Genomic DNA, 128,083 nt, shown 5'->3' with positions numbered 1-128,083 from the left:
CCTCGATTCCATCCAAGTATTCGTCTGTGCACCTGTTAGGGTTCTGTATCCACCTTCTGCTCATAATTCCTGGAACCACAATCACAATACAACAATTATGTTGTATTCTTAGAAAATCACAACGTCACCTTATGCCTCCGGTAAGGGCCCTATCCCATTCGGAAATGCATAGTCATGCCACGTAATTTACAGCTACATGAGATTAGATTTCGACGTGGATGAATTTCGGCAGCATCTCGCTACAGTTCTTGAGGTGTACCGTAGATATCAAATCCCTACGTACCACCCGAAGAACGTACCGAGATGACACCGAAATCTCCACAATCCAAACCTAATCCTGTAGCTGTAAACTACGTGACACGACTATACATTTCCAAACTGTCCAAAATATGGGACAATTCAAGAATTAATTGGACCGTAGTCGTGGTTTACCCACCCATGCGCGGTCCAACTAACCTCGAACGGGAACTAAGCTTTACAATAAAAAATGTATGAAGTTAATTTCAATTAACTTCGTACATTGCCGTGCATAATTTAACAACAGAATACAAATATAATTTCACAAAAACAATATATAAATAAATTAAATTGATATTTTAAATAAATACAAAACAAATAAAATACCTTCTTCAATATGTCCTGAACTGATTTGCACCTGAGAAAATGGAGAGAACGGAGAGAGAGAGGGGCAGAAGCAGAGGCAAAACTGATTTTTCAGTTTGCCTCTGCAATGGCTGAAATGAATCTGTTATAGAAGACGGCTTTGCGTGACGAACGCTTAATTCGTCACGCAAATAAATAAGTCGCGCAAATTCCATTTCAGCGACGCGCAAAGTCCTGCCGACATCACATCTTTGCGCGACGAATATATTATTCGTCGCACAAGCCAAATTCCGGCGCGCAACATCGACATGCTTGGCGCACAAAGACCTGCCGACATCACACCTTTGCGCGACGCCAAAATCGTTTCGTCGCACATGAATTTAGTCGCGCAATAGAGAATTTCCGTCGCGCAAAAGTTCAGTTTTACACGCACGCAGCCACGCTAGCCTCCTTGCGCGACTACTTTATTTTCGTCGCGCAAAGTTGTGGCGCGAAACACCTGGAACACTGTTTGTTTTCCCGCAATTTATTTTGCGCGACGTATGGATTTTTGGGTCACGCAAAACATCATATGGCGACGAATAACTTATCGTCGCGCAAAACTTCCTAGCGCGACTAATACGTCCTCGTCGCGCAATCAGTTGTCGCGCAAACGTGTTGATTTATAACATTTGAATATTTTGTCCCATTTCTAGATCTCTGAATATTTGTTATTTGCGATTTTTGGGGTATACAATCTCACAGTATATACAAACACGTTTAACGGTTGGATCGTTGAAATTAGTTTTCTAGAGTTGAATGAACACTTTTTAGTTTCAAAACATATTTCGCGCTGTTCTCTTTGTAGGGAAATTGATAACCCTGAAATTTATTCGTATGGAGGTTAATAACCATAAAAAAAGATTCTCCTCTACCATTCCCATAATTAAAAGGGTATGAATGATGATCTTCACTAAAATCAATGAAAAATATATGATTTAGATGGCAAAATTAAAATTAAGGCTTAGGATTAATGGTTTTGTATATCGTACTTTGCGCGACGGATAGTGTTTTGTCGTGCAAAGATGTCATTTGCGACAAGTTTAGTCGTCGCGCAAGAATTAGGCGCCAGAATGTTTGTTCGCGGTTTTTTCCCCTTGTTTTACGCGACGGTCGTTTGTTCTGTCGCGCAAAGTTGTTTTGCGCGACGAAATTTATTGGTCGCTCTATTTTTTGCGCTACGCATATGATTGTCCGTCGCGCGATGATCTTTTATACGACGAAATTGCTTCGTCGCGCTTGTTTGCGCTACGCATATGATTGTCCGTCGCGCGATGATCTTTTATGCGACGAAAGTTCTTCGTCGCTCTTCTTTGCGCTACGCAGATGATTATCCGTCGCGCGATGATCTTTTATGCGACGATTTTGTCTTCGTCGCGCAAATAGAAAAATGTAGTAGTGATAATGAATTACTACAATATTTTACACTTTATACATTGCATGGTAAGATACATGAGTGACTTAGTACCACATAGAGTTCCTACGAGGTTCAAATTTTTCACTATCTTCATCATCTCTATGTGTAGAGTAAGTATTGTGAAGAGTAGTCATCAAATGAATAGAGACTTGAAAAGGAATGGTCAAAAGAATTCAAAACAATTTGTTTCTTGCAAAAAAAATTCAAAACAAAACCATGTATATATATAAGTATTTTAGCATATTTTCACAAAAACATAAGTGAAATGGTGGTTAAGGTGTCGAATGAGTAAAATGAAAGGGGTTCGAATCCCCTTGGTGTCTTTTTTAATATAGAAATTTATCCTATATAATAAATATTAGCTTTTTTAAAGACGTTATAAATATTACACGCCGAAAATATAATCACAACCATGTACGCGGCTCAGTAATGTTAAGCATTTTTCAAAGTATTTTTGGGTCAAAATATCGCGAGAATATCGATAATTTCGAGATATTATCACTATTTCAGCTTGGATTTTCACGATAATATCGCTCCCGATATTTCGGCAATATTTTCAACATTATGACGAAATCTAATTGGGTTGTGCTGAAAATATCGCAAGTCAAAAAATCCGATAATATCGACTTTTCAGACCATGGGTACATGTAATTAGTGCGTTTTCTTGACTAAACTGCATGTAGTCTAATTGTAATTCCATTTCGGAGAAAGTGATGATTGTTGGTCCCCAAATGCATGGTTGGCTTCTTACTTTTGCATGAAACATGACATGGCACAATTTCTAGACAGAGCCACAATGAAACATGAAACATGACATGTTACAATAGAAGAATCAATCAGAAATCGTTTTACCACTTTTTTATGGTTGATATCGTATCATGATTATCTTCTTCATTTCTCTTGACAAAGCCACAATGTTTTCGTTAATACATTACTCATGAATCATGCATGGTTGGCTTCTTCATTTCTCCTTGACAGAGCCACAATGTTTTTATTTCATTTTTTAATGGTAAGTGAAACTTTAGTAGAAAAAAAAAAATTCAAATGCCAAATGCCAAATGGTGTTTACATCAAATGTTGTCCCACCTTAATTTTCAAACAACATGAGATAGGGGTTCTCCAGTCTAGTCTCTATATAGGCTTATTATCACAAAAGGTCCCTAAGGTTTACGAAACTATCAGATTTCATCCTTAATGTTTTTTTGTGTCATTAGTGATCCTCAAGGTTAGTATGTATGATCACAAATGGTCCCTGCCGTTAGATTCCGTCAAAAACTCCGTTAGTTTGCTGATGTGGCATATATATATATCACAAAACATCCCTGAGGTTTACACACCTATCACAAATGGTCCCTGCAAATTTTTTAAATTTAAAATTCATAAAATTTTGATTTTATTTTTTAAATTTTATGAATTTTAAATTATTTTAAAATATTTATTGTATTTTAAATACACATGACACTATATTATTTTAGATGTGGGCTCCACATAGATGCCACATCAACAAACTAATGGAGTTTTTAAAAAATAATTTAAAATTCATAAAATTTAAAAATGAAAAAAACCAAGGGTTTAGGGATTATAAATGGTCCTTAAGGTTAAAATCCTTATATAAATGATTTTTTCATTTTTAAATTATTTTAAAAAAACTTCATTAGTTTGTTGGTGTGGCATATATGTGGAGCCCACATCTTCAAAAATATAGTGTCATATGTATTTAAAATACAATATATATTTTTAAATAATATAAAAAAGAAAACCAAAATTTTATGAATTTTAAATTAAAAAATTAAAAAATTTCGCAAGGACCATTTGTGATAGATGTGTAAACCTTAGGGATGTTTTGTGATATGTATATATGCCACGTCAGCAAACTAACGGAGTTTTTGATGGAACCTAACGGCAAGGACCATTTGTGATTATACATACTAACCTTGAGGACCACGAGTGACACAAAAAAACATTAAGGATGCAATCTGATAGTTTCGTAAACCTTAGGGACCTTTTGTGATAATAAGCCCTCTATATATAACGTGACGAGTTTAAGCACATAAAAGCTCCTATGCCCCTCGACCTTGGCCTATATATCAATCAAGAGTCTCACAATTTTTAGTTTTTTTCCCGCATGGCCAAAGCCTACTCTCATCCAGTGGCTCCTTCCCTAAACAACAACTTACATTCACTGGGCTATATACTCTTTTAGATGTGAAAATCTTAAATATCCAAATATAAGTCTTCGGTGACCGGTAGCTTTGAGAATTAATACATATGCAGCGGAGACTTTGAAGGTCTCCATAGCATCCATTAGCGAGCGGATAAGTTATTTGTGGTTTTTTTTTTTTTTTTTTTGTTGAATGGGTTGTTATTCATGGTTTCTAGCTAGCTAGTACCTTATATCTTTAAGGTCAATAGTCTATATATAAGTCTTGGTATGTGTACATGTGTTTAGTCTTGCACCACTCAATATGCTTAACTTCTATACATATGTATCTGATAGAGAGTAACTTTAAGGATGATTAATGTCATACAAAAATACATTAAAGACGAAATGTGATAATTTCGCGAACCTCAGGGACCATTTGCAATAAAAATAGAAGAACCAAAACTTAATTATTATTCTTTACCTGAGAGATTGTTGTATGCAACATCTAAAATGCTTGAGGAAATTTTCCTGATAACTCGATGCTTCTCAGAGAAAGGACTATGAAGTTTTGCAGGTTGCAAATAGAGTAGAATAATACCATTCAAATGATTCTCAGCAATATCCAATTCCAGTACCGTGAACCAATTAACATTGCTGTGTGCAAATACATCTTCGAAGTAAAAGAAGCCCTCGGCAATGGCCGCTGCTGAAACCTTCAGTCTTGCAAACATGAGCACAGTTTTGTTGACGAACGCAAGGGCCTTTGTGATTTGAAGTTTGAACATAGCTGATTAGACAAAATGATCATTAATTTTCTTAAGATACATGTTCAGAGAAGGAATATCAGCAATATGATGAGCTTCAAACGTTGCCATGAGTTCTTGTTTCGTCTTCTTGTTTGGTCTTGAATTTATGGCAGCCTAGTTTGTGGCTTTTTTTTTTTAAATATATAGCTAGGGAAAGTGTTCTTGAACAGGAAAGTGGCCCAATGCAATCCTAGTCCCGTAAGGAGTTCAAAACAGGAAATTGAAATAGGATTTGACTCACTCACTCAAATTGAAATAGGAAGGTGGTACGATCGATATGCAGTATATAAAGAGGCATCAAAGCTTGTGCAAGAACACAAACTTTTTCACACATTACTCAAATTTCTTCATAGGTTTCTTGAGAGATTACAACAGATTTCAGTGAGATTCCAAGTCTTCCTGAGGCTATTCAAATTACGAATTACGTTCCTTGAAGATTTCTCTGCCAAACCTTATTTCCGAATCGAGTCTCGATGATTTCCCGACTGTCGATTATGTCATGCTTTTGGACCGAATTTGTCAGCACTTTGTCCGAATTATATCAAATTGCTTCCTTTTTGTTCCGTAGGGTTTCTTCACATGTTTTTTAGTTGAGGTCCAGCAGCGGGTTTGCTTTCAATTTTCAATGTATTCATGACTAGGACTAGATCATTATAAACTGTAACTCAGAGCTTTTGTGTTCATATTTCATGTAATTCAATTATGGTTTACATTCAGTTTAGAAGTTCATTTCACTAAGTTTTTTTTTTTTTTTAATATAAGCAATAGTCTAATTATTCTAAAATTAATCTAATTTACGGAAAGGTGACTTGAATGACTCATTACCCTTACCAACGGGTCTAAACTACGTATGCTTTTTATTTTATTTTTTATTTTAAATTTATAAAGTTTTTGAGCACATGGAACCTTGGATGATATGATAAAACCACAAAACTAATATGCTGTAGATTCTTTATTTAACTGGAAACATGACAGTGGTCCAATATTAATTGATTAAAGTTGTACTTCAAGCAATCCAGGCCGTCTTAGATTACAAATTACGTCCTACTCTTATTATGGTATTGAATTCCAGTCAACGATTTTTCGAATGTTAATTTTGTTGGTGTATGTGGCTCGATACAAGCTATAATCTGCAAGTCTTACAAGAAATAATACAATAATAATCTTACAGTTTAAATATACTTGATCCACTACTAATTGCATATAGACCTATTGAGAGGTCCATTGAGTCTAACCCCACTCAAGTTATTGGACCTAGATGGTTAAAAGTAGGGACAATATCGATACATGATTTGAACAGAGTAGTGGAGCTCCTAGGAGGTCCGTTGGGCTTAATCCCATTTGAAGTATTAGACCTAAGTGTCGGTTCATGATTTCGACAAAGTAATGAGCTCCTATAGACCGTGACACAACAACTTTCTTCCTTACCTCCCAAAAACTTCACCCACCTAGCAACTATTTCTCACCAAGTCTTTTAGCCCATATGGAAACTTGGATGATACGGTAAAACACTAAAATTATAATCTGCTGCAAAGGAGAGATTCATTATCATTCGTGTTTGTTCACCACGTCACCAGCATATTTATTTTTCACATTTTATAATCTTCGTCACTAATCCCTGGTCTGAAAATATAATTACAAAAAGAAAAAAAAAACCATAATTAGTGTATTGATATTGAGGTTTTATTATTTCGAGAGACCAAAAAGGAAAAAAAATCCATTCGACTAGCATATTTGCAAAATCTAAAGTCAATGGTCAAAAAATTAAGGCTGAAGGAATATTGCACTGAACAAGAGAGAGAGACTTAGGCCATCTCTAACCCAAATAGGGCTAAACTCAAATTTTTTTCCCCTTCAAAATACAACTATTCATGTATTGTCCGGACTCAAAAAAAAATTTCCTCCAACCATGCAGACTCATAATTTGAGTCCGCAATTTTATTAAATTGTTTTTAAAAGGTTAATCCCTAATTTTTTTTTTCTTGTTAATTTTTCTTGAAATTATTATTGTTTCAACTTTCGTGAATTAATTTTCTAAAGATTTTAATCTAAAAAAAATTCAAAATCCAAAACATAATATAATTTTCTGAAGATTGTTTTTTATAGTTGGATTTGCTCATATAACCTTTGAAATTAAATTGGAAAGAAAAAAGAAACAGTAGTTTGAAGGAATGATGGATTCCTACAACCCTTCCTCCCAACACGCCATGTGTCCTGATGACACAAGCCCCTTGTTGCAGGTGCTTCAAATGGGATGCATCATACATTGGCATGGGCTCCACTAAATTATCAGTCCAACTGAAACAAAGACTCCTATTTGGCCCCAAAAACCAGTCTCTGGAAATTTTAGCCTGCTCCTATACAAGGGTTGAAGAGGTTTTTGGGCTAAAAAACCCAAATTTCGGGTTCGCCAGGGTGGGTTGGAGATGGCCTTACTAGAAGCCGGAGTAGATATAGGCAAAGCATGACCCCAAATGACTTTCTTTCCATGCATCCTCTGATAAGTTTCTTTTTCTCTATCAAGTTTTTTTCTATGATGCAATTGGGTTTCAAGGACAATGCTTGGCTCCTGATATATCAGGAGCCATTCCTCCTCCATACAAGATGTGGCCTTCTAAAAATATGACACCTGTCTTTTTTTCTTTTTCTTTTTTTTTTTTTTTAACACTCTCTTTCTCTCTCTCCTCCCGTGTTCTCTCTTCTCTCTTCTCTCCATCTCTTTCTTCCACCATTCCCAAAATTTCCAAAACTCCCAAATAAATAACTCAATAAAATTAAAAAGGAGAGAAATCAATACATAGTGTTTGGGTGATGATGATGGAGGAGCAGCGATGGGAAGAGAAAGGGGCTGAAAATTTCTTCTAAAGAGTTGCAGGGGAAGAGACAGAGATGGGGAGAAGAGAGCAGAGAGAGCTGGGGGAGGAGAGGAGAGTGGGTGAGAAGAGAGAGAGGTAGAATCGGTGAAAAAAAAAAGAACAAAAAAGAAACATGGGAAGAGAAGAGAGAGCTGGGGAGAGTGGGTGAGACAAAAAAAAAAGGAAAAAAAAAGAAACATGGGAAGAGACAGAGATGGGGAGATGAGAGAAGAAGAGAGAGCTTGGGGAGGAAAGGAGAGTGGGTGAGAAGAGAGAGGGAGGGTCAGTGGAAAAAAAAAAAAAAAACACAGGTGTCATTTTTTTTTTTTTTTTGAAATAAACCGATTCATTGCAATGAAGATTAGCTGAGGCAACAGTCTTGGGTGAGGAGTTCCTGAACAAGCTCAGGGGCCTCACCAAACCAAAAACAATCTTGGTGCAAATGAAAAGCAAACAAGGCAAGCCTGTTAGCGACACGGTTACTAAGCCTAGGCACATTGGCCACGGAAGATGACTGGAAGTGAGAGAGGAGCACACAACAGTCATCAATCAAAACCCCCCCACTAGAAGCAACAGAGGTATCTTGCGAGACAGCTATAGCAAGCTTGGCGGAGCCGCACTCGAAACAAACCCGTTGGAGATTCAACTCCACAGCCAACCGGATGCCCGCCAGCAAAGACACAGCGTGAAGATGATCAAGAGACCCAATATTCCTAATTTTTTTAGAACAAGCCGCCAGAACGCTCCCTGACTCGTTGCGGATCACCACCCCAATACCCCCACAACGATCGGCAGCAAGCCACGCCCCACCGACGTTGACTTTGGCAAAACCGTCCCTAGGCGCAATCCATCTGTGAATAGGCTGAAGGGGGACTGAAGGTGATTGACCCAAGAGCAGACTATGAAACTCCTGCAACCACGAAGAGGCCTGAAACACTAAACCCGTGGGACTAGTACCCACACACTCCCAGATACGAGAATTACGGTCTTTCCAAAGAGCCCAAAGAAGCATAAGAGCTAGAGCAAACGACTGCTTAGAGAGAAGGATAGAAGCAGCCTTTAACCAATCTGACATGCTCGACGCACGGAGACGAGACAACTTCGGGCCCAGAGGAGAAGCCGACCAGACAGCGGTAGCAAAAGGGCATTGGACAAAAAGATGCAGGGAAGATTCCACAGAAGAGATACACCTCACACAGTCTGTACCAATATCCACTTTCCGATGATACAACCTTACTCGGGTAGGAATAATGTCCCAAGCAACTTTCCAAGCACAAATTTTAACTTTCGGAGGGATCTTGGCACGCCAGATCGCAGACCAAAACTTCTTATCAGTCTCAACAACAGCAGCAGGAAATTGAGGGAGGGCCACCTCCCCACTTATCAGCCAATCCCGGGCAACACCATAGGCACTGCGAACGGTGAAACAACCATTTGGCTCGTGGTGCCAAATCCGACGATCTTGAGGCTTGCGAAAGCTCAAAGGGATCGAACTAATAGCCTCCACCTCCCCCACCGGGAAAAGATCATGGAGGAGTCGAAAATTCCAGTTTCCGTCAGCCTCAAGGAGGGCATCCACTCTCAGATTTCGGAAAGAGTCATGGGGTGGGGGGGAGAGGACTTGGAAAGAAGGAAGTCTAGGGATCCACTTATCAAACCACACCCTAATGGAAGACCCATTGCCGACTTGCCAACGCATCCCTCTCTCCAGAACCTGTTTGGCAGCAAAGATGCTACGCCAACAAAAGGAAGGGTTATTTCCTTCTGGGGCCAATAAGAAGTCAGAACCAGGGTAGTACTTAGCCCGGAATAAGCGAGCCACCAAAGAGTTTGGCTGTTGACAAAGCCGCCATCCTTGTTTGGCCAAAAGAGCTAAATTGAAAGCACGGAGTTCACGGAAGTTCAGACCACCTTCCAACTTGAAGTTGCACAACTTCTTCCAAGGCAGCCAATGAATCTTACGTTTGTCTTTATCCCCACTCCACCAAAATTTGGCAACAGCACTATTTAATTCATCACAAAAGCCTTTAGGAAGCAAAAAGCAGTTCATGGTGTAAGTTGGCAGAGATTGAGCCACTGCCTTAATCAAAATCTCCCTACCAGCCCCACTCAAAAGCTTACCTTTCCACCCTTTAAGCTTATTCCACAACTTTTCTTTGAGGGAAGCAAAGACCATGCGTTTGGCCCGACCCACAAAAGTAGGCAAACCAAGGTACTTTTCATGGACCGAGACACAGAGCACCCCCAAAATACTAGAAAGCACAGCACGAGTGTGTTCCTTCACATTTTTGCTGAAGACCACGCTGCTTTTTAGGAGATTGACAACCTGACCTGAGGCTAGTTCATAAGACCGCAGAATTTTCATCACTTGAGAACATTCATCCCTAGAAGCTCTAGCAAAAATGAAGCTGTCATCTGCAAAGAGTAAATGATGTATACTTGGGGCGTTCCTGCAAATTTTAACCCCCTGGATTAAACCATCCCGCTCTCTACTAGAAATCAGAGCAGACAACCCTTCCACACACATAAGGAACAAATACGGGGATATGGGATCCCCTTGTCTCAACCCGCGAGAGGGAACCACAAAGCCTGTTGGGACTCCATTAATCAAAAAGGAATAAGAGACAGAAGTAACACATCTCATGATCATATCAACCCACTGGAGATTCAGACCCAGCCGCAACATCATAGCCCTTAAAAAAGACCATTCAACCCGGTCGTAAGCCTTGCTCATATCTAGTTTAATAGCCATGGAACCTGAATTCCCACCACGCTTGCCATGCAAATGGTGCGCAACCTCTGCCGCAACAAGAGAGTTATCAGAAATCAAACGCCCAGGGACAAAGGCACTCTGAAAGGGAGATATAATAGAATCCATCATTGGTTTCAGTCGGTTCGTCAAAACCTTAGCAGCAATCTTATAAAGCACGTTACAGAGACTGATAGGGCGGATTTGCGACATATCCTGAGGAGACTGAGTTTTAGGAATCAGGGCCACATGAGTGAAGCAGATTTGTTTAAGAAAACCATTCCCCAACAAGAAAGAGCGAACTGCACAGACCACATCATCACCGACGATATTCCAGAATTTTTGAAAGAAGACTGGAGCCATACCATCAGGGCCAGGGGCAGTGGAGGGGGCCATGGAAAACAGAGCCAACCTAATCTCTTCGGCTGAAAATTCTACACACAAAGCATCATTCATTGTACTAGTGAATTTGGGCTCAACCACCTCTAACACCTCATGAACAGCGGAAGTATTCTCTCCCTGCGCCAAGAAAATCTTCCTGAAATGATCCAGAACGATGACCTTAATGCCTTTTTCATCGTCGTGCCAAACTCCTTGAGCATCTTTAAGCCCCTTTAAGCAATTCCTACGTTTCCGATTTGAGGCTTGCTGGTGAAAGTACCGAGTATTCCGATCCCCATTCTTAAGCCACAGAGAGCGAGAGCGTTGTCGCCAGTAAATTTCCTCGCGAGAAAGGAGGGAATCGAGCTGCCCCATCAAGGCCTTCTGCTGAGCATGCACCAGACTAGAAGGGGGCAAATTCCAAAGGACCTCAAGAGAGTTCTGGATTCCTTCCAATTCAGCCTTAAAATGACTGAAGGTGTGCCTGTTCCAGTGAAGTAAAGCAAACCTGGTTGCTTTGAGTTTCTCACACACTTGAGCCATAGGCACTCCGGGAGCAGCTGTGCTCCAGCCAGACCGAACTATCTGCTCACATTCCGAATGCTGGAGCCAAAACTCCTCAAAACGGAATCTGCGCCTTGATTGAGAAGCAGTCCGAGAGACTCCAGTTCGCACCTCGATAAGGACGGGCAAGTGATCAGATTTACTAGGAGCCAAATGCACCACACGATGATGGGGGAACTTGTCCCGCCAAGGAAAGTTAGCAACAGCACGATCCAACCTGCAAGAAATCCCACCAGACCTGGAAGAAGACCAAGTGAAAGGACTCCCTACGAAGCCAAGGTCAGAAAGATCACTATCAGCGAGGGCATCTCTGAAGTTATCCATCTGCCATTCAGATCTTAAGAGACCACCGCACTTCTCCTGATTACTTAGGATTTCGTTGAAATCCCCAAAGCACAACCACGGTAAGGAGGACTGCTGACCCAAACGAGATAGGATATTCCAAGAGAAAGAACGATCAGACACTTGGGGGCAGCCGTAGAACCCAGTCAGTCTCCAAACTCCTACCGAGTCACCCGAATCGCACTCAGCATCAATATGATTGAGAGAGGAAGATTTGATGACAATATTCACTTCCTCCCTCCACAGGAGGCAAAGGCCACCAGCACTGCCCCTGCTTGGAACAACGAACAAATTCGAGAACCCCAACCGGAATTTAATTTGCTCCATCTTCGCCATGCTACATCTTGTTTCACTAAGAAAAATCACTTTTGGCCTTTTTTGGTGAATGAGGTTCACCACCGCCTGAACAGTCGGAGGGTTCCCAAGCCCCTGACAATTCCAGCTCAAAAGGTTCATGAAGCTCGACGAGAGGGGGCCTTCCCAAAATAGAGCACAGACCACAGCCAATAGAGGCTAACGAGAAAGAACCAAAAAGGTTCCTCACGAGTTGGACAAGAGTCAGAAAACATGCATCAGCTACTTGACAGAGGAACACTGACAAACACCTGGCGTGCTTCTTCACTAGCCACACTGCACAGACCGACTTAGGAAAAAACCTTGAAGCCCGTCGCAAGCAGATAACCCAATTGCAAAAAGCAAAGGGAAAATAGCATCAAACTAGTAACAATGTAGAAAAATTTACTACACACAGAGCCGACAAAGCGGGAGTGCAGACAGAAAAGGGGGCATCCAAAGAAAAAGAAGAAAAAAAGGGGGGGTATGGGTTAGATGGTGGATATGGCAGAGGAAAAGCAGAAAGGGTGAAAGAGTTGAAAAAGAGGGGAAGGGCCCGCCAGTAAAGGAGGTTAAAAGAGATGGGAGCGAGTCTGGGTTAGGGAGGGGGGAAAAGTGGGATTGAGAAAAGGAAGAGAAGTTGGGTGTGGGGTAGGTCTGGAATAGTGAATAGCAAAACAGGGGGAGGCGTTGGATAGGGGAAGGAGGCCCGCTAGAAAAGAAGGGAAGCTGCCTGAGATGGGGAGGGGGGGGGGGGGGGGAACGCGGCGGGTCTCACATCGTGAGCCAGAGAGAACTCTTGGTTTGGGACTGCTTCTTTAAGAAACGGTCACACTGTGAACTCTAAGTAAAGACAAAAGGTGTCATTTTTTTAGAAGGCCACATCTTGTATGAGGAGGAATGGCTCCTGATATGTCATGAGCCAAGCATTGTCCGGGTTTCAATTGCCAGATAGGCTTTTTATATATAGTAACTGAAAAAGACAAAAAAGAAAAAAGTAGAACCTTATGTTCTTGCACGCAAAGTAAGGCAACGTCTACAGTGCACCTGGTGTATCAATCACTGCTAGAAAATTAGTCACTAGTCAATGATTATTTAGATACAAATTCATAAAAGTGACTTAAATTTTTTTTGAAAACTAATAATCCCACCATATCTATTAAAGGTTTTTGGGATAGACATTAGTGTGTAATACAAATAAAGTAATTTACATTTTTTTACCCTTAATAGTTGGATCTCTTTTATCAATCCCCAACACTCCTAGGAAACTCATTATAAAAAAATCAGTTACAAATTGTATGTTATTTGACACAAACTCAGTCAAACCCATGTTACCAAGAGCAATTTATTTCATTTTTAAACGCGCAAGAACAAATAATTACCCTTCCTGTTTAACATTTGTTTCGAATGCCATTCAAGTTAAGGCTTCTTGGGCAGCTCTAGGAGAAAGCCCCTTCAACGGAGCTGTAAATTATAATGCAGTACAAATAGATGCATTGGCCCAAACAAACTGAGAGCTCATGCAAATTGAATTTCCATTATTTTCACATAGAATTATGTGACGTCTAAATCTCAACGGTGATTAAAAAGATATTTGTATAACTACTCTTCAACCAAACTCATAGCAACAGCAAGCACTAAAAATTGTGGTGACTCTCGGCGACCGAGACTTATGCTGCTGCCACCAATGCCATGTGCTCTATGAGGTCCAAAACTCGGTTGCTGTACCAAAGATGAAAGCACTATTAGTCATACACAACCAAATAGAACCAACAAACTTGGAATTAGTAGTGCATGCCAAATGCTGAACGTGTGAATATGCAAGTGTAAAAGATGGATTCTTTACCTGTATCCCCACTCATTGTCGTACCACGAAACAAGCTTAACAAAGGAAGAACTAAGTGCTAACCCAGCCTTGGCATCAAATATACTGGACCTGGAAATTGAAGGAATGATTTAAAGCTAAGCCCTTCATGCATGAATAAATCAATTCAGAAAAATATCACACATTTTTAATTGTAATTCATAGAATCATTGTTAACTGGTGAAATTGCATGGAAGAAATAATGGTTCGACCCTTACTAAGACAACTTTCCCTTCCAGAACAAAGTCAGCCTAATTTGTGTAATGAGTATAAAAATATCTTAAATTTTTCATATCATATCAGCCAACAATGACGGCACATATGTGCCAGTTGACCAAAAAAATCATATAAGAAAATAACCTCCAAAGATGATAAGATGATTTTTCTTTTAATTACTCAATTTCACCTATAAGATTCATGCTACTATTGGCTTTTATATTTAAAAAAAGCTTGGAGAAAATAAAAACCTACCTTGAGTCACCGACAAAATCATTGGAGACTACATCTTCTTCAGTGTAACCAAGGATGCCTCTAAGCGGCCCATCAGCAGCATACCTTCATATAAGATATCAGAGGTGATTGAGCTATCGAAAGGGGGAAACATAAAGGTATACACTATACACAACACGCAGAATGCATACCTGATGGCTGCTTTGACATCCTCATAAGAAGTCGTCTTCTCAAGTCGACAAGTTAAGTCCACCACAGATACATTAGGAGTTGGGACACGGAAGGCCATACCAGTAAGCTTTCCATTTAGTTCTGGTAGAACTTTTCCAACAGCCTACAATTCCAGGGAACAAATCAAATATGGTACCATTAGACCCATAAAATAAATATGTAAATCAATCATGAGTAAATACCGATTAAATAATAAATAAAATAACTTAGAAAAATTTCCCTAATCTATTTTCAGGGAAGGTACCTTTGCAGCACCAGTTGAACTTGGGATGATATTCTGTCCAGCTCCTCGGCCTCCTCTCCAATCCTTCATCGAAGGGCCATCAACTGTCTTCTGTGTTGCTGATCAAGTAAAACTGTCAATAAGTTTACCCCATAATGTGTGATAAACAATGTGCACATGCACGTGTTCTAGAGAGAGAGAGGGAGAGAGAGAGAGAGGAAACCTGTAGTTGCATGCACAGTTGTCATCAAACCTTCAAGAATACCAAATTCCTCATGAATCACCTGCACAATAAATTTAATGAGGCAAGAGGCAGTGGCTAAAAGTGCTAATGCAGGAAGAAAGCTGAAATAATAGAAATATAAAACAGACTATTTGGTCAGGATGCAATCAAACCTTGGCAAGAGGAGCAAGGCAGTTGGTAGTACAGCTTGCATTAGAAACGATGTCCATATTTGGCTTGTATGTACGCTCATTTACTCCTACCACAAACATGGGTGCATCTGCTGATGGAGCTGATATTACCACTTTCTTTGCACCACCCTGCAAAGCAAAATCAATCAAAGGTCAACTTGGTGTGACAGTAACAAGCAATGTAATGCAAGAAATTGACTCAAAGCAATTAACCTTTTTATGTAATGAAGCCTTCTCAACTGTTGTAAAAATCCCAGAAGATTCGACAACATACTCAACGCCATAATCACCCCAAGGGATCTCCGCAGGATCTCTGGATAAGGTTTAGAAGTTAATCCCACAATACAGATACTGTTTTCAATTAAAAAACCAACTTATGGTGTTCATAATGTTCTCTACAGAACATGCTACAAAACATAAAACAGCCATTCAGATTAGTATTAAAAATCACTAGGACAATACCTTTTGCTCACAACTTTAATCGTCTTCCCATTTATTTCCAAGGTGGAATCATCAACAACACTAATTGATCCGTCGAATACTCCATGTGTGGAGTCATACTTAAACATGTAAGCCTGCAGATAAAAATACAAGAAAATAAGAATACAGGAGAACATACAAGCATTCTTGCCTGCATTAATTAACTTCAATACTGATTAGAGGACAGGAGCAGAATGAATATCCAAGAAACTAATCATCAATTTTTTAAGTTTTTTACACACGTGAATATAATCAAAACAAACAAAGCTATCCACAATTTTAAATATTCAAGTTCAATCATGTAGATACTAACAGTGAGATAAACAGGTGCAATTTAAACCATTCACATATATTCAATGACGCACTCACTTAATTCATGTGCAACACTTCCTACAATACAGCTCTGATCCATTAAGTACCAAAAAAACATATCGAAAATTGAATTAGAAGCAGAATGCATGCTTCTCATATACCCAAACAAAGATGACAATATCTAATCTATACCAGTCTAATCTTGAAACATAAATAACATGTAGTGCAGGTATTGCTCTGGTGGCTATGTAATTATCCCAGGATATTAGCAAATTGTAAATAAACATCATCCTTATTCCTTACCATGTACTTAGCATCAACTAAAGGATCATTGACCGCAACCACTTCTATATCATCTCTAGAGGCTGCTATTCGGAGAACCAACCTTCCAATTCGACCAAAACCTGCACGAATTCAGTACTTATATGTTGTCATCATATACCAACTATAAATTCATTTTCTAAAGCGAACAAGTCATCAGAAAATCATCCTTTCAAAAAGACAAGCTAAGCATTAGTAAAATATAAAAAGTCAGGTATTGCTATATCAAGCAATATACAAAGAGTAAGACCTATACGATTTTCGAGCATCCAAAAAAATGAAAGGGGCTAATGGGAAGAACAGCAGTAATATTGAAATCATAGACAAACAAACTTAAGATTCAAAATAGAGAGTTGGGCATTGATATATCAAACAGTACTAAGAGTAGCAGTTATACAGTTAACGAGCATCCAAAAACAATGAAAGGGGGTCATGGGAAGAATAGCAGTAATACTGACATAATAGACAAACAACTTAACATTTAAGAAAACAAGCTTAAACTAAACAAAGAAAAGCATCATCCATGCCCACTGACAAGCAAGAGAAAGCACAACTTAAATCAACTTACCATTGATTCCAACCTTTGTCTTCCCACCACTCCCTGATCCTAAACAAAACAAAACAATCAAGAGTAAGCTTCAGAGCTATACAAATCAATGTGATGTTGAAAATTTGTTTGGTTCTTACTCTGGATTGTGGGTGGTAGCTCAGTGGCTGTGGCTTTGATAGGTTGGACACTCCTGGCGCTACATATCCTGAAAAACGGACCATATATCACAGTCAATTACAATAACAATGCCTGAAATAGCAAACCCAAAAAATTAACTAAAAACTGAGACTAGGTTCCTCAACTGTAAAGAAGACGAGCCGCTTGGGATAGAAGTCCCAAATATGCTTGATTGCACCTTTGGACAGTTCAGATTGCGACCAAATCCAACGCTTGACACCTGAATAACAGATAAAAGAGAATAAACAAAAAAGCGAAACAAAAGTGTATTTATTATTCATTGTTTTAGTGAGTAGTGGTATTTTCCACTCATAAAAAAAAACTGAAAAGAAAAATCAAACCTTTTTAAAGCTAAGAAAACTCAACTAAATCACTAAATAAAATATCAAAAACTTTTACATAAAAGAAAGAATTCTAGCATAGAGAAAATGAACTACAAGCCGAAATTTAAAGCCTTAAATTTTGCAAAAGAAACTGGTACAAATCAACAGTAATCATAAACAAAAAACCAAAGAAATATAAGCTTAAAAAACCAAAACACAATTTATTCAAGACCTCATTTTTCATTCCTCTGTTTTCAAAACACAACCAAATTCCCAAATGTTTGGAAGACTACAACACCGTTTCGAAAAAGTTGGGTGATCATCCATGGGAGCAGAGGCAAGTAAAAACCAGACCTTGAAAGAAGCGGAGGACGAAGCCGCGAGCTCAGCACGCGAGGCTTCGATCAACGGAGCTGAGGCTGTAGATCTGAGCAGAGAAGAAGCCGCCATTTTTTAGTGATTCAACGGACTCAGAGCTCTCTTTCTCTCTCTTGCTCACTCTCTCTCTCTCTTCGTCCGAAGCAGATGGAATTGAAAACCCTAAAAACGAAAAGCTTTTATGCAGCTTTTGGAGACTACGAACAGCCCACCAGAACCAAATGTGTCTTTTGCTTTCTTTTTTTAATATTAAACTTTTTTAGAAAAAAATCACGAAAATAAATAAAGTAAAAACCCTGCGGAGGTTCTTATGGAGCTTCCCCTGAAAACTCCCTCTCTCTCTCTCTTCATGTTCTTTATGGGGGAGCACTCGTCTGCGACCCGCCAGAAATCTTGGCCATTTTCAACCGTTGATTTTTGAAGGATCCGAAAGATAAACGGTTAAGATGTGAAGGGAGTAAGGGTTGTGATGAGAGTGGAAGGAGAGGATTATGAGCTGTGTAAATCACGTAGGTGAGTTTGTCGTGACGTGGAGAGCGGAGAAAAGGTATCGTAGATCCTCGAAAGCCACGTCGGACCCGTGTGGGCTTTTTTGGGATTTTCCTTTTTTGACATTTTCTAGCCGGTCCACGTTCCCGGTCCATTCTTCCTTTGTCTCCTATGCCCAGGCCCCAGCTGTTGCTTGCATTTCTCTACAATTGCAGAAAGTTAGCTGTTGCTTTTCTACTATTGGAGAAAGTTACATGAATTTTTTCTTTTCTAATATTTTGTTCTAAAGATATCTTAATTTTATATTTACATTCTCAAGATAAAATAAAATAAAAAATTTGTTGATCCTTAGATAAGTGTGTGCTTAATGTAACAATAGTTGTAAGCGTGGTTATGCCGGTTGGTCAGGACAGTAAGTCCATCTCTTGCAACTAAAAACAAAAGGGAAATAAAAGGTCACCAAAAATAAATAAATACTAAAAAAAAAACTATTTATTTTTTCTTGGAGGCATTCACTCAACGCAAAAGGCAGAAAAAATAATTAGAACAACTTTTGCATCTGGCCAAGAATTGGGTAGGGCTCCTAGCCACCAATTAAGAATCAAGTGACAACAATCAAGAAAATAATGGCTTTTTTTTTGTTGGTAAATTAATGGTTTTCAACAAAATAAAACGAAATAGAATTCACATGATTGGATGTAGGAATGCAATATATTTTAACTCGAAATTTAAACTTGTACAAGCACGTTGGAGAGAATAGCACGAAGAGAACTAGAACTCAAAATGTTTTTAAACCTATCAAGTTCTTTTGTTTAATTAATGATTTGAATGAAGTTTTAAGCCTATCTCATGTTTAATTAGTAATTTGATAAATTATGATTATATTTTCTGTTGAATTATTTATTTTATAATAATATTTATATATAAAAAGGGAGCTGATTTTCCCATTACTCTTTTTTCCACTTACACTCCCCTTACTTTTAATCCTTTTTTTTTTTGGTTATTTCTCTTTTCTATTCTACCATTGCCCTACATTAATTTCTTTTTTTTTTACGTCCATAGTTTCGTTTTCTTTTTTTTTTCTTTTTTTTTTTTGAAAAGGAAACAAATTTTAATGCAAAAGACACTAAAATATAGAGAAGGCCAAGGTGGCCCCAAAGAAACAAAAAAACAAAGAAAGAGTTGTTTCAAATTTGATATCAATACACATGGTTCAATTCTTCTTATAGTAACTTTGTTTTAGGAGTTCACTACTCATTTGGTACCGAGTCCCTAAAATCTTAAAGTCTCGCCCTGCATCGATGAGATTTGAACTCGTTCAACTCAATTTTGGTTTTAGGACTTCCTAACTTAACCAACCGTTCAAGTCCGAACCGCACTCAAGTGATTATTTTTTGGAGGGTCAAACTCAAGTGACTAATCTGTTTTTGTTATTTTATGTTGGTCGGGGGGTTCAAGACCGTCCATTATAGAAGTAGGGTAGGGGAAGCATATATTTTATATATATAATTACAAATTACTGACATTGATTATTGAATGTGATATCCGAGCATCGCATTAGGCATAGTACTCTTTTGGCATTTTGGCTTGAGGTGTTTGTGTTGTGGTAGGTAGGCTTGAAAACAACCCAATACAGCTATGCACGTGGTCTTCCCTAGAAGTAGGAAGAAAACTTCTCCAACCTAACTTTTTCCATCACGAAAGAGTGTGACCGGTTAGTCGGCTATACGCTTAGTTGCATCAACAGTTGAGAATCACTCATACTAATTAGTCGTTCATGCACTCGGTTGCATTAGCGGTTGAGAACTGCCTTGTGAGTTAGTCAACATATACATTGATGCATCAATAGTCGAACATCACTTACGCGTGGGCGGTAATATTCCTATAATCTTTCTTTTTGGCATAAAGACGAAAGGTGAAGGCCGGAAGGCATATGTGCCAACTAATGCTTATTTGTTTTGTGAAATGACATGATGTGTCTGATGTCTCAATAAAGGTATCACATGTAACATTTTCTTTGGCACAACCGCACAGGTTTGGACTATTACACAAAACACCTGGGTGATGCTAATGTGTTTCCTATCACATGATGACAATCTCCAACATCATAGAAATTTGTTGATGGTACCTATCAACAACTCTATAAGAAGAAACATGAGAAGAGAGAGACGAGCTACTAGTTTAAATTAATTTGTTTAAGCAAAGTAAGACCATTTTGTCTATAACTTTTTTTTTTGGTTGTCAAATCTGTCCGTGAACTTTGATATGAGGATTTAGGTATAGCATACTTCCATTTGGGATTAGGTCTAGCTGCCTCAACAGCTTTAAAGAATAAGCATCCCAAAAGGCTTAGTAAAGTTGTTGGAAGATGTAACTTCGAGGATAGATTTTAAAAATATCAACTTTGCCGATACCCATGAATTAGTAACATCATGTGACAATGTGACAATCACACCTTGGAGAAGTTGATTATATTTCGACCATAATTATATTAGATGCATGTATATATAAGAAGAAATCAACATTTGGGTTATCTATTAATCAAGAGATTAAAGTTGTTTTTAGAACTAATGATGGTTGGCACTCAACAGACCATGGTCACCTTGAGCTTAAAGAAAGGAAAGGTTAAGTCGATAATCATTAATAAACCAATTGATTGAAGGGTACCCAGAATCATGACACGAAAACTATGAGAGTGGGAAGTGAGATGAAGATTTTGATAAAGAGGTAGGCAAGAATGGAGATAAAATAAATCGTAGCACCAAAGATCATCTGATATTTTTTTTCATTTCATTTTAAATCATTTTGTGTTTTCTACCTCTCTTGTCAACTTTTCTCATCTCTCTTCATTCCCACTCTCTCTGTAAGTATTTAAAAGCCATGGACAGATCCATTCATTCTTCTTAAAAGTAAGTTTGGGCCTGAGTAATGGATCCACCAGCTCTTCTTTCATATTTTTATATGGAACTTCTTCTCCTATTTTATATTCATTTTCACTCATCTCTCAATATTTCATTCAATTTCACACATTTGGGGTAGGCCACATGGCTAAGTCAGTGTATCGGTTCCCTTACACCTGAGTTCCATCCATTTTTCCGTAAATTAGAGTAATTTAAAGTAGTTCTACCTCATTGTTTTTAGTATATATCTCATTTCGGACCAATATGAATAATGAACTATTGTAAGATTGTCCCTCATAGAAAAGATTTCTTAGTAAACTTTTTCCTTTCCATATTTGTAATTTTGTTGGCATGTACTAAATATTTATAATTTTATAATTTAAAAAAATTGAAAAAAAAAAGGGGAAAAATTTCAGCATTGGTTATGCTTGGAACGCCAAGTGTCATTCTCTAACAAGCTCTGCGCAACCAAGAGTGGCATTGCCACAGAACTTCCCGGCAACAATGGTCAATTGTCCATCTTCTTCTGTTTTTCTCCTTCATTTCATATAATACACACAAACATTTCCTCTCTCTCTCTCTCTCTCTCTCTCTCTCTTAGCATCAGCCCTTGGAGGAGGTGAAGGAAACTATTTCTTCCTTCATTTCGCCTCTGCTGCTGGTAATCCAATCCATACTTTTTTCTTTGCCTCCTAGCAAATTCTCTCTTTTCGTTTATGTTGCCAGATTGTGAACCAAAATTTTTGATTACACAAAATCATGTATGAAATCATATACAAATATTTAATTCACAGTCAAATAACATAACATGTCACGTATATGATACAAGATCATTGCTTTACATATGCATACGTAATATGTTTGCATGTGCACATTGTCTTTCTGTGTATTTATGTATATGGGCTGGTATGTGATGGGGGCTTTGGTTTCCTGATTTGATTGTGTTAAACTATATCTTGCTGATTGGGTGGTTAAATTTTTATTTATTTTTTATATTATGTGCGTTGTTTGTTACATGCAATGGCGAAAATGGCTGCTTTTTTTATGAGGTTGGTTCATTTGTTTTGGGCATAGGACGTCATCAGGCTGGAATTTTGTTTGATTTGTGTTTCCAATTCTAGTGTTATGGATGAAATAGTTTGAATAATTGTTTATGGCCATAAGGCTGCAATGAATTGCACAGAATTGGATTTAATTTTCATGCTTACAGGCTTGGAATCTGATGTAATACGTTCTCTTGATTATAGGACTTTCTGTATGGAGTGGATGTTAAATAAATTACAGTGCACAGATTTTTCTTTTGCTTCCATTGTCTTTCAAAAAATTTGTGTAATGGCACTTGATATGATATTGAAACTTCTTGGTTTTTTTATCAGATGCTAGGATAAAGATCCAGAAATATTGCTGGGATGGCTGTCAGCTTTAAATATTGGGAAGATTGTGTTGATTCCCATGACTTGGAAGAAATGTGGAGCAGTCCTTGTGTAACTGCTGAATGGTTAGATGCTGGAGAGAGCAGAGGACAGAAAGTTCATCTCTCGCGCGATCCCGATGGACAGCCTTTTCTGACACAGACTGAGATGAAGGTGAACTGCAGATGTAATTAATTACATTGAAGGAAATCCTAGTTACTAGCTTAGTATAAGTTGCACTTCATAAATCAACATATTTCTCTCACTGGAGATTTTTCAACTGAATTTCGGATAGCTAAGAAGTTTTTACATTCCTTTTTACAACTGTACGTATCATTCTGGTAAACACTTTTTGATAGTCCAAAGAAAAAAAGACTGAAGACAAAAAGTTTTTGGAATATTTTGATTTGACTTAGAGATTCTAAGACGCAGGTCATTTGCTTCTGAATCTGTTGTCTAATTTACCTTGCATCATATGGCTGTTTTTCAGATTGTGGCTGAGATCACCATCCGCAGGCACTTTGCTAACCAAATAGATCCCGTATGTTTTCTATGATGAGAACAGATTCGTCTGCTCCCCTTTTTATTATCCCTTCAGTCTCTGATTTCTCTGATATGTTTTCTGTGGAGTGGGAGGAGCTAGTTTAGAGATTTACATGTTACTATATATGTAGCACTAAATTCGATGCCGAGATGTCTGGGTTGGTCTATGATGATAGCATGGCCACCCAAAGCCCTGAGTAGAAACAATGTTCATGTTACTTGATTTATTGTCACTTTCCTCTTTCTTGAGAATGCAACTGTTGCATTTTGTTAGTAAACACCAACCCCACCAACCTACATTGCACTCGCAAGGTTTTTTCAATTCGGAGACATTGCAGGCAGATCGTTCTTGTGTTAACAGCACGGTGAAGTCAATGCAATCAATGGCATTGAGGGGCAATCCACATTGTTGTCATCTTTAATTTCTGTAACAAAATGATTGTGATCTTACTTTGAATGATATACCTGTTTTCTATCTTCGACTCATGATTGATAGTGCAAAACTTGTTAAGATTTCAGAGGAATGGACCCTTGGCCCACCACTAGCAACATCGATAATGTCCCCAACTTAACCACCTGTTTAGCAGGTGTGGGGTTTTATACAAAAGGCCTCAATTTTATTAGGAGTGAAACCATTTATTGTATGGGACTTTCTATTTTGTTAAGTTTCCGATGTGGGACTCGTGTATTCTTCAACAAAACTAACCTTGAACATGTTTGGCAACATAGAAGTTTATGTTCTGTTCCAGATTGAAAACTTGTTGTTTGCTATGACCATCGACATTTGGGGTTTCTGGTACCTCTCCACTCTAAATGTTTATAAAGGGATAACTCTGTTCTGTATGAAAATAATAAGAGAGTGAAATTCTAAGCTTTGGATTTTCTTATGGAGATTCAAGCTATATCCTTTTTCCTCCTTAACTTTTGCATTCTACTTCTGCTGCAGGATATGATTCGTGCTATTTCTGAACTTGAAAGTGATAGACAGCCCCTTGCTACCCGGTATGATAAAAAAACTAAGTCCACCACTGCAGGGATCATGCAACTTTTACCAGAAACTGCTGACTGGCTGGCTAGGTACCAAAAATATGCACTGATTTCATTTGAAGCACATAACTCTTATACTGAGCAGCAATGTTGTTTATCTACTTTTTATGTTATATTGCTGCAATGAAGTTAAAAGTGCAACTTGCTTGCAGTGATATGGGCTACCAGGCATATGCAGTGCAAGGGAATCCAGATCTTCTCTTCAAGCCTTTTGTAAACGTATATTTTGGTGCTGCTTATCTTAAATGGTTATCAAGCTATGATCAACAGTAAGTTGCAAAATATATAATTTTTTCGTGTCAGGTTGTATGCGGCTAGTACGAATGTGGACTTGGTTGGGTCCATCTTCCAATGGTTTTTGTGATCCTCTACATGTGTCTTACGTGTAAATGTTAAGTAATTAAGATGATTACCATTGTTAGTTCCATGATGAGATATTGATGCTTCAGTCTTTGTTTGCAGAGAAAGAAGTGAAGAATATGTAGTTAGGGCATATAAAGGTGGTACCAAAAAGGCAACTCACAAATCAACTTTGAAATATTGGCAACGGTATCTTTCAGTCAAGGAAAGTCTTCCATCCAGGTTGTTGTCTTCTCTGTATCACTATGATCTGGAACTTTGCTTTAAGCATTTTACAACAGTATTTTTCTGAACAGTATATGAAATATTTTCCACTCAATTGTATAAATATTTGAAATTTTGGTGAAGAAGTATTGAAGCCAATTTAGAAATCGTTGTGCAGTGAAGGATGTTATGTTTTGGTGAACATGTTATGAAGTCTCATTGAAAAGTCGAAACAGAAACAGGCATTAAATCCTTGTCAGATATATATTCCAGAGCTGATTCTGGTGTATTTCTTTTGTGCAGAAAAAGTTTTGAAGGCTGTCCATCTCCAAATGAGGTTTCTACTTCAGCAGCCCCTCATGCTCATGCTCCTCCTCATGCTCATGCTGCACCACCCGCACCACACAACGCAGGTTTCTCCTTTTTCTAGTTACAGAGGGAGCTACTGTTACAAATGATTTTGAGTACTTATTTTTTAATACCTGATGTTTGGTGAAACTTTGCTTCTCCTTTAATCTATTGCAGTTGCAAGCACGTAGAATTCCTCAAGAATTCTGAGAGATCCCATATCATACATTGAGACATTTCTTTACTTTATTTCTATTATATTACTAAGCCAAGAAGCTTTTCATCAGGTCATCATATTTACTGGGACTCCAGAGCTTCTCCAGAAGACATGGCAGAAATGTGGAATCATGAAGACGTCGCTAGAGAGTGGACCAAAACTGGAGAGAAAAGGGGAAAAGTACGATTCTCCCTTGATGACAAGAAAAGACCATACCTTTCTCGTGTAGAACTGAAGGTATGAATTTTTAGAATGAAGACCATGGTTTGAAGTTCAGGAATTCTTTTTTGTTAGTGCTGTCAATGAAATCAAGATTAAATTAAATGCGAAACATGTCACCACAAAACATGTTATTGACTTCTTGCAGGCAGTTGCAGATATCGTACTCACAAAACACTTTAATACAAAGCCAATCAAAGCTGTAAGTGTAACTTCTAACTTGTGAAGTCCGGTTTCTGTAAATGAGATACTTTTGTGTGCCTAAATTTTTTGTTTAGGCACATTTGTCTAAAAGAATGCTCTTGAGGAAAATCCTGGAAGATCATGAAACCATTTGTCATTTTCAGTCTTCTCCCTTTTCAGTTTCCTAAGCGTTGTTACCTTTACCCTCACCTCAGTCATCACTTCTTTGTCTTTCTCTGCAGTGTATTTTACTTTGTTTTTCTTGTTTTCGTGGGACTTATTTTTTGCACAGTCAGTTCTTGGTGCTCTTGCAGAGGTTATTAGTTTGCGTTTCTTGAATGGCGTTGGACCACGTACTGGAATAATGGGAATCGACTATTCTACAGCTTTATGGCTTTACAAGTATGTCAATCTCACAATCAGAACTAAATTTCTTAATTGGAAAAGAGTTTAAAATCCATCTGTATAGAGAGCCTAGCTTGAAAGATAACTATCTTGACTCATCATGGTTGTTTCTGGTGGTAAATCCACCTATTTATAAATGGTCTGTCTTGAGTTGAGCTTGGACAGCGCCTTAAATTGCCTAGAAAATGAATGAGAAAGAACTTCCATGCAAAATGGGGTCAATTCAATTCATATCAGATCAAATAACTCTTTTAAGAACTATCATTTGCTTGACACCAGAAACAAAAGACTTCTGTTATGAATGAATAAATATTATTTGGTGTTCTCTTGCCCTTTGTATAATTGTATTTGCTTTGAACTTTCTCTTTGTGTGCAGGGAGATGGGCTTTAAGGCATACACAATTCATTCCGCTGATGATCTTTCCATGCCATTTGTGTCAATGTACTTTGGTGCAGCCTATTTAGTATGGTTAGTGGAGTATGAAGGAAGGTGAGTCTGTTTAATATCACTGAAATTAATGTCTTTCCTAAGGTTGATAATATCACTGACCAATGTATGCCATAAGCAGGTCAAGAACTCCAGAGTTTGTTGTTCAGGCTTATATCCTGGGACCAAAGAATGTGAATCTTGAAGATTCAGGTCCACAGTGGCTCAAGTTTGAGGAAGCCTTGGGCAAGTACGAAGACACGAAGAAGCTTAAGTACGTCCATTCCACTTGTAAGTTAAAAATTCAGAATCTTCTGTTTGTATGCTGATGAATTAGCCTTATATTTGTAGGGATCAAGGGAGCTGCACTATCATGTAAGCTGACAAAAACCACCTTGCCACCTTTGATGACAAGCGGTTGCATCCTTTGCATCAAGTGAGAGCATTCTTGAAAAACTCAAATGAATTGAGTGAATGCTGTTACTTGGTTCTCATGTAGAATTGCTTTTGTAATATTTTTGAAGAGTTTTACTCTTCTTTCTGTATTTTTTCGCGAAAACTGTGTGAGCTGAAGTACAAAAGATAGCACTTTTAAGCGTCTGCTTTCTCAAAAGGCAGATAGTTCTGCTTCATTTGCCATAGGTTCAGTCACATTTGAGTCCAATGAAAAAATGATGCATCCAATTGAAAAGTAACCCTAATTTGATGATAGGGGTAGTCTTACAATTTAGTCACGAACTTTAAAAATCTTGAATGTATCTACAGGCTGGGCTATAATCTGGGAAGTTGAACAAAAATGTCTGGTTATGAAAAATCAATCATAAGTTTGCATCTTATGAACAAAAGTTACCTCAGAAATTTCCAAATGCAATAACATTTTTCCTCTATAACTAATGAACTCCAAGCAATGACCATCAGCCAACAGAAAGTAGTGGCTTCCAGTAATATCTAAAAATGAAAAAAAAAATCTATAAAATCTTAAATCAGTACATGTAAAAGCTCTGCTGAGGACTTCAACAATCAATGTGTAATTGATATATGATTGTTATATGGGGCAATGACTTGTTCTTTTCTTTAGGAAATAATAACTTATAGAACTATGGCCTATGGAAACCTTTTGTTTCTCCACAACCCATAACAGAAGAAGGCAGCTTTCCCACTTTCTCCACCCCTGCTTCAAAAACCACTCCCATTCCCATATAGAAATGGGATTCTAAATGGCAATGAAAAGCCCAAACACCTGGATTATCAGCTCTAAATCTCAAAGCAGTCCAGCCATAAGGATGTACTGGTACAGTGTTCTTCATGATTGGATTTACAAGATTGTATTTTCCCACATCCTTCTTCATGTCAAACTTGCCTGTTCCATAGCCCAGCACCCAAAAATCATGCCCATGGAGATGCCATGGATGTGTCTCACTGTTGTTCACAGTCATGGTGTTTGCATTCTGCAGTATAATATCCACTGTGGTATTGAACTTCAACCTGTATATGCCATTGCTGGAAGTGGCATTTACATTCTTTGCAACGGCGTATATATCATAATTCTTGAAGTCATAGTTTTCTGGAGGTGGGGTTTGATCAAACACATGGTTTAAGTTTAAGTTTTCCTTTAGAGCTATCAAGTAAGGTGTGTGGGGGAGAGAGAAAGATACATTGTTTAAGGACCATCTATAGTACCCATCTATCTTATTTTGTGTGTTGAGAAGCACAATGACTTTGTCTGAAGTGAGAGGAGGGGAGTGAATGAAACTTTTGTGGGCTTTGACAGCAAGGCTCTGTGTCAATCTTGGTGCAGTGTCATTCCATAGAGGGCCTGTGGTTGGCAGAGTTGGAGGGGATTTCTTGAAGTATTTTGGATAATAATTGAGGATTGCTAAGCCAGTTGGGGTTGTAGGTTTTCTGCTAACTACATTTGTAGTCACCCAGTAGTTTCTTGATGGGTCTTGGCTTGCTTTTACCAGGACAGAATATGTCTCACCAGAGTAAATATACAGGTTTTTAGTCTCAAATGGCTCCACATAATGCCCATCAGCTTCAACAACAGTCATATTGTGACCCTGCATTAAAAAAAAGTTTGTTACTAACAAGGACAAGTTTTATAATATCTACACATTTGAAACTTTCAAAGACTTGGTGAGGTTTAAGTTACCTCAATTTGGAAGCTGAGAGCTGATAGAGAGGTCAAGCTACCAATCCTTAACCGGTACGTTTTACCAGGGATGACTGTCAAAACATAGGGAGAACATTCTGGGTTTGTCGCGTTACAGACTCCGGCTTCTAGGCTAGGAGTTGCTAGTAGAGAGCAGTTGAACCTCCCTCTTCCATTAATCAGAAGTGACTGAAAAGTTAATGGAATATAAATTATCAACAACGCAAAATAGTCCATGTATGTAATTTCAATCAATGGATATAATCATTTACCTGAGGCTCCCCAACCCAAACAAAAGGTATGGAAGACAAGCCAGCAGCTTGCTCATAAGTGCTTTTGTGGAACCAGTCATTAAGGATAATGCCTCTGTCATAATCATAGGCAAAGGGCTCAGATTCTCCATTAGGAACAGAGACAGTAATGGATCCATATAACCCAGCTTCTCTTTGAATTCCATAATGTGCATGGTATAGATATGACCCTGCCTACAATTGTTGTATGATGAATTAAAACATTGTTTATAATCAGAAACATATTCACAGAGCTGGTGCAGATATGTAAACAATGGGCAATGTTTTCTTCTCACATTTGTAGCATGCGATGTTGTCAAACTGTCAATCTAGTGCCGTAAATTGAAACATGATTACACATGATCAACGGTCCAGATTGGCAGTTCGGCAACAAACATGCCAGACTGTTTTACCAGACAAATCCCCTGCAAACAATATAAAAGTATTGCTCATTGGCTCATTGCATTAATTGGTTCAAGTTCCCAAAACTCACCCTATCCACAACAAACTTGTATATGAAGGTATCTCCTGGCAAAATAGGACATTGAGTCACACCTTCTGTTCCATCACTCCAAGGTGTTCCAATCTGCAATTTATATACAGAAAACAAAAACAAACAAAAAATTTCGCATCTAAATATTTTTATATCCAAATGCTGACTTGAAAATGAACAACAGAGTACGAAACTACCTGTCGAATTCCATGCCAGTGGATCGCTACATTCTCAGTTAACAAGCTGTTCTTAAGCTCAACTACAATTGTGTCACCCTGCTGTGCCAATATTTTAGGTCCTGGGGTTCCTCCATTAATGGTTATGACCAACTTCTTAAAGCAGTCAGGAGATTTGTACTCATACTTCACCTCCCATCTGTAATGCCGAATTCTAGCTTCAACTGTCGAGACAGCTACCAAAGAAATAAAATGACATAAAACCAACAGCTTCACCAAACTTCTGTATGCTAAAATCTCAACCATGTTTTGAGGCTTTCAAACCTCAGGAAGCTTGAAGAGGCTTGTACAAACAACATAGCTCTGGCAGTAGTATATATAGACAGAAATATACATCTTACTGAAAAATTATTGGTTTTGCATGAAACTATGTATCCAAATCTCAGTCAATCTGAACGGCTAATAGAATATTCAAAATCTTTTTGAACTTTCCAGCTTACATTTTCCAAAAGGATGTGGAGCACATGCTTTCTTTGTAGATGTGACTGAAAGCAATGCAACTAAGCCCTCTAAAAGTACTTTCCACAGCAGAATATATAGATTTCTCTTGCATAATGCATTAAAGTATTGATCTCTTGGAAACTGAGGACAGATCAAACCACAAAGTTAACAAAGTTTTCTTTTCTTTTTGGGGGAAATTAAACCAAAGACTTCCTGTTCCTCATTCCATTATCATAAACTTTGCTTTGTGAACTGTCAAATTTGATGGTCAATGGCAATGTAGGAAATAGAATATCTGGAGAAAAAAAATCTGTAAAAGATGCACACTGGAGGAGACACAAAAACGCGTTACAAGCTAAGTTAAGATAATAAAAATTGTGAACAGGCTAAATTTCTGTCTAATTATCCACAGATCTTTCCGTAGTTTGTAAAATATGACTAAAATTATGAGACAGAAGAAAAGACAAGGAAAGAGAGGTTCTTCAATCAATGCTTAGTCTCTGGCCTTGGACTTGGCAAACTGTTGACATTGGATATGATTGAGTTCATCATTGATTCAGGGTACTCATGTGGGTTGGTTTAATGATCCCATGCCACCATGCACACTCTGCTCACATATTTGAAGTACTTGAAAGAAAGTACTGAAAAAATAGAAGCAAAGGGTAAGGGCCTTGTAGTTTAAGTGGATTTATCCCTATATTCGAAGTTCTATTTTCTCCCTCTCCTGTTTTGTAAAAGGCTTGTAATTTAAGCAGATTTATCCGTATATCCAAGGTTCTATTTCCTCGAGGTCTAGCTAAGCCCACTAGATTCTCATAAAAAAAAGGCCCAACAGCCAGAAGAGGACAATCAAAGGGCCTCAAAAGCAAATAAAATGTCAAATTTGACAATGGCGGTGGAAGCAAATATTCTACCAAATGTTTCTTGTGAGGTAAGCCTTGACCACAGAAAAGGTTTTATTGACTATCCACCACTCCAACCTTTTTTTTTGGTCGGTTTGTTTCTTTTTGCAAGCCAAGATTGAGTATCAAATATATTCTTTAATATATGTTAAATATAAGAAAAAGGATGAATTAATTAATTAATTTGAATGGTCACTAAATGATTGGCAAGCCGTCTGTTTTTTTATCTTCTAATATTTTTTATGGGAATTTTTTAAAATTATTATTGGGTTTGAATACTTTGAAATTGTTTTAGCTCCAAGAAAAAATGACAAATAATGATGAGAAAGCGATTGGGACCGTCCAAATTCTTCAAATATAATTGCTGAGGAGGACATCTTGACCGTCCATGGCCAATTCCAAGCTTCTCTAGTCATATAAATTTATTGTATAAGAAATTATAAAAACATGTGGAATTCAAAAAAGTTACAAAAGTATGTAATTTTCTAAGGAGACCGACCACATTTTATGAATGATATCTTATGAAGGTCAAATCAAAATTCATATAAATATTATTTTCAATGGACCGCTGATAGAATCCCTATGTTTTCATTAACATCTTGACTATATTTGAAGGCAAAATAAGGAGGTGAATATTAAATTGGCAGAGAGCGTGCGATGTGATCTAAGAGATTGGAAATTTAATGTCACGTGCGGCGTCACGTGATTTACTAATTAAATTGAAGGAGTGAATTAGGGTAGGATGTGCCCAAGCCTATATTGAGCTTGCCGCTTTGAGCCTGTGATCGTAGTCAAATAATAATTCTTCATAAATTGTTTTATATGTATTTTGTTTTTAAATCAAGATTTATGGTTTACATTAGAAATTTAAGTTGTTTTTTTAGTACAAGCGATTGGGGTAGGGGGGTTTACACAAATATATATTCATTGGGTGTTTGGCGTTTCGAACCTCTGCCCACATGAATGAATGTGGAATAGCTTAACCAACTAACTTATACCCTACTAGCTCCGAAAATATTAGAACTTTAAGTTTGAAGGGAGTAATTTTGGACATAAGTAGACTATCAACACAATATGCAAGAGCTCCAAAAAGGATCATGCATTAATTTTGGACATAAGTAGAATGTATTTCATGAATAAAATGAAAATAAAGAAAATATTTCCAAAAATATGAGCAAAGATCCAACAGTTTTTATTTTTGTGAGATAGGTTAAGAGCCTAAAATGTTTGGGAGTTAGTAACACATTACATAAAGATTTTGCAATATAATTACATCTATTTTCAGAAACTTGTTAACGAAGTTCCGTTACTTGAAGGGGCCATGGTCGCCTCAAGTGTATATATGGCTACGCCTCTCTTTCTATATGAATCGTAATATTATATTATAAATTTTGTCACACCTAAAAAAGTTTGAAAAGAATGGTTGATTTTCAGAGTATTTTTCTTCCACCATGTCATCCACAAATGTTTTCTTGGAAGGTAAGCACACAATTTCATATGAGCCAAATATTTTCAAATAAAAAGTGAAATGCGAGCTCACTACGAGATCCATGGGGACTCTCTTCAGGCTAGTCCTCCTCCCTCTTAACCAACTTCGCCTACTACCTAGTCAACTTGTGCATATCTACATGGCAATTTACGTAAAAACGCAACCCAAGAGGGGTAATCCGGGAAAACCAACTCTGTCTTCGCTCATTTGACTTAGCATCAAAGCGAATAAATAAATGAGTTAAGTTAAACATGATTTTGCAGGAATTAAAAGACAAGAAAGCAAAAGCCTTACGAGTTATGAGCAGTTGTTTCATTTCTAGGTAGCCGAAACAATCCAAAAATTTCAATAGAAAGAGCGAGAAAGTGAGGGAAAGTGAGGGAAAATCTTATTCTTTTCTTTCGAAGTTGTGTTCTCTGAGCTGCAGTCACAAAGACTCCTCCTTTTCCGCTGATACAGTAATGGTGGCTGGTTCACTCAAGCCCTCCTGAACCAAAGATATACTGTGAGAGCTTTTCAGCTACAAAAGCATTGTTCTTTCAGGTACTTGAGGCTAAATTTATTTTTATTGTTTTTGATCTAGTTGTAGTATTGGTTTTTGGGTTTGTTTGATTTTGATCTGTGAGTGATTCAAGTTGTTTTTTGGTATTGTTGTATGCGTATATTCATGCATTTCTGTGTGTTTTTGTGCATTGTATTTCATGGCACTGAATACAGGTTGAGGGTAGTTTAATTTGTTTATGATTATTGACTGGTTAAGAAATTTTTTATTATTCCAATAAAATAGAGAGAATAATTAATAAAGTTGTTTTATTGGTAAAATTTTAATTGGTTCCTTCAATGAGTTAATAGTCCTCCACCGGATAGATGTTTCTGCGGCAATAAACTAATCAAGCTTAACATTGAACAATATATCCTTTCATTCTTCTCTTTTTTTTTTCCTTGGATTTTACTATGCAGCTGTAGTTCTTTAGCTTTGGTTTCCCATAGTGAGGGCAACTGACTAACAATAATCATAAAATAGAGAAAATACGCTGCGCGTCGTGATTAGAGTTGGTTAAAGCTGAAGGTGATTACAGCGGGTTTGAAGAAGCTAGTTAACTAAGCTAGGTAGAATTTTAGGTCTAAATGTGTTTATGCATGGCCTTTATGATTTAACAATCCTTTCCAATAAGGTAGGAAGAAGGACTTCTTACAGTATGATCTGTCTTTTCAAACAAAATTAGAAAGAATGTAATACAAGAAACTTAGGCATCTAATTGAAGTTTTAATAAGATCATTCTGACTGTAACGGAGGCTGGAGAACAAGCTTCCTTTTGTGTGTTCAATAAACATTGGTGTTTGTGTGGTCTGTGATTACTGTAGCATAAGTCATGAACATGGTGGAAACTGTGGACACGTCAGTGTTAATTACTTAGATGGTTACATGTAAGCATTAGCACTCCATGGACAGTGACACTGAGTATATTGCAATACGCACATGCTAGAAAAATAGTTTCTATATGACTTGTACATTTTTGGTTTTTTTACAAGGAAATGACAGATGAAACAATAAAAGTTGCCTTTTGTTTTTTCTTCCTTCTAGTTCTTTGATAAATTAAAATGTGGAGGATAACACAGCTTCCTCTTATTTTTCACTTCTGTTACTGAAAGTAAGAAAAAGATCTACTAATATACATATTTTACCTAATGAAGCATTTTCAAGATTGCTGAAGCTTCTGGGTTCTGTCTAAGATAATAGGGACCGGAAACTTATTGAAGCTTGTTTGTCGTTTCAGTTTTCTCTCTTTGGAAAAATCAGCATTTCTGCATGTCATAGGAGTTGTCTGCAAGCAATCGATATATTGAATGAGTTTTTGTTAGTATTTTGGTGTTGAGGTTAATCCCAATTGAGGTGAGGAAGAAATTCAAACAATGGTATGATAATTAATAACGCATAGACAGTTCCAATACAATTCCATGGAACCTGGAAAGGATGAATTCCAACCTGCATCCCAGTCATATATGCAGGACTCTCTGAGCAGCAGCATGCATACTGATATGAGATCTAATGACCTTAATATACCAGAAATTAAACCCGTACATAATTACTCCATACAGACTGGAGAGGAGTTTGCTCTTCAATTTATGCTTGATCGAGTGAACCCCAGGAAGCCTTTGAATCCGAATGCTGTTGGTGATCCAAGTTATGCAACAGATTATATTGAACTAAAAGGAATTTTAGGAATTAGTCATACAGGGTCTGAGAGTGGGTCAGATACTTCAATGCTCCCTTTAGCTGAAAAAGGCCCAAACCAGTTTGAAAGAAACAGGTCATCTTTACATGATGACAGGAATAACTATGCGTCAGTTCAATCAGTACCAAGAGCTTCATCAGCCTATGAAAATAGTCATATTCATCGATATGCCTCTTCTGGAGCCTCTGATAGTTCATCAATGAAAATGAAAGTTCTCTGCAGCTTTGGAGGTAAAATCTTACCCCGACCAAGTGACGGCAAGCTCAGGTATGTTGGAGGTGAAACACGCATTATCCGTGTAAGAAAGGACATTTCCTGGCAGGAGCTTATGCATAAAGCTTTATCAATTTATAATCAAGTGCATGTAATTAAATATCAGCTTCCTGGAGAGGATCTTGATGCCTTAGTTTCTGTATCTTGCGACGAGGATCTGCAGAATATGATGGAAGAATGGAATGAACTAGAAGATAAAGAAGGACCACAAAAGCTTAGGATGTTTTTGTTCTCCATGAGTGATCTGGATGATGCTCAGTTTGGTCTGCACAGTGTGGATGGTGATTCTGAGGTTCAGTATGTAGTTGCTGTCAATGGAATGGACCTGGGGTCGAGAAAAAACTCGACTCTACTTGGTATGACGAGCACTTTAACAAATAATTTGGATGAGTTAAATGGACAGAATATTGAGAAGGAGACAAGTAGGGTTGCAAAAGACTCAATACAGGTAGGCACTTCAAGTTTAACTGGCAATATTGTTTCATCAAGAACCATTCAGTCTTCTGAACCAATCCTACCTAACTTTTCAAATGCCTATGACACGTATCCTCATTTTCAGCATAGCCAGGTGATGCATTATAGACAAAATGTGCAGTACTCGTTGCACAATGGCCATACCCTTCCAAGTCACTCCCCATTTGGAGGAACTACTGTTTCAGTGCCTCATCATGGAATTATGAATCAACAAGGAGGTTCAATTGAAGAGCAGCCATCTAGTCGCCCAAGAGAACAAAATTTTGAGATGCCAGTAAAGCAGGTGAAACGTGATGGTTCACTGCAGCAAGAGAGTGATCCTGAAAAACTTCGCCCCTCGGGGAAAGAGCACTCTGTCCCTTTACAGCTGTGTGATGGTAATTTGATGAACAATCTTCCTGTTGAAGAAGCATCAAAAGATGAAAGAAAGTACCAGGAACCTGAAAAGGTTGCTTCATCAATTGATTCTGGGAACCCAGTGCTGGTTCATAAATCCAGTGAAATTGAACATAATTCCACATCAAGCAATGCATTTGCTCCTGCTTATGCTGACCATTTGTCTAATGGAGTTGATTTCAGTTACCAAGAGCCTGCTATGCTTCCTAAAAGAGTCTACTACTCGGAAAGAATTCCCAGGGAGCAGGCAGAGTTGTTGAATCGTTCATCAAAATCTGATGATTCTCATGGTTCTCCGTTTCTCGTAACTCATTCTCGTTCTGATGTCACCCAGAAGGATCCAATCCCGGAAGGAGTTAACAAATTGCATGAACATGGAAACCTTGCTACCCAGACTGAACAGTCTACCCCAACGGTATATGCGGATGCTCAAACTGTTGATGATGGACTGGCCCAACTTCAGAAGTACAAAGAGTTTGCTGATTCAATTTCTCAGATGAATGCAAAGCTTTTGCAAGATACAGATGGCGAACTAAAGCGGGCATTACCAACCCATGTGGCTAATATAGAGACTGCAAAAAGGGATAGGATTCTTGAGTCTGACCAAGAAACAAACTTCCCTAAAGATAGCCATAAGAATAACATTGTAGAAGCTGGATCACATATAAGTGGGATACCTTCTGTAAAGTACCAGGAGCTTTCTGCATCTAATCATTCTGAGCTTAATCAGGAAGAGGCCACTGGCAAGGATCCAAGTACTGTTGACACTATGGGCCGTGCTCAGCCCATTACTTTGACAGGGAAGTCGTCTAAAGATGTTTCTCAAGAAACAGCTCCAGTTGGTGCTTCTACTCCAGTGGAGGGAGACATCATTATTGATATTGAAGAACGATTTCCTCGTGATTTCCTGTCTGATATATTCTCCAAGGCAGTACTTTCTGAAGACTCCCCTGATTTTGGTTTGCTGCAAAAGGATGGAACTGGTTTGAGCTTAAATATGGAAAATCATGAACCTAGACGCTGGTCATATTTCCAGAAGTTGGCACAAGAAGGGTTTGATAAAAAAGATGTTTCTCTTATTGACCAGGATCTTGGTTTTCCGTCTGTGATTGGAAATGATGTGGAAGGAGATAGTAGATCTTATCATCTCACACCATTAATAGCAGCTGGAGTTTCAATGGTCCATGTGGATTCTCAGCCTAAATTTGCGGAAGACATTCAAAAAGACTTGCCTGGAATGACTCAAGCTGAAACAACAGTTCTGCATTCTAATTATGATCAACTCCAAGTGAAGGACACCGAAAGTATGCAGTTTGAGGGAATGATGGAAAACATAAGAGCGCAAGATTCGGAGTATGAGGTAGTCTTTTGATCAGGTCTCATTTTTCTTAACAAATTGCTCCTTTGCTAACAATGTTCCCATAACTTGGATGTAGGAGGGTAATTTTGCAAGCAGAAAAGCTGGTTTGCCTCCTTTAGATCCTTCTCTGGGAGATTTTGATATCAGTACCTTGCAGGTGTGATGCTTACATGTTAAATAACTTGATATAAGAGTTTTCTCTTTTTAACTAGGTTAAATGAAATATTTGTCTATTAAGTGATTGGCTATAGAAAAAGATTTACAAAAAGTTTACTTCGTTCAAGTGGGTGTAGCTCTTAGTTGAAAGTTTTGCTTTGTTCTGATTTCCCTATCCACCTCCCTTTCCCTAACCCCCCTGATTTAGACAACAAATATAGTGCTTTGCATTGATGAGACCTGGCTATTCCATATTTTAAGAAACAAATTTTTTCAATGTTGTTAGAACTTGGCTTAGGATTTGGATCTGGATAATAATGTCAAATAGCCCTCCTATTTGTATCAGAAAATGAGAATATCACAACATTTTGTGTTCATTCCCATTTCGTCACAATTTCTTCTAATTGAATAAATCTCACATATATGTCAAGAAAACCATTATATGCAAGCATAGTGATGTCATGAAAGGATGAATTGAGGTTGGGAAAAAAAGAAGAAACATTATGTTTAATATTGCCCTCATCCAAAAGAAAAACTACTTGTTCATGCATACTTGGGCACATGGACACACACACACACAGAGAATCATCCCTAATGTTTAATATGAAATGTTTTATCATTCATTAATTATACTGTGGAGATTTTGAGTAATCTCTATGGGCTTCAGGTGTTTCACTGTTGTTAAAGCGTTTGGTCCCCCAGTTAATTGGTTATTCATTTTCTTTTATACATCTACACAAACTTGCTAGTAAATGCACTGGATCTGTTATTTTGGTATTGGTTAACCTACTTTTGCCAACAGTATAGACTTTCCATTTGACATCTCTTTGATTCTTTCTTCTTCGTGCACATGATAGTTGATAAAGAACGATGATCTCGAACAGCTGAAGGAACTAGGTTCTGGTACATTTGGGACTGTGTATCATGGAAAATGGAGGGGCAGTGATGTTGCCATTAAGAGACTAAATAAGAGCTGCTTCACTGGGAGATCATCAGAGCAAGAGAGATTGGTAGCCTTTCTTCCCCACCTCTGAATTGTGCAATGAAATTCACATTTATTGAAAAGCTTGTGGAGGAAATATATTCTAATATTTATGTTGCTTCTGTGACACATTAATATTTTCCTTTTCAAGGCCATAATGGTATTTCTTACTCAATTGTCAGAGTATAGAGTTCTGGCGGGAAGCTGACATTCTTTCAAAGCTTCACCATCCAAATGTTGTGGCGTTTTATGGTGTAGTGCAAGATGGACCAGGGGGAACACTTGCTACCGTAACTGAGTACATGGTTGATGGTTCTCTTAGGCATGTCTTGCTTCGAAAAGATAGGTAATGATCCATTGATACTGTCCTATACGTTTCTGCTTTGTTTCATGTGCTCAGATCATCCTGGCAATACTAGACAATCATGAAAGTACACTAAGCTTTTGATATATTTTTATCTGTATGTTTCAAGTTCACTGTTTCTGAATGGCAGCGGTTATTTCGTTTATTTTCACCTTCTTTCTTTTAATCTTATTATGCAGGTATCTTGATCGTCGCAAGCGACTAATAATTGCTATGGATGCAGCATTTGGAATGGAATATTTGCACTCAAAGAATATTGTGCATTTTGACTTGAAGTGTGACAACTTACTTGTGAACCTAAAAGATCCTGTACGGCCAATTTGCAAGGTAATTATCATGAAGTTATCAACACTAGAAATGTTTAACTTTCTCTGTTAGCAACTTACCATGAGTAACAACAATAATATGTGTTTCTTCCCAGGTCGGTGATTTTGGGCTTTCAAAAATCAAGCGAAATACCCTGGTTTCTGGTGGCGTACGGGGAACGTTACCATGGATGGCACCAGAGTTGCTAAATGGCAGCAGCACGAAGGTATCTGAAAAGGTAAGATTTCTGTTTAAGTTTTATTTTTACAATGGAAATAGAAATAGATAAATAATGAGGGATAGAGTGTGTATTAATTTAGCCCATTTAAATATAGGGCAGTCTGCAGCTAACGTGATTGAAGTCTCTTACTGGATCTCTTTCTAGTTTTAAAAAAAATGTCAAATTGGTGAAGTTGTTCTTATGATTTTTTTTGTTTGTTGTTCTTCATCTCTTGTTCTCTCTTCCTTCTGTTTCTTCTAGTGTAGAAAGAAACTTAGGAACATATATATTTTTTCCCCAGATCTGAATAATTTCGGATTAACCTGGTACATTTGCGTATCTAGGGACTTCATTGCTTCCCTTGTCTGACTCTTGATAAAATGCCGTAGGTTGATGTATTCTCCTTTGGTATTGTCTTATGGGAGATTCTTACTGGCGAGGAGCCATATGCCAACATGCACTATGGAGCAATTATAGGTGATTGTTTTACTCTATTGTTTTGGTTGAGCTTGAGCTTGCATGTCAATATTGTTGCACCATTTAAGACCGATGTTTGCCTCACGGTTAACTTAATTTCAGTTTGTTATTATTATTTACTTTTTATACTCTCTCTCTCTCTCTCTCTCTCTCTCTCTCTCTCTCTCTCTCTCATGTATGTATGTATGTAATTATTAACTCACTGCTACAGATTTAAGTGTTTTGATTTCTTTTAATACATGCAGGAGGTATTGTAAATAACACATTGAGACCCACCATTCCAAGTTATTGTGATCCTGAATGGAGAGTGCTTATGGAGCAGTGTTGGGCTCCTAATCCTGCGGCCAGGCCATCTTTCACAGAGATCGCCAGTTGCTTACGAGTAATGATGACAGCTGCTAGCCAACCCAAAGCACAGGGTCATAAAGCTTCTAAATGATCATTTGAACACAGTTGTGGCGTTTTAGCATGCTTTAGACATGATACATTTATTTATTCAATTGGTACCTCATAAGATAGTGAGTATGATATCGTATTTGGAGCGCAGATCCACGATTTTCCACTTTTTTCCGGAATGGAATAGGCTCCTTTCAAGTAATTTTCTTTTATTTTGCTTTCTTCCCCAGAAACTCACAAAATTGTAGTAGAATGTTTTAGCTTCACAAAGAGAATGCACAGTTGCAAGTTGGTTTCTGCTATTCTTACAAATGCATTTTCTACTAGCTTTCAACATTTCTGATTTACTATAACTTCTTATTTGGTAGGCCAATTTGGCTATAAATGGGGCCTTCAAAGAGCTTTGTTTTAGAACACCTTGACTGGTTTATTTGGTGCAAAGCAAATAGCAATCTTCAAAGCTACAATGCTAATTTTAATAACTGAAGTGTATGGAGCCCAAGTGAGAGCACTAGGAAGATCTTTAGAAACCGAATTTCTATCATCACTGGGATCTTTGATTGGAAGATAACTCATTTTATTACTTTCCAATAATAAAATAAAATGACTGCCAAGGGCTTAACCAAATCAGCTGCAACGTCGACAATTTTAATCATGGACGAGGCTAGGAGGAAGAAGCATTGTGCACTTGCCATGCAGAAGCCAGCATTATGGGCCTGCCTTTCCACCCTAGGAGGAGGCAACCCTTCTCACTAGCCAAAGTGTACCCATCACAGCCATAAACAGATAGCATCATCCTTGCTTGACTTGTACACTTCAACCCCATCACTTGAAACCCAGCGCGGCCTAATTGCCTTCTCCATTGGTCTGCCCTTTCGTGCCTCTCGATCCGATTTAAGCCCTCAAAAGCAACAATGTTTCTAATTTCCTCGGCGAAGTGCTGCCTCTCTATCTTCATCCTCTGAGGGCTATGTCGTGGGAGGCTAGCCTCGAGTGAGTCGAAAATGGCAGAATAAAAGTGAAGAGACTCAAGGAATCTCCCAAGGAAAAATGGCCCATTATGATTTGCATCTTGTTCCACCAATGTAAGAACAGTTGGACCTAATTTCTTCAAGGCTTGGAGGATTGCCTTCAGAGAGCCTCTACTCTCTTTAACATACTTATGCAAGTGCATGATGCTATTGACAAATAATGCTTCTCCTTCTCTCAGGTCCAGGTTCTCTCTAGTTAGAAGTGATGGTTTTACTGGTTCTGATATCATGTTGAATTCTGTTGGTATGCCTAGTGAGCTAGCCTCCTCCACCAGGGCTTTCATGCCTGCTTCAAGTTCAAACACATTGTGATCTTCAACGAGTCCCGTGATTCGGAGCTTCTTAGGCGGGCCCTCCGGCCTTGATGCCAGGGTTCTTATCAAGGATGGCCATTGAAGAGTGTGTTCCATTCCCAAATCAATGATGTGCAGGTTTTCCTTCCCTTGTGCTGCTTGACATATAGCTTCATTTGCAACCATGAAGCCAAAAGCTATGTAAGGAGTTGTTTGGTTAAGGAGTTGAAAAGCTTCCAATTTCTCCTCCCTAGAGGTCAAAGAGACATCCATAGTATCATTGTTGAATGTACCATTTATATTGACATTATGAAGAAGAGAAAGCCTTGACCTCAATCCCATTGCAAAGCAGGATGAGACTCTCTGCAAAGAATCACCCCAAGGACTAACTGAAGCCCAAATTTGGCTGAGCAAAGATTCTGCAAGTTTGGTGTCCCTGCAGCCCACAGCCTCAGCACAAGCCAACAACATGTGCACCAAGTGAAGCCCTTGGTCCACTCCATGGCTCACCTCTTCAACACTAGGCACCATATTAGTTTCTCCAACTCCAAAATCCTCAGCCAAGCCACCCATCTCCATGTCATCTCCTTCCATCATCATCAGAACATCTCCATACATATCATCCACCATTGAAAATGTCTCCATCCCATCTTGATCATAGTAATCAAAACTTTGTTGCTTCTCCAAGGATTGAATATCATCATCCCTACAATGATCCATGTTGATGAAGCTGTCAACAAAGTCATCTACCTCTGAGGCTGGCAAGCAAGGAGGGCTTGTGGTCTCAGAGGGTGAAGAAAACTCAATCTCATTCAGTATTTCCTCCCATTCTCCTCCTTGTTCTTGCTCAACTCTTGCTGGACAAAACCTTCGAATGGCTTGATCGTGGTTGAGACTCTCATGGAAGGGGAAGGAGAGCCAACCATTGAAGTCTTCCATTGCTAGCTTTTGGAGGAGATTGAGGGGAGAGAAGAGCAAGGCAATAAAAGAGATTAGAGGTTAGAGATTTTAGGAACTTGGATGGTTCCCCCACTCACAGTGTGTAAAATGGCTGTTCCTTTATTTACTATGCTGAGCTAGAATATTCCCTTTGTTTTGAGGTGATGGGCAATGATCTCTCCTACAAAATAAACTATTCTATGGAGAGCAATGGTTAGATATATATATATATAAGGTGAAAATAATACATTTTTGTAGATGCGACCCTAAAAAAACACAGCTGATTCTTGCAGATGGGTTTCTGAGCTTTGACATTTTGAGACATTAAAAAATCTCACCATGTCTCTATGCATCATATTTGGCTTCCTCCTCAAAGGGAACATAAGGTGGAAACAGCAAGTTTTTTCTTGTTATTGGATGTAGAAAGGTTTAAGGAATATGAATTTGTGCTGCAAATTTAGTTGCCGGCCTTGAAAGACAAACAGTTTGGGATTTTTGGGTCGGTAACCTCAACCAAGATGTGGGCTCCACAGTTTATGATTTAGTGTCATTTGTTTGTTTGTCTCTAAGTCATTCTCAGCTTGGTCGGCCAACAAGCAATGAGACATAGGAGGTGGCTTCTGGTTGCAACCAATTTGGTTTGCTTCATGTTTATTATCTAGACGACTGGGTTATAGCATGCCAAGCCAACCCCTCAGCAGCTCATAATTATGTATGGTCAGTTGCCAATACAGAAGAAAGTGATGGATAATAAATTTATATCACGCCATTCTAAAAACTGAAAGCAAAAGAAAAAGGGAAAAAGCCCTTTTTCACAATGAAGTTGTTTAGAGAATGTGGAATTTTACCAAGTATTTAGGAACTCGTGTCTTCCTCTGGCAAATCTATGCTTCTTTTCTTTTTCGGTTGCTGGTTTTGCTTTTTGTTGATGTGAAAATTTGGATCAACGGTCAAGATTGAATCAAGCAATCACAAATTCACAATCACACACACAAACACAAATTGTGAAGGATTACAAAGAGGAGAGAGTCCTTGCATAGCGTCATGCCTTGTCCACTTGTGTGCTTTTGGATTTGGGCTCAGCCAGTGATTGGACCAACTAACCACACGAACTCTTTCATTGTTGTAGGTGCCCCACAATCATATTGTTTGTCTGTCTTTTTTTGGGTCAAAACCCCACAATCGTATCGTTATATGCCTCATCTTATAGATAGCCCGCTATCCATTAACCAAACAAAAGGTGTGGGCTGAGCACCTGGAGTTGGGGGAAAGGGAAAAGCAAACCTAGGATCTCGGGAAGGGGAAACTGAACTTAAGACCTCCCACAACTATGTTTTAATAGAATTTTCAAAGACAAGTTTACTCATTTAAAAGATTATTTAAAAACACTTTTTTTTATATACAAGCGATATTGAATGAGAGGGAATCGAACCTAAGACCTCAGATGTAGTGGTAAATATTCTTAACTAATTAAGCTACAATCCCCTTTGCATTTAAAAGCACTCTTAGGCAATGTGCATGTCCCTTGCACATGAATTCGATTCTCCTCCCCGAATATTAAAGTAGTTTAGAATATCACATTTTCAAAAAATAGTGAAATCACTGTATATCTCATCCAATTTCCTCCAAAATGTAACCGAAAAAGGCACAGCTTGAATGCCAGCCAGGACAGCTTGCACAAGTCTGTCACGTGAAGATGACAATGGTCAATAGACTCCCAAGTGAATGGGACCCTTTCAGTCACGTGACCTCATGAGATTGCTCCACGTCCCTCCGCGTGCTTATCTGGACAAAACCATCTTTCCAAAAATACCCTCAGGTAACAAGCTGTCTTTTTCCTCATACGTCACAGTGGTATACGTGAGCATCCTTTTCTACTGCAACTCCAGTGGCTTCCCGCCACGTGGCAGTTCTGAACATAACTCCTCGAATAGTCAGAACTCTCAGTGTTCGTAACGTGTCAACCTAACGATGCTCTCAGAAGAACTCTCTCTGTCTCTGTCTCTCTCCTAAAAGACCCAACATTTCAAACTTTCTTCTGTCCCTCCCTTTTAACCCTCACACACTCTCTCTAAATTTCTCTCTCTTAGGGTTTCTACCAAGGACAAGGTTCAGCTAAGCTTTGATGGGTAAGTCTTAACTTTACTTTCTCTTTGGGGGTTCTTGAGAAATTTCATTGTTAGATCGTTTGTTGGGTTTGTATTTTCTATGTATCCTCTGTTTGGTTGCTGGGAATTTCAGGCAAGAAAAAGGGAAAATCTTCCATTTTTGTGTTTTTATGTTGTTATAGATTATATAATAATTAGTGGCTTCACTTAAGTGGATAATGGAAAGAGAATTATAATTTTAGCTGTATGTGTCATTTTATATAAATTCCTCAGCAACCAAATAGTGCATTAGGGGTTTGGATGTGGTAAGATGAAATTAAGTACTTCCTGTTTCCTCTCGTAATTGTTTGTTTACAAAAGTTGCATCTTTTGGTTAAAAGACTGATATTATTCAAGCTTTACTTGTTAGAAACTTGAAGGCATGCAGTTGGCAACTGCCTGTTTATTTTGCATGATGGCTCATGATAACTTAGTTTTAGGCTGATTTTGAGATTTGATATGATAGGTTGATATTATTTGCATTATCTTCTTCTTCTTCTTCTTCTTCTTCTTTTATTTTTATTTTAAATAAAGGTTCGAGTGTGTATATTGTTTGTGTTGCCAATGGCTTTTGCCTTTTGGTTATGTATATGTGATTCTATGTATGCTACATGCATGTGTCGAAAAGTGTCATAAAACAATTCGGCAAGAATGATGTTAGTGAAGGAATGGTGGTGGTCATTTTGCCTTGATAAGCAGGGAATATTGGCTAGTTTGGATCTGTGTGGGTTTAAATGCTTCAATTGTTTCCATTGATATGTAACAGGGAAAAAAAGATGACTTAGAAAAAGTAAAATTCTGAAATTAGCTAGCCGTGGCCTAGGCATGGGGGGTTAAGCATGTATAGAGTGCATAAATGAATGGAAACAGAACTCGGTTTATTGGAGAGACCTATGACTTTAAATGAAGCTTATTGGATATCTGAGTTTTCCTTCACCAATCCAAAGTTCTCCCCAGCTTGTGGTAATAGTTTCTCCACATTAGTATTCAAAGAACTACAACCCTGACTATCCCTTTGAAACAGGAGTTGGAGATGGTTGAAACAATTTGGTTTTGGTGAAAAAGTGATGATTGAGGTTTACGATTTTTTAATGTATTGCGTATTTATTTGAATATTTAAGAAAAGTGCAGTCATTGACTCAAACTTCGTTTGACCTTAGAATGATTATGCTCTGTCAAAACCATTTATTCTGCATCAAAGAGAGGAAAAATGTGTTTAATTAGGACCTAGAATAGATGCTAAAGTTCATGAGTTGCCGATGTACTGATGTAGAGTAGAATGAGTTTTTTGTTTCCTCCCAACTCAGGAGAATGAAAGAGGAGTTCTTTTAGCATTCTCTTTGTGCTGGTGGTTTTTATTCTTGTCTTGTAGAGGTCCAATATATTTTAATTTGTTTTATTAATTTTTTTAAATTCTTTATCCAGCATTGTGATTAGGTAACATTAAGAACAAGAAAGATACTTTCCTGTAATTAACTATGAATCACTCAGAACAAACACTACAGCAACAGGAGCAACACCATCAGCAGCAGCCTGTGGTGGGTGTTGTGGCAAGTGGAGGTCAAATGACATATGCACCTCCTTCCTATCAAACTGCTCCTATGGTGGCTTCTGGAACTCCTGCTGTGGCCGTCCCTTCCCCAACACAGCCCCCTGCCGCTTTCTCTAATTCCTCGCATCAGATTGCCTACCAGCAAGCCCAGCATTTCCACAACCAACAGCAGCAGCAACAACAGCAGCAGCTTCAAGTGTTCTGGGCCAACCAAATGCAAGATATTGAACAAGCATCTGACTTCAAGAATCACAGCCTTCCACTTGCAAGAATTAAGAAAATAATGAAAGCTGATGAGGATGTTCGAATGATATCTGCTGAGGCTCCAGTGATATTTGCAAAGGCATGTGAAATATTCATCCTGGAGCTGACTTTGCGCTCATGGATTCACACAGAAGAGAACAAAAGGAGGACGTTACAAAAGAATGATATTGCAGCTGCTATTTCGAGGACTGATGTCTTTGATTTTTTGGTTGATATTATCCCAAGAGATGAGTTGAAAGAAGAGGGACTTGGAGTGACTAAGGCTACAATCCCGGTGGTGGGCTCCCCGGCAGATATGCCATACTATTATGTACCACCACAACATCCTGTGGGAGCTCCTGGGATGATCATGGGGAAGCCAGTGGATCAAGCGGCAATCTATGCTGCTCAACAGCCTCGACCACCTATGGCTTTCATGCCGTGGTCTCAGCCTCAACCTCAGCAGCCGCAGCAACAGCAACAGCAACAAGAAGCCCAACATCAGCAGACAGATACTTAATATGTTAATGATTCTGGCCAAGCTGTTCTCAAAGCTATTTCCAGGCATAGCTTCTTAATTGTTAGAGATGAGTTTTAATACCGTTGGATTAGTTGGCGATTGTGATGCAGTGGATTGTGCAGTGTGCTAATGTGGTTGTATTGTGTATGTGCTTGTATTGCATCTGATTCGAAAATTTACCTTAATTGTGTGTTTATTATCTCGGCCCTTTCTTATTTGGCCTAGTTTGTTCTTGAATTAGTTTGCTTCAGCAGAGGATCAAGAGAGCTTTAGAAGCTTGAAAATTGACTGAAAGTATTTTTATAGTGCTTTTGTTTGTTATGATGCTACTGTGGCTGCTGTGAATTTTCTGCCCATTTTTTGCCATCATATCTGAACTCCATCTTGCATCATTGTTCTTTCTAGGTATTCAAAAGGTTGACTTTCATTGGGTGGTTCCATCTTCCATCGTGCTCGGTTGGCCCAATTAGCTATTTGTCTAGTGGTACTTCTCTTCTTAATATTGAAAGAATTTCCGAGTTTGAACTTCCCAAAAAAAAAATTGAAAAGAGAAGTACTACTAGGACTAGTTGGTCCTACTTTAGCCTAATTAACCGAAAAATCAAAAATCTATACCTTGAGTTAATTTCACAGAAGAATAAGAAGAATAAAATCGTAATTATATTTTTTTAATGTGAATTGGATGACTTCAAATCGATGTATTCATCATTTATGGCAGAAAAGTAGGAAAAACAAAGGTGAAACCAAGCAAAGATTCAAAAATCAAAATTCATTGAAGGAAAATATATGGGGAATGTATATAAGTGAGTGATTTCCCCACTCCAATTTTAACCACTTACACTCCATTTTATAACTAAAAAATGAGTGTAAGTAGATAAAATTGGAGTGGGAACAACAACAATATCTCGTCAATAGAATGCCCACCAAATATCACGACACATACGATAAATTCAATCTCAACGAATAACGGTCAGCGTACGTGCACCAGATTTCGCTCCCTCTCTCTCTGTTTCAAAACCGAAGCAAGTAAAAAACCTTCCAAAAATGTCTACTTTGATTTCATTTCGATTTCCAAAAATCTTCCTCATTGAATTAGCTCTATATTTTCCATTTACAAACCTCCAAAAACCCTCTTCTTGATTTTTTTTTTTCATCTTTTGAAATCCCTAGGGTTTAATTCACCATTACTTCAAAGGCTTGGGCTTATCTTGCTCTGTTTTTCCCCTGTTTCTTCCTAAAACCATAAACCACCCCACACCAATCCAAACCCAGTTCACCAAAAATCAAATCCAGAGTTTTCTCAATCTGTTCTTCTGCTGTACATTTCCAATCTGCTGCTCTGTTTTCTATTGGGCTCTCTCTCTCTCTCAAGATTTTGTAAGTGGTTGTATTGCATTTTTCTCGATGATTAATGCTTTTGTGGTTTTTATTTGTGATACTCTTTTAAGGGCTCTGTTTAAGTTTACACGGGCAGTTCATGGTTTGTTAGAACAATCTATAACCGCCTTTTCTATTTGAGTACTAGTAAAGCTTCATTTGCTTGAAAGTGTTGAGATTTATATTGATCATCATTTTCTTTGTTTGAGCTTTGTGGTTGTTCATAGAATGTTCATATTGGTTCTCTCTCTCTCTCTCTCTCTCTCTCTCTCTCTCTCTCTCTCTCTCTCTCGCAATTGAGAAATAAATCCAAAACTCATTTAGGAAGTGGTCTTGTTAAAGCTGAGTATGTGCTTCTAATGGCTTTGTAATTTAGTTTTCTTTGTATGATTTTATTTATGTACTGTTTTTGTTATCCATTTGGTTCTAAGACTTGGACAATTCTTGCAGTCTGAACATATGGCTAACCAGAAACCACCAAAAGAAGATTTTTCCCTCAAGGAAACCTCGCCGAACATCAGTGGTCGGAGGGTCTCCACTGGCCCCATGACCGCCTTTGACCTCGTGGAGCACATGCAGTATCTGTTTGTGAGGGTTGTGAAAGCCAGAGGATTGCCAGCTATCGCTGACCCTTATGTTGAACTGAAGCTTGGGAACTACAGGGCAATCACAAGACACATGGTAAAAAACCCAAACCCGGAATGGAACCAAGTGTTCGCTTTTTCGAAAGACAGAATTCAGGTTGTCAGTGTGGAGATTTTGGTGAAGGACAAGGCTGTTGTTGCAGAAGGTAGTGATCATAGAACCATTGGGAAGTTTGGTTTTGCATTGGCCGAGGCTCCCACTAGAGTTCCCCCGGATAGTCCATTGGCGCCGCAATGGTATATGCTGGAGGATAAAAACAAAGCTAGGATTGGAGGGGAGTTGATGTTGTCATTTTGGATTGGGACACAGGCAGATGAGGCCTTTCCTGAGGCTTGGCATGCTGATGTGGCTGCAGTAAGCGGCGAGGGTGTTTCAAGCACTCGTTCCAAGGTATATCTTTCACCTAGGCTTTGGTACATGAGAGTTAATGTGATTCAAGCTCAGGATCTTGTGCTTAAAGACAAGAACAAAAAAACAGCAGAGTTTTTTGTGAAAGCTCAATTTGGGAATTTGATCTTGAGAAGTGTGGTCTCTCCAAATAAGACCGTGAACCCTACATGGAATGAGGATCTAATGTTTGTTGTAGCAGAGCCGTTTGATGATCCTTTGGTGGTGAGTGTGGAGGAGAAATTGAACAATAACAAGGAAGAATCCGTGGGGAGGATTGTGGTTCCTTTAGGGGATGTCGCGAAGAGGAATGATGCTGCTGCTGCTGCTCCCAAGTGGTATGATATCGGGATGGTTGAAGTGGTTGCGGGTGTACAGAAGGAGGTGAAGTTTGCCAGCAAGGTCCAAATGAGGGTCAGTTTGGATGGAGGGTACCATGTTCTTGATGAGCCTGCTCACAGCACCAGTGATCTTAGACCAACAGCAAAGATACTGTGGAAACCACCAATTGGGGTTTTGGAACTGGGAATCTTGAATGCAACTGGATTCTCGCCGATGAAGCCTAAGAATCAGGTTGACGCGTATTGCGTGGCCAAGTATGGCATGAAGTGGGTTCGAACAAGGACGGTTGTTGATAGTTTGTCTCCAAAGTGGAATGAGCAATATACTTGGGAAGTCTATGATCCATGCACAGTCATTACTATTGGAGTTTTTGACAATGGAAATTTGCAGGATAAGGCTGCTATGGATTTAAGCATTGGGAAGGTAAAGATTCGGCTCTCCACTCTCGAAACTGATAGGATTTACACACATTCTTATCCTCTTGTGGCTTTACAACCTTCCGGGGTGAAGAAGATGGGCGAAATCCAATTGGCTGTGAGGTTTTCTTGTCCAAACATGCTTAACTTATTGCAATTATACTCACAGCCTCTGTTGCCGAAAATGCATTACGTCCTCCCACTATCTATTTACCAGCTTGCTAGTTTAAGACACCAAGCCGCTTTGATTCTCTGGTTGAGGCTGAGCCGTGCTGAGCCACCATTAAGGAAAGAGGTTGTAGATTGTATGTTGGATGCCACTGCACATCTCTGGAGCTTTCGAAGAGGCAAGGCCAATTTCGACAGGATCATCAAACTTTTCGATGGTCTCGTTGCGCTTTTCAAATGGTTTGATCAAATACGCAAATGGACTAATCCGCTTGCCTCGGCAATTGTCTACATTACCTTTGTGTTTGTGCTTTGTCAACCTGGTTTGACAATCGCCGCGGTGTTTTTGTGCCTGTCTTTTCGAGGGGCTTTGGACTACCGGAAGAGGCCTAGACAGATTGCTCACATAGATACAGAACTGTCACATGCCTATGATGTACATCCAGAAGATTTGGATGAAGAGTTTGATTCATTTCCATCAAAAAAGACTGGTGATGTTCTGAAAAGGAGATACGATCGGCTTCGGGGCATTGCAGGGAGGATCCAGGCAGTGCTTGGTGACATAGCAACTCAAGGGGAAAGGGTGCAGTCTTTGCTCAGCTGGAGAGATCCAAGAGCCACAGCTCTGTTTGTGATCTTCTGTTTGATTGTTGGGATAGTGTTTTGTGTTGTCCCTGCTTGGTGGTTAGCTCTTTTTGCAGGAACTTATGTGATGAGGCCCCCATATTGGCGTATTAACATCCCTACATTCCCACAAAACTTCCTCAGGAGGATGCCAGCAAAATCAGATAGCATTTTATGAAGAGCTTTATAATCTGGTGACAGAATCATTTTTATCTTTTTTCTAATTTCTATCATTCGAAATATGTCTACGGAGATTTTTTTTTTCTTGTTTAGTTTCTTCCTTGCTCTCTTTTGTTTCCAAAGCAGAAGTTTGTATTTGTGAATGGTATCTTGCATCTGTATGTTCTTGTGGTTGTGGCAAGGAACATTATTAACCTTGTTGAAGAAGTTACAAATACTCTATACAAAACGCAGTTTATCTAACTTGATTTTTTTCTTTTTTATGGTTCACATATTTCCAAAACAATATTTTGACTCCCTTGCCAAAAGATAGAATTACATGCCAATTTAACGTGGGCTAGGCCCCCAGTTGGCCTGGGTAGTGAGCCGATTCCTTACATTCAAGTTCTGTCACACCTCAAAATTGAGATGTGATGTAATGGAATTAAGAAGTGAATAAATGACAAACAAAAGCAGAAGAGTAGAAGGATTAATGAAAAAAAAATATTTAAAATGTACTATTGGTCCGAAAATGATCATGTAGCATAAAAGTTTGTTTCGAAACATGCTTTTTTTTTTCTTCCCTTGGAACGACCGTACAATTAAACAAAGCGTAGAAAGCATATTTATAATTGTAGAAAACATCATTTAAACAATTCAAATATTTTATTATTCAAAACCCCCTACCTCAATTCAATATGGTGCCACTTCACTTCCCAATTTGTTCACCAACTTGCTCCTAGATACCTCCTTTCTCTGTCCTTCTCTATAAAAAGAAAAATCTTTGTACATGCACTATCTCAAACTACATATACTCTTGCAAAACATCTTCCTAAGCCTTATTTTTATTATTATTTTCTCTTTGGAGCATTTTCTCAAACACTTCCAAGCTAACACAAGAGTACCCAAGAAGAACTCAACTTTTAATTCTCTCAATCATTAAACCAACTCCAAACTTCTAATCCAAAATTTCTTAACCAAGTTCAGCACATCCCAAAACGCATCAACATAAATCAGTCAACAATTTACTTTCTTTGTTGTTGTTGATGCTCTTTTTGGGAGGTCAACTTAAAGAGAAGGGGATTGTCTTCAGCAGGGAAGAAGGCTAGGTCCTTCGGTAATTGAGTGACCTGTAAAAGACAAAGTAGGAGAAGCAGTCGTTAAGCTTCGGACACCGGTGTAGTGCCGGCCGAAGGCTCTCCGATGTTTAAGTCAGCTAAGAGTGGTAATTTTGGCAGAATAACTGTAAAGGTGAGAAATTAGTTACCCCTTTCGTCTTGGGTACTGTTCCCTATTTATAGGGAGGTGAAAATGGAAGGCTTACACAAAGTTTCGATGTGGGACTTTGTGCAAGTTGTTGTGGTGTCGACACGTGTCTCGGAGATTAGGTTCGGTAGTTAGGAGCTTCAGCAGTCGGGAGCTTCAGTAGGTGTTTACCACTTTGGGAGAGTGTCTTCCTTCGGCAGGGAAGAAGGCGTGTCTGCCTTGGTGCTAGTCCTTTTGGTGCTAGATATACTCGGTTGATTATGGTGTAAACAGTTGTTTTTCAATAGTGGTCAAGACATGCATGGAAGAAATTCACATACACCAACAATCTACAAGTGTGCACTTGAAAATTAAATTTCTTTATTTAAAATGGAACCCCAACCAAAAAAAAAAAAAAAAAACTTTAAGCTGTAATTCTTCTTCTATTCATCCATTCACTACCGATCTTTCCCCATTTTTACCTTCACAGAAATTAACCCTACCCCTAATTCCACCATTAAAGGGAAAAACAATAGCAACTTTCTTTTCAATTCATTTCTTTTTTTAAAAATCTGTGTGTGGTCAATTTCAAATAGAATTTACTGTAGAGTAAATTTGCTCAGTCCTCATCAACTCCTTCAAAAGCCCAAGCATACTCCTCGCGGAGCTTCTGCTCTTCTTCAGGCGTGAAATCGTTCTCGACTCCGAACAGCTTCCTCACATACTCAACGCTCTTGTTCTTGATCCGATCCGCCACGCACTGGTTCAGAACTTCGAGCAAATCATCGACGTGCAAGTAATCGGCGGCTAGGATCAGCTCCATGATGTGCTCGGTGGTCTCGTCCTTGACGAAGTCCTTGTAGAACAGCCGGAGCTCCTTCTTCGCATTCTCCTCGTGATCGGCCTTGCGCTTGAGCTCTAGCGTTTTGGTGCAGAAATTGATGATCTTGACGAGCTCGGCGCTGTTGACGTTGAGGATCGGCATCACCATTTCGCGCGAAACGCCTTCATCTTGGAAGAACGCCTTGACGGTGTGAAACTCCATCGCGACGTTCTCCTCGATCTCGAAGACCTCGCCCTCGGAGGTCTTGAGCGAGATCTTCGTCTTCTCCCCGTCCGGCGCGGCGTCGTTCTTCTCCTCCTCGGCCGACATGTCGTTTCAGGTGAGAGATTAAACAAGGGGATTAGTGTTTGATTTGTGGAGATTCTGAGAGGGATTTATAGGAAGGGTGGTTTGGGGGAATTGGAATTTGAAAAGTTAATTTCCAAATTAGGATTTGGTTGCTAAAAACATGACATCTATACAAATTCGACGAAAAATTAGGGAGAGCTGGAAGTGAGTGAGTGTGTTTAATCGTGTTCTCGCAAAAAAAAAAAAAAAAAAAAAATTTGAAAATCACAGGCCCTGCAGCTACCCGGGAAAAGCTGTTTGTGGAGGAAGACCGGGTAAGTGCATGACACGTGGACATGGCTTAAAAGATTTCAACACGCCCTACAAATTAGGAATTTTTTATCTTTAATTTTTTGGAAACCACAAAAATAAAGAATGAAAAAACACATGGAAAAAAAAAGGTGTTCCCTCTTCTAGATTTACCTTCTTAAAAAATTGGAACTCTTAAAGAAACTTAATGAATACATTCTTAGAACTCTTAAGTATATCATTAGAACAACAAACAAGGAATTTTATAATGTATGTGTGTTTGTATAATTTAATCAAAGTGTTAATAGCATTATATGTTCTAGTATTTGTTGTACTATCAAATTTGTAGGTATAGATATATGTGTACATATACACATACGCATATGTATGTATCTTACTATATAGATATCAGAAATAATAGTAGAAGTGTTAGCTTAGTATTAGTGAGTGAATACTATACCTTCTCGTAACTTTTTAGGTATTCCGTATTGCGAAAACCTAATACCATAACAACAACAAAAATGGATCGTAATCGGTTGGTTTGGTTTTTTTACCAACGTAACGTTTTCCCAAGTTTTGCCATATATTTCGATAAAAAGAAGCCGATAATTGGTTGGTCTCAGTATTTACCAAAACCAAACCAATTCTTTTTGGTATTTTACTTTTTCGATTTTTAGATTTTAGATTGTGAAAATCCATTACCATACCCAATAAAAAAAAAAAAAAAAAAATCGGTTGGTAACCGGTTCATTTGGTTTTCACCAAACCCAACATTTTTCTTAAGTTCTTCCATGTATTTTAGTTTGGCATTTTTCAATTTTGGATTTTTTTTTTCAATTTTTGAATTGTAAAAAGCTATTTTCATACCCAAAAAAATCGGTTGGCAATCGAATGGTTTGGTTATTAATAAACCAAATGGCAACCTAACCGGTAAGAGAAATACCACTAAACAAAAAAATAGGATAGTTACAAAAATACTTTTACAACGGGCTATTAACTCACTCACAGCCAAGCTATGCCACCACAAGGGGACGTGGAATTTGAGGGCAGTAGATCTGGACTCGCTAATCACAATTAAGTATCGAACTTAATATAAATATATAGGATTTTTAGTTGTTTACCCCCTGAACTATCACCCTAATCGAACTTACTTCCCGAACTAAAAAATTTGCCAATTTAGCACCCAAATTAAATGAATTCGCTAATTCCACCCCTACTGTTAGATTTCAGATGATTTCATCCAAACTTCCATCAAAATTCACATGTGGCTCTGACTTGGCTTTGATGTGGTTCCCACTCATGTGAGGTCGAAAATGCCCTCTAGTTATATTCTACGTGAGCCTCACGTGTGAGTTTTGATAAAACTTTGAATGAAATCATCTGAAATCTAACGGTATGAGTGAAATTAGAGATTTTGTTTAGTTCAAGTGCTAAATTGACAGAATTTTTAGTTTATGGGTAAGTTCGATTAAGTTGAAAGTTGGGAGGAAACGGCACATTGCTCAAAATATACGGTCCTCTCATGTGTTTGAGTCCAACCTTAAAATACCTGTAATCAAAGCCTTCGACATCTACCACAAGATTAAAGGCCAGTTAGTATTCTTCACTTTTTCTACCGTATACTTTTTCACATTAAAGTAATCTAAAATAAGAATAGTACGTATATTATCAAAGAAAAAATATCAAGACTTAAGACTTGAGACTTCAAATCAAATCCACCACCTTTCTTGGCAATCGTTTATATGGAAGTTTTTCCCCCAATTAAGAAAACAAACCCCAACCCCATTTCCCAAATTTTCATTTTGTCCCCTTCGCAGAGTAAGCACTTCCCTCGCATGAAACCAGTTCTTTTTCTTCTTTGAAACCAAGAACAAGAGGGAAGGCTGAGCACAAATGAGAGAAAAGCGGTAGAGAACGAGTGGCTTGCTTCTTCTTTGAAAATCAGTTTCAGAAAAATAGTGAGGATTTTATTCAAATTGTGCCAGAGAAAATTTCTTTCTTAAATTAAGTCACTTTTCCAGACATACAAAGCTTGACATTTTTTTTTGAGAAGAAGATTTCATTCACAAGCTTGACATGACATTAATAAACAAAAACAAAATAGTAAGTAGAAAAATAGATATTCTATTCCTGTATTAAACGTCTATACTACAAAAAATGATACAATTGGCTTTTGCATGTTGCATAGCCAAAGATCTTGTTGTAGACTTGAACCAGGAAAGCTCTATAATCCATATGCAGAGAGCGCAGAGGGTGAAAGGTGGAGCCACTTATTTAGCAGATTTTTCTCTTCTCCTCTTCCGACTCCTTTTCTTCAATAAACCTTTCTCTGCTAGGGTATTTAGTTTTTGTTTTTTCCGTTCTTTTTCTTTCTCTTCAAACCCATCATCCACCATCTTCATCGCTGCAACACGCCTAGCCTTGTAAATCTGCACATTGGAAGTGAAACACATAAGCTAACATTTCCAAACTAAATATGGACATTGACGAATAATTTTTCCGCAAGCTTTACCAAGCCAATAGCTGGTACATATATTTACTAAGGCAATACCTTGGTAATATCAGCAAGAACCTCATCCTCCTTGCACTCAAATTTCTCCATTTGTTTCCCAACAACATCTTCTATTTTATGAATGAGCTTTACATCATTCTGCAAAACACAATCTCCCTGTTTTAAACAAACATAATACTCTTTTTTTTTTTAAAAACAAATAATCTCTTTATTTTTGTTTCAAACAAAAGAAAATGAACTTAATAAAAAACCATCTTCCTCCCAGTTCTCAATAGTTAGAACTGTGAACTGCAAGTGAACGACCACCAAAAATTTGTTGGGAGCGGTGGAAACTAGGAAAGAGATTACTGAGCTACAAAATGCTAATTTTAACCCAATTCACAATGACCAAGTCTGCTACTTACTTGAGTAACAAGGCTGATAGCTAATCCTCCTCTGCCTGCTCTCGCAGTACGCCCCACGCGGTGAACATAATCCCTTGGATACCTGCAAGTAGATTGGCGATTAAATCCTACTTGAACTACATTTTCTACACAGAGTAGCAATAATTAAAATCCATAGAGGAATAAGACCTCGGAATGTCGTAATTGATTACTAGGTCAACTGTAGGAATGTCCAGACCACGACTGGCAACATCAGTTGCAAGCAACACAGGAACCTGTCCAGATTTGAATCGATGTAATGCAGCAAGTCTTAGAGACTGAGCTTTGAATGAATGCAATGCCGAAACTCTTTGATCAAGCTCCTCCAATAACAAACTCAAAAGGTGACAGCTTCTGCTCACACATCATAAAATCATAGATTAATAATTAATTAATGATCTGTAAGTCAATTGGTTAGACATTCAACAAAAGAGCCACCCATGGCACTATAACATAAGCACTAGAAGTGGAAGAGCCCGAGAAAATCCAGACGAAGATCTTAAAAGAGAGAATACCTGCAGGTTGAGACAAAAATGATGGCAGAGCGAACACCCATATCCTCAAGTTTAGACAAAATGTGTACCAGATACACATCCTTCACATTTTGGGATATGAAAACATATTCCTGCTTAAGAGTGTCAACTGTCTTGAAACCTTCATATGCCTCGTAGAAGTATGCCTTATTTGCAGAAAGTTCAATCAGCGTTTGGAGGTCACTCGTCATTGTTGCAGAAAATAACAGAGTTTGCCGACTCTTTGGCAAGCACTGAAACACCACTCTCAACTCCTCTTCAAAGCCAGCATCCAATACTCTATCTGCTTCATCAAGAACTAGGAACTGAAAGAAAATGAAATAACCTATAACTATAAGTGCTGAGTTCGGAACTTCAGAGTGAGTATGACAAATAAAAACACCTTATGCTCCTCGTCCTGGATAACTAGTAAACAAGCAAAATCCATTGCAAATTTTTTATCTTCAAACCACCTTTTCATTAAAAATCCTAATCTTCCCATTAGATATCCATTTTCAAGTACCATCTACAAATTACCATTTCTTTAAATATAAAAAATCCTTAGCTTCTCATACATGATCCCACTTTCATAAAGAAGCCGAAATTTCAGATAAATAATTACAATTCCTAAATTTTAAAACACCCACATTAACACAAACAATCCACACAGCAAGAACAATTGAATTTCCAAATACTCAATGCATTTCGCTATCACCACATTGCAAGCTAAAATAAGACCAATTACCTTGGTGTTGGAGAACACAAGAGGTATATCCGGATTCTGCTGAAGCAACACCTTAACCCTTCCCGGCGTGGCAATCACCACATGCGGTCTAGCCATCAAGCTCTGAGCTTGGGTCAACATATCCATGCCTCCCACAATCACAGAGCACCGCAAGTGCAGAGACGACCCCAGACCCCTAAACTGCTCGGCCAGCTGGTACGCTAGCTCCCGAGTCGGAGTGATCACCAGCGCGAAAACCCCGAAAGGGTCCTCGGCGAGCCGCTGCAGTATCGGCAGCGCAAACGCCGCCGTTTTGCCACTGCCGGTCTGGGCAAGGCCCAGGACGTCCCGTCCCGCCAGGATTTTGGGGATACAGTGGGTCTGGACCGCCGTGGGCTTCCGCATACCGAGCTCGGTACATGTTGCCAGGACCCAGTCGGCGAGCCCGAGGTCGGAGAATGTGGCGGCGGAGTCAGTGTTAGGGTTTGTGGATTTTTCGATTTCGGTCTCAGTGCTGGAGGGGTCCGGCGTAGGAGAAGGGTTAGGGTTAGGGGTTTGGGAGGGTTTTGGGGTCTTGGGTCTGAATGGTTTGAAGAGAGGGAAGTCTATGTCGACTGTGTTTTCTTCTTCGTCCATGGTGTTTGGCTTCACTGAAAGTTGCGCGCTTGGGACGAAAGTTTTAACCTTTAACATAGGGTGTGGCAGAAACGACACCGTCTGGCTGCTCCATAGTTAGCGCCAAAATTAAAATAATTTAATAATAAATAGGAAAATTTGTATAAATATCACCTTAATTTTTAGACATGTAATTCTCTTATACGGACATCCGGACGTTATTATCGTGCGAACGCCGTATATTTTGTACTATCCCTCTCTGTTTTCTTGCCTGTTTACAATAGGATCCGCACGATAATAACGTGCAGACATCCGGATAAGAGAATAACTGTGTACATCATTACCACATAAATTTTTAATTTTTAATTTTAAACACATGTACTTTGTAAAATATTACAATCCACCATCTACATCTAACTCAAATTTCCGTTTTATCTAAGTGTATTTCCGTCAATTAATTATAATTTTAAATAATTTTAAAAAAAAGGAGGGAAAAAAAAAGTTACCTGAGGATGGGCTGCCTTGTTTGGTCTGATGTATTCATACTGTTGGTTTTGTGGTTTTCATCTTGATCAATTTGTTTATTTTTCGTTGTTTAGTTTTGTCTCATGTGTTAGCCTTCTTTGCATTGACATGTTTGTTTTATAAATTACTGGATGTATTCTCTTTGTTGGAGTTTTCTAGTAATGAAATTTATGATTTGAGGAATACTTCTGGAAAGGAGGTTTCGAAGCGATATGTTGCTGTTCTTGGTCCTCTGTGTTCTGAAATACAATCATCGATGTTTTTCTTCTTCTTCTTCTATTTTTTTTTTGGATTTACTGAGAAGGAATTGGGCCATATCTGGGGATTTTCTATGCAATTCTCAACATGGGTACTTTGTGTTTTGGTCCCATGATTATGTGAGAGACTTTTATGTAATGGGAATAGCACTTTCGACGAATAGGGCAATGAAACGCAGGATAATTTTTCTATGTATTCTTGCATTATTGATTGGAGATAGCAAAACAGTGATATGCTCGTTACAAATTTTTCTATGTGATTACATAAGTGAGGCTTAGATTGGATAATTGGGAAGAAAATAGTTGGGTTGGGTTTTTCAAAGAGGTACCGTATGAGGATTGGATGAGACAGATGGGGTTGGTGTTTGTGGTGGCAAAGAGTCCAGCCGCCCTAGATGTATTTGGGTCACCTTCCAATATGCCAATACAACTTTTCGACATAGCAATATGAGAAAGACTTATTGTATCGTCACAATGGCATCCCGTTACATGTAATGTAAGTTCTTCTCCAAGTTGAGACTTGAAAGAAAGAGAGATAGAGAGGATGGTGGGATTGGCCTGGAGAGTACTATTTAATTCATTTGGCGTCATATCATTGGATACGTTAAGTCCACATGTGTGTCATAGTTTAACAGACTTTTAGACGGAAATACAGTTTCGCAAACTTCAATGATGTTTTGTCATAAAAAAAAGCCTTTATTTTGGACCACAAACTGTATTTTTTTATGAAACAAAACAAGAGTGCAAAACAGAGAAAACCAGATTGAGAGAGATGGAGTCACCGTTCAAGGCCGATGTGGTGAAAGGGAAGGTGGCTCTGATAACAGGAGGAGGGTCGGGGATTGGGTTCGAAATATCAACCCAATTTGGCAAGCATGGAGCCTCCATTGCCATCATGGGTCGTCGCAAGCAAGTCCTTGACTCTGCTGTCTCGGCTCTTCGTTCTCTTGGAATTCAGGTATCTTCTGTTTTTCAAGCTCTTGGTTTTTGTGTTTCTTCATCTGGGCTATCTTGTTTAGCTTTGGGCTTGTTTGGTTGCTCAGAAACTTGAGGAAAATGGAATATACATACTTCTGTTCTTGCCCATTTTGGGTCTCTTTGTTTTCTTTTTGATCAGTGAACTACTTTGGTAATTGGGTGATGAGAAAACTGAGGAAATATATTGAATTTCCCACTATGCTTTAATTCCCCATCTGGTATTTTTTTTGTTTTCGTGTCGTGGGCTTGTTTGGTTGCTGATAAATGAGGGAAGTGAAATAGATTTTTTTTGACCAGGAAATAAAAATTGTGGTTCTGCTTGGTTGATGGAAAAAGCTGGTGAATTTCTGAATTTCGTTTCAGAGTTTAATTTATACTTTGATGCCAAGGAATTACAAGTGTTAAATTATGCATGTTTACCTGTCAATTATGCATGTTTACCTGTCTCTTTTGCCATGTGATCGTGGGATTATATACTTTGGAGTTGAAAACGTGTGTTTCATTTATTTTAGTTACAACGAGGTCAATTGAGTAAAACTAATAATTCGAATGCAGAAATGCATTATGGTTTGAGATATGAAATTAGAAGTTGAAAACTATGAGCAACACAAGGAGGTAGGTTCTAGATTTTACTTGGCAGCTTGTGGGTCGCTGTGGTCTTATTCACTGGCATCAACTGGCTCAAAATCCAACTGTGGGAGTAGTGGTTTAGTGTTAGTTCATAAGTTCTAAAATTAGATTGCTTAATTTACGATGGCTGCATTGACTTGTTCAACAATGTTACAAAAAATTCCAGTTGGTCTGCTAAGGGTCCATTCAAAAGCTTTCTGAGTCACTTTTCTTGGCTGCTTCCAGGCCTTTTCTATATGCCACTGACTTGCTTGTGACAGACATTGTATCTGACTTGAAATTAGTTGGTTATATAGCTCAAGATTTTATTTTATTTTATTTCTTTCGTTTCAGGCAGTTGGTTTTGAGGGGGATGTTCGTAAACATGAAGATGCAAAAAGAGTGGTGGAATCAACTTTCCAGCATTTTGGCAGGCTTGACATACTTGTGAATGGTGCAGCTGGCAATTTTCTTGTATCAGCCGAGGATCTATCCCCTAATGGATTTCGAACAGGTTGGGTGTTGTAAGAGTCTTTATCATCTTTTTGCACATATGAATATGTTTCAAAACATAGTTATTATTATTCATGTCATTTTGTCATCAAATGAAATTCTCCTTGTGGCTAGGCTAAAAGTTTTTCTAGCCAATGGTTGATTGAGGACGATTTTGGTGAAAATTTGCTTAAGTGTGAGGTTTGCTCTAGCTTGGAATCTCATGTTCAATGTGTAAAATGAACCTTTTGGAACGTTCAAAGACAAAGTTAACAGAGAAAACAAATAACATTATGAAGAAATGCTCAAATAAGAAGAAAGCAAGAATGCATGGATGCATCCGTAACTTATGAACCGATCTACTTTTTTACGATAAGATCCAGGTGTCTTCTCAATTGAAATAGGAGAATAGACAGTAATAACAGTCAAATGGGATCCATTGTCAGATCAATAGTTGATTTTCTGAGGTAATCACTGACTACTCAAAGTCGCAGTATTGAGGTTTTTCACTAGATCGCTGAAGAATAAACAAAAGAGTTGATTATCTTTGGCGTTCAAAACATATTCATGTTATAGGTACTTCCAGATTTTGACCCAAAATCAAAATACCATTGATTCATCTCTTCCCTGCAGTTATGGATATTGATGCTGTTGGAACATTCACAATGTGCTACGAAGCACTCAAGTATCTTAAAAAAGGAGGACCAGGAAGGAGCTCATCTGGTGGTGGAACAATATTGAACATTAGTGCTACTTTACATTATACAGCTTCTTGGTATCAAGTCCATGTAGCAGCCGCGAAGGTTTGTTTGACAGGTTTTTAGTTGTTATATCTTATTTTTGTGATAAACTTATTGAAGTATTCCTTTCCAACAGGCAGCGATTGATGCCACTACAAGAAACTTGGCATTGGAGTGGGGAGCTGACTATGACATTAGGGTGAATGGAATAGCTCCAGGCCCCATTGATGATACGCCTGGCATGAGTAAACTTGCACCTTCAGAGATAAATAGCAAATCTAGAGATTACATGCCTTTGTATAAACTAGGGGACAAATGGGATATTGCTATGGCCGCTCTGTACCTTGCTTCGGATGCAGGTTGGGTAACCCTTGCATGCAATTTTGTATCATCGCCATATTTGTACAGTACCTCGTGCATAATCGTAAATTTTCATGCCGAAACCAGATAAAATGATAGTTTGAGATAATGCAAGAGTCTCTATGGGTTCCATATGTATCTGATTTTAGGACTATTTTGTACACATTGTTCTTGATTGATGCTTCAACTTTTTAGTATCATCACGGTCCTATTATTCTTTCGGTGGAATAGAGCATGGATACGTAGCTTAAGTCAATAGGAAATAGTAGAAACAAATCATTGAACCAGTTTTGTTACCCATCTCTTTTCCCCTTTGTTTCATTGGAAACTTATCATTATAAATTTTGCAGGGAAATTTATAAATGGAACTGTCATTATAGCTGATGGAGGACTTTGGCTGAGCCGGCCTCGCCATCTGCCAAAAGATGCGGTGAAGCAGCTTTCACGATCAGTAGAAAAGAGATCTAGAGATGCACCAGTAGGGGTTCCAAGGAGCAAGTTGTAAGGCATAGAATAAGTACATGATCAAATTTTTTTTTTTTAGGACCTTTCCTATTGAGAGGGGCAATAATATGCTAAACTCACACACACTACACGGATGCTAGAACTCGAACCCAGAACCTTGCATGAGGGATCAATTGCTCCAAACCACCTTTGCGTGTGCCAAGTTGTTGGCATGCTTATTTTGTGTTTATGTTATATCTTAATATGTTTGGAAAGGTAATTATAAAATCTTCATGGGATTATTAATTTTGATTTTTCCATCAATTAAAGCTGACTAAACATGAAGGGTGCCGTTACAGTGACTTGAGGCTTGCTGTCGCAAACGAAGCAAAAGCTAAAAACTCAAAAATTGGAAAATTCAATAGAAGCTCAAAATTTTGAGTTCTCCCGAAATTTCTGAACCTATTTTATATATGGTGTTCCTTACAAAATAAATTTTGGTTATGCTTTCTGAGTTTGCAATATTTGAAAAATGAATGATATATTTGAGCAGGAAAAGAAAAGAAAGAACTATCAAATACAAAATTGACATGAAGCACCTGCCGAGCCTGATATTCTCTCTCTAATAAACTCCAACTGAGGCTCATTTCAAAACACAAAACCATCCTTTTACGTAGTCCACATCTTGCTTTAACAGGCGATTGTTGTATGATTATAGCTAGCAATATTTGAGGCTCAGCCGTTTATAGGTATCAGGGGCTTCAACAAAGTCGACTTTTGGGGCAGATGGAAAACCCTGATATGCGATGTCACCGGCCATCTCTGCTGGAAATTGAACCAACAGAGTTGTGGACACCCAGGTCGTTTGGCTTTCAGAGGAAACTATCTAGCATAGTTTCTCAGACTTCCCATGCACCATGACAAAAGCATAACATTTGACCTCCAATGAGCTGATGAGTTCCAGCAATATTTTAACATCTATGCAATGGTGCAGGATATATGTCCAGCGGTTGATATCGCAACCGATCATTATGTGGCAACGGCCCATCCTAAAAATTAGCCAAATAACACATGTAAGTTGGAATTCATCCAAAAGAAACTTATCTTCCAAAAGACGCTTTAACAGGAGGAAGAAAGCTACACACAGAAACAAATATTATAACAAAAGAAATTTATGTAAAACCATTGAGAAAGCTATATTCAGAGCAAACCTTCCCTACGAAATCAATGAAATTGTAAAGCTTAAATGGATATCTACCAGCATAACAACTATTGAAATGAATACCTCTTCCAAGTTTATCTGAAATGGTTTTACAAAATCCTCAAACATCACTGGAGAAAGGTCCTTCATTTTCTCCTCTACCTCCTATAAATAGGAACACAAGATTGTGAGAACAAACATCTAACAAGTTCAGTGCAAGAATTTCAATAGATATGAAGATAATTGTTATCAAATCAACATTACAGAGAGAATGCAATAAGAGAAGGATGTTTTATAACGTACCAAACCAGTAATCCTTGACTTCTCTAATAGTTCCTCCATAATCAGGTCCAATATATGCCTATTGTTTTTCAAACCATTCATTGCGAGTTCTTCTGTTTCTTCAATGTACTGCAACGAACACCAAACACTCACAAAGTGTTATTATCTCATTTGTCATGTCATTGTGCACCCATAAGCACATGGGGACTGAATACATAATGATCTTGCCCAATTATTTATACCAAGGCATTTCCTAAGCCAAATCAAAGTAAACAACTAGCTTCAACACAACCACTAACATTCACTAGTGTCCTTTCCAGATAGCATGAAAAATGATAACAAGTGAAGCAAATTAAATTACCCTTGTCAACTCTCGAGTAAATAGCTCAGACACTTCAAGAGTCATATTGGCTGGAATAACATGGGGGTCGTCCCACTAACATCATGAAGAAAGATAGAAGAATTAGTTGATGAAGATAATCAAATCAAAAAATAAAAATGATGACGGTTCACAGCATATTTTTGTAGATATTTGCAAGTAAAGAGAAATAAGATTACCCTGTATCTTATCAACTCGCCATCTGGACTGTCTGGTCGATCCACAAGTCCAACTCTCTTTGTTAAAGCTGTAAGCCCCAACCTTGAATTTTGAGGGCTGATTACCATCTCTCGAGCAATCTGAAGAGATTGCTTAATTGAGGAAACGGATATACCAAATTGTGTATTAACTACTACTAAATACAGCCTACATCTACTAGGAAACATTTGTGAAATTGTTCGGAAGGTCAAGATTCATATTTAAGACAAATCTGGTGAAAAACTCATGTTTCCTATGAGATTAAAATGCACTGTGCATTTAAACAAGGAATGTTCATCACAGAGATTACAACACAGAAAGAGAGACTGTTTCACAGTACTTCTGCAAAGGGGATTACTTACATGCATATTGCCTATTATTAAATATAAACACATCCAAATTCTTCAAATTTAAGCCCCCCTAAAAACCATGGTTGTCTGTATCAATAAATTTGCCTGATATGAAGAAGGAGAGAGATAAAAAGGAAATGAGCTAAACACACTTTCATTGCCTAAAATAAATGAAAACACCTTAGATCACATAAACTTTAAAGCAAATAAGTATATTGCTAAATGGGCAATTTATTCGTACAACTTTGAGCTAATTGCACTTTCATTTATTTTTCTTCCAGTGAAGAAATTCTGTAAATTTTTATGTATATGAAAGGAACTGTGGTTACCTTTGTTATCTTTTCCAAATCATCCCTTCCTCCATCAGTTATGTCATCACCAAACACGACACGCTCAGCACAACGCCCACCATGAGCTACCACCATTTGCATCATCATGTAGCCAAAGGTTGTATAACCTTGGTCTACCATATCTTCTCGGGGGAAGAACACAGATATTGCAGTTTCCTGTTCATATTACAAATGAGCTTCATCAGAGAGCAACTCCCACAGAATTTCAATAGCATCCACTAATGATTGTTTTTATCACCAGAATTTGTACCTTACCACCTGGCAGAAGCTGAGAAAATGCATGCCAATCAAATTGAGGAAACAGATGAGCTAAAACTATGTGACCAGCTTCATGAACAGCCAGCAGTTTCTTCTTTTCCAAAGACACCTGTGATGTAATTATATACAACTCAAAATGACTAAATTAAGTATTATATAACATTTGTCACTCCAAAAGAAACACCAAAGAACAATCAACATGGACATACACTTTGTTCGCATTTCTGCTGCTCTTCTTCAGTAAGGAGTACACCCATACCCTCAAGCAATTGTTTATCTAATACATCAACAATGTCATGCTGGAAGATCTTTGAACGCCCTTTCCTCACCTGAAAAATGAAGGGTAGAAAACAACATGCAAAGAAACTTGAGAGAACTGTTCAGCAACACTAGATTGCAAAAAATGCATGAGAAACTTTCTTTTCAAGATAAAAAATTAAAGGTAGCGTAAGTTACATATCATGTGAAACATCAGTTATATATTTTTTAACTGAGATCCCCGTAAATAGCAAACAAACCCTTCACCTAATATAACTGTTCACCAAGAATAGTAACGTCACCATAGTTACTACCGAAACTTGAGTAAGGAAGCATATTATCCAAGAGCCAAAGCATCCATATTTACTTAAGGATCCTATTTCAAGAGAAAAGTCATACAAACATAAAGCTTATTATGCAACTTTGTATGTTTGTAAGTTTTACTTACTGACATAATTGCTGCTTCATTGACAAGGTTCCGAATATCTGCCCCAGAAAAACCAACAGTACGGAAGACAAGCTGAAGTGGAAGAAAGAGGAGGCAAACAGCAGCACAAAACCAAGTTAGATTTTCATCCCTACTATATAAACAGCAAAAGGTAAGCACCAATTACGAAAATAAAAAGAACCAAACCTTGAGAAGAAATCATCACCGGATACAAGACACTTAACATAATATATATGAATCTTTTGAGTGTAAGAGGCAATATGCAGCCAAAAGCGAAATACATTTTCTCAAATAATATGAAGAACAATAAGGTAAGCACCAATTACCAAAATAAAGTACCACAGCATAGAGAACCAATGGACAAAACAAGCAATATATCTGCAAGATATCTGAAAAAGAACCATATATCTCCTACTTAACCAACTCACGGAAGTATAAAAGAAAATATGCATACAGGTGATCAAACATTGTGTTTCTTTGGGAATAACCGTATGTGTATTTTTCAACAGTCGCCCATGGTTCAAATGTCAGTGTTTTCCACCATTCATATTGGTGAAAATCAATGAACAAGAACAGTCGTACAACAATAAAGAAGATAATGACAGAGAGGAGGACGGGGGAGAGAGAAAGGAACCAATTCATATGCTCATTGTTGAATGGTTAGCTTTAAATAATGTCAAATACCATGATTAATTGCAGAAAATTCAACTTCTTGAGCATGACTTTGAAGGAATAATGCAAAACAAGAAACATCAACCACTTACTTTCCCAAAGTCTACATCTTCTGCAAGTTGCTTTCCTGCACTGTGCACACCAAAAATTTGTACTCGTTGCTTAGCATCAGGCAAACCAACATACAGTCGACGGTCAATACGCCCAGGTCGAACAAATTCAGGGTCTAGTTCATCTGGCCTATTGGTAGCGCAGATGAATATCACAGCTTGTCTGAGAGAGAACCGATCAACACCAATTTTTTCCTTCCTAGACATGACCAAATACTGAACATTAAAATTCATTATATAAGGAAAAATGCAAAGTTCACATGTAGCACCTGTCATAATACACTAGACGTTAAAAAAAGATAAACATTATGTCACAGAAAACACAAACTGATTGTTATTGGGGAGCAACCTATGATGCCTAAGATAACCCTTCAAAATTAGACGTTAATAACTTAATATTCTTACCAAGAAACCTGTATTAATCTTAGTCGATATAACCGTTCAGTAACCAAAACTTCAAAACTTTCTACGGGTAGCCGCATCAATGCAAGGCCACAGTCTAAGTAATAATAAAGTAATTAGTCATGCAAAATCTGCCACAATGGTCTGACTTGGATACTCTCCAACAGTAGAATTCAAATGGTATTATTTTTCAAAGTGATTTTTACTCTTTCCCACACATAAAAGTTATAGTCCAAAACAACGTGATGAAGTAAACTACAGAAAATAATCAAACCACTATGTCCATTTTTAATTGAAAGTAGGTTGGCACATGAAGTATATAATATAAGTTGAATTTAATTAGTACTGCTTAGATAAAAGCAAAAATAGATGTGTTCAAGTAATACACGTACTCTCCATCGAGCTGTGCGATCAAAGCCTCAAATGTTGCTTTTCTACGAGGATCCAATCTTGCATGCCTTCCAGCAATAGCATCAATTTCATCCACAAATACAAAAGAAGGAGCCTGAGCACAGGGTAGTGAATTCAATGTTTTGTCTTAGTGTAATTAGTGAAAAATTAAAATAAAAAAAAATGCAGATTGAAAAAACTCCATGATGGCTGTTCTAAAAAGTTTTGTTTATGGGCTGGCCTTAAAGCTCCTGAGGTTAGTAAAAATCTGTTTTAGTACATTCCATGACAGAAATAAACAAAGCTTAGAAATTAAAAAAGAACAATAAGGTCAACCAGATATGGTCAGATAAAAACTTCTATGATTTTTTAACACCGTGACATTTTTAATATACTGAACATCAAATGTTAGACAACCAAACTAGGAAAGAAAGATACAGTGAATTAAGTGGTAGGTAAAAGAGCACTAATCTTATCAACGGCTGAGCACACATAGGACATAACAAGCTTAAATTTTAATATATTTTTTCAATGCAAAAGTTTTCATAAAGAGCCATCAGACCAATACAGACCCATTTGGAACAAAGATGATAAAATGAGTATGAGCTAAGCGCTCAAACTTTAGGAGTTAACTCATTTATCACAAAGAAACCAGTATCCTATATCATGCAATTAGGACAGACTAAATTATTTATTTCATCATCTATGTAAGCACAATAGCTTCATAGCATTATGACTTACAGATTTATGACAAACACCAATCTTTTGTGGATGATCTCCTAAAAGAAATCGCATTTTACTAATCTGCAGTATTGCATTTGAAAATTAGAAAGAGAAGAATGCTTACATTTCTCCTTGCAATGGAAAACATTTCATTGATTCTTGCAGCACCACTTTTCTCACTATCTGTGAACTCAGCACCCGAAGCAAAAACAAAGGGCAATCCGCTTTCCTTGGCAAGCGTCCTTGCAAAAAGTGTTTTGCCAGTTCCAGGAGGTCCAGAGAGAAGAACACCCTGTTATGAATAATCATCAAACAACTTTTCCCTTATAACATTTGCAACATTTAAGGCAAAACTCCAGTAGAGTTGCCTTTATCTTTCATGAAACCAGAAAAACTTACCCGGACAAACTTGACATCTCTTTCATAGTATTGCATTGGATTTCCCATATAAATCATGAGCTCATCAAGAAGATCCCAAACATCACCCCCCAACACAACTTCCTTGGACATTGATTTTGTTTCCCCCACATTTCCGACTGGCTGAAGGAGTGTAAAGTGCAATGAGAACTCAATAATCTACACAGCAGGAAGATAAATAGGGACAAAATATCTGGAAATTAAAATTTTACCAGGATAAAATTTTCAGCATAAGCCATATCAAAAAGCTGATTATACTTTTTGTAAAGGAAACGCTTAGAAGTGATGTGCAGAAGCATCACAGACTCGCGTATTAGCCAGAGAATAAGTATCCCAGGCACCAATGCAATCAGAACTTTCATAAAGTAGTGGATCTGGCGCTTTTGAAGAAGATCAACTTCAGCTCCAGAACTTGAGATAATCTCAAACAAGTAAGGGTCTAGGGGGATATCAACCTACCATATAAGGAAAAACACTAAGCATTAATAAGTTAAGCGATAAGATCAGCGTGATTGTTGAAAGAAAAAAAAAATGGTAAACTTACAACATATTCTAATGGAAAACCTTCTTTCATAGTAACATATATTCTTTTTAGGTCCTCCGTGAATACAACAGCAGCAACCTGTCCAAAATAAATTAAAGAATCAGAAACTACCTACCTAACCCTTGTTAACAATGTTGGAAAAAATATCTTCTAGATGTAAAATGTTTAGATTGGACATGTGAATGCAGAGTTGGGAACTTGTTCAATATAACATCTTACTTTTTCTTTGGATAAGTGAACAAGTTTACTTTGTCACTGAACTAACCCATTTAGATACTAGAGAAACCCAAATAATGTAAACTCTTCCATGAAAACCAAAAGATGCATAAAGAGAACGCATACTTAATGCTAAACCAAACAACAAGGAACCAGTGAATATACCCCAGGAGAAAAACAAAAAATAAATAAAACAAAGGAGAGAAACTTGTTACCTCAGAGCAATCAAGCTTTTGAAGAAAGTAGGTATAAGGAAGTCTAGGACGATACATCCACCATCTTTTAGCTATCCATAGAGCCCTTGTTCCCTGTGTCTCTGTTACCTTTTCCACGACATCCTTGCGAAGACTGTTTTCTACCTCTTTCATGTCGAATTCAACTACATACTTAGAATTTGCAGAGTCCAACTGTTCAGCTAACTTTTCTTTTTGAAGGATCTCGTTCCATTTCTGAAGTCTTTCACGCCATGTTCCTCTATTTTCTTGAACTTCACCTACAAAGCAAATATCAAATGAATTGGCCATAAGGTTCCAAAGGGTATATAATACCAAAAACAGTATTGATAGATAGATTTGAAGACAAATTCTCAATTCAAACTTTACATGATATCTAACAAGAACCATCAGTCAGTCGAAGTTTTTGTAATCTCTAGAATGCAGATTTACAGTAAACATACACAGATATCAAATCACACAATTCTCTGCGACCATTCCTTGAGATTCAGAGTTGCTCATGTATAGAGGGGTTTCAGACCAAATAACCTACATAGGCACTTAGACAGCCAACATTTCTAAGCAGAATTGAAAAATTAGATATCTGACTAAATTTTCTTTCTATTAAGGTAATAACTTTCTAGAAAAGGCTGTAAATTTTATTATAAGAAAAGAAATTTTTGTTGGAATCAAAACGATTTCAATCATTGTGGATAAGTTGTCCACTGCTTACAATTTCTTGCCACATACGCATGTAATGGGATATGATATGCTCACAAATCACAAATCATAATATGCTATGAAATCCTCATTGGCAAAGAAAATATAATTGTATCTTTTTCAACATAAAAAGTCTTCATAGGCAGAGAAATTTCCTTTTACCAATTTTGCCATGCTGGATTTGAAATGAAGACCAACTCAAAACACTTATGCAAGTGGCAAACGGACACTAACCAGAAATCCCCAAGTCTTCTTTCAGTTCCTTCTTTTCCTCTTGATTTAATTTTACATCACTGTCAATAATTTGTTCTACGTTGTCCTGAGGCGGCTGTGGGTCATCATCCCATGCATCCTCTCCCACATAAGAACTATCATGAACAAGTGTTCCATCAGGTCTTTCAACAAACTTCTTCATTTTCAGGCCTTTTGGTGTAGTCTTCCTCCATACACTCTTCTTAAACCTATAATGTAAGAAAACCAGAGGGCCTGGATTAGTGAAAGCAGAAACGAACCACTTAAGCGTCTTTACCTTTATTCCTCTTGTTTAAAACCTTATCTATGTCAAGGCAATATCTAAACTTCAAAGCATAAATGTGTTTAGTCAACATGACAGATACACACAAAATCAACTTACCTTCTAACATTACTTGGAGATGGCTCGGGAATAACTGCCTCCATATAAGCCTCTGTCAACTCTTTTCTTTGACGATCTTGGAGAGGAGCTCGGATTGCCATATATATTCTTTGACAAGAAACTACGGCAAGAAAAATATAGAAAATCAATGCAGCAATTCTTTTGGATTCCCATGTCTTGATATCCTGAGAATAACAAATGAAAATTACCAATGTGAAAAGATAAAAAGAGGGTGATCTATTGTATTGCACCGCACAAAACTATTTCAGAAGGGCCGACCTCCATTCCTTATGAATTTGATTGTTCATGTGCTTAAACAGTTGCAAGTATTAATAAAAAAGGTTACCATTTCCACTAATCCGAAGCTACATTTAGTGCCCGCCAAAACTTAATCAAAACAAAAAAACTGAACCTTGTAGCTTCAGTATCTTCTTACACTTTCTTTGCAACCAAACAGAAATTAAAATTAAATACAACTTACCTTCCAACGTTCCCACCGATTCCAACTGACTAACTCTGGCACCAACTCAGTCTTAAACCGTTCCAACTCAGTCCTACCCTTCTGTAATCCGCCCTCAACTCGCCCCACATACTCACCCACCTTCACATTAGCATCCTTCAAATCAAACCCAGTTTCCTTCTTCACCGACTCACCAAAATTCGACCAGAATCGCTCCGAACCGCGCCGAATTGACCGAGTCAGACTCCCCCAAGAAAACCCATCAGACCCATTTGAATTTGCAGACCCCATAACACGAAAAGTGGGTTTTTTCCGGGAAGTTTTGGGTCTGTGCTTTGTGGGTAGGTTGAAAAGGACGGGTCTTGCAGATGGCTGGGTGAGTTGGGTTGAAGAAAAGAGAAGTGGGTTTGATTTGTATGTGATTTTAAGGTCCATTTTTGGGTGTAGAATTGAGAATTACAAAGATTTCATAGAAAAAAAAACTTAATTTGTGCGCCCTCTCATCTGTTGTCAGTTTTGAGTAGTTGAACAGAGCAGTGGTGGTGTTTTCGGACTGCTCAGGTTTTAGCGGTTTTGGGGTTTATCCGTTATGCTGTTCTAAAACTTTTTTTAAACTGTCGCACCAAAAAAAAACCCTAAATTCTCATCCAAAAAATGGAAAAAAAAAAGAAAAAAAGCCTTAAACCAATTGGGGAAAATGCACACTAATTATATTACCAAGAAAGATAGCTAGACCAGATAAGTTACAGCAGAAATCAACTTATGCATTATAATAAATTTATAGCTTCAATGGTAGAACATTTTATCTTCGTTTGTAGGGTAAAAGCTCGAGGGATGCTTTCACACTTTCTTTTTTAGCAAAATAAAAATTAATAAAAGCACTTCTGCTCTATGGTGTCTGGCAAGGACGGTCCCTAGAAGGGACAAGTTGTTAGTTTTTTAGCTAAAAATTTAATTTAGCGCTCGGCCTACTAATGACAATTTCTGACATTCTTGTGTAAAACGTCTCTGTAAAGTTCTCTCTAAAATGAATAGTATTTCCATCTTGTTCTTACTTTTTTAGCCTACTGCCAACTTATTTTATTTATATTTATTTTATGAACAGCCTATTGCTAATTTTCCTCTCACTTATAACTCTCCTCACACATAATCCTTTAAGTAAAAATAAATAAATAAATAAAAGAACGAATTCGTACGCTGCAGTAGTTGCACCTTTATGTTCCACTCTCCGGTGCATACATAAGGTAAATTTAGCTCACCCATTTTAAAATCCTAGTCCGTACTTAGTGTCTGGTGAATCATTTAAAGGGTAATGAAAACTGCCCTAAGAGTGGCTTAACTCTAATTATTAGTCTTTTTGAAAGTAAATTGATAATGTGACATTGTCCCTGTTTTCTTTTTGGAAACTATTCCACTTGTGTTGTTGGTGCAAGAACCTTTTCATCAATTAGTATAAAAAAGCTTAACAGTAAAAGCCATGAGCATTTACAAAAGGGTCCAAAAACGGCACCAACTGCCAAGGGTGCAGGAAAAGGTTGCACTAGAATCCTAGATCTACATACATAGTAGCTGTAACTTATGTGTGAAGTTTTATTTGGTCAGAAGCTAGAAAAGTATGCATAAAAAAAGACAAGTGGAGAAAGCAAAATACCAATTGCTTTTCTTAGAAGCGAAACAATAGAAGGAAATGCTAGTCTGTTGTGCTTGTGTTATATCTTGACGTTGAGAGAATAAGTTGAGACATCGAGATAACTCTCCCTGAAGATAATGTGTACAAATATAGTAACTAACTGCTTGTGTAATAGTATCTTTCTTCTCAACAGTGAAAGATCTCCTACATTCAAGACTCAGATCATCGCTGATTTAAAAAACACCCAACTCATACGGAGTTTATAATTCAAATACTCAAGAGTGCTTCCCTACTCATGAAGTCGTGACTCGTGAGTTCAGTTTCCTCTCCTCTAATATATTTTGTATTTAAAAGACACTAACTTGTTGCAATAATTACATATTATGCTACATATGACCTACCCACTTGAATACCTCAAACCCATTTGCTTTTATCCTATGTTTTGTTGTTATCACTGAGACATTTGACCTACCCACATTGCTAAACTGTTAGTATGAACAATACATTCAAACAGAAGTTACCTAATCATTGGTTTAGTACATACCATACTAAATTATTGATAAGAAGTAAATTTAAACTTACTTTGATAAATTGCTAATTACATATTATTCTACTTTTACCCTACCTACTTCAAGGAGCTTTTCCACTAAAGATTATAAGTTAAGGATTGGTTAAGGCTTTCTAATCTCAGCCATTTATTAGATATGTTGGTGGACTTAATATGCAACACACATGCAATCAAATGGCCAAGATTAGAAATCCCTAACTAATCTTAACATAAAATACTTAATGGAGAGTCCTCAAAGAAACCTTGGTATGCCCTGATCTTAGATTGGGATAGCCTCCCCTCATCCTAAACTTTTCTATATTGTGATGTAGCTATTCACCTTAGGACTTCAAATCCATCTTTATTCTACGTGCTTATAAATATATGATCAAAACAACTAAACATATTACATTGTCAAACTGTTAGACAATGCATTTAAACAAAACTTACCTAATTAATTGTATGAAATGTTATTACATAACATAAGAAAGAATTTCCCGTATTTATATATCCATAATACTGGACTGAACAAGTGTTTTTTAAAAAATTTTAATCATAAAATGATGATACAACATTGTGTTAGCTGTAAAAGTTTAACATCATAATGTATTCAAGATTTATTTATTTAATAAAAACAACCAATAATTTCATTTTAAACAATAAAACTAAAGTAATAAACTATCCCACGGGCCAGACCCGAAGCATTGGGGTGCGATAAAACAGCCAAGACCCGCTTGGCATTTTTCTCTGGTGGGACTGTTCTTGACTTGAGTGCGAGCGTACAGTGTTCAAGCTCTGGCCTTTGCTCTCTCTCTCTCTCTCTCTCTCTCTCTCTCTCTTTCAGTCTTTCTTTCTTTCTTTCAAATTTTACTCATTTCAGGCATTTCTTTAAGTTTCTTTGCTTTAGCTTTTGGTTGCAGTTAAGATCTACCAAATACAGCACTACATTTCATCTTGTCCCACTACTGCTGTCTGTGTCTGCCATTTAAAAACCAAAAAGAAAATCACAAATTTGAAAGAAACCCGGTTTTGTTATCTCTGTGTCCTGTCCTTCTTCATCCTCTTTTTTCTTGTAGTCCAAAACTTTTGACCCATAGATCCGCCATGCTCAACCTGCGGCCTCGCCGCGATTCCACTCCGTACACGACCAAATGGCAAAACAAGGTAATGTGTCTTACTCTCTGGCTTTGTTTTTTCTTCCCTTTCTTTTTGGGCTGAAAGGGTCCAAGAATTCTACTTTAGAAATGCAATAAATTGTATATGATTTTGAGTATTTACTTCACTGGCAAAGCAAGGTAATGTGCTTGTACATTTCTCTGTCTTTGAATTTTTTGGGTTGGTTTCAAGCTTTTAAAGGGATTGAGCTTAATAATTAAAAATGGGTACTTATTTGATTATTTGGTCTGTTGGGTTTTTGTAGTTTGAGGAGAATTTGGAGCAGTGGCCGCATCTGAAGGAGCTGGTACAGTGCTACACAACAGACTGGGTGAAGGATGAGAACAAGTATGGTCACTACGAGAGTGTTGGACCGTCGTCATTTCAGAACCAGATTTATGAGGGTCCTGACACTGATATTGAGACTGGTATGTAACCCCTTCTTTCATTCTTGGAGCCTTTTGCTTACACGAGCATGCACATATGGGGGTGCATTTGGGTCTTTACATCAGAAGGATTTTAAGTGTTTAGATTAATCTCTGGAAACTTTCATAATTGGACACCACAGCCCCTTTTATGTTACACGTATGAAACCCATCTTATAAAAGGACACAATTGGTGTAAACGTGTCCATTACCAGTATCTGGTCGATACCTATTTTCCTGGAGTTTTTAATTAATGATAAAGATTTGATTTTTTGTTCTGTATTTGTTATTTTCTACACCTGGTTTCTAAAGACAATGTAAAGAGAAAACAATGGAATGCTTGTAACTTGGTTTTTTGGCATAACATATATAGTTTGTGAAAATTTTAAAGGTAGTTATAGATATGGGGAATACATGCTGTTGTGAGTTTGGCCCGCCTCTAATAGGTGACAGTCTAGTGCTGGTTAAAGTGGAAGACTGGTGTAATCCAAGTACTAAAATTGTTTATTTCAATAGGCACCTGTTAGATGCTAAGTTTTTGTGATGTACAAGTTAATTATGTGATAACAAGTCAGATTGCAGTAAGATTGAGTGACATTGCAGGACTGGGTTTTGCCATCGACTTCTTCATAGAGTTCTTGAAATATCTTGATCCTATTTGCAGAAATGCACCTTTCAAGTGCAAGGCGAACCAAGGTGGAAGATACTACTGATGATGATGTCCCAAGTACCTCGGGACGACAATTTATGGATGCTACTGTATCCGATTCGGTACACTCCAATGATCCAAAGGTTTTATTGGCTTGAGGATAGTTTTTATACATGCAGCAGAAGTTACTTTTATTCAGTACCTTTCTTTTTTAATCTCTAAAACATACTACAGTAGTTCAAATGACCCATCTGCTCCTGTTTAGTGCTCATTCTTTAAAGTTGATATTGTATATGCAGCATTTTGGTCAATCACCACTCCCTGCTTATGAACCAGCTTTTGATTGGGAAAATGAAAGGTCAATGATATTTGGCCAAAGGGTTCCCGAAACACCAATATCTCAGTATGGCAGATCTAAAATCTTGTTGTTAAGTAGAATTTCATCTCTGCCTCTTTGGGCTGTTCCCGGTGTTTATTAATTGTCTTTTTCTCTATTCATTTGGACTGTCACAGTGGATTGAAGATCTCAGTGAAAGTTCTGTCCCTATCGTTTCAAGCGGGATTAGCTGGTGAGTGTTATGCTCTTTGTACGGGTGCTATATCGTTGGTGCTCACTTCTTTGTAGTACTGCTTTTGTATCTTGGAGCTGTTTCAAGACTTCTGACTTTGTGCTCTCTCCATGTCCTCTCCTCCCTGTCATGTAGAACCATTTTACGGAACAATTTGCTTATACAATAGGGAGAGAAGAGAAAAACTGTCAGAGGACTTCTATTTTCGTCATGCACCAACCGAAAAGAAGGATGTAAGCTATAAGATCAATATAACTTTTCCCCCTCCAATTTCAATGGGTTTCCTTTACTTCGGCATATGTTATGACTAAAAACTTTTTTGTTGCCCCTGTCATCATTTTTGGTGAAGATTTCTTTTGAACCTCGTGGAATCTTCTATTTGGATGCTCCATCATCATCGGTTTGTCTGCTAATCCAGTTAGAGAAGCATGCTACAGAAGAAGGCGGGGTTACGCCTTCAGTTTATTCTCGTAAAGAACCAGTATGTCCAAGTATATATGTTACTTTTTTATTATTTATTCATTGTTTTCAACTTGTGATTATGATTTGAAATTTGTTATGCTAAAATTGGAGTTGTCTTTCAATGGAAGATCATATGAAATCCTAAGTTGCTTTAAAATGTTGATTTCTTTTCCAAGTAGAACAACCAGATAAAGCATCCATAGTTTTTCCTGATACTACCTCCTCTACTTAATGCTCCATTGTCAGTTTGTACACTATATATATTAAGTTAATAAACATAATAAAAAAAACATAAATTTGCATAACTGTCAATTTTTTCTATTTTTCAGATTTAGAATTGAAATTATTTTTAAATAGCAATATATTAGAAAAATGACTTAGTGTAATGTAGTACACATTCATAATGATTTCACCTTTCCTAGTGTATTTCTAATATTTTCACCTATATCCATTTGACTTGCTAAGATGTATCCTTTAATTTGTGCTTTGCACATGGACTTTCAAAATGACAAAACAGTAATTTATGGAATGAGAGATAGATTGTAATTGTTCTATAAAGTTAGAAGTGCCACAATTTGATGACAAGATAAAGGAATTTTGTTTTTTATGGTTTTACTATTGGAATGACATGAAATTAATACATGCATGAGGAGTAATTTGAATTATCTTGACGTCATTGTGAAGGGAAGAGGAAGGGAGAATAGATATCATGGAATAGATAGGATACATGATTGCAAACAATGTAATGGAGGGCATGCTCTCTTAAATGGTAAAAGAGCTTTCTTTAAAAATAAAATTGGTAAAAGAGTTTTTTAAGAAGTTTGTATCAACCTCGACTTGCATTGTGTGGTGAAAGAAATGACATTCTACACTACTCCCTTGTTCTTGAGAAATAGAGGTTGGCTCACAATTTTTTCTTTTTGGGTAGGCTAGGATGGTTTGAGCATGTGAGCATTTGTGTCTTTGTTTGTGCACATGATTATATATTAATATTATGCAACTTTCCAAACTGTTAATTTATATCTGCTTTTTATGAAGTCTGGGTTCACTCTACCTGAACAGGTACACTTGACCGAGAAAGAAAAGCAAAAACTGCAGGTGTGGTCTCAAATAATGCCTTACAGAGAGTCCTTCGCCTGGGCCGTTGTTTCATTATTTGATAACAGCATTGGTGCAGCTTCTGGTGGGTCTGCTTCACCAAGCAGTCCTCTTGCTGCTAGTATATCTGGTTCAAGCTCTCATGAGGGTGTGTTTGAGCCTAGTGCAAAGGTTACATTAGATGGGAAGCTAGGTTATTCAAGTCGAAGCTCTGTTGTTGTCGAAATATCAAATTTAAATAAAGTCAAAGAATGCTATACTGAGGACTCACTTCAGGTATGCACAAATCCTCTTGAATGAATATTTAACACCTCCATAATCTTTATTCATGGTGCTTGTGCGTGTTCACTTTATTGGCTTGAATTTTTTTGTCTGTATTTTGTTTTCCCCAAAAATTATGTAGGAGATACAGATTGTTTCCGAATAATTGTTCAGTATGTCTAAACTTAGAGTGCTATAGATTTTCAGATTATGACAGTGTGTGTTCTTTTGGGTGGTTGACCTGAAAATTTTAGGATCCCAAACGCAAGATCCACAAACCTGTGAAAGGTGTTTTGAGACTTGAAATCGAGAAGCACCAGAATGACCATGTTGACATGGAAAATATATCAGAAAGTGGTAGTGTGACCAATGATTCTATTGATGATCGCATAACCGATTCCACATTTGGGAAGCTCCCAAGTAATGGTTTGGATGGTCCTCAGGGTAGCAGCTCTAAGTGGAATTCTTTCGATGCCAAAGAAATATCTGGAAATGGATCAAATGCTCATGGAAATTCAGTTCCCGGTTCTGATGATGTAAGTATCATAGCATCGTACTGCTTTTTGTCTTCAAATTCAAGTGTTACTGTGGGTCATTGTTTCTGCGTATATGCTTTGAGAAAATGATATCCCTGCAGCGGGTCCTTCTTTCTGAATGTCTGCTAAGAGGCAGCTGTTTCTTAGGTTTTTATTTTTTTTATTTTTTAAGGTTTCTGGTTGTGTGTATAATTTGTTAGGGTCTGGGTTGTTTACTTGTGTTTGATAGTTTCATTCTATGGTTGTTTGTCTGATTAACGGCAGCTATAATATTTAAGTGAACCCTCAGTGACCTCTGGTTCACTTGATTTGTATTGTTGTTCCATTTCATTTGTAAAAACTGGTTTGTTCACTGTCTTACATCTTAATTATATATATAATGTATAATATTGTACATGGCACCACTAACTGGGTTGCTGGTTCTATCTGTCATTCATTTCTATCCTTCTGATATGCATGCAACATATCAGAAACGTCTATTGCAATAAATAGTATTTCCAATTTTAATTATGTTTTTAATGTTTTGTATTCATGCATGATATATACTAAAGTGACTGTTTTGATTAATTTCCAGTTTCAAGCTTTCGACTTCCGTACTACAACAAGAAATGAGCCTTTCTTGCAGCTTTTTCATTGTCTGTATGTGTATCCTATGACTGTTAGTTTAAGTCGGAAGAGGAATTTGTTCATAAGAGTTGAACTTCGGGAGGATGATAATGATATTCGTAGGCAGCCTTTAGAGGTAAATATGCCTATTATTATGTAAGAATTTCACTTTTCTGAATTCATTCCTTACTTGTTTGGTTTGTGGTGCAATTGATTTGACTAGGCAATGTATCCACGGGAGCCAAGTGCATCACTTCAGAAGTGGGCTCACACACAATTGACTGTTGGGGCAAGGGTGGCCTGCTACCATGATGAAATAAAGCTCTCTCTCCCTGCCACCTGGACACCAACACATCATCTTTTATTTACTTTTTTTCATGTTGATCTTCAAACAAAATTAGAAGCTCCAAAGCCGGTAAGTTCAGTTTTTGTTTCTCTGAAGGACTTGCTAATTTTCCCCAAGAATTTTCACTCCCCCCACCCCCAACAATAGTTTAGTTTCTTTTGTGGCTAGTTTTACCCTGCTGCTTCATTTTGATCATATCTACTCCCTTAAAATGACTATTACATTCGTTGACTTTGCAGATAGTAATTGGATACGCGGCACTTCCATTATCCACACATGCTCAGTATGTATATGCCTTCAAATCTGATCTTTCTTCCTCTTTTGTTCTTAAAACTGAATGAAACTCAAAAGTTTTGGGTTGCTTGTTTAATATACTGATCATGTATGAATGTATGTTATTCCTTTGAAACCAATCTTTCTTCATTCAATGAAATTGCTAAAATAGATCGAGCGTTAATACAACTTGTATCTAAGTGCGTGCCTCAGTTTGGTTACTGGTTTCAATATGAAAATACAATATCGTGATTAACTCTGTTGGGCTCGATTATGCGAATTAAACAAATTTTGCAAAGGTCTTCAAACATTGTGCTTTAGTTTATTACTTGCTACTTGTTTGATCTTCCCATGGCTTTTAGAGTCTTAATGTTATCAATGGTATCCCAAAGCAATAATGGTTGTTTTTCTTCTCAGGTTGCGCTCTGAAATTTCTTTGCCAATTATGAGGGAGCTGGTTCCACATTATCTCCAGGATATGGCCAGAGTATGTTTGGGTTGCTTTTTGAGTTTATGACTTGTTTATGTTTTATGATTTCATTCCTTTTTCATTTTTATTTGAATTGATTCTCTTTATATCATTTTTTAGTTTGAACCTCACTTTAATGGTTACCAGGGCAGAGGGATATATTATACATAACAATTGAATCTCAGTTTTTCCTCAACAAGTACATATTAATTTCATTAATTTTGAGTGCTCATTCCATTAATTTTATGTATGCCACATCGAGCATGTTAAACTACATCTTTTGTTTTGATAAGCCATTTTTGTCAGTCTCATATACACGAGCAGCATTCTACTCTTGTAGTTGGTAGGAAGCTTTTGTTTTCTTAAACTGATGATTCCATTGCCTGTTTATCTCCACTCCTTTCCCACAACCAGGAGAGGTTGGATTATTTGGAAGATGGAAAGAATATATTTCGATTGCGCTTAAGGCTTTGTTCGTCGTTATATCCTATCAATGAGCGCATAAGAGATTTTTTCCTTGAATACGATAGGCACACTCTTCGAACAAGTGCACCTTGGGGTTCTGAACTTCTGGAGGTATTCTTCCTTTTAATTCTTTATTTTACATCCACTTTTCCTGTTTTCTTGTATTATTGTGGCACAAAATTCCATTATCTCATTTATAACAAAAGTTGTGAAATACAGGTATGTATATGCTATTAGAATTTTTTATTTTGAATAAGGTGATATTAGGGTACATATCTTTCACTTTAAATCTCAATATACACATAACGTTGCTAATTGGATTATTGGTTAATATGTGTCTGGCATGTTGATCGTGCAATTACTTGTAAGCAGTGTAATTAGTATAGAGGGGTTTTGTTTTCTGTCTTTTCCTTGCATATTGATATTGTAGTGTTTAGCGTATGCCGAGCGAGAAGTGATTCGAGTGTCTGAAAATTTTGCATGCAGGCTATTAACAGTTTGAAGAATGTTGATTCCATTGCTTTGCTTCAGTTTCTTCATCCAATTTTGAATATGCTTCTCCATCTAATAGGCAATGGTGGAGAAACCCTCCAGGTTCTTTTAAAATTTCTAGTACTGATTTTTAACATTAATTGTTGTTCTTGCTCCATTTGTTGTCTTTATTTCCTGAATTGGTAATTCAATAACTCCTTTGGTAACAATATAGATTCATCCTTCTACTGACTGGGTTCTGGGTTGTGTAATGCCATCTTAATTTCTGATTTTACTGCTGTTTTTCAGGTTGCAGCATTCAGAGCCATGGTTAATATCGTGACCCGGTGTGTGGTTTAGTTTTGATTAATGATTTTACATTCTTCAGAATTGTAATTTATCATGGCTTCAGAAGTGTTTTTTAAAGAAAAAAAACTTATAGTTTGTGTTTCTTCCATAACTAAATTTTAGTAGTACGCAATTGTACTTTTTAGGCATGCATATAGTTTGCAATACGGTGGTGAAAGCTAAACTTTTATGGAAGATGATTTATTTATTTACGTTTTTGCTTCTGGAAAAAATCCTTTAGGCTATGGTTTATTTAGTGTGGATGTGGGTTTATGGTTTTTCTTTATGCATAAAACAAGACAAAATTCATTAAATTAGAGAATGGGTTTGGGTTTAGGGTAATATCATACAACACGATACAAAATGCTTAAATATGATACACATTGGTCCTCTGCTCTACTCGTAATCACTGGTCGTTTGCTGTAAAGTTGTACTCTGCACCAGCCTTTGCTCTTCTTGCATTGTTTAAAACGCTTCTGGTTTCACACGTATGGAACGTCTTCTGTAGGGTACAGCAGGAGTCGGTTGATGATGCTGAAAGAAATCACTTCCTAGTTAACTATGTTGATTATGCGTTTGATGACTTTGGAGGTCGTCAACCACCAGTTTATCCTGGTCTGTCAACTGTTTGGGGAAGCTTGGCCCGTAGTAAGGTACGCCTGTCGGGATGGAGATTTTCATATGCCAATTGCTATTACCATGTGCTTTCTTGATCATCACTATTGGTTTTCTTCTTCCTCCTGACAAAATGAGATATGCTGTTTCCTTCTCTCATACAGTATACTCAACTGAAAGAAGACTTGTTCCCTGCCAATTGGGGTTTGATAAATTCTCCATGTTAATGTTTTTTTTTTGAATAGAAACTTTTCTGATAATCAAGAGGACAAGCTATCCTCGATTATACAACAAATAAAAACACTGCTCAATTAAAAGCAGGAAACAAGAAACAAGAAATATTCAGCTAAAGCTACCCCCCCGAAGATAGGTTAGAGATAAAAACACATCTTAAGTAAACTTATCTTAAGACAGCACTCATATCTCTCAAGATAATAGAAAAATGGTAATCCTTAAAATGCCCAGTGACAGATGCCCAAAGAGAAGCCCAAACTTCTCCATGTTATTGTGTTACCCAATTGGATTGGTTTCTGTCATGCCAGAGTCCTAAGCTACTCCTTCTAGTTTGGTTGTGAGGCTGTATTTCTCTTATAGCATCATCTTTAATCTAATGGGTTTCCATGGCTCATTTTTCTATTACTATTATAAAAGAATGGGGAGATAATTGCTTAACTTTTATATGTATAGCTCAGGGTTGTCCGAGATCGTAATTGCTTAACTTTTATATGTATAGCCCGGGGTAGTCCAAGATCACTTCATGTCTAATCTACTTAGCAAAATTAATTTTTTCTCCTTTTAAGTTATGGTCTGTTTGGTATTTTAAGTTTTGGTTTTCATTTTTAATTAAAGATGAAGGAAAATGAGAGGATGTTGAGAAGAGAGATGATAGATGTGAGGAAAGGAGGAAAATACGTATGTCAAATGCTTGTTAAAACAAAAACTAAAAACTAACAGTTTTAAAGTTTTTTCTTTCCTTTTAATTTTGTGCATTCTCCCTCATATCTCTCCCATCTCTTATATATCAACTCCCTCCCTCTTCTTTCCATTGTACTTTGTTTGAAGACTTCATACCCATCTAGTGGAGAATCCTGATTTCATGAATTATGCTTGTGTCGATTTGTAATGTTTGCATCCTTTGATTCTGATGTTCATGATTCTTATCATCATTATTTTGTTCCAACAGTCCAACTGTTTTAAACTTTATTATTTCATTGTGCAGGCTAAAGGATACCGTGTTGGACCTGTGTATGATGACGTTTTGGCAATGGCTTGGTTTTTCCTTGAGCTAATTGTCAAGTCAATGGCATTGGAGAAGATGCGTCTTTTCTATCATAATCTTCCATTAGGTAGATTTCAATGCAAGGAAATTATTCGTAACAAATCATCTGATTGCTATTTTAACTTTATATTTTTTGAGTGTTAAACAGCGTCTATTCTTCCTCTCATACAGCTATGACCCTTCTGCACACAAACACGAAAAAGAAGCTGCAAACAATAGCTTTCTAGTAACCAAACAAAGAAATAATAGTAGTAACATGTTGTAGAAATCAAATTTTTAACAGTTATACTTCTGTCTAGCAAGTTGTATACATATTAGCAATGTCATTGAAAATAGATGGCAGATAAACCAATGAAGAGAAAGTACTCAGGCAGGCAAGTGGTGTGTTTGGTGGACTCAGAATCTATTAGCTAGTAAATTTCAGTGAGAATGTGTAGAACGTCAGTAATCATGTATAAAGTTGAACCATGGTGAAAATATCTCTTCAGCCTACAAGCTTCTGTCTCTCACAAGTGGTCACAAACATTGTTTCTATGTTCTTAGAACTTCAATTTATTAAAATATCTAATAGCCATACATAAGTGAAATGGTTCAGTGATCATTCCAACAGCTATAATATAGTTTTTTTTTGTTTTTTTTAACAATTGCCCAGAAAAGATTGTTTTCCTATCCTACCTTATTGGACTATTTACAGTTTCTACTTCATACCTGTTCCATACTGTTCTGGTCTTATATAGTGTCTACATTTCTATGGAATATTCTTGCATCTCTTAAATTTGGATTTCTATTTGTGCCTAGGTTTCTAATTCCCCTGTTATTATGATAAGTATTTGCAGACAATTTTCTTCAGGTTCTTATTATTTATTTTTCTTTTTGCATTGCAGGTGAAGATATTCCGCCTATGCAATTGAAAGAAGGTGTATTCAGATGTATAATGCAGTTGTATGATTGCCTACTAACAGAAGTGCATGAACGTTGTAAGAAAGGATTAAGCTTGGCAAAGCGTTTAAACAGCAGTTTGGCTTTCTTTTGTTATGATCTCTTGTCCATCATCGAACCTCGCCAAGTTTTTGAATTGGTATGCTGTCTGCTTATCTGTCTTGTTTATATATATTTATGAAACAAGAGGTATTAATTAAAAAAAGGAAACACAAAAACATAGAAAACTGCAACCACTAGCTTTAACCTAAAAAAGATACAAAAAAACCATGGAGTAGCCAACAATTATAGAAAAAGACAACCCTATGAATTCTTAAGCCTTCTGCTCAACTTCTGTTATTCAGTTTGTAGAGCTGAGCTATGCTCCCGTCCTAGAGGTGCACATGTTGCGCCTTAGTACTTTTAATGTTTTATTCAAATTTTGAATCAAATCTTTCTATTCCTTTCTTTGTGTGTGTGGGTGTGGGTGTATGTTTATATATTTCTTTTGAGCAAAGGGGGTCCAGAAAGAATATATGTACAGTGAAAGAACAACATCATGAAATTTTGATTGAACAAGAAAGTACTGCTCTAGATGCATGCATGATATTAATGATAAAAATGAGATTGAAAGGGCCAATGTAAGCGCTAGGTTTATCCATTTGTTTCAGCTTTCTGGTTGCCATTTTGTAGTTTCCATTCACTTTATGGTGTCTTCCATGTGCTGCAGGTGTCCTTGTACTTGGACAAGTTTTCTGGGGTATGTCAATTGGTTCTGCATGATTGCAAGCTCACATTTTTGCAAATTATATGTGATCATGACCTTTTTGTGGAAATGCCTGGGAGAGACCCTTCTGATAGGTAACTTACTAATTAACTGTCTCACTTATGGTTACCTCACCTTCTTACTTTTACCATGGCACTACTGATGAACTTTTGGAAAAGAAAAGTATGTCTTCTGTGGTATTTTACCCTCCCCTTCCTCCTCCTCTCTCTCTCCTTCCCCCCTCCCTCCCCCTCATTTACCAAATTCATGACTTTCCTCACTATTTATATTAAATGCAATCTTTGCAAGCTATGCACATTACACTGAGCTCATCACACATGGGTAGGTTTGTTGCCTTCAATAAAATGAACCCTCTCTTTTGGAGGTTTATTTCTAATAAGAAAAGAAAGATTCATTTGATCTCCGTGATTATTTATTTGCATGCTAATAGTTGTGAGTAAGATGGATGTTATCATTTTTTTTTCTTTCAAGATTTTGTTTACTTTTATTGCATAGACCTCATCTGTATAAGAAGCTTTTGAGTGTTAGCGTGTCTTGATGAAGTGAATGCTCATGTCATAGGAACTACCTTTCGTCTGTTCTAATACAAGAGCTATTTCTTACTTGGGATCATGATGATTTATCTCTGCGGGCAAAGGTGAGTTTATAGGGATAATTGTGCATTTATTTATTTATTTAGTGTTTTTTTTCCAAGAAACAAAAAGCTTGGAGTTCATAATCTGCCCTGACATTTTTTATTTTGTTCTACTTATGTTGGTGGATACATTTTTATACTCATCCATCCTTAATTTGCACCTTCCTTTACCAGGAGGCATGAACACATATACAAGATTTTGATACGATATATATAAATTTGCCAAGTCTTGAAAATTTATTGTTGATTAGATGTGCACCATATGTTATGCTTCTGTTCTAACCCTTTCATGTGTCTGCATGTAGGCGGCTAGAATTTTAGTAGTCCTTTTGTGCAAGCATGAGTTTGATGCTCGATACCAAAAGCCCGAAGATAAACTTTATATTGCGCAGCTATATTTTCCACTTATCGGACAGGTGCATAGTGTTATTTTCATAATGCAAAGTATAAAAGTTTTTTCTTTTCATTTTGCTTCTCCTTTTCATTGTTTAACCCTGCTAGTGGGAATCTTATTTTTGCGTTAACCACTTAAATTATCATGAAGTAAAGATGCTTTTCAACATTATAGTACAAGTTTATCATATACTCAATGTAGCTGTACCATCTTTTGAAGTTTACCATCTTTTGAAGTTTATCATATACTCACCCGTTCTTTGAAATGTCTCAATATACCACCTATACTTTCAATAAGCGTCTCACGTTAGCTATTTCGTCAGATTTAAGAGAAGTTCCATTAGCTGATGTGGCCCCCACTTCTTTTCAATCTCTTAACAAGGGAGAGGAAGGGTTAGTTAGGTTGAGAAAAGGGGGAATTTGGGAGAAGAAGGTTAGGTTGAGGGAATTTCAGATTTGAGAATTTGGAGGTTTAGATTTGGGAGAAAATGGGGAATTTGATTTGGGGATTTCAGATTTGGGAGAAGAAGGATGGTTTGAATGTTGTGGGGATCTCCCAAATCTGAAATCCCCAAATCAAATTCCCCTTTTCTCCCAAATGCCTCCTTTTCTCCAAAATCTGAACCTCCAGATTCCCAAATCTGAAATTCCCTCAACCTAACCTTCTTCTCCCAAATTTCCCCTTTTCTCAACCTGACTAACCCTTCCTCTCCCTTGTTAAGAGATTGGAAATAAGTGGGGGCCACATCAGCTAATGGAACTTATCTCAAATCTGACGGAGTAGCTAACGTGAGACACTTACTGAAAGTATAGGTGGTATATTGAGACATTTCAAAGAACATGTGGTAATCTGAGACTATTTTGAAAGCACAGGGGGCATATCCATAAATAAGCCTATTATGAAAGTTTGTGGTCCTCCAAAATATAGAATGATGCACGTATCAGTTCATGATCAATGTCATAAACTAAGAAATCCTAACTAGTGGTGTTGTGCTCTATGCAGATTCTAGATGAAATGCCTGTGTTTTACAACCTCAATGCTGTTGAAAAGCGTGAAGTTTTAGTCGCTATTTTGCAAATTGTCCGGAACCTTGATGATGCATCACTTGTCAAGGCGTGGCAGCAAAGCATTGCTAGAACTAGATTATTTTTCAAACTCATGGAGGAATGCCTTGTTCTATTTGAGGTTGCCTTTTATTAATTACTCCTCTAGGTTATTTGTTACCTTAGTGATTATCTATGACCTTTTATTCATATTGTTAACATACTTTGCTTTTGTTCCCATTTTGAGGGTGTTCATGTCCTCATTCTTTTCTGAAAGTGATAATGTGGTCTCATGTGGCACTTACATTTTAGTTCTTGTTTAGTTGGTAAAAATCTAAGTTAACGTCAGAAAACTCACTGAGCTATGTTTAAGCATCAAATTTCTAGACTGTTTTGGATGTAAATGGACTTTCGAACGAATGGTGCGTATTAATTGTTCTAGTTGTTTAGTTCTTTGAGGATTTAGCTCATATTATTTTTCATTCTGTGACTCATTCTTGAAATCATTCACTTTTCCGTGTTTCTTCCTCAGTGAACGGAGTTAAACTCTTTTAGGTCTTCTCATAGTCCAGATGTATTTCTGAGATTATGAAATGTACAAGTTGCTTAATTGAACACAACATACTCCAACTTCAAATGTTTCCCATAACACTAGTTGTATTCAATGTGTTTCACAGCACAGAAAACCTGCTGATGGCATGCTTATGGGATCTAGTTCTCGCAGTCCTGTTGGTGATGGCCCTGCTTCCCCCAAGTATTCTGACAGACTCTCTCCTGCGATCAACAACTATCTGTCTGAGGCATCTAGACAAGAAGTCAGAGTGAGTTAATTTTCTGATCTTAGTTCCTTAAGAAACCAACGAGGCCCATGTTTTTTTTATTCACTGCTTATAAGGAGTTCAATCTTGTGCACAGTGGATAAAATCTTGCTTCCATTAGTAGTTTCATGTCTCGTCTTGGAGTAAATCATTCAGTTTTGTTACATAGAAGTCAATATCTTCAAACGTGTCCTCAAGAATCTTGAATCTCTTTAATGCAGCCTCAGGGTACACCTGAAAATGGGTATTCGTGGCAGAGAGTAAATTCTCAGTTAAGCTCCCCTAGCCAGCCATATTCCTTAAGGGAAGCTCTGGCTCAGGCACAATCCTCTAGAATTGGAGCTTCTGCACAAGCACTAAGAGAATCTTTGCATCCAATTTTGAGACAAAAATTGGTAAGGCTCCTGTAACTATTCCATGTTTGTTGATTGCAGCATGATCCCCATTTACCTTCTGCAGTATATAAATCTGATCTTGCTTTTTAAACTTGTCCATCATTTCTTTTATACTATTAGGTGGTTAATAGCTTTCACCTTTCAGGAGCTCTGGGAAGAAAACTTGAGTGCTTCTGTCAGTCTTCAGGTTTTGGAAATAACTGAGAAGTTTTCCACAATGGCAGCATCCCATAGCATCGCCACTGACTATGGAAAATTTGATTGCGTCACAGCTATATTCATGAGCTTCTTCTCTCGAAATCAACCATTGTCTTTCTGGAGATCACTGCTTCCTGTCTTCAACAGTGTCTTCAATCTTCATGGTGCAAATTTGATGGCAAGGGAAAATGACCGTTTTTTAAAGCAAGTCACTTTCCATCTTCTTCGACTTGCTGTGTTTCGAAATGATAATATCAGAAAAAGGGCTGTTATGGGGCTCCAGATGCTTATAAGGGTAGGCTCCTTCTGACACGTGCTCCAGTTCATTTTCAACTAAAAAATAATTCCCCTTCTTTTTTTCGCAGAGTTCTTTCTACTACTTTATGCAGACAGCAAGGTTGAGGGTCATGCTGATCATCACATTGTCAGAGTTGATGTCTGATGTACAAGTGACTCAGATGAAGTCTGATGGAACACTAGAAGAGAGTGGTGAAGCCAGGCGTCTTCGGCAATCACTGGAGGAAGTGGCAGATGCCTCTAAGAGCCCGAGTCTTTTGAGAGAGTGTGGACTTCCTGAGAGTGCTCTGTTAGACATTCCAGAAAGAATGACAGAAAATAGATGGTCCTGGTCAGAAGTGAAGTATCTCTCCGACAGTCTTCTTCTTGCTCTTGATGCCAGCTTGGAACACGCACTCCTGGTAAGTTTGACAATGCCTGCATAACTTTGTTTGTTATAGGATATTTTGTGTAACATTAAATGATCTTGACTCTTTTGGGATAGAATTATACATATTTACCAGACTGGTTGGATCTTTATCCTTTGTAGCTGTTCATTTGGAAGTTCATTGTTAGATTTTAATACTGGCTGCAATTTGGTTTGCAGGGCTCTTTGATGACTATGGACAGATATGCAGCTGCAGAAAGCTTCTATAGACTGGCTATGGCATTTGCCCCTGTCCCAGATCTTCACATAATGTGGTTACTGCATTTATGTGATGCACATCAGGAAATGCAGTCTTGGGCAGAAGCTGCCCAGTGTGCTGTTGCTGTGGCTGGTATTGTAATGCAGGTAACAATGTTATGGTTTTTCACAATGCAAACCTGCATGAAGCATTTGTCTGTTCTCAAAATTCATGAGCTTTGAAGTGTCTCAGATGTTAGCACAGTCCTATTTGTGTTGTGACTGACCTTGCAAACTTCCAAACTCTACATGTGTCTTTGTTGGTTGTGAGTTGGACTAAGCAATCTAATTTTCTTTCTCTCCCCTCTCCATTTTGACATATTTTCTTGGTTTCTGTTACCTTCTTTTACATACTTTGTTCTTAAGTTGTAGTTCAAAAGATTGTCAAGGACTAAATGTGTTTAGGCTCTGACATTAGTAATTGCTAGATATTGGTTATTCTGAGTTAGGAGGAGCTGATGTAAAATTGAAATTACTTTCCGTGTATAGCTTGATGCATAATTATACCAGTCTTTTCTCTCTCTGCAGTATTTGAGATCTGGTTTCCTATTAGTTTTGTAAGATTTTTGTGGATTACTCTGCATAGTAGAGAATTAAAAAGATGGCTCCATAACTTTAAAACAGTTGCTCACTAGTTTACTTTCAGCTAATAGTATATTTTTATTCTTTATAGGCCCTTGTGGCAAGAAATGATGGTGTTTGGAGCAAAGATCACATAACTGCTCTACGTAAAATTTGTCCAATGGTCAGCAATGAGATCAGCTCTGAGACTTCTGCAGCTGAGGTAGAAGGATATGGGGCATCAAAACTTACTGTTGACTCTGCAGTGAAGTACCTACAACTCGCAAATAAGCTATTTTCTCAAGCTGAACTCTTTCATTTCTGTGCAAGCATTCTGGAACTCGTTATCCCAGTTTACAAAAGCAGGAGGGCATATGGACAGCTGAGTAAATGTCACACGATGCTTACTAATATCTATGAATCAATACTTGAGCAGGAATCAAGTCCAATTCCATTCACTGATGCAACCTACTACAGGGTTGGGTTTTACAGTGACCGATTTGGAAAGTTGGATAGAAAGGAATATGTATACAGGGAGGCCCGTGATGTAAGGCTAGGTGACATAATGGAGAAACTTAGTCATATATACGAGTCTAGGATGGATGGCAATCACACGTTACACATTATTCCAGATTCCAGGCAGGTAAAGGCAGATGATTTGCAGCCTGGTGTCTGCTACCTGCAGATAACTGCTGTTGATCCAGTCATGGAAGATGAAGATTTGGGAAGCAGAAGGGAGAGAATCTTTTCTCTTTCCACTGGTAGTGTTCGTGCACGAGTCTTTGATCGTTTCTTGTTTGATACCCCATTTACGAAAAATGGAAAGACTCAAGGTGGATTGGAAGACCAGTGGAAGAGGCGAACTGTTCTTCAGACTGAAGGTTCATTCCCAGCTCTTGTGAATAGGCTTTTAGTTACCAAATCGGAATCGCTTGAGTTCTCCCCAGTAGAAAATGCCATTGGGATGATTGAAACTCGGACAGCTGCCTTACGAAATGAACTTGAAGAGCCTCGCAGTTCCGAAGGGGATCAACTCCCACGTCTCCAGAGCCTACAGAGAATTCTTCAAGGCAGTGTTGCAGTTCAGGTTGAAGTTTGCTCTCAAACTCCGTTCTTCTGAAGCAAGTGTCTCAGTTGCTTTCTTCGTCATTCAAATTGTCTCTCTATATATAACTGATCAGATTTCTCTACTTTCTATTTGCAGGTTAACAGCGGGGTACTGAGTGTGTGCACTGCATTCCTGTCTGGTGAGCCTGCAACAAGGTTGCGGTCGCAGGAACTGCAGCAACTCATTGCCGCGCTCCTTGAATTTATGGCGGTATGCAAGCGTGCCATCCGTGTACACTTCAGATTGATTGGTGAGGAAGATCAGGAGTTCCACACACAGCTTGTGAATGGATTTCAATCTCTAACTGCCGAGTTGTCTCATTACATCCCTGCCATTCTGTCAGAGCTGTGACGTTGTAGAATTACTCTAGTGTTATTGTTTTGTTTCGTCTTTTCGTTTTTACTTTTTAGGTTTTTCTCCCTGTGCCGTTGCTGCAATGTGTCAATATCTTTCACGCTCATGGTTTTGTTCATATATCTGGCCTATGTCTCAGCAGCAAAGCATGAATCTCAACATTGTTTCATCTAACAGTTTTAATGAATGTTTTTTTTTAAAGTTTCTTTTTAAGCTCGTGTAGCTTTTATTTTTATAAATTTAGCTCCGGTTTACATCAAGTTGACATCCCCACTCAATTACATTTGGAAAGAAAAACATTGAAGAACTACACTCTTACCTTAGGAGTTCCAATTAAAAATTTCCTCTTGAAGTTTTGAAGGGTTTCAACTAAAGGGTTCCTCCATAAATACTAGAGCCATCTCTTCTTTGACCCAAAAAAAAAAAAAAAACTAAGCAAATCAATCGACAATTCTAGATAGCACTAAAATGTCTGTTGATTTAATGTTGATTTAATTATTTATTTTAAAAAGAGTAAAAGTCGTATTAGAATTTCCAAAAAGAACATCCCAATGTACAGCAAACAAAAATGGACAGGCCCAGGAGAGTGTTGAACAGAGAGATATAAAGTGTCAGCTTGTCGATGTGGGATTAGATAAGAGCAAATTCAGGACCAAGCGTCTGATTCTGAGGCAGGCTAACTTCTCCACTTCACAACCATCTTTTACTACAGAATTAAAGATTATGATTTTAATATGTTACTTTGCTTTGTGTATTTTGTTTTTTAATTTTTCTTTGCACAGATTGATGTCTTCAAAAGGGGGATGAAGTCACAATAACTGAGCATGACTAATTTTCGAGCAACCAAGGAGGGCCAAATTAAAGTGAACTTTAGTGGACTACATGAAAACATAAACAGACTGGGAAAGAAAACAAGGAAATAAATGCTCATGAACAACTTGAAGGAATTAGAGGACAGAGGATGCACAATATTGCATGGGGTGGATGTGAACATCATCTCCTTCATAATATGCGTTTTGATCGTATAATCTATGATTTTCCTCACTCTGGATACTTGAATGGTTCCTCTTCTTCTGAAAGCAGCGTTTCGCAAAATTTGTAGGTTCAAACTAAACCACGTTTGCAACATTTAAAAAAAAGAAGAAGAAGTACAATGATGAATTGGATTGAAACAAAACCATGTATTTTCAGGTCACATCAAAATTTGGTAAAGGCATACTTCAAGAGTGCTCGAGAAATGCTGACCTGAACAGGAGAAGTTCATGTGACACACGAGACAGCTTTTCCTTTCAGTGAATGGAACATAGTGAAGTTGGTACAAGAGGTTGGGCTATGTTTAGTCAATAAAGAGATTTTCTCAGTATGGGATTATCCAGGTTATCAGAATAAGAGAGGCGCTGGGATATGTGACCAAACTTTTCCTGTTGGAAAGTGCAGCACCTTCAAATTTTCCAAGCAGTTTTACCCTTCTACTGCTTCCAGTTTCCTCTTTCCAAGCAGTGTTATAGGTTAGAGATTTAAAATGTCATGTTTATTGCCTACTTAAAATCCTTTTCCTGTTGCCACATAAGTGTATTTGGCTCATCATACGTACATACTGAGGACTAGCTGCCTCAGGTGTTTGAGGACTGATATATGTCAACTATATTTAACACAGTGTGATTTGGCAGGTAATGTGCCCTACATGCCTATGCACTGGAATGGCGATGGCAAGCGAACATGACCCTCGGATCGATCCTTTTGATTAGAAGAAGTGCATTGACGTCAATAGTTGCCCCCTTTACCACTTTAAACCTCTTTGACATACATATATCCACCCCTGAGTTGTGACATAACCAAGGGAAGGGACTCCTGTATATATACTAACTGTTCAAGAATATGAAACTATAAGTAGTCAATTAGAGAATTTGGTAATGGAACTGAGAATGAGAGAATTTGGTCACCTGGGCCGGGATATAGACATGTACCGCGTAGTTCCCTTCCACGTGAGGAAAGTTCCTAAGCTGAGCGCTTGCTGAGAAGTCCATAAATCCTTCGCAGTCAAAACATCAAACACTTAGTCCACAACACGATCAAAAATTCAAAACCATACCAAAACAAGGCAAAAATATAGAAAATTGATTGCAATTAGTAGTTACCAACGGAATTGGGGCTGTTGAGCAGTGACAGAGGAAGTGGGGGCAGAGGAGAGCTCGATTCTTCGGAGCTGTTGAGCTCTGGTTGTGGCGGTGGATATATATATAGTTTTATTTGAGCTCTGGATGTATATATATATATATATATTTTATTTAAAGGGTATGGCCGCACGGCTATACGCTTTAAATATATTTTTTAATTTAACGAGTATAGCTGCTGGCTAAACTCATTAAATATATATTTTTTATTTAAATAGTATAGCCGTACGGCAATACTCTTTAAATATATTTCTTTTATTTAAAAGGGTATAGCCGATCGGCTATACGTTTTAAATATATATATATATATATATATTTTTATTTAAAGAGTATAGCCGATCGGCTGTACGCCTTAAATATATTTGTTTCTTCTCTCCTATCGAACCCGGAACCCCAGCCAACTCTCGCTCTCTCTTTGCTTTCCCATCGAACCCAGAACCGCAGCCAACCCTTCTCAAGACACCCAAAAACTTCTCTTTCCCCTTGACCACCCACAAGACCCCCTCCTCCTGCTCCCACCCCCTCAGAACCTAGAGCCCAACCCACCCGCAACCCCAACCCCCCCACCACAAAAGACGCAAAGTGTTCGAAATTTTTTTTTCTTTTCAAATTTTGAATTTGCAGAGAGAGAGAGAGGATCTAGTGTGAATGTGAATGAAGTATATCATATATACATCTTTGACATATTTTACTTTGTATTTTATACTACAGCTACAAGTATACAGGCAGGTCATCTAACAGTTTTAATGAATATTGTTTTAAGTTCTTTTGCCTTTTGCCTTTTCTTCTTTTATTTATTTTCGGGCCTTGACCTCATGTTCCGATCGAGTTTTCTATTTTTATTGGGTTTTTCCTCAAGTTGAATCTTTTTGACATCCCCACTCAATTGCATTGGGAAAGAAAAAACATTTAAGAACTACAATCTTGCTTTAGGAGTTGCAATTAAGAATTTTCTTGAAGTTCATACTGTTTGAAGTCCCAAAGAGAAAAATAATAGTAAGTCGAGGAATTCTGAGAAAGTTGAAGAAGAAGAGAGAACCAAATCACAATGGAAGTGTTTAGCTTTGAGAGAAAGATTAAGCATTACAGCAGCTATCAGAAGATACTCTTAGTGGGAGAAGGAGACTTCTCTTTTGCTGTTTGCTTAGCCAGAGCTTTTGGATTGGCTATCAACATGGTTGCGACTTCTCTCGACTCCAGAGGTAACTTTTGAATCACCATTGAGTTGTGTCAACGTCCAAGTACGTCCACTTTTACTCATTATTTATGCCCAATTCCTTGGTTTTCAAGCAACCCCGTTTGAAATTTGAATAAAAACAACCAACTGGTTTTGTATTTGGTCCTAAAGTTTACATTTTGGTAATGACCCAAAGGAAATAATAGATAGAGGGGACCAAAGATGTTGTCTTTCAAATAGAAAAGCCTAGAAGGTTCCTGATTGAAATAGTTTGCATGCTGATTGTAGAGTCTTTGATGGTGAAAAGATAGATAGAGGGTTTCTGAATTCTGATTGAAATCCTTTGCATCTTAATTGTAGGGTCATTAATGGTTAAGTAATAGATAAAGGGGCCCAAAGATGCAATCTTTTATTTTATAAAAAAAAAAAATTAGAGGGTTCCTTATTGAATCCTTTGCGTGCTAATTGTAGAGTCTTTGATGCTGAAGTATTCAGAAGCTATGAGCAATGTGAAGGAATTAGAGGCCAAGGGATGCATAATATTGCATGAGGTGGATGTCCACAGCATGAGCCGGCACCCTTTGTTGATTAGTGTACGCTTTGATCGCATAATCTATAATTTTCCTCACGCCGGTTACTTGCATGGTCCCTTTTCTTCTGAACACAACAGGTTCCAAATTTGGTAAGTTAAAACAAAACCATATATGCATCCCCTTTAAAGATCATGGTATATGCTCTATGGTATTTTGCGTTCATAATGCGTTCCTTATTGAAGAACTGAAGCCATGTAGTTTTGAGCTTAACCAGAACACTAGCAAAAAAAATGTAAACAGGGGATTTTGAATTCTAAATGAAATTCATGCATTTTCAGGTTTCATCAGGATTTGATCAGGGGATTCCTCCAGAATGCACGTGAAATGCTGACCGCAATAGGAGAAATTCATGTGACACACAAGACAAAATTTCCTTTCAGTGAATGGAAAATAGTGGAGTTAGCACAAAAGGTTGGGTTATATCTGGTTCATGAAGAACAGTTCTCACTATGGGATTATCCAGGTTATGAAAATAAGAGAGGAGCTGGGACGTGTGATCAAACTTTTCCTGTTGGAATGTGTAGCACCTTCAAATTTGCTAAACTGTTGTGCCATTCTACCACTTCTGGTTTCCACCTTGGCATTACTACTTCGGGTCCATGGTCTGGATATTCTGGAATTAATGGTCCTCACATGCAACGGTAAGCCCCTGCATATGAACTTTGTTTTCTTTGATTTAAATTTTTTGTGATTTTTAATACTACAATGAGCAAGAAAGTGACTTGCGTGAGCCTAAATATTTTTCAGGGCCAATACACCGAATGAGAATGAGCTTATGTTTCTGTTAGAATTTAGGAGGTGTAATGTGTGTTGCTATGACACCATTGTTGGTTTATGTGGTGAAGGGGTTTAGGACAATAGACAATAGTTGAAACAAAGTGATTTTATTACATTGGAGGAGAATAGTACATAGCTTGGTGTAGGCTAATTGGCCTCCTTTATAGCTTATTAGCCACTACACTTGATTTAGATTAGTTTGGGCTATTTGGCCCTTCACTTAGATTGGTGAGCTTATTGGCTCTCAACATAGCTTTGTTTGGGTAGCTCTTGGCTCCATTAGTTTGGGAGTTGGCTTGTTTACTACCACATAGATTGGGAGTTGGTGAATGACTCCACCTTGCTTTATTGCATTGCAAGCCTATTTATAGGCATTCTTTGCCGACATCACCAAGTCCACCGATTTGGTTTTTTTCCTCCAGCCACAAGTGTATGGCTTTTACTAGAAACTTCTATATTTTACAATATTTATTTTTGTGGATATTGTTTAGCCATCATGCGCCACCGCCATAGTCTAGCAACATGAGTGTTCTTGAGTTTTCTAGAATTGTGTAGTTACATCTACACAAATATGCATTGCTTTTTCAACAGTTTCATTGAATCACTTACCAAGTTACCATAGCACATGACTGTACCCCTTTTTTTACAGTGATGTTACAAGTACATTTGAATATAGCAAGGCTTATAGTTCAAGGGGCACAGAACTTTTCTCCTGTGCTTGCTTAACTTGTTGAAAGAAAATAAAAAATTTCCAAGTGCTCCAATTTCCCAGCCTCATGTGACTCCAGCCATATGGAAAACCTTAAACTTCCACCTTTATATCTTCAACATTACTTAGTTGAGTGCTCCAAAATATCTTACTCTTGTTTTTTTCTTGCAGGCCATTTTGCATATAAAGTGATATCTACTGCTGGTGAGGAATTGTATCAACAAATATCTTTTTTGTTTGATAGGCATGGGGTTTTTCATTCAAGCATGAGTCCCCTTGTTTCCATGCCTAAAATTTTTCCTGTTGGAAAGTGCACCTTCAAATTTTCCAAGCAGTTGTACCGTTCTACTGCTTCCAGTTTCCTCCTTCGAGTGCAGAGGTATTTAGATCAACATTGACATGCTTTGTTTACTCAAACTCGGAGTGTTCATTTTCCAAGCAGTAGTGCATGGTTGATGCTCTAGGCCACGTCATGCTTTGTTTTAGTGTATTTGAAGTTTGTGGTGAAAGAAATGAAGATTAAGCATCACAGCAGCTTTCAGAAGATACTCTTAGTGGGATAAGGAGACTTCTCTTTTGCACTTTGCTTAGCCAGACAATTTGGCTCTGCTAGGAACATTGTTGCAACTTCTCTTGACTCCAGAGGTATTTTGATAGACATTGAGATGTCTCAACATACATTACCATTGTTTGCATGTCAACTACTTTGTTTGGACTATCTGAATATAGCTAAATCTAAGGTGCATCTTCAACTAGAAATTAGGCCTATCAAGTTTTATATTCGCTATGAAATGTGCCAACGTTCATGGAAGTTCCGGAATGAATTGCACACACTTTCAGTTTCATATGTTTGGTTTTAACTTTTAAACCATTCCATGTAATATGTAAGCGCAGTATTCAATTGAGTAATATGAAATCAATTCAGTAATAGAGATTTAAAATGTCATGTTTATTGCGTATTTAAAATCCTTTTCCTGTCGCCACATAAGTGTATTTGGCTCATCATACATACATATCGACGACTAGCTGCTTCAGGTGTTTGAGGACTGATATAAGTCAACTATATTTAACAGTGTGTGATTTGGCAGGTAATGTGCCCTACATGCCTTTGCACTGGAATGGCGATGGCAAGCGAACATGACCCTCGGATCAATCCCTTGATTAGAAGAAGTGCATTGCCGTCAATAGTTGCCCCCTTTACCACTTTAAACCTCTTTGCCAAACATATATCCTCCCCTGAATTGTGACATAACCAAGGGAAGGGACTTCTGTATATATTCGCGCATACTGAATCAATTGGTTCCCGATAATGATGGACTTTAAGCCTCTGTTTTTCCGTCTTATGAGGGCCTGGATCCTGCCATGAACAACATCCAATTTTGTGAATTCTTTTTATCCGAGTTATGAGTAAAATTGATGCAAAATCACTTGCTCCAATTAACCAATGCTAACCTTGTAAAATTCAGGAAGATTGTGAAGCTTATACACCTCATTGACAGCTTGAATCTGCTTTGTTATCTAAAATGATTGGAGTTGAAAAATCTCACATATATAGCTAAAAAACAAGCAAGCAAGATATTAATGTTTCAAAATCCCATGTTTTTGGCTAACTAGTTACAAGATTTTACATCTAAATAAAAAACTCAAAGCAACAAGACTAGTAAGTTGTATAAAGAGAAAGCTTGCAATCATACCTCAGCTAACCCGGCAGCAATAACTTCTATTGACACAAAGGTCCGGGTGTGATCATTGTTAACAAAAACCTCCCACTTGCTTCCAATACCAATACCTGGTTTACCGCAAATCAGCATTATGTTCAATAAAAGAAGTAAAATTCATGCACGCAATAGAATTATGTAAGTAACCATACCGCCTCTGAATCTGAAGCTTCTGCCGAAGCATTGTGACCAGGGAGTCAACCTGGTGCACTCGGATTGGTACAGTTGTTCCCAGACTTATATGGAACTCTCTACCCAACGCAACCCGTTCAAGCTTGTGCTCATCCTTGCGCAAAAACTTGAGAGGGACGTCAATGTCAACAGCATGGAGACGGGGCACCAGAGAAGCTAGCTTGTTAAAAAATAAGGCCATCTCTTTCCCTGGTGCTGGTGGTATATAAACTGCAAGTATACAATTAATCAAGGGTCTAAAGCCTCTAAAGGCTCTAAGCTCTCAAAGTCATGGCATTTGCTAATGAAACTATATGTAGTCAATTAGAGAATTTGGTTACCTGGGCTGGGATAGACATGTTCCGCGTAGTTCCCTTCCAAGTGAGGAAAGTTCCTAACTCTGCTGGGTTGAGCGCTTAGTCGACAACACAATCGAAAATTCCAAACCATAACAAAACAAGGAGAAAATTGCGAGCGTATCGCCGCGCGGCTGTACTCTTTAAATATATTTTGAATATTTAAAGAGTATAGTCAGACGGCTATACTGTTTAACTATATATTTTTATTTAACGAGTATCGCCGCGGTGCTATAGTCATTAAATATATATATATATATTTAAAGGATCTAGCCGAGCGTCTATACTATATAAATATTTTTTTATTTAACGAGTATCGCCGCATGGCTATACATATTAAATCTACTTTTATATTTATTTAAAGGGTATAGCCGAACGGCTATACGCTTTAAATATATATATATATATATAAAGAGTATAGCGGCGCGGCTATACTTTTGAAATATATTTATTTTATTTAAAGGGTATAGCCGTGCGGCTATACTGTTTAAATATATACTTTTACTTAAAGAGTATAGCCTGCTTGCGGTACTCTTTAAATATATTTTTCTTATTTAAATAGTATAGCCGAGCGGCTATACCCTTTACATATATATATATATAATTTAAAGAGCTATACTCGTTAATATCCCTCTCTTTCTTTTTCTCTCGTATCGAACCCAGAACCCCAGCTAACCCTTCTCAAGACACCCAAAAACTTCTCTTTTCCCCATGACCACCCACAAGACCCCCTCCTCCTGCTCCCACCCCCTCAGAACCTAGAGCCCAACCACCCCCCCCCCCCCCAACGCAAAGTGTTCGAATTTTATTTTTCTTTTCAAATTTTGAATTTGCAGAGAGAGAGGATCTGGACGGGTCTTGGGTGGGGATGATGGTGGTTGTATGGTGGCGTTGGGCTTGGGGGTGTGGGTTTGATGGGGGCCGCGGGGTGAGAGAGAGCAAGGAGAGAGGGAGAGAGAGATTTTTTATTTTAAGTTTTAAAATTAATTAAGTAATGTCTATTTATTTATTTAATAATATATGTGGACCATGTGGTATCATAAGAGTGGATATATGTAGCACATTTGTTGCCATGTCAGCAGTTAACAGACTTGGTAACAGAAAAACTGACGACATGTATGAAAGTGGTAAGAAAATCAACTTATTTATGCGACTGAGACGAAAAAAATTTGATGTATCGAACTCTAAAAGTGGATAAACTAAATAGGGTAAAGTGAAAATTACCCTATTTTTTATTTGGATGTACTCTTTAAATTTATTTTCAGAGAAATGCACATCTCAAGTACATAACCATTGTTGGTGATGATGAGTTTCAGCTATGCTCTCTCTCTCTTTCTGAGTTCATTCTAATCAAGCTCGTTAGCTGGTCTACATTAAATAGCATATATATATATATACACTGCTGCAGTCCATTTTCAGTTTCAATGGAGCAGACATTTCTGGATCTGATTCCTTTCGTACAGATTTTCCAAATCACAAAGAGGTTCGCTTTGCACTTGACTGCTATGTTATGTTATCTCATGTCATTCATAGTTTCTTGTTTATTATATATATATACACATATTCATATTGTATGTTATCTCTAGTGTGAGTTGTTGCGTAGATACAGCTGCACCAAAATGGATTCAGTTGCATCCTCAACTTGTGATACTCGCAAGTGCACGAGCCGTTCGGTAGTATAGCGTATGTAAGTGCGAGGTCGATCCCACGAGGATTGGTGATTGAATGATCCAATTCAGTTTCCCTACACAAAACAGAAATGAAAAAGAAAGGAAATAAATAAAACAAGGAAGAAAGAAATAACTAACTCAAGCAGATAAGTTCCCAAGTTCAATTAGATTAATGGATTGATTCTAGCTAAAGTATGATTAAGCCATGGTGTGTGGTCATAACCTTGTGTTCCTAATTCCCTAATTTGATCATTTGTTGTCTAACCTAAAATTAAGCATTAGGAACCCATTAAGCATAGAAGAACAATTTAAACAACCAAGCATGTATCTAATCCCTGTTGTCGAATGTCCATACATACTCTTCCTATTCATAGTTCAATTCGAATTAAAGCATGGTGTATACTCTTAATTCAAACCAAGATAGCTAACATGCAAGCCTAAATGGTGATCAATCATTCAAACTAGCATATTAACTTATAAGCATAATGAATAGGAACAAAAACCATAATTGAAACTTGGAAACTAATCAAACTTGAAATTAAAGAAAAGAATTTACATAACAATGAAAATTAAAGTAGAACTTGGAAAGACTTAAGGAGAATTTCAGCACAAAGATCTCATTATAACAATTGAAAACTAGAAAGAGAAACTAAGAGAATTTGAGGGAGAGAAGGGAAGGGAGCTCTAGAGAAGTGTTTGAGAGCTCCCCCCCTTGGGGTGTGTTTACAAGCTTGGGAAACCTCACTATATATAGGCCTAAGGAAGCTGAAAATCTGAATTAAGTATGGCTAATGCATACAACACTTGTTTTATAAAATCTGAAATGGTTGATGCACTTCACTAATGCATACAACACTTGCATTATAAAATCTGAATTGGTTGATGCACTTCACTAATAAATCCCACCAGCAGCCCTAGCTCATCTTCATGTCACCATGACCAAGCTTCCAACCAGAAATAATAGCTCATCCTGAGGTCAGCATGACCAGCAACTTCAAGGGCTTACAAATTGGGCTTCCCTTAAGCAAATTAAGACTTTAAGCACTCAAACTTGAAGTTCAGAATGTCTTCTTTCCAGCCATATATCATTTGGGCCAATCCAAGGTCGGAGGAGGAAGTTAAGGCCAAAACAAATTGCTAACTCATTTTGCGCGCTGATAAAATCCATCCTGAGCATGGCTCTGTGTTTGCTAGGTAACAGGCTCCATATTTATCCAATGGGGCTGAATTTTGGATATGTTATATTACACACCCATTGGAACAACTGTCATGAAGAATGTGGCCTCATCCGAGCTATGTAGGTTGCTGCAACAAAGCTTGCAATATGACCTACGAAACTGGGCTGGCAGGGGACTGTAGCCAAAATTGAGTTTGTCTTTAAGCTCTTCATCCATTCATCCAAATTAGGCCCTAACATGCATGGATTGCATCATTTACTATCCAAAGCCCTCATTATTACCTAAAGCTCAATGAACTGAAAGATAAACACAAAAAGGATTAAAAGCACAAGTTTAACTCAAAAACATAACCAAATCATAAGCTAGAAGGGTACAAAATGATATGTAAATATGCACCGATCATGAGTGTGAATGTGAATGAAGTAAATCATATAATACATCTTTGACATATTTTACTTTGTATTTTATACTACAGCTACAGGTATTAGGAGGAAAAGCTTGAATCTCAACATTGTTTCATTCTAACAGTTTTAATGAATGTTGTTTTAAGTTCTTTTGCCTTTTGTGTTTTATTCTTTTATTTATTTTCGGGCCTTGACCTCATGTTCCGATCGAGTTTTTTATTTTTATTTTTATAAATTTAGGGCAGGTTTACCTCAAGTTTGAATCTTTTTGACATCCCCACTCAATTGCAGTTGGAAAGAAAAACATTTAAGAACTACAATCTTACGTTAGGAGTTGCAATTAAGAATTTCCTTGAAGTTTTGAAGGATTTCAGCTAAAAATTACATCCATAAATAATAGAACCAATGCTTTTCTTGAACAAAAAAAATAACTAGAGCAAATCAATCGACAATTCCAGATAGCACTAAAATGTCTGTTGTTTTAATGTTTATTTATTTTTATTTTCTAAAAACAGTAGTCGTATTAGAATTTCCAAAAAGGAAGTTGCAGAAAAAAAAAACACAGCAAACAAAAATGGCCAGACCCAAGAGAGTTTGAGAGTGTTTCTGATTCAGATTCTTTTGAATTTGGCCGATCCTTTGTGTTGGACAAAAGTATATAAAGCGTTATAAACCCTTTTACTCGTCGATGTGGGATTGAAGTATAAGAGACAGGACAAAGCATATTCTCCACTTTTTCAACCATCTTTTATTACAGAATTAAAGATTAGATGATTTTAAGATGTAATATCTTCTCCAAATCATGCTTTGTTTTAGTTTATTTGAAGTTTGTGGTGAAAGAAATGAAGATTTACATCTGATATTTACATCTGACATGATGTATGCATTTTGCTGCTTCAGCAGTAGGACCTTTCTACAAGGAGATCCGTTTCTTGGAATTTTCAGGACTCTTGATCTTTTATCTTCTCTGTTGGTTACGTTGATGGTTCGTTTTCTCTATGCAAAGGAGAATTTGCAAGGCATACAAAAACACCACAGCACAATGATGTGCCATGCTCAGTTTTGTTTTGGCAAGGATGGTAGAGTGCCCTGTGAAAAGTTTGACACAACAGGTTTCTTATGCAACAACACATAAAAGTAAATCAGGAGATGATTGCAGGTCAAAGCCAAAAAGGTGGCAGGCCTCTAATCTCTGTTTTACATTTGTGATGTCACAACTACCGGACGGTCATTCCTAAGGGAAAACCTCCTAGAGATAGTGTGCCAAATTATTTGATATTTACATCAAAGCTTTCCCAAAAGATTCCTCCAGATATATGGTCTCTCAAAATGAAGTTTCCGGAGTCTTAAAAGCACTAGGCGGGCTGCACGCAAGGGTCTAACGCCTAGAGGAGTAATCGGGGGCCCATCTCTTCTTTTGTTTTTTTTTTTCAACATATAAATGCAATTTTCCTTCTCAAACCCTAACTCTAACAAGAGCAATCTTCCAGCCCCTCTCTCTCGCTCAGACTTCTTCTTCAATCCTCATCTCTATGTCTCTCGCTCATAGCACCATCGTGATCTCTCGTCCCTGACCTTGGAGATTCAAAAGTGGCAATTTTTTTTTATTGGCGGAGCGCCCGCCTAGCGCCCGCCTAGACCGCCTAGAGCCCGCCTAGCCCCAGCCTAGCCCGCCTAGCCCGCCTAGCCCCCGCCACCCAAACAACTCTTCTGTTTTGGACACTTTTGTACCATATGCCCAAGTACCAGCCTGAAGTATTGCCTGGCTTGAAGAAACCCTACTCAAAGACTTCACAGGGGGAGACAATGGTCATGTTTCCTTCGACCAATATATCTGGAGTGAAAGATAAGTCGTCTTCTAAGCTGGCAATTGGGGAGAGTGTAAGTAAACTGTTGAGGCACAAAATGGTGAAAAACAGAGACTCTTGCCTTGTTAAGGCTCTCATTTTTTTTTCACTCTGTCTTTTTATGTATTTTCTTGGTCCCTTCTTCAACTATGGCAGCAATAGGGGCCAAAAATGGTTTTTATTTATTTATAATTTAATATTTTTATATTTTACTTGGGGTCTTTTACAAATTCCCAATCTTTCGGATTCTGAATCAAAGATCAAATTTGGGGTTTCCCAAATTGTGGTTTGATCTCCTCTTGATTTGATTAACTTTTCCAGACTTGTATGTCTGCATGATTTGTCCCAATATTTACTTTCCTTAGCTTCATCTTTCTCGATTAACTTGAATTGAAATTGATCACTGACATTGAGCAGGATTTGTTTTTTTTTTTTGACAAGAACAAACAAACTACCTCGTCTTAGTGGAGATTGTATATTACAATGGTGGACAGGTTAGTGCAGTGCCAACACTTCTTCAAGTATATGAACAGGTTGTTTCAGTTCAGGATTTGCTTGGGTTAATTTAAACAAACGTGAATGAGCTTGGGAGTGGGTGGAATGAATCATATTTGGAATAGCTTAGTAATTTTATAATTGAATAATTTAGTAATCAAGATGGTATGATGGAGTGAAGGTTTATTATGTCTTTGTAATTAATCATTGATTTTGTCAGATAAAATGTAAGTTTTGTAGATCCACCTGCGTCTATCTCTTTCTCATGATTGAGCGTAACAATTTCAGGCCGGATGCAGTTGCAAAGCATATGGTAGCAGTCAGCACTAATCTCACAGTATGGCTATTTCCTTTGTTCTCTTGCCTTTAGTTGCAAAGCATATACAGTTGAAATATTGTATTTACAGAGTATAGCCGCGCGGCTGTACCTTTGAAAAGTTCTATTTAGAGCGTATAGCCGCGCGGCTGTACGTCTGAAAATTTCTAGGGAGTTTCACTAAAATACCCAAAATGGGGGCTGAAATTATAAAAATACCCAACACCCAAAACACTTTATAAACATACCCAAAACCCATCATTACACACATACCCAAAACCCATTTTGGGTATGTTTCTATGTGTAAATAGTGCTTGGGTATTTTTATAAATACATGTCTAGGATTGGGTATTTGTATAAATATCTAAAATTTCTATTTATATAGTATAGAAGGGCGGCTATACTATTGAAATACTCTGTATACAGCGTATACGTTTGAAATTTCTATTTACAGGGTATAGCCGCGCGGCTATACATTTGAAATTTCTATTTAGAGAGTATGGTACTGTTGAAAATTTCTATTTATAAAGTATTGCCGCGCGACTATACTATTGAAATATTCTGAGTATAACCGTGCGGCTATACTGTCGAAATATTCTATGCTTTAAAGATAATTCCACATTGCACCAACAATAAAAATATGAATCTATATTTGCCGGATTAGACCTCTCCCGACAAAATTTGTTCAGAAGAGGTTTCTTTTAAAAAGAAATAATATGTTTAGTATCTTCAAGAGTCAATAGATTTTTTTAAAAAGGTGGTCCCAAATACTGAGTTTTGGTACCTCGAATGCATTCCATGTCTAGTGATGTGAAATTGATGAGTGAAAAAGAGCGCACGAAAAATGAAAACGAAAATTGAAAACTAAAAACACTTTCAAATTGTTACCAAACATCTTTTCATTTTTCAAAAGTATCAGTTTCAAAAATAGTGAAAGTGAAAACTGAAAATGAGTTTATTTAATATTTTATATATATATCTCAAAAAAAATTATCAAACAACCCTTAATAAGATTGTCTCTTTATATATATATATATATATATTTATCTTAATTTTTGTCCATTTGGTGTTGGGGAGTTTATTTAGTTACTTACCCGTTTATATAGTCCTACATATCCATTTATTTAGTCCTATTGAAATTGAGATTTATTTAATATTTTATCTCTTTTAAGGTTAACACATCTTTATACTTATTTATAAATACCTCCATTTGAAAGAAACAAATTCTAGTCATAGAAGTAAAATTCAATCTGACGTAACAACTCCCATAAATAGCACGTCCACCACTCATTCTTTGACTATAATCTTGAAGTTTGCTTATTGCAACGTGAAGGCACTTCTTGCAATCTTCATGTGACAAGTCTCTAGTACACTTTTCGACAAAAAAAAAAAAAAAGGTCTCTAGTACACTCGACCAAACTATAAAGATCAATCCTTTTTGTCCTTTTATTCCTCTTTGTCACCTGAATGCTTCCAGTAGCATACAATTGTCCAAAAACAATTTCAGAAGTTAATCGATTTAACAAATGATCTAGTGTCATTGGAAATAACTTGGAATTAGGAACGGATTGAGGATTTTTCCCATACACCCTGTTATCCTTGTCAATTATACCAAAGAATTTTGTGTCTGAGTATTTTAGGATGCAACCAACCATCCATATTATAGCTCCTTGACTAAGACGACAACGCTCACGAAGATTTTGGCTTGCTGTATTGAGACACCTTTTGCATGATGTGTAGCGCTCGTGATTCAGACTAAAGTCCCAACATTGCGCTAGCCCATATATAGAACTATTTTTTGTTGTTATAGATTTAGATTTGTCACCAACGATTTCACTTTGATATCCAGAATATGGAATTTCTTCAGATAATCTTTGTGTTAATAATGTAATTAAGTTTTTCTCAAAATTCCCATTGGGCAGAAATTCTACCTTATTGAAACAGCTATGCCCCAGAACAAGAGGTCCGATACATGAGGTATTCAATAGGTTGAACTAAAGTACAATTTATGTTTTAGACAAGCACATATATAATATAATTTGAAGCTAGTGTTAATTTTTTCTCGTTGACTATAACATGTTAGTTGTATATTAATTAAAGATTAATTTGGCAAATTTGTTTCATGAAGGGCTGCTTCATATATATATATATATATATATATATATATATATATAAGATATCAAATTTAAATTATTTTTGAGAGATGAATCATGAAGGATGAAACTTGATTTGAGAGCTGGAAGTTGATATTTAGGCCCACTCCAACTGACTGCAGCAATGCATGTCTAGCCATATTTTGGCCGTTTTGATGTTCATGGAACATTATCTTTCATTTTAGCCCAAAATATGATTTTTGGTACAAACAGTACCATTCCCATGTTTATCAACGGAACAGCTCCAGCCATTCTTTCGCACTCATTAGCATTGAACTAAGAGTATCAACCGGACATCTCAGAAGGTTTTCCATCTTTATGAATGAAACAGTTCATGCTATTTTAACAACAAAACAATAAAAATAACATATGTTAATTTTGCAAGAAAACAATTAATGGATTCAGAGAAATATTGATATGTCCTTCCTTGTGTAATTTTGACATTACATATTGGTTGTCGAATTGTTTAGTATGTTTTAGCAATCCCAATAATTGTGGTGTATGCTTGAGTTAAGGTTTGGCTAACAATACTTAAATATTAGATGCCCCATACTTTGGCTGCGCTCACAGTTTACCACCTATATGTAATTTAAGCGGACTATTTAAAATGATGCTGTGCTTTCAGCTTTTTTGGTGCTCAAGGAATGTTCATTGAAGACTAACTATGCTGTCCTCTATTCTCTGCATAACAAGCAGGTAAAAGTTTGGTGCACACGGCAGGAAAGGAAACTAGCTAGTGTTCTTGACATTGATATGAAAGCGAACATTTGTTGCTTTTAAGTATAATTTTTTATCTATAGCAACTGCATTGCAGTATATATTACATGAATCGTATTTGTACGTACACTTTGAAAGTAAGATATTGGTCCCCTGTTGATTATCTTGCATGAGACTAAATCCATTTAGAGTAAAATGCACCTAATTCTGGTACCCCTATGAACTTCAATCCATTTCATTGGCCACTTCTCCAGTATGGATTTGACCCATTCCAAAGAAAAACTTGTGGTGGCAACTCAGCAGTAACTCCATTACAAATGTTCCGGATGATGGATCATTTGCAGATTTCCACGAATCCAAGAAGCGTCTCTCTCCAGTTTTGGTGTTCAATCCCATCATCATTTGAGGTAAGAAAGTATCACAGGGATAATCAAAGCTTTCCCAAAAGATTCCTCCAGATATATGATCTCTCAAAATGAAGTTTCCGGAGTCTAAAAGCACTAGGCGGGCTGCACGCATGGGTCTAACGCCTAGAGGAGAAATCGGGGGCCCATCTCTTCTTTTGTTTTTTTTTCTTCAACATATAAATGCAATTTTCCTTCTCAAACCCTAACTGTTACAAGAGCCGTCTTCCAGCCCCTCTCTCTCGCTCACACTTCTTCTTCAATCCTCATCTCTCTGTCTCTCGCTCATACCACCATCGTGACTTCTTCTTCTTTTTCTGGGAACAGCGCCCGCCTAGCCCCCGCCACCCAAACAACTCTTCTGTTTTGGACATTTTTGTACCATATGCCCAAGTACCGGCCTGATGTATTGCCTGGCTTGAAGAAACCCAACTCAAAGACTTCACAGGGAGAGACAATGGTCATGTTTCCTTCGACCAATATCTGGAGTGAAAGATAAGTCGTCTTCTAAGCTGGCAATTGGGGAGAGAGTAAGTAAACTGTTGAGGCACAAAATGGTGAAAAACAGTTGCCCTCTCTCTTTGCCATACATATATCCTCCCCTGAATTGTGACATAACCAAGGGAAGGGACTTCTGTATATATACTAACTGTTCAAGAATATGATTAGACATCTGAACGCAATTGAAAGGTTTTCTTCACTTGTGCAACTTTTGCAATTTAAATAAAATTCAATAGTTATGAGGTTAGGCGAGGCACACGTACTGAATCAATATATGTTCCTTGATAATGATGGACTTTAGGCCTCTGTTTTTCCGAGTTATGAGGGCCTGGATCCTGTCATGAACAACATCCAATATTGTGAATTCTCTTTTTCCGAGTTATGAGTAAAATTCATGCACAATCACTTGCTCCAATTAACATGCTAACCTTTTAAAATTCAGGAAGATTGTGAAGCTTATACACCTCATTGATAGCTTGAATCTGCTTTGTTATCTAAAATGATCGAAGTTGAAAAATCTCACATATATTTTTGGCTAACTAGTTGCAAAATTTTACATCTAAATTAAAAACTCAAAACAACAAGACTTGTAAGTTGTATAAAGAGAATTTGCTAATGAAACTATAAGTAGTAAATTAGAGAATTTGGTAATGGAACTCAGCATTAGAGAATTTGGTTACCTGGGCCGGGATTGGGGCCAAAAAGAGAGAAGAGGTGGGGGCAGAAAATTGATTGCAATTAGTAGTTACCAACGGAATTGGGGCTCTTGAGCAGTGACAGAAGAGGTGGGGGCAGAGGAGAGCTCGATTCTTCGGAGCTGTTGAGCTCTGGAGGTGGCGGTGGAAATATATACAGAAAAGCAAATAAAAAATTATATATAAAAACGGTATAGCCGCACGGCTATACTATTTTAAATATATTCGAATATTTAAAGAATAAATATATATTTTTTATTTAAAACGCAGAGCCGCGCGGCTATACTCGTTAAATATAAATTTATGTAAATAGTATAGCCACGCGGCGATACTCTTTAAATATTTATTTAAAGGGTATAGCCGGGCGGCTATACTCTTCACATATTTTACTTTGTATTTTATACTACGTGCCCATTTGGCATTGCTTATTTAGGGTGATAAATGATTTTTAAAATTTTTTTGGAAGTCTAGCCCGTTTGGTAAACTGTGAGAAAATCACTTATTGTTAAAAATTGCTGTGAGAGAAAGCTATAAGGGAAAGCAACTAATGAGGTGCTTTCATTTTCTGATTATGCTGGAATCAGTTTTGAAGAGGTGCTGGGTTTAATGATTATGCCGCAATCATTTTCTGATTATGAGGAAATCAATACCAACAACACTTTTAACAAAAAGTTTACCAAACGCCAAACTGCTTTCTCTCACAGCAAATCTGACAACGATTATTTTCACAGCACAGCAATGCCAATTTGGCCCTACAGCTACAGGTATCTGGAAAAGCATGAATCTCAACATTGTTCATCTAACAGTTTTAATGAATGTTGTTTTAAGTTCTTTTGCCTTTTGTTTTTTTATTCTTTTATTTATTTTTGGGCCTCGACCTGATGTTCCGATCGAGTTTTTTAATTTTATTTTTATAAATTTAGGGCAGGTTTACCCCAAGTTGAATCTTTTTGACATACCCACTCAATTGCAGTTGGAAAGAAAAACATTTAAGAACTACAGTCTTACTTTAGGAGTTGCAAGTTTTGAAGGGTTTCAGCTAAAAATTACATCCATAAATACTAGAACCAATGCTTTTCTTGAACCCAAAAAAAGAACAGAAAAGAAAACTAGAGCAAATCAATCGACAATTCCAGATAACAGTAAAATGTCTGTTGTTTTAATGTTTATTTATTTTTATTTTCTTAAAAAACTAGTCGTAATAGAATTTCCAAAAAGGAAGTTGCAGACAAAAAAAAAACACCAAACAAAAAGGGCCAGACCCAAGAGAGTTTGAGTGTGTTTTTGTTTCAGATTCTATTGAATTTGGCCAACCCATTGTGTTGGGCAAAAGTATATAAAGTGTTATAAACTCTTTTAGTCGTCGATGTGGGATTGAAGTATAAGAGACAGGACAAAGCATCTTCTCCACTTTTTCAACCATCTTTTATTACAGAATTAAAGATTAGATGATTTTAAGATGTAATATCTTAAGTAATTAGAGAATTAAGAAATTAGGAATAGCAAATATTAACTGAGCATGACTAGTTTTCGAGCAACCAAGGGACATAAACAGTGGCACACATGGAACATAAACAGACTGGGAAAGAAAACAAGGAAATTTAATGTGAGACATTTGAGGGTGAGCCTAACAGTTGCCTCTCTAGCCTGCAACTCTTTATATAAGTAGATGTGATCAGCACTGTTGCTGAAAGAGTACCGGAGAAAATGTTCGAATAAATTTAGTAGATGTGATCAGCACTTCTGCGAATAATATTTAATTTTCCTCATTCCGATCAGTTGAATGGTTAGAAAAAGAAGAAATCCAAAATCCGGTAAGTTCAAGCAAAACCATGTATGTAAGTTTTCTTATATCGATCAATGGTCACATCTAAAAGTGGCAACCAGGCTAATCGGAACAAGCTGACCTATTTAAATTGAGCTCACTCATATGCTTAATCGGAACAAGCTGACTCTAGGCCCATCTTCTAAGTCCATTAGATTAAAATCATGCATTTTAGAATTTTCAGGTTGCATCAAAATTTGGTGATGGGATACTTGAAGAGTTCCAGTGAGATGCTGATCAGAAGTGGAGAAATTCATGTGACCCACAGGAACCTTTCACTGACTGGGAATGGAGAAGTTAACATAAGAGGTTGGCTTGTTTTTGGTTAAAGAAGAAGAGTTTTCACCATGTGACTCACAGTATTCAAGGGAAAAAAAAATTAATTAATTTCTTACTCGATTAAAGTAAAAAAAATAATACTGAAAATGGAGTGCAAGTTGGAAAATTAAGTATAAAGAAAAAGAACTAATATAAAAGTGAAGTAAAAAGAAATTAATGTAGAGTAAGGGTAGAATAGGAAAGATAATGAATAAAATTAATTAAAAAGTATTAAAAAGCAAAAGGGAGTGTAAGTGTAGAAAAGAGGAGTGGGGAAATCATATCCCAAGAAATATGGTCGTCCATCACAAATCTTTGTGAATTGCAACCATCCATTCCAAAGCAAATGGAGAGAGCCAACACTAAAGCAAGATATGGGGCCCACGTGGTGTAGGCGACTACCCTTTAGTCGCATGAGATATGGCGAGTCTTCTTCCCCTTTCCTGTCTTGTTGGTTGCTCTTTTTCTTTTTTCTTTTTTCTTTTTTTTTAATGAGCAAAAGTTTAGGGCAGGGAGAGGCTACCCCCACACCCAAGGCCAGGGCAAACTCTAGACCTTTTTGGATTATAGAGGAATTTACAGATTACCCACCAAACATAGAATTGTTGGCAATGAGACTCAAATACTAGTGGGGCGACACACAGTGCAAGGACCTTACCAACTGAACCAATCTCTTACTTTTTTTTCATCTCCGACTGTGAATGTAAACCTACAGCCATATACATACCACTACTGCAACATTTTCCCGCGACAAAGGGTGTAACTTTGATATACACCCCCTTTTACATATGATCATTGTGAATGCTCTTAGATGCTTCATGTTGAATTACAGTCCTTAACTCTATCTAACAATATCTTCAAGGAACAAGGCAAATGATTTTTTTTTCTTTTCTTTTTTGATGGTTTATTTTGCACTTTATCTCTAACTTTTTTCTTAAAAAGTTTTGCCGGAAAAACTTGTCCCAGCGAAATTTCATCCGGAAATACTTGGGATGAGGCAAATGCCTAGAAGAAAACACTTAATTGATGTCACTAATTGGAAAAGTAGGCGGCGCAACCTATTTTGCTTTTAAATTTTCGAAAAGGCAAAGTTGCCTCAAGCGTTTGGTTCACGGGAAAGGAGGTTTGGGTATGAGAAATCAATTGCTTTCCCATATTTAATAAGTCCAGGCATGGGAAATAGTTGCCTGACGCGTAGGAAAATAGGGGGTAAAATGTAACCCTCCTCCCCCATTGGATTTCATTTTCCCTTCCCATAGGAAAATTGGGAATACGAGCCAGCATTAAATGCACATTTTTCATGATCATTTGTACTCATTAACAATTTAGAATTACAATATAGCATTAAATGCATTCTTTTATTATTTGATTTTATATGAGTATAATTGCACAATTAAACAAACTTTGGTTTACACTCATACACAAACTAAACATGGGAAAGGAAATAAAGTGATATTTCCCAGTTACTTTCACAACATGATCAAACATGAGAAAGGAATATTCCATTTCCCCCCTTTAGGAAATGACATGAGAAATGACCAAACGGTAGCTAAGGGTTTTGACAAGGTAAATTTGCCTTCTGTGTTGGGGATACAAATTGATTCCACACACAACATACATTTACGTGGTTGTCCCCTTGAAGGGTTTCCACCGAATGAAGTAGGAGATTGAACATGATTTGCAAGAGTTACATCTTTAACTAAATAAAAAGTAAGGCTGCCTAAAAGTAAAGTATAACTTAAAATAAAAGTAAAGTAGAAAGATAAAGACATTTACTTCAAGGTTCTCAATGAAAATAAGGGCAGCATGAACACAAACCCGAAGCAATCAATCTGACCAGATTTTTCAATACAAACAATGCACTCTTGACTTCTTTTAGTTTTCCAAATCAAAATTCAAAATGCAAATCAGTTTTTGCAAAACCAACAACTACTACATCATTGTATGAAACGAGCAGATTCCTTTCATGCACTATCTCTGTCAACTTTTGTTTTTCCTTCACGTTCAAAAGTACATCCTTTTTTTTGGTTGAATTATCGTTTTATATAGCTTTAAAATACCTAACTTTAAGTAGAGATGATGTTTTAATTTGTAAGCATTCGACGAATATTAATACCAACTCAAACTGTTTTAAGTCCCACAAGACAAAAAAAAAGAAGGAATTCTGGGAAAGTTGAAGAAGAAGAGAGAATCATATCAGAATGGAACTGTTTAGCTTTGAGAAAAAGATTAAGCATTACAGCAGCTATCAGAAGATACTCTTAGCCGGAGAAGGAGACTTCTCTTTTTCTGTTTGCTTAGCCAGAGCTTTTGGATTGGCTGTCAACATGGTTGCGACTTCTCTTGACTCCAGAGGTAATTTTAGATCACCATTGACTTGTGTCAACGTCCAAGTACTTCAATTTTGACTCTTTATTTCTGCCCATTTCCTTGGTTTTCAAGCAACCCAGTTCGAAATTTAAATAAAAACAACCAACTAACTCCTAAATTTGGTTACTTTTTCTGTCTGCAATTTAACTCTGTGTCTGGTTTTAGAATTTACATTTTGGTAATGACCCAAAGGAAATAATAGATAGAGGGGACCAAAGATGTTGTCTTTCAAAAAGAAAAAAAAACCTGGAAGGTTGCTTATTGAATCCTTTGCATTGCATGCTAATTGTAGAGTCTTTGATGCTGAATTATTCAAAAGCTATGAGCAATGTGAAGGAGTTACAGGCCAGGGGATGCAAAGTATTGCATGAGGTGGATGTCCACAGCATGAGCCAACACCCTTTCTTGATTAGGGTACGCTTTGATCGCATAATCTATAATTTTCCTCACGCCGGTTTCTTTTCTTCTGAACGCAACAGGTTACAAATTTGGTAAGTTCAAACAAACCCATATATCCAGCCCTTTTTTAAGAATCATGGTATATGCTCTATGGTATTTTGTGTTCATAATGTATTTATTTTAGGTGAAAGGGTTTAGGATTTATATTAGAAGGGTAATTAAATGAAGAATGGAAACAATGTAGTTTTGAGCATAAGCAGAACACTAGCACAAAAATGTAAACAGAGGATTGTGAATTCTAAATGAAATTCATGCATTTCCAGGTTTCATCAGGATTTGGTCAGGGGATTCCTCAAGAATGCATGCGAAATGCTGACTGCGATAGGAGAAATTCATGTGACACACAAGACAACATTTCCTTTCAATGAATGGAAAATAGTGGAGTTAGCAAAAGAGATTGGGTTATATCTGGTTGATGAAGAACAGTTCTCACTATTGGATTATCCAGGTTATGAAAATAAGAGAGGAGCTGGGATGTGTGATGAAACTTTTCATGTTGGAATGTGTAGCACATTCAAATTTGCCAAGCTGTTGTACAGTTCTACCACTTCATGGTCTGGATGTTCTGGAATTAATGGTCCTCAAATGCAACGGTAAACCCCATCATATAAATTTTGTTTTCTTCTATTTCAATTTGTTGAAATCTGGCAGGGACGAATACCTTGGTAGCGTGGGTACATAGGCAAGACTCCTAGCCTAAGTCAAATTTTGGCATAGTGGATGTTACTCGGATATGCCAAAATATACAACTACTATTGAATATAGCAAGGCTTTATAGTTCAAGGGGTAGAGCACTTGAATTTTCTCCTGTGCTTTTGCTTAACTTGTTGAAAGAAAGTAAGCACATAAGAAATTTTCAAGATGCAGTTTGATCAGGGGATGCAAAATATTCCATGGCGTAGATGTGCATACCATGCACTATCACCCTCTCCTTATCAAGATGCAGTTTGATCGAATAATATTTAATTTCCCTCACTTTGATCACTCGACCGGTAAGTTCAAGCAAAATCATGTACGTACGTTTTCTTATCGATCATGATCACATCTAAAAGTGGCAACCGAGCTAATCGGGTCATGCTGACCTATTTAAATTGAGCTCACTACTCATGCTTCATACCCGTTCAGCCTAGCCCAAATAGCATGTACTCTAGACTCATCTTCTAAGTCCATTAGATTAAAATCATGCATTTTTTTAAAAAAATTTCAGGTTGCATCAGAATTTGGTGATGGGATACTTGAAGAGTTCCAGTGAGATGCACAGGGCTTCATATCCTTTCAGTGACTGGGAAATGGAGAAGTTAACAAAAGAGGTTGGCTTGGTTTTGGTTAAAGAAGAAGAGTTCTCACCATGGGACTGTTCATGTGCTGCTTCCAGTTTCCACCATGGTACTTTGAGCATTAGTTTATGGTCAGCTGACATAGTAGATATGGCTTGCACTTATTTAGAGAGCTTGGAAAGGAAGAAGCCAAAGCATGGCCACAAGAATTTGAGACCTCCATAAGATTTGAAGATTTCCAAGATCACAACCTTACTACCTTTGTTAGAGCATCTAAGGGAAATGTCAAATGTAAAATATTGAAATACTTACAAAATAGGTATATATATTTGAAATTTGATATCTTACATGGCAATTAACATATATTGCACTTTTTCATTCCACCGGGCTAATATTGTGTCTTTTGTATTTAATAAAATAAGCAATAGTAACTTAAGAAAGAGAAATATAAAGATAGTGGGTATACGCCTTTGGTTAATGTGTTTCAAAATAACATCTCATAAAGGTTGATCTGAAATATTACTTTAATATTTTTTGGGTTAATCGTTTTATTAGTCCCTAAACTTAGACCCGATTTGCATTTGAGTTCCTCAATTTTCAAAATGGTTCCCGTGGTCCTTTAACTTCAGTTTCGTTAGGACAAATGGTCATGCCGTCAATTTTGTTAACTTTTCTGTTAAATGCAGGAGAAAAATGGTATTTTTGTATCAAAATTGATTAAAATATGACTAAAAAATTAAAATTAAACTCTCTCTCTCTCCCCCTCTATCCCGATTTCTACTCCCCCAAACTTGATTTTTCTTCTTTTTTTTTTGTTGGTTTTTTATTTGATTTTCTTTTATTGTTATTTTAAAGATATGATTTTTTATTCCTTTTTTTTGTTTTAATATAAAAATACAATTTTGCCCCTGCATTTAACATAAAAAGTTAACAAAATTGACGGCATGACCATTTGTCCTAATGAAAGTGACGTTAAAGGACCACAAGAACTATTTTGGAAATTGAGGGACTCAAATACAAATCGGGTCTAAGTTTAGGTACTAATAAAACGATTAACCCTAATATTTTTTTAACATTGGGCTCCATTATAATTTTCCCTCTTTTAAAGTTTTATCCAGGAGCCCCATTTTCTTTTAAAATTTTAATAAAATAATATAATATTTGACATTTTAGATGGATTAAAAATTTTTACAAAGTGCCAAATTCCAATTCAAGCCATCAAATTCAAATTTAACATCTTTCATTTGACAAATTTTGTTGACACTTTGTAGACTATTATTTGTTACTTCAGAGGTTTGAACACTCTACAAACTTCATTCTTTTATTAATCTCTTTAATTATATATACAGTGAGCTTCAGTTGAGGGATCCTTCAAATAAACTTATTTGAGGGACACCCTTGTAGAGCCCACCATACATTGTATTTCATTAATCCAAACCATTATTTTGTAGATATTCATTTGAAGATCATCTCTGCTAAAAATACTGGAATCCTATATCATTTGACCACTCAATTAAATTAAGGTATTGATTTCCACTCCATTTTTATCCACTTACACTCCTTTTTTTATTTTTATTTTAAAATTGTATGTTCTCACTCCTCTTTTGTTCACTTACACTCCCTTTTATCTTATAGTAAAAAGTATTAAAAAAAAACAAAAGGGAGTGTAGGTGGAAAAAAGGGGAGTGGGAAAATCACCATCCTTAAATTATTGACATTTTAGTATTTTCTTGAAGCACCATGTTCATTGATTTTGTAGGACACAATTAGATGTCTAAATGGTTTCCGATTTGTCTAATTTTTTATAAGAATGATATATGAATGAAGACCTAAAAATAGATGGTTTGGATCATTGGAAAAAAAAAATTTGGGTACCCTAAATGGCGTCCCTCAAATAAAATTATTTGATTATTTGAAAGATCCCTCAATAGAAAGGGACTGATATATATATATATATATATATATACAAGGCACTACAACTTGCACGCACATTTCAGTTCGGTTTATAAAATGTAAGGCTGCTCCTTGTGACTGAAAGCTTCCAGGGGAAGGAGGCTAAGAAGCACAAGCTTCTAAAAGAAAGCATTGTAATTGTTTTGATGATGACAAATTGGTTCTTATTTATCTAATGTATTTCAAGCATTATAAATATGTATTCTCAAAACATTACAAAAAAAATAAAGCTTTTTTAGGAGCGGTCCTGAACTTTATACTCACGTGAGCTTTAGTTCCTCAACTTTCAAATTGGCTTCCATAGTTTCTCAACTTAACTTTCATTTGTAACAAAAGTTCTGGAGTAACTTCTGTTACTTTTTTTTGGTCAAAATGAGGGGCAATTTGTTGGGAAAACACCGATTTCCCCCTCGTTACAGCATTACCCTATGGAAGAAATAAATAAATAAACCAACAAGCTCAAGATGACAAAGAGTAAATGCATGAGAGAACACAACAAGAATTTACCAGGCTCGACAAATAATCCTGCCTACATCCCCAGACAGTATTGTCAGTTCTCCACTATGAGAATAGTAACAGTACAAAATACATATTGAGTTAACGTCTTTTGTTGCGGCGTTTGTTGGTGTTCTCTTTGGGAGAGGTTCGTGTTTCTACCCATGCGTGCTGGTCTTGTGCCAGTCTCGGTTACCTCAGGTCGTCCTGGCTTTGTGTCAGGATTATGTACTTGGGTGATTTGTTGGGTGATGCATTGGGGTGGTGCCATAGAAGACAATTTCAATGTACCCCTGTATCCTGTATGATTCCTGTAGTGGTTTTTGTATGGGCTACGTATCGTAGGACCTTTGTGCTCTTTTGTATGGGCTACGTATTGTAGTGCCTTTGTGCTCTTGTATTCTGTTCTATCAATCAACTTCCATCGTTTGGCGAAAAAAAAAAAAAAAAAAACCCAATATAACACTCAAGAATTTTATACCCAAATCCGAGTCCCTTGTACACCCACTCACAATATTTCCCAAAACTCACTGTCACTCCCCAAATGATATATCCTCCCTTGAACCTTTTGATGAACCCAGCTAACTCCCAGCTGAAACATCCTCCAGGAGTTTATAGACTGCTTGCTTGCATCTCACAAGCAACCCACTCAACCTCTCTGCCGTGCTCTCTCTGGTGCCTTTTCTTGGTGCGGCTCAAGCACACCCGCACATCTCTCTATCTCATGACTTTGGTGCACCTCTGCACACACCTCTTCACAAACTCACCCATGCCTTTGATACATCACATGTAAAAGAAAAACAATCCCAACCATGATGATGGTGGATCCCACATAAATCATTATGTCTCCATAACGATTTCTCATTTGCATAAAACAAGAGGTGCTGATTTTTCTCTCAAAAAATCATCCCACGTGCAAGCCAAAGAAACCGGCCGCATGCCCAAGGAAGCCACAATGATGGCCGGTCAAAAAGCTCCCCTGTCATTGCACCATGCATTGTCTCCCACCAATGGGATCATCATTCAAGACAAAAAAATATTCCTCCACTAAGGAGGGAACCCAAGGCACCGAAAGCAGGTGCAGCTCCCCTATTTTTGTCTTCCTTTACAACCACCAATTATTGATCATGCATGCATATCCCATATATGCATCCATGTGCTTTGAAAGGTGAAAAATAACAGGCGCACATCTTGACTCCACTAAGGAGGGATTTCCAACACAATTTTCCCTTAATACCAAACTTTCAAAGTTGTTTTAATTTGATATGCTTTTCAAATCAAAAGGCCGAGGCCTAAGACGGGAGTGTAAGCGTTCGACGAGTATTAATACCTACTCAAAAAAGTTCATACTCTTTGAAGTCCCAAAAGAGAAAAATAATTGCAAGTCAAGGAATTCTGAGAAAGTTGAAGAAGAAGAGAGAACCAAATCACAATGGAAGTGTATAGCGTTGAGAGAAAGATTAAGTATTACAGTAGCTATCAGAAGATACTCTTAGTGGGAGAAGGAGACTTCTCTTTTGCTGTATGCTTAGCGAGAGCTTTTGGATTGGCTATCAACATGGTTGCGACTTCTCTCGACTCCAGAGGTAACTTTTGAATCACCATTGAGTTGTGTCAACGTCCAAGTACGTCCACATTTACTCATTATTTATGCCCAATTCCTTGGTTTTCAAGCAACCCCGTTTGAAATTTGAATAAAAACAACCAACTGGTTTTGTATTTGGTCCTAAAGTTTACATTTTGGCAATGACCCAAAGGAAATAATAGATAGAGGGGACCAAAAGATGTTTTCTTTCAAATAGAAAAGCCTAGAAGGTTCCTGATTGAAATAGTTTGCATGCTGATTGTAGAGTCTTTGATGGTGAAATGATAGATAGAGAGTTTCTGAATTCTGATTGAAATCCTTTGCATCCTAATTGTAGGGTCATTAATGGTTAAGTAATGGAAAAAGGGGCCCAAAGATGCAATCTTTTATTTTATTTTTTAAAAATTAGACGGTTCCTTATTGAATCCTTTGCATGCTAATTGTAGAGTCTTTGATGCTGAAGTATTCAGAAGCTATGAGCAATGTGGAGGAATTAGAGGCCAGGGGATGCATAATATTGCATGAGGTGGATGTCCACAGCATGAGCCGACACCCTTTGTTGATCAGCGTACGCTTTGATCGCATAATCTATAATTTTCCTCACGCCGGTTACTTGCATGGTCCCTTTTCTTCTGAACACAACAGGTTTCAAATTTGGTAAGAACTTAAAACAAATCCATATATGCATCCCCTTTAAAGATCATGGTATATGCTCTATGGTATTTTGTGTTCATAATGTGTTCCTTATTGAAGAACTGAAACAATGTAGTTTTGAGCATAACCAGAACACTGCAAAAAAAAAAAAAAATTGTAAACAGAGGATTTTGAATTCTAAATGAAATTCATGCATTTTCAGGTTTCATCAGGATTTGATAAGGGGATTCCTCCAGAATGCACGCGAAATGCTGACCGCGATAGGAGAAATTCATGTGACACACAAGACAACATTTCCTTTCAGTGAATGGAAAATAGTGGAGTTAGCACAAGAGGTTGGGTTATATCTGATTCATGAAGAACAGTTCTCACTATGGGATTATCCAGGTTATGAAAATAAGAGAGGATCTGGGATGTGTGATCAAACTTTTCCTGTGGGAATGTGTAGCACCTTCAAATTTGCCAAGCTGTTGTGCCATTCTACCACTTTTGGTTTCCACCTTGGCATTACTACTTCGGGTACATGATCTGGATATTCTGGAATTAATGGTCCTCACATGCAACGGTACAGTCATTCTAAATCTGCTTCTCATCTAGCCCAAGTAACTGGTTATCTGTTCTGTGTTTGAAGCTTTGCTATTCACTTCTGTAACCCTTTCATTGCGTTCCTGTATGCCGATACTTTTCTTTCAACCCAAACAATAAGTCCTAGATTCCAAACATTAAGTCCCAGGTGAGGCATGAACGGATGCGTCATGAGCGGAGAGAGAGAGAACCCTTCAGTCTTTTGGAACCCTTGAACCCTGTTATAGAATTATTAGCTTTTCTTCTTACCCTTTGTAAGAAAACCAGTAATCCTTGTTCAAATGAGTCGCCGTTTTAGAACAAACTCTTGCAACAGTAGCAGTTCTAGAGCCAGTATTAGTAAACTCCTAGAAATAGTAAATGAAGAACAAATTGAATATGAAACTAATAATGAAGTTGATTATAAAGACTGGAATATCCCCAGAGTCCCTAGTACAGAAATATAGAAGAAGAAATGGTCACTTTCTGCCTTCAAAAGTACAACCCATGTAAAAACAGTCGAACAAGTCTATGCCTTAAGTAAAGAACACGAAACATGTCAATTACTTAACCTTGAGTCAATAAAGAAACATAAGAGTGATGGAAACAATTTCCTTCATATCGGCCTAGTTCAAGTAGCAGTAAAACCCCTTACCAGATTAGGATTAAATGCCTCTATTTTACTTTGCCTACGTGATGGAAGATTTACCAATTTTAGCGATAATACTCTAGGAATCATGGAGTCAAGTCTGTTTAATGGTTCAATTCATTTTGACTGTTACCCAGACTTCACAGTAAGCCTTAGTGATCCCCACATATTAAAATTTTGACATTAAATATTAAAACTTCGGGGTATAAAGTCTTACCAGGTACTCAACCTCTAGCCCTAGTTTATAGAATTTATTATAAAGTCACTAGAACTAGTATGAATTTCCAAGCCCTTAATAAAAGCCCAAAAGATCAAACCTTGCTTATCCAAAGTAGTAAGGCCGATGTTAACATAAGAGTCCCTCACGCAATTAAGTGGTCAGAAGTAACTCTACCCCTAGATTGGACTTTAGCAACAGAAAGTCAACCAACTCCTATTCAACATAATTTGAATAATATGGATTATATTCAACAATATTTAGACGTTACAGTAAAAATTAATTTTGGAAATCAGCCTCCTAAGTCCTCAGTACAGATACAACAACTCCCAACACCCAATCAATCCTTTAAGCACAATCCTGCTAGACATTCCTTCACAGCTTCCTCCTCTACTTTAGAGAGAGATTTAGAATTAGAAAAAACCCTAATTGACTTAAAGTTAGAATCACTTAGGAAAAGCTCTCAAGTTAGACACCCATGTTACAATAAAAAAACCAGTAGAAGAAAATGAAGGACCAAACTCTCCTACGCAAACAGATTTCGAAGCCGAAGCCATCCCAGTGGATAATCAATTAAGAACCCTTAATAAGAAATTTAAAATACATTGGAAAACTCTTGATAAACATCTCGAGTCAGAAGAAAATATTGAAAGATGCAATAAATATAGAACAGCTAGCCTACCCAAGTAAAGAACAAAGACAGCAAATTTTCAATGAATGGAAAACCTACATGTTGCAAACTAAGTCAGAAATATATTTTCTTGATTTTGTTGAAAATATTTATCAGCAGAAAAAGGAAATAAAAACCTTAACCCAAGAAAGGTGGAAAAAGGAAGACAACACAAAAGTCAGCCAGTCATCCACCAGTAGAAACAATAATTATTAATCACAAAACATCCAAGCTCCTTGCTAGTGCTTTCAAACTCCCTGAGCAAACTGATAAGAAAATAATTGAGCAAAACAATTATACAAATCAAAGTCTAATAGTTTTAGGAAAACAATTAGATAAGTTAGAAACAAAATTTGATAAGATACTCACTCAAGAAATAAATCGTAAGTCTAAGAAAGAAAAGCCACTAGTCAAATTCCAAGACATAAAACCAAGTCTAACGCTTAAGACAAACCCCACTGTGAAGAAAATAGAAAAAATGCTTGAACAATTAGTGCCAGTCAAAGAAGAACCCCCAAAAACAGAGTCATCCTCTACTCTTAAGGTCATTCAAGCAAACCCTTCAGAAACAGAGTCTTCCCCTGAAACTGATACTGATTCAAGTTATATATCAAAATTAGAAGACGCCTTTAACAATTTAAAACTTAGTAGACTACGAAATAAAATAAATCCCACTAGTTTAACAAAAAATTGGTATCCCAAACCAACTCCCCCAGACATCCAGTTCGAAGAAAGAAACTTTCAAAGTTAATTCTCAGTCTCCTCTGATAAACTTTATGAATGGAATATCGACGGCCTGTCTGAACAAGAAATTATGAATAAATTGCAACATATGTCTATGGTCGCCAATAGTTATATCACTAATCACACCCTTAGACATTCTGAAATAGTGCCCCTCCTAGAAACAGGATTCACCAGAACTTTACGTTCTTGGTGGGATAAACACCTTACAGAAGATTCAAAATGACAAATCACACATGCAGTAAAACTAAACGAAGAAGGTTCCCTATATTTGATGAAAATGTCAACATGGGAATTGAAGATGGAGTCAGTACCTTATTATACACAACAATTGAACATTTCATAGGTACACCTAGTAACACTACAGCCAGAATTCATGATCATCTTAGCAATCTTAGATCCCCTAAGCTAAGTGATTTCAGATGGTACAAAAATGTCTTTATCTCCAGAGTCATGCTAAGAGATGACAGTAAATCAACCATTTTGGAAAGAAAAATTCATTAATGGTCTTCCCAATCTTTTCGCGCATAAAATACGAACAGTCTCAAGTAATGATCAAGGCCACATCGATTTTGATTGTAACATCCCGGTCCGAAAAAGAAATAAAATAATTAAATTAAGAGGAAATAAATTGGAATGAGAAAATAAATTGAAATAAACAATAAAAATAAAAGGATTTGCACTAATTAAGGGTTTTGAAGATAATAAATATTTACGTAATTTTAAAAAAGGGGCAAAAAGGTCATTTTAAGTTCGGGAAGGAATTTGGGACTTCCGGTTATACCGTTGCGTAGAGCACGTCGAAACGAGTCTGTAGACATGTACCGGGCTCCAATCCGAGTTATAACGAGAGAGATACGAGCAAATTTCAAGTAGGGGAAAAATTGTAATTTTGGAAAATGGTATTAAAATTAAAGTTAAAGTTAAAGTTAACATCTGAAGATGAAGCAAAATTTATTAAAATCCTTGAGTTAAATGATTCCGAGTTAGTTCACATATCCACAAGTAATTCAAATAATTATAGTTCATATAATTCACAGTCTAGTTCACCTACAGTTCAGTTAGGATGTAAAGATAAATGTTGTAATGTTTTAAGCAAATCAATCCGTGTCCTCACCAAACAAGAAGAACAAGAAGAGTTACTAATCGAATTAATCAGTAAAGTTCAGGATCCCGAGTTAAAATCTGAACATCTTAGAAAACTTAGGAAAGTTATAAGTCAAGAAAAGTCTAGTTCTCCAACGCCTCCCAAGATAAGTCTAAACGCCACCCTAGAAAGGTTTAGTAAAAAGAAAGAAGTCACCCTTCAGGATCTCCAGTTAGAAGTCAAGATAGTTAAAAAAGAAATTTTAGAGTTAAAACAAATAAGTCAAAAGTTACAAACAGAGAATTACGAAATTACACAAGATTTAGTTAAACTACTAGAGTCTACATCAGAGTCTAGTAACCCCTTTGGAAAATCCAGTTCTGAGTCAGAACCTGAGTCATCAAATAAAGAAGACAGTCTATTAGGGAGTTACAATAGTTAATCCTACTAATGATAGGAAATGGTTAGTTGTCAGTTACATTGTTATTAGGCCATAACTCCATATTTATGTTTATGATAATGGCTTGCTGTAGATCATTCTCTACAGATATATATATATTGTATAATGATCATATGAATAATATAAGGGAAAATCAGTTTCTACATGGTATCAGAGCTAATGGCTAACGCCGATTAGCGATCCTCTAGTTGCCAACATTGAGAGTCGTTGGCGCTCCTCACCTGTAAGAGTGTTTGTTTCTGTACGGTCATTTTTCCTCTCCTCTTCTCAAAGATGAATATTGTTGTTTTTTTTTTTCCTCTCCTCCACAGCTTAGTGCCTCTTCCACTCCTCAGATACCTAGTCCCACTCCTCATCCATGTCCGTCTCTTAACATGATGGTCAAATCTCTGTTCTCCCTTAGAGAACATACATCTCTATCGTTGTTTCCCTCTTTCTCTTGAAATCTCTCTCCACTTCTTTGTCTCCGTCATGCCGTCTCTCTTCCCTCTGCAAGCCTTGTCAACGCTTGCTGAACTTTATCCTAGTCTACGATTGTGGTTTCTCTCTCTCATGTTTTTTGGATGGTTTCTCTATCGTGGTTTCCATATCATTCACCTAGCCGTCTCTCTTTCCTCCGGGAGCCTCGTCAACGCTCGCTGAGCCTTCTTTGTTGTGCTACACTGCCGCTATTCCCTTTGCACAACCCTTGTTTCTTCCTCTGTGTTGCCGACTTGGTATCGACCACTCAAGCCCTATCACTGTGTTGCCGACTTGGTATCTCTGTGTTGCTACTTTGGTATCGGCCTCTCACGCTCTATCTCTGCTCAACTGGTGTTCTCCTCCCCTCTTAAACCAAATCTCTTTCTTTGATTTTACTGTTGGTCTCTGTCTTTCGTTGTTCTTTTGCGCTGCCTTTCTTCTTCTCTGTTACTGGTATTGTCTTCTTATCTTTATAATTCTTTTATATTACTGGGGTATTCTCTTCTCTTCTTTTCAATTGTGTTTTTTCTCTCCCTGTCATGGGTTGTCTCTGACATCTTGAGTTTCCTTCCTTCCATGAGCCCATGCCCTCCTTCACATCTTGTGTTCTCTCTCCCTCTCTTGACTACTTTCTCCTTTTGATGGGTGTTCACTTTTCTCCTCTTTTTCTCTCCTTTTTCCATCTTTATTTTGAAAGGATTTTCTCTCTAGTGTTTTGCCCACAGTCTCTTTTCATTTCTCTGTCTCACTTGGTTTCCTTCTTTATTTCTTATTATTGTTTTTTGGGTCAATAATCCCTCTTAATTTTAATCTCTACGGGCCTTTTTGCTCTTGATCTTTTCTTTATTACTTCTCTGTTTCCACATGGTTTTCTTCCTCATACCTTATTTTATTGTTTCTATGGTGCTTTTTCAAACTTACCCATGCTCTCTTTTTCTTTTCTTTGTGTCCCAAGTTGGTTTCACCTTCTATTCTCTACTGTTGTGCCGCACCCTCTCTTAACCCCATTATTCCCTTCAAATATTCCTTCTGCTCTCTCTGCACGCATCCATTTCTGCTTACCATGTGATGAATTTTCTTTTAGGAAAATGCTAGGGAGACCAACTTGAGAGACCAACTTGGGATACCAACTCTCTAATAGAGTGTGGGACCCATTGTATTGGTGGGCTCCACCTCTATTAGAGAGTTGGTACACAAGTTGGTCTCCCTAGCATGACCCTTTCTTTTATTTCTACTTCCTCTCTTGGTGTAACTTTTTTTATTTTATTTTGGGCAGCTTTTATTTTTCTACATGGCTACTTCTTTTCTCGCTTACCACATGCTCTTTATCTTACTTAGAGGTAGGTAGAGTATAGGTGCCTAAAGTTGTTTCCTAGGTCCATTTGACTTGTATGTCAGCCCGTCATTTTATTCCTTCCTTCCATGAGCCCATGCGCTCCTTCACTTCCTGCCTTTCAATGGGCGTTATGTTTACTTTGTTTCTCTCATGCTACTATTGCAACTCTGGAGATTGGAGTTCTTCTTTTTGGTTCCCCTTACTGGACTACTACAACCGACTGCTGCCGCCATATCCATTACTATGTAGTTTCTTC

The 128,083-nt window shown here is 37.4% G+C and overlaps 14 protein-coding genes, 1 long non-coding RNA gene and 2 pseudogenes across 23 annotated transcripts; 9 read left to right on the top strand and 8 right to left on the bottom strand.

Annotated features, from left to right (window-relative positions):
* Positions 1–13,563: 13,563 nt before the first annotated feature.
* On the bottom strand, positions 13,564–18,249 carry GAPCP-2 (glyceraldehyde-3-phosphate dehydrogenase of plastid 2). The gene is made up of 14 exons (XM_021978348.2): positions 17,932–18,249; positions 17,380–17,474; positions 17,215–17,282; positions 17,096–17,134; positions 16,510–16,610; positions 15,877–15,989; positions 15,628–15,727; positions 15,397–15,543; positions 15,224–15,284; positions 15,022–15,119; positions 14,738–14,880; positions 14,568–14,651; positions 14,079–14,168; positions 13,564–13,954 (listed from the first exon to the last, which is right to left on the bottom strand). Exons 1-14 carry the CDS (start codon positions 18,025–18,027, stop codon positions 13,903–13,905), a joined length of 1,287 nt encoding a protein of 428 aa, XP_021834040.1. The 5' UTR covers positions 18,028–18,249; the 3' UTR covers positions 13,564–13,902.
* Positions 18,250–21,807: 3,558 nt separating this feature from the next.
* Positions 21,808–27,305, top strand: LOC110773820 (transglycosylase). 2 transcript variants are annotated; one of them, XM_088252755.1, is made up of 13 exons: positions 21,808–22,105; positions 22,721–22,930; positions 23,247–23,297; positions 24,246–24,376; positions 24,499–24,615; positions 24,809–24,928; positions 25,214–25,323; positions 25,546–25,712; positions 25,843–25,896; positions 26,170–26,279; positions 26,659–26,772; positions 26,852–26,983; positions 27,061–27,305. In XM_088252755.1, the coding sequence occupies exons 2-13, from the start codon at positions 22,754–22,756 to the stop codon at positions 27,086–27,088; spliced, it is 1,311 nt and encodes a 436-aa protein (XP_088108881.1). In that variant the 5' UTR covers positions 21,808–22,105; positions 22,721–22,753; the 3' UTR covers positions 27,089–27,305. The 2 variants fall into 2 exon arrangements, with proteins under 2 accessions (XP_088108881.1, XP_021834031.1); XM_021978339.2 differs by having other exon boundaries at positions 21,809–22,005.
* A 270-nt stretch (positions 27,306–27,575) lies between these two features.
* On the bottom strand, positions 27,576–30,233 carry LOC110773819 (L-ascorbate oxidase-like). Its single transcript, XM_021978338.2, has 5 exons — positions 29,842–30,233; positions 29,645–29,737; positions 29,134–29,346; positions 28,862–29,050; positions 27,576–28,769 (listed from the first exon to the last, which is right to left on the bottom strand). The coding sequence occupies exons 1-5, from the start codon at positions 30,124–30,126 to the stop codon at positions 27,807–27,809; spliced, it is 1,743 nt and encodes a 580-aa protein (XP_021834030.1). The 5' UTR covers positions 30,127–30,233; the 3' UTR covers positions 27,576–27,806.
* A 2,731-nt stretch (positions 30,234–32,964) lies between these two features.
* Positions 32,965–40,655, top strand: LOC110773828 (RAF-like serine/threonine-protein kinase 20). The gene is made up of 9 exons (XM_088251791.1): positions 32,965–33,255; positions 34,491–37,452; positions 37,529–37,609; positions 38,466–38,618; positions 38,773–38,936; positions 39,134–39,281; positions 39,376–39,498; positions 39,870–39,957; positions 40,203–40,655. The coding sequence occupies exons 2-9, from the start codon at positions 34,672–34,674 to the stop codon at positions 40,394–40,396; spliced, it is 3,732 nt and encodes a 1,243-aa protein (XP_088107917.1). The 5' UTR covers positions 32,965–33,255; positions 34,491–34,671; the 3' UTR covers positions 40,397–40,655.
* Positions 40,651–43,044, bottom strand: LOC110773833 (GRAS family protein RAD1 pseudogene; annotated as a pseudogene).
* Positions 43,045–44,583: 1,539 nt separating this feature from the next.
* On the top strand, positions 44,584–47,407 carry NF-YC2 (nuclear factor Y, subunit C2). 2 transcript variants are annotated; one of them, XM_088252346.1, is made up of 2 exons: positions 44,584–44,745; positions 46,189–47,407. In XM_088252346.1, exon 2 carries the CDS (start codon positions 46,242–46,244, stop codon positions 47,076–47,078), a length of 837 nt encoding a protein of 278 aa, XP_088108472.1. In that variant the 5' UTR covers positions 44,584–44,745; positions 46,189–46,241; the 3' UTR covers positions 47,079–47,407. The 2 variants fall into 2 exon arrangements, with proteins under 2 accessions (XP_088108472.1, XP_088108473.1); XM_088252347.1 differs by having other exon boundaries at positions 44,587–44,745; positions 46,255–47,407.
* A 1,504-nt stretch (positions 47,408–48,911) lies between these two features.
* LOC110746352 (FT-interacting protein 3-like) lies at positions 48,912–51,215 on the top strand. The gene has a single exon (XM_021946570.2). It carries the CDS (start codon positions 48,915–48,917, stop codon positions 51,213–51,215), a length of 2,301 nt encoding a protein of 766 aa, XP_021802262.2. The 5' UTR covers positions 48,912–48,914.
* A 1,539-nt stretch (positions 51,216–52,754) lies between these two features.
* LOC110746353 (SKP1-like protein 14 pseudogene) lies at positions 52,755–53,760 on the bottom strand (annotated as a pseudogene). Its single transcript, XR_015835129.1, has one exon. The product of XR_015835129.1 is annotated as an SKP1-like protein 14 pseudogene (transcript).
* Positions 53,761–55,874: 2,114 nt separating this feature from the next.
* Positions 55,875–58,709, bottom strand: RH36 (RNA helicase 36). The gene is made up of 6 exons (XM_021978342.2): positions 58,053–58,709; positions 57,311–57,633; positions 56,946–57,149; positions 56,778–56,859; positions 56,413–56,511; positions 55,875–56,290 (listed from the first exon to the last, which is right to left on the bottom strand). The coding sequence occupies exons 1-6, from the start codon at positions 58,665–58,667 to the stop codon at positions 56,132–56,134; spliced, it is 1,482 nt and encodes a 493-aa protein (XP_021834034.2). The 5' UTR covers positions 58,668–58,709; the 3' UTR covers positions 55,875–56,131.
* Positions 58,710–60,042: 1,333 nt separating this feature from the next.
* LOC110746351 (peroxisomal 2,4-dienoyl-CoA reductase [(3E)-enoyl-CoA-producing]) lies at positions 60,043–63,357 on the top strand. Its single transcript, XM_021946568.2, has 5 exons — positions 60,043–60,386; positions 61,370–61,529; positions 62,141–62,310; positions 62,384–62,606; positions 62,958–63,357. Exons 1-5 carry the CDS (start codon positions 60,201–60,203, stop codon positions 63,110–63,112), a joined length of 894 nt encoding a protein of 297 aa, XP_021802260.1. The 5' UTR covers positions 60,043–60,200; the 3' UTR covers positions 63,113–63,357.
* Positions 63,358–63,486: 129 nt separating this feature from the next.
* FTSH12 (FTSH protease 12) lies at positions 63,487–72,878 on the bottom strand. 2 transcript variants are annotated; one of them, XM_088251793.1, is made up of 19 exons: positions 72,297–72,875; positions 71,816–72,000; positions 71,416–71,642; positions 70,465–70,742; positions 70,034–70,111; positions 69,702–69,944; positions 69,472–69,612; positions 69,197–69,364; positions 68,352–68,464; positions 67,540–67,756; positions 66,776–66,847; positions 66,279–66,398; positions 66,062–66,178; positions 65,791–65,967; positions 65,093–65,212; positions 64,896–64,970; positions 64,556–64,663; positions 64,337–64,417; positions 63,487–64,100 (listed from the first exon to the last, which is right to left on the bottom strand). In XM_088251793.1, exons 1-19 carry the CDS (start codon positions 72,708–72,710, stop codon positions 64,023–64,025), a joined length of 3,012 nt encoding a protein of 1,003 aa, XP_088107919.1. In that variant the 5' UTR covers positions 72,711–72,875; the 3' UTR covers positions 63,487–64,022. The 2 variants fall into 2 exon arrangements, with proteins under 2 accessions (XP_088107919.1, XP_088107920.1); XM_088251794.1 differs by lacking the exons at positions 63,487–64,100; positions 64,337–64,417; positions 64,556–64,663; positions 64,896–64,970; positions 65,093–65,212 and adding an exon at positions 65,412–65,566 and having other exon boundaries at positions 72,297–72,878.
* A 2,301-nt stretch (positions 72,879–75,179) lies between these two features.
* SPK1 (guanyl-nucleotide exchange factor) lies at positions 75,180–92,851 on the top strand. Of its 2 annotated transcripts, none has more exons than XM_021946563.2 (30): positions 75,180–75,616; positions 75,873–76,035; positions 76,697–76,824; positions 76,981–77,084; positions 77,195–77,250; positions 77,386–77,483; positions 77,600–77,731; positions 78,775–79,086; positions 79,326–79,607; positions 80,182–80,349; positions 80,437–80,628; positions 80,799–80,842; positions 81,250–81,319; positions 81,716–81,877; positions 82,253–82,360; positions 82,547–82,584; positions 83,094–83,238; positions 84,420–84,546; positions 85,364–85,557; positions 86,128–86,258; positions 86,746–86,821; positions 87,124–87,234; positions 88,215–88,397; positions 88,933–89,076; positions 89,295–89,468; positions 89,614–89,961; positions 90,032–90,364; positions 90,550–90,735; positions 91,301–92,275; positions 92,393–92,851. In XM_021946563.2, the coding sequence occupies exons 1-30, from the start codon at positions 75,557–75,559 to the stop codon at positions 92,645–92,647; spliced, it is 5,499 nt and encodes a 1,832-aa protein (XP_021802255.1). In that variant the 5' UTR covers positions 75,180–75,556; the 3' UTR covers positions 92,648–92,851. The 2 variants fall into 2 exon arrangements, with proteins under 2 accessions (XP_021802255.1, XP_021802256.1); XM_021946564.2 differs by having other exon boundaries at positions 75,181–75,616; positions 76,697–76,803.
* Positions 92,852–93,077: 226 nt separating this feature from the next.
* On the bottom strand, positions 93,078–94,957 carry LOC148295178 (uncharacterized). The gene is made up of 3 exons (XR_015835124.1): positions 94,789–94,957; positions 94,594–94,682; positions 93,078–94,516 (listed from the first exon to the last, which is right to left on the bottom strand). It is a non-coding gene; the product is annotated as an uncharacterized LOC148295178 (long non-coding RNA).
* A 253-nt stretch (positions 94,958–95,210) lies between these two features.
* Positions 95,211–99,523, top strand: LOC110746348 (uncharacterized protein At4g26485-like). Of its 4 annotated transcripts, none has more exons than XR_015835508.1 (5): positions 95,212–96,026; positions 96,473–96,683; positions 96,873–97,235; positions 98,252–98,459; positions 99,169–99,523. XR_015835508.1 is itself a non-coding variant. In XM_088252784.1 (4 exons), exons 1-4 carry the CDS (start codon positions 95,873–95,875, stop codon positions 99,170–99,172), a joined length of 732 nt encoding a protein of 243 aa, XP_088108910.1. In that variant the 5' UTR covers positions 95,211–95,872; the 3' UTR covers positions 99,173–99,523. The 4 variants fall into 4 exon arrangements, 2 of the variants coding, with proteins under 2 accessions (XP_088108910.1, XP_088108909.1); XR_015835507.1 differs by having other exon boundaries at positions 98,252–98,725; positions 99,169–99,522; XM_088252784.1 differs by lacking the exon at positions 98,252–98,459 and having other exon boundaries at positions 95,211–96,026.
* Positions 99,524–99,768: 245 nt separating this feature from the next.
* Positions 99,769–100,171, bottom strand: LOC110746354 (uncharacterized). Its single transcript, XM_021946572.2, has 2 exons — positions 99,946–100,171; positions 99,769–99,869 (listed from the first exon to the last, which is right to left on the bottom strand). Exons 1-2 carry the CDS (start codon positions 100,169–100,171, stop codon positions 99,769–99,771), a joined length of 327 nt encoding a protein of 108 aa, XP_021802264.2.
* Positions 100,172–114,681: 14,510 nt separating this feature from the next.
* LOC110759239 (uncharacterized protein At4g26485-like) lies at positions 114,682–117,228 on the top strand. Its single transcript, XM_088252545.1, has 4 exons — positions 114,682–115,203; positions 115,511–115,709; positions 115,941–116,270; positions 116,885–117,228. The coding sequence occupies exons 1-4, from the start codon at positions 115,050–115,052 to the stop codon at positions 117,177–117,179; spliced, it is 978 nt and encodes a 325-aa protein (XP_088108671.1). The 5' UTR covers positions 114,682–115,049; the 3' UTR covers positions 117,180–117,228.
* A 3,347-nt stretch (positions 117,229–120,575) lies between these two features.
* On the top strand, positions 120,576–122,204 carry LOC148295177 (uncharacterized protein At4g26485-like). The gene is made up of 3 exons (XM_088251742.1): positions 120,576–120,988; positions 121,434–121,644; positions 121,844–122,204. The coding sequence occupies exons 1-3, from the start codon at positions 120,835–120,837 to the stop codon at positions 122,166–122,168; spliced, it is 690 nt and encodes a 229-aa protein (XP_088107868.1). The 5' UTR covers positions 120,576–120,834; the 3' UTR covers positions 122,169–122,204.
* Positions 122,205–128,083: the final 5,879 nt, after the last annotated feature.

Source organism: Prunus avium, chromosome 4, assembly GCF_965620075.1.
Source record: "Prunus avium chromosome 4, drPruAviu1.hap1.1, whole genome shotgun sequence".
Classification (NCBI taxonomy): domain Eukaryota; kingdom Viridiplantae; phylum Streptophyta; class Magnoliopsida; order Rosales; family Rosaceae; genus Prunus; species Prunus avium.
The sequence above is the reverse complement of the archived record's forward strand: the minus strand, read 5'-3'. Positions and strand labels throughout refer to the sequence as shown.

Excerpts from the sequence above, each read along its gene's own strand:
- LOC110746348 (XM_088252783.1), top strand. The coding sequence starts at position 95,873 with ATGGAAGTGTTTAGCTTTGAGAGAAAGATTAAGCATTACAGCAGCTAT. Across the intron at positions 96,027-96,472 it reads GACTTCTCTCGACTCCAGAG|AGTCTTTGATGCTGAAGTAT; the intron begins GTAACTTTTGAA and ends TGCTAATTGTAG. Across the intron at positions 96,684-96,872 it reads CACAACAGGTTCCAAATTTG|GTTTCATCAGGATTTGATCA; the intron begins GTAAGTTAAAAC and ends ATGCATTTTCAG.
- LOC110746351 (XM_021946568.2), top strand. The coding sequence starts at position 60,201 with ATGGAGTCACCGTTCAAGGCCGATGTGGTGAAAGGGAAGGTGGCTCTG. Across the intron at positions 61,530-62,140 it reads CCCTAATGGATTTCGAACAG|TTATGGATATTGATGCTGTT; the intron begins GTTGGGTGTTGT and ends TCTTCCCTGCAG. Across the intron at positions 62,607-62,957 it reads GTACCTTGCTTCGGATGCAG|GGAAATTTATAAATGGAACT; the intron begins GTTGGGTAACCC and ends TAAATTTTGCAG.
- LOC110746354 (XM_021946572.2), bottom strand. The coding sequence starts at position 100,171 with ATGGCCTTATTTTTTAACAAGCTAGCTTCTCTGGTGCCCCGTCTCCAT. Across the intron at positions 99,870-99,945 it reads TCAGATTCAGAGGCGGTATG|GTATTGGTATTGGAAGCAAG; the intron begins GTTACTTACATA and ends GCGGTAAACCAG.
- LOC110773819 (XM_021978338.2), bottom strand. The coding sequence starts at position 30,126 with ATGGTTGAGATTTTAGCATACAGAAGTTTGGTGAAGCTGTTGGTTTTA. Across the intron at positions 29,347-29,644 it reads ACAAGTTTGTTGTGGATAGG|GCAGGGTCATATCTATACCA; the intron begins GTGAGTTTTGGG and ends CAACAATTGTAG. Across the intron at positions 28,770-28,861 it reads CTCTCAGCTTCCAAATTGAG|GGTCACAATATGACTGTTGT; the intron begins GTAACTTAAACC and ends TTTTTAATGCAG.
- LOC110773828 (XM_088251791.1), top strand. The coding sequence starts at position 34,672 with ATGGAACCTGGAAAGGATGAATTCCAACCTGCATCCCAGTCATATATG. Across the intron at positions 38,937-39,133 it reads GTCTTGCTTCGAAAAGATAG|GTATCTTGATCGTCGCAAGC; the intron begins GTAATGATCCAT and ends CTTATTATGCAG. Across the intron at positions 39,282-39,375 it reads CTGTACGGCCAATTTGCAAG|GTCGGTGATTTTGGGCTTTC; the intron begins GTAATTATCATG and ends GTTTCTTCCCAG.
- LOC148295177 (XM_088251742.1), top strand. The coding sequence starts at position 120,835 with ATGGAAGTGTATAGCGTTGAGAGAAAGATTAAGTATTACAGTAGCTAT. Across the intron at positions 120,989-121,433 it reads GACTTCTCTCGACTCCAGAG|AGTCTTTGATGCTGAAGTAT; the intron begins GTAACTTTTGAA and ends TGCTAATTGTAG. Across the intron at positions 121,645-121,843 it reads CACAACAGGTTTCAAATTTG|GTTTCATCAGGATTTGATAA; the intron begins GTAAGAACTTAA and ends ATGCATTTTCAG.
- LOC110759239 (XM_088252545.1), top strand. The coding sequence starts at position 115,050 with ATGGAACTGTTTAGCTTTGAGAAAAAGATTAAGCATTACAGCAGCTAT. Across the intron at positions 115,710-115,940 it reads CGCAACAGGTTACAAATTTG|GTTTCATCAGGATTTGGTCA; the intron begins GTAAGTTCAAAC and ends ATGCATTTCCAG. Across the intron at positions 116,271-116,884 it reads AATGGTCCTCAAATGCAACG|GTTGCATCAGAATTTGGTGA; the intron begins GTAAACCCCATC and ends AAAAAATTTCAG.
- SPK1 (XM_021946563.2), top strand. The coding sequence starts at position 75,557 with ATGCTCAACCTGCGGCCTCGCCGCGATTCCACTCCGTACACGACCAAA. Across the intron at positions 77,484-77,599 it reads CACCAACCGAAAAGAAGGAT|ATTTCTTTTGAACCTCGTGG; the intron begins GTAAGCTATAAG and ends TTTTTGGTGAAG. Across the intron at positions 81,320-81,715 it reads ATCTCCAGGATATGGCCAGA|GAGAGGTTGGATTATTTGGA; the intron begins GTATGTTTGGGT and ends TCCCACAACCAG.
- FTSH12 (XM_088251793.1), bottom strand. The coding sequence starts at position 72,710 with ATGGACCTTAAAATCACATACAAATCAAACCCACTTCTCTTTTCTTCA. Across the intron at positions 65,968-66,061 it reads AGCTTCTGCCAGGTGGTAAG|GAAACTGCAATATCTGTGTT; the intron begins GTACAAATTCTG and ends TAATATGAACAG. Across the intron at positions 64,971-65,092 it reads GCGAGTTGATAAGATACAGG|TGGGACGACCCCCATGTTAT; the intron begins GTAATCTTATTT and ends TCATGATGTTAG.
- NF-YC2 (XM_088252346.1), top strand. The coding sequence starts at position 46,242 with ATGAATCACTCAGAACAAACACTACAGCAACAGGAGCAACACCATCAG.
- GAPCP-2 (XM_021978348.2), bottom strand. The coding sequence starts at position 18,027 with ATGGCGGCTTCTTCTCTGCTCAGATCTACAGCCTCAGCTCCGTTGATC. Across the intron at positions 17,475-17,931 it reads CGTCCTCCGCTTCTTTCAAG|GTGTCAAGCGTTGGATTTGG; the intron begins GTCTGGTTTTTA and ends TCTGTTATTCAG. Across the intron at positions 17,283-17,379 it reads AGCGGCTCGTCTTCTTTACA|GATATGTAGCGCCAGGAGTG; the intron begins GTTGAGGAACCT and ends TCCGTTTTTCAG.
- LOC110746352 (XM_021946570.2), top strand. The coding sequence starts at position 48,915 with ATGGCTAACCAGAAACCACCAAAAGAAGATTTTTCCCTCAAGGAAACC.
- RH36 (XM_021978342.2), bottom strand. The coding sequence starts at position 58,667 with ATGGACGAAGAAGAAAACACAGTCGACATAGACTTCCCTCTCTTCAAA. Across the intron at positions 56,512-56,777 it reads CTATCAGCCTTGTTACTCAA|AATGATGTAAAGCTCATTCA; the intron begins GTAAGTAGCAGA and ends TGTGTTTTGCAG. Across the intron at positions 56,291-56,412 it reads TTCTTGCTGATATTACCAAG|ATTTACAAGGCTAGGCGTGT; the intron begins GTATTGCCTTAG and ends TCCAATGTGCAG.
- LOC110773820 (XM_088252755.1), top strand. The coding sequence starts at position 22,754 with ATGGCTGTCAGCTTTAAATATTGGGAAGATTGTGTTGATTCCCATGAC. Across the intron at positions 22,931-23,246 it reads TGACACAGACTGAGATGAAG|ATTGTGGCTGAGATCACCAT; the intron begins GTGAACTGCAGA and ends GCTGTTTTTCAG. Across the intron at positions 26,773-26,851 it reads TTAGTGGAGTATGAAGGAAG|GTCAAGAACTCCAGAGTTTG; the intron begins GTGAGTCTGTTT and ends TGCCATAAGCAG.